At 41.0% G+C, this 125652-nt stretch overlaps 6 protein-coding genes across 12 annotated transcripts in view; 4 read left to right on the top strand and 2 right to left on the bottom strand.

The window, feature by feature from the left end:
* Positions 1-1090: 1090 nt before the first annotated feature.
* On the top strand, positions 1091-9799 carry atp1b2b (ATPase Na+/K+ transporting subunit beta 2b). Of its 2 annotated transcripts, XM_033640444.2 has the most exons (8): positions 1206-1607; positions 6400-6528; positions 6620-6727; positions 6935-7140; positions 7414-7473; positions 7723-7749; positions 7988-8083; positions 9448-9799. In XM_033640444.2, the coding sequence occupies exons 1-8, from the start codon at positions 1517-1519 to the stop codon at positions 9613-9615; spliced, it is 885 nt and encodes a 294-aa protein (XP_033496335.1). In that variant the 5' UTR covers positions 1206-1516; the 3' UTR covers positions 9616-9799. The 2 variants fall into 2 exon arrangements, with proteins under 2 accessions (XP_033496344.1, XP_033496335.1); XM_033640453.2 differs by lacking the exon at positions 7723-7749 and having other exon boundaries at positions 1091-1607.
* A 5031-nt stretch (positions 9800-14830) lies between these two features.
* Positions 14831-21801, bottom strand: gltpd2b (glycolipid transfer protein domain containing 2b). The gene is made up of 4 exons (XM_033640432.2): positions 21094-21801; positions 17354-17412; positions 17000-17178; positions 14831-16877 (listed from the first exon to the last, which is right to left on the bottom strand). Exons 1-4 carry the CDS (start codon positions 21161-21163, stop codon positions 16259-16261), a joined length of 927 nt encoding a protein of 308 aa, XP_033496323.1. The 5' UTR covers positions 21164-21801; the 3' UTR covers positions 14831-16258.
* A 3846-nt stretch (positions 21802-25647) lies between these two features.
* On the top strand, positions 25648-43383 carry chrne (cholinergic receptor, nicotinic, epsilon). Its single transcript, XM_033635699.2, has 12 exons — positions 25648-25793; positions 34309-34442; positions 34650-34694; positions 34798-34907; positions 34998-35153; positions 39982-40082; positions 40162-40362; positions 40830-40944; positions 41053-41167; positions 41253-41460; positions 42069-42202; positions 42371-43383. Exons 1-12 carry the CDS (start codon positions 25724-25726, stop codon positions 42536-42538), a joined length of 1557 nt encoding a protein of 518 aa, XP_033491590.1. The 5' UTR covers positions 25648-25723; the 3' UTR covers positions 42539-43383.
* A 2488-nt stretch (positions 43384-45871) lies between these two features.
* Positions 45872-77393, top strand: pld2 (phospholipase D2). The gene is made up of 24 exons (XM_033645092.2): positions 45872-46212; positions 54444-54601; positions 54703-54830; positions 55657-55799; positions 55945-56038; positions 56489-56554; positions 56646-56704; positions 56809-57054; positions 57169-57312; positions 57408-57491; positions 57609-57687; positions 57810-57920; positions 58000-58209; positions 58330-58486; positions 58588-58706; positions 61432-61545; positions 66218-66322; positions 66719-66807; positions 67069-67182; positions 70136-70182; positions 70476-70610; positions 71745-71898; positions 73209-73326; positions 73438-77393. The coding sequence occupies exons 1-24, from the start codon at positions 46139-46141 to the stop codon at positions 73660-73662; spliced, it is 2973 nt and encodes a 990-aa protein (XP_033500983.1). The 5' UTR covers positions 45872-46138; the 3' UTR covers positions 73663-77393.
* Positions 77394-77823: 430 nt separating this feature from the next.
* On the top strand, positions 77824-113672 carry mink1 (misshapen-like kinase 1). 6 transcript variants are annotated; one of them, XM_033610397.2, is made up of 32 exons: positions 77824-79134; positions 84398-84463; positions 84876-85058; positions 85146-85256; positions 85346-85436; positions 85544-85674; positions 85769-85823; positions 89243-89321; positions 90907-91082; positions 91197-91266; positions 91373-91583; positions 98573-98680; positions 99300-99386; positions 102692-102868; positions 102969-103139; positions 103566-103724; positions 104115-104194; positions 104309-104412; positions 104513-104604; positions 104935-104958; positions 105435-105586; positions 105769-105886; positions 107795-107911; positions 108163-108274; positions 108507-108656; positions 109334-109477; positions 110713-110847; positions 110982-111082; positions 111209-111358; positions 111640-111799; positions 111890-112029; positions 112679-113672. In XM_033610397.2, the coding sequence occupies exons 1-32, from the start codon at positions 79078-79080 to the stop codon at positions 112760-112762; spliced, it is 3795 nt and encodes a 1264-aa protein (XP_033466288.1). In that variant the 5' UTR covers positions 77824-79077; the 3' UTR covers positions 112763-113672. The 6 variants fall into 6 exon arrangements, with proteins under 6 accessions (XP_033466288.1, XP_033466283.1, XP_033466264.1 ...); XM_033610392.2 differs by having other exon boundaries at positions 103518-103724; XM_033610373.2 differs by having other exon boundaries at positions 103458-103724.
* Positions 113673-120719: 7047 nt separating this feature from the next.
* The window catches only part of gnb2 (guanine nucleotide binding protein (G protein), beta polypeptide 2), a 9001-nt gene continuing 4068 nt past the window's right edge, over positions 120720-125652 (bottom strand). The window contains exons 6-10 of the mRNA XM_033611406.2: positions 125369-125531; positions 124693-124759; positions 124400-124601; positions 122699-122915; positions 120720-121972 (exon numbers count right to left, since the gene is read on the bottom strand). Coding sequence (XP_033467297.1) covers positions 121866-121972; positions 122699-122915; positions 124400-124601; positions 124693-124759; positions 125369-125531 — 756 coding nt within the window. The 3' untranslated portion in view covers positions 120720-121865. The remainder of the gene's footprint in view (positions 121973-122698; positions 122916-124399; positions 124602-124692; positions 124760-125368; positions 125532-125652) is intronic.

The raw sequence follows: 125652 nt of genomic DNA, 5'->3' as shown, positions 1-125652 counted from the left end.
TCACCTAACTATGATTCCTTCTCACAGACTGATATGGAACCCTAGGTATCATTTCCAAAAATAGTTTACAGAAGCTGTTGGTTTTTGTGTGTCTTCTAAAACAGTGGCCATTATATGAGTGCCATACTATATTGATATGGTAAGATACGGTGTACCTTGGAAATCACTGTAGTGCTATATTTGCATTGATATTGTCATTAAAAATAAATTTTATATAATGAACTTTACACAACAAACAGGATTTGTGCATGTTTTCATGCCTCGTGTTGTTTTACAGTGGAGATGGCGGGGAGGTGGACATCGTGTTCCCACTGCACTTCTGCTGCAGATGTTGCAGCGCCTGCAGAGTCCATATGAGGGCGCTACCTCCACTGCTGCTGCTGATGCTGCTGTGGCTCCATGCATCACACCACAGACACTGTTTCAGTACAGCACAGACTAACAATTGCATACTGACTCAGAGTAATCCATCAGACCTTCACCAGCCTTAATAGTTTGAATTATAATAGTTGTTCCTCTGGGGAAAAAATCAGTTGAATAGTGCCAACAATTTATGTTACCTGTAGCTTAAAATGTGCAACCAATTCTAAAATATGCAGTCTCACAGTTAGATGGGTTTTAGAAAAATCACATTAACATGTTGAAGTTTATTTTCTATATAAGTGTCTACATTATGATCTGAGGTTCCTGTTTCTCTTTTAGTTTTGCTACAAAAAATAATAATTCCTATAGCAGGCTTCTGTGACATCTGATCCATGGCACACTAGATGGGAAATATGATGTACTGAATAACGTCCCTGTCTGATTAAGACATGAATATGATGCTGATTTCAATATTATACACAACAATCACTGACACTTTAGAGTCCTTTAGGAATATCAGAGGAATATCATGTTGGTTTTTCGTTGGGGGACGTGACGATAAGAGCCTGTGAGCCAATAAAAGGATGCCCTCAGCCACCGCGCCATTCGCTCCAAGGCTTGTCTCTCATGCGTCTGGCGCGCGAGGGAAGAGGGATGCGGTGCATATGATTGGCCAAGCGGGAGGAGGAGGCGGGCGCAGCTGTGCCGGGGATGGAGGCAGGAGAGAGGAGGGGAGGGAGGGGGGAGGATGGAGATAGTGGGGGTGCTTGTAGAGAGAGGCGGAGTGAGTGCTTTACCGCAGTATCACTAGATTTCTGCACCACTCATCAAAACTCTGCGGCATGCAGACAAGAGCTGGGGGGGAGGGCATATAGGCTACTAGGTCTGTGCTGGAGAGTAGGACCGCTACCTCTTACTATAACTATCCATCTTTCTGTTATCAGATAGGCTGGGGTTTTACTTTAGTGTCCATTCATTTGTGCGTCTGAGCGCTTAGACCTGAGTAATTGCCTCTCTTCTTGCAACAGCCGCGGTGGTACAGTAGCATATCTCTCCCTCTCCGTCTCTCTCTGCTGTCTGCCTATTTGTTCCTACCCGGCTCTTACTGCATTACTTTCATTAGAGCTTTGGTTGTCCAAACTTTTATGACAAAATGGCAAAGGATGGAGAAAAAAGCGGGTGGAAGGAATTTATATGGAACCCGAGGACGAGGGAGTTTCTGGGCAGGACGGCGAGCAGCTGGGGTAAGTACTGTCCAGCTACAGCAATGCAGCAAACACTGTCCCTCGGCTCTGTAACAGGTCTCTGTCATAGTCTCTTAAGCCTCTCCAAAAGCTTCAACATACTGCTGCAAGAAGGGGACTCCTTCAGAGATGAACAGTCTAACTATAATGTCTATTCACCCTGATACAAGTCTGTTATTTCCCTCAGTGCGCAGGTAATGAGATGGCTGTCGCTGTCCACTACAGTCTGGTGCTAGAACCTGAATGCGGCACCGCTCCTGTGGAAGCCGGTGGAAGAAAAAAAATCCTAGTTTCTTTATTTATTTATTAATTTATGGCACTGCTTTCACTGCGCAATGCGCTCGGCACAAGGGTGGAGGCATATGGTCTTATTTCACATTTGAATTAGCCAGATTACTGCAGCACTGCTGAAACAGGTTCCACTCTGTTGCAAAGTGCATATCATCAGCTCCTGTCTGTGAGAGAGCTTTAGCTAGCTTCATCATGAATTCTGCTGCAGGGTTGCTGAAGTTAAGTAGGAATAGGGTTGCATGCCTGCAGCTTTTATCTAATGAGTATTCAACGTGATGTCATTCATTTTCAGGCTTTTCCCCCCCAGAGATTTTGAAGATGCAATCCCGGCCTTGCCACATACTGTCCTCCCCTCTGCCATATACCCAGCCTGCCACTGTTTCAAAGATTCATGAAATGATAGGGCACATATGGCTCTGTTCTAATGACATTGGAGCATTTTAATCTGGGTAAAGCCGAGGGCCAAATGCTATTTGTATCACCTCCAGCCCAGCCCCTCCCAGTGAGTGTAAATCAGTGAGGGATTTAATCCTAATCTAATGACTTCATTGGCTGATGGGGAAGGTATCAATTCAGAGGGTAGGATCTAGCAAAGTAAACCACTTTCAGGAACTGAGATTATTTTTTGATCTTTACACTGGGGACATGATCTCACCAAAGTTTAGTATTTGTGGTTGGAATAATGCGGAAAATGATTTGACTTGCAGTGATAATGTCTCATGAATGGACATTGTTCTATTACTGCAGAGTTGGGATCATTGACTGTAGCTTCCTTTGCTGGAATCCTCCCGCAGTGTACGACTTAATCCAGCTCAGTGTGTCCCAGGTGCTTTAAGGTCTGGTGGCCTTTTTAAGCTGTGCTTTCTAAGGCTTGTTAATTAGGCTATTTCTGTCGTCAGCCACTACATGTAGGTCTGCTAAACTTGGCATTTCACCTCAGCACTTCTTCATTCTCCTAATGATGCACACACTGTACGTACTGTACCTCAACCCCCACTTGTTTGACTGCGTGGCAGTCCATCCATCCATTTTCTGTATCTCAGCATGCAGTGAGAATAAGGCAAGAAAACACACCAGTCAAGTCTCCAGTCTTTTTAAAAGGCAAATTTGTTGTTTCCACTTATAGTTTTGCAGCATAATGTACGTGCAGAGTGTTAGATCAAAGGCTCCTTTGAGGATGAAACGCAGAACACTTGCTTGTGTGTTCTGCTTTGTGTAAAGAGCTGTAATGATATGGAAATAGCCTTGATAAAAGAGAACAGTCCTGCAATTTTGATGTTACATTGCCACCAGATGACACCAGGCAAACATGGTCAAACAACTAACTCTATTAAAAATAGGACTAATTAAGTGTTCTGCTCCTCCCACTTCCAAAAACAACAAAAGGCTCTTAGTGTAACATGGGAAAACAGCCTCAAAGGGCCTGATAGGAAACAAAACCCTGATGCCGGTCTTAGTGCAAGATTGCAGACCATATACAAGATAATAAATGGTTTGACACTGAAAGAACCACAGCACATAGCTATTTATTCTTTTTCTGGAGCATTTAATTTTGAGTTCAGAGATCTGTTTGATCACCAATTTACAAAGCAATTGAGCAGCGTGTCCTCCTAATTAATTCTGAAAGAAAAGAGACACCTCCTGTCATTATTACTGAAGAAAGAACAGGATGCTGAACCATCCCACCCCGGCCTTTTGTTCCCTGCTTTCAACTGCCGTCTGCAAACAAAACCGGGGTGAAAGAGAGATGCTTCACTGTCTATCATCAGCATGGACTGAGAGGGCAGACTGTGAACCTAACACCCTCTTTGCCAGGGGGAAAGCCACCCTGCCTGCACGCTTGACCCCCATATGCACGTGTGCACATCCACTCTCCCTTGGGTGGTGTCATATTTGCAGTTAGCACAACATCCCCCTGGATGACAGAGAAAAACACTTAAACACTTTGTTTTGTCACATCTTATCTCTGATGCCTCTCGCTCTTTCTCGCTGTAGTGCCTCTGGCTTGGTCCGGGGTCTGGAGGACTGACTCTGTATATATTTAATGACTCAGCTTGGGTCTTTTCCATGCGACAGACGGGATGCTCACAGCTATCCTACTCACCCATTCATTCGCTTCACCTCCAGATTCCGATCATTCTGGAACAATTGGGTGAAAAAACGCACACACAAGCTCTAAATCATCAAGACGCCCCTCTGTAATAATTGCCCCCCGCAGAGCAGCTTCCCCTTGACATTTTGTTATGGATTCCTGTAAGCCCGGCTGTGTGGGGAGGCAGATGCAGCGCCTGCTGACAGAGTGAGTGAGCTCCACGCTGGGGGCCATCCAGCAGAGGCACAAGGGTCAGGGCACTCAGTTGCTACACAACGCAGGCCTCAGGTGTTGATGCTGAAAATGAGGGATGTGTCATAGAAAATGCTATTTATGTTTTCCTGCTCTCTGTGTAGACAGGAATGCCTGAGGTGGGAGCAAACAGCTGCTTCAAAAGTATTTGATCATTTCCAAGTAGGAAGCATCACTTAAAGGAGTCTTTTCAGAGACGGTTCATCTAACTTCCACGCACTGAAGGAAATACAGCAGTGACAGAGTGGTACAGTGTTACAGATGATTTTTTTAATTCTAATTTTTAAGAAAGTGCCAAAACAAGTCAGTTAATTGATTAGTTAATCGGTTCCTCAAATGTCACGTAAATTAAATATCCTTTGGTTTTCAATTGTTCACTGGACGGATTAAGCAACTGGACGATGTCACCTGGGAGACTGTGATGTCACAATTTTTTTAAGCATCAACCAGAAAGAAAAATGACAAATTCATTAGCTACAGCCCCACTTTCTATCGAATGTAACATTATCACTCTGGTCTTCTTACACTATTAATGAAGTAGGCCTAGTCTATGATGGCCTGTAATCTCCTGACCCTGTGGCCTGGTCTCTGGGGGGTCCTTGTTCTCCCTCCACCTGTGCCCCCCTCTGTCATCATCCCCTCTCCTCTGTGGACAGGGAAACACTGTAATGAAACCGATCAGAGACCTGCCTGTCAATCTTGGTTTAATGGACCCAAGAATGTGAGGAAAGCAACTGTAAACACACAGTTTATGTTGTGATCAATTAGATGATTAACTTCATTTTAGACCATGTTGTGCAATTAATGATATTTTAAGTATCTAAAGGACGGCTGCTCATGTGTGAGTGAGAAAGAGAGAGGCAGATGGAATAAAGCTCCTCTTGTTTAATGAGGATTAACCGGCCTCCTGTGAACATGTTTGGTCAGAAAGTGACCACACAGACACAACACGACAGCAGCATTTAATTGAAATGAACTGATTCCATTATCCACTCAGATGTACGATTATTCATACTTAGAAATGTGCATTACGGTAATTATCAAATGGACTGCACTTACCCAAAGTTTTCTTGGTGTATAAATTGCAAGCCTCATTGCACTGTAATGCACAGCCAGCAGCACAAGTGTATTGTGAAGTCTGGATACAGCAGTCACTGCAAAAGAATGTAAGAATGTCACTGCACAATAAAACAATGAAGGCTGGCTCTGGACGTAGGTCATGCCTCTTTTTTGTCGCAAAGACAGGAAATGTTACATCATGTGTAGACATGGTGTCATTTTCGACATATTCACATTATTTTATCAGATGTGATCATAAGCGGAGGGGTGCTGTCTGCAGGGCGTATCTGACATACCGCGTTGAAAGTACAAAAATTTGCTTTTACAATTTAATACCACAAAATGCCCAATAAGCCTGAACATCTTCACAGTTAGCCACTGTAATTTGCATAGCATTATGTGTGTAGTGTAGACGGTATATGTCATTTACAGGAACTTACTGTATTTTTTTTTAATTGCAGTAATTTACTTTTAGCACATTGTTTAATTCTTAGTTTAACTGTATTCTTATTTTATTATTGTGACAATATATTACCATGTTTTTAGACCATGTATTCTAGTTACTACAAAGGCCATAATGTTTTAAAGTGTATCATACTAAACTGAATTCGCTTTGAGTGCAGACTTTGTCTCTAGGCTAAAAATACAAATGTAGACTGTAAATCTTAAATGTTGAGACATAAGTGAGTGCATCACAATTTAAAATGATATTAGGAGTAAAGTTACATTCATGAATTCATACAATTAGCTAACACTTTGAGAAAGAACAACCTTTAATTTAGCAGGGACGGTTAGCCATTTAGCTAACTAGCTAAATAGGCTTGGATGATGATTTAGAATATGAACACATGATTTGTTTGACACATATATCTCTAATATGTTTTTCAGTAGCAGATCTGTACAGTGTTAAATGAAATAATAAACTTTGCTTGATTTATTCCATTCGTATGATTTTGATTTTCTAAGTAGGCCTACTTATTTCCCCCTGATTAAGATTTAAACTTTCAATGTATAGAGGTGAATAATTTGATCTATTTCTTCTATGACAGGCTGATATTGCACACAGTTGATGCAGCTCTCCTCTGTCTTTGTCTGCAGGTCTTATTCTTCTCTTCTATGTAATTTTCTACATCTTCCTGGCCGGCTTGTTTGCACTCACCATGTATGTCATGCTGCAGACCTTGGACGACCATAAACCCACCTGGCAAGACAGGCTCGCTACACCAGGTGCAGTTACTGATGGTACACACTGCCTGAACACAGGTCACAGTCCATAGCATGGTGTTGTGACCCCCTGCTGTCTATCTGTCACTCACAGGCATGGTGATTAGACCCAAACCAGATGAGACCTATGAGATTGTCTATAAGATCCAGAACACTGAGAGCTGGGACATGTACGCTCAGGCCCTGGACAGGTTCCTGGCACGTAAGTCTGGCTGCCGGCTTCTCGTACAGTGACTCAAAAAGCTTACTGCTGTGGATTATCTACCAATCTAGAATGAATTGTTTTTACCTAATAAGAGATAATTCCTTTACTGTCAGCGGGCAGGAGATTGCCTTGCACCAGGGTTTTAGTTGAGTCATAAGCCCTTTCAAACCAAATAAACCCCCCCCCCCCCCCCCCTCCCCGCAGCCTACAACGACAGCGTCCAGGCCCAGAAAAATGACGAGTGCGTCCCAGACCGGTACTTCCTGCAGGAGGACAGCGGTGATGTGAAGAACAACCCGAAGCGCTCCTGTCAGTTTAACCGCACCATTCTGGAGGACTGCTCTGGACTTACTGACCGTTACTATGGATACCAGGACGGCAGGCCATGCATCATCATCAAGCTGAATCGGGTATAAAAAAGAAAGAGGGAAGGGAAAGGGATGGTGTTGCTAGGAGACTATGGAGTGACTGAGATAATGAAACTGGTTGGGAATAAGGGAAAGATTATCCTTGTAAAAAAAAAAGGAAGTCATTATCAAGATTATAGTCACTGGTTATTGGATTTATCTTTTATTTCTGGTGTGTCTTATAGCAATTTGAAACATGATGTTTCATTCCTTTGTGTTTAAACGAGAGCGAAATGGGAATAGATCTGGAGACGTGCTGTCTTTTTGTCTCACCAGGTGATTGGGATGCTGCCAGGAAAGGACGGACAGGCTCCGTATGTCACCTGTGGTGCAAAGGTAATCCCTTTTTTGTCTTTCACAATGAAAGGCGTAACATAACAATTTGGATTTCAGCCCATTCATAGCTATTGTGCCTCACTCTCATGTGCAATATGCCACCTATCACTCGTCTCCATTCCCTTTCATGTCTGTGTTTGCATTGTTTCATCCATCATGTCTGTATTGCATGCGACTTACACATCTGTGTATGTTCCTCCTCTCTTTTTCTTTCTTCTCACTGTGTTGCATTAACTTGTTCACTCTCAGAAATACAAAGTTGGCAAAGATCAATGGGTAAGAACGGGGCAGGACCTGTGTTTTTAGACTTCAGATAATGTTTAAATGCAGTAGCAGTGTAGACTGTAGATGATGTGTTTTTCAATGAATAGACTGCTGAAGTAGATCGTAGGCACACTGAGAAATTGGATTTAGAGAAAAGAAGGAGATTAACGAGGCTCACCTTCTCTTCTCCTTCATGTATGAAGGGATCTTTTTCACCGTAACTGATGAAACTGTTGTTTCACCCCCTCAGAAAGAAGACTCTGACAAAATTGGAGAATTGATGTACTTCCCCCCGAATGGCACTTTCAACCTTATGTACTACCCTTACTATGGCAAGAAAGCTCAGGTAAGATGGAGTCTGAAATTAATTTGTAGTAACAGAATTAGTATTATTAATAACTGAAAGCTTGAGTTGGTACCTTTTAATTTGAATAAAAAAACATTTTTCATGTTTGCCGAAACTGTCTCTGTATTCTCTATAATGGCCTTACTGCAAGTGAACAAAGACAACTTACCAGAGCCAAGGAGTCTTTAATGTCCTGTTCATGGATCAGATTCCCTAAGGAGGCTTCAGGATAAGAGAGTAACTCAGGAATCTGAGCCAAGTCCTCAACGAGGGCGCGTCTCCAGCCCGTTGTAGACGGGAGGTTCCAGACGTAAAAGTGGATTAATTCATTTCTATGAGAGTTGCTCAGTGGTGCATGAAGCCAAAAGGTTTACCTGCAACTTATAAAATTACCCGGATGATCAGCACTACTTACGCACTGTGTGACCCATACAGCAAGCACACTAGAGACTTATGGTAGCCGAGTGGCTAACTTCCAGTTTAGCCCTCCGCTTATTTAAATGGGGATAAAATGATTTAAGCATGTGGCTCTTCTAGACTTTAGAAATGTTATTGGACCAAATGGATCAAATCCTGATAGTTTTAAGGAGTCATTTCACGAGGGTTGTAACGCTAATAAAATGTATCCACTAATTTACAGTCATCTCTTTCATCATGTAAGTCAATGGGAAAAAGTCTATTTGGGGCGCAGGGCATCACGTGACAGTGTAATTACATCGTTTCTCCATTTCGATAATTGGCTTCAAAGCTTGGCGCACTTTCCGAGGGGCTGGGTCAAACTGTCAAACAAGGCTTTGCTTTGCCTTGCCTTACTGAAAATGTTCCCAGAAACATATTTTAGTGTACTGTGTAGCTGTAAAATGAGAACGTTGGTCCAGCAGGTGGGCGTCGAGCGGTGCTTGGTGACTGTAGTGGTCATGTCACAGATTTTTTTATTTCAACTGTTGAACAGTACACTAAAATATGTTTCTGTAGACATTTGAGAAGAGAAATTGGCAATGGAGTAACACAGTTTTGATTCGTATTTGATCAGCGCTGTGATCGACATGAGTGCTGCGTTAGAGACTCCTTGGCTGTGATTGGTTGTTTTTGGTGCACGACGGTGGATTCATGCCATTACAATCAGTGAGAAGAAGAGGAGGGACAAGATTTTTTTCCGAGTATAGTGGCAGTTTCAGCAAATATGACACAAAGTTATTTTCATTAAAGTTACCAACTACAGCTTTAATAATGACTTAATTTGGTAAACATTGCTGCTTATAACCAAGCAGCCATCTTGTATCTCCAGACAGTTCATTAAAGATGTACCAGACAGAATATATTACTTCCTGCGTTTGAAGACGTCCTTGGGTGTGTTTTTGCAGGTGAACTACTCTCAGCCTTTGGTTGCCGTCAAGTTCCTTAACATTACTGCCAATCAAGATGTCAACATCGAGTGCAAGATCAACGCCAACAACATTCCCCAAGGAAGTGAAAGAGACAAGTTTGCCGGAAGAGTGTCTTTCAAGCTGAGGATCAACACTATTAACTAGGTTGACCTTTCTCCTCTCCTGAAAACTACTTTCTTCATTCTCTGCAACATTGCACATACACAGAAACAAATCTCAGTATTCACACCCTTCGTAGGATTTGTTTACAACCCCCACATTGTGGGGACATTGTTTGTCCAGTTGTGTGATGAGATGGGGTAAGAATAAAAGGGTGGCAATCCTGTCATTATTTCTGTCTGTGAGCTATGGGACAAATTCTTTTCTGTAAATTAGTTTGAGGTGACGTCTATTTATACTGCATGACAAATCTAGGGGATGTAAAGGACGTGAACATGTGTTTTCAGAGTTTGCAAGGATCAGCAACATTAACACTTTACTGCTGCTCCCCTCCTGCTGCCTCCTTATAGAGTATCCCTCTATATATGAATATACACAAATTACAATACAAAATGTGTATATCTACAGTATTTATACGGTATCATAACCTTATATCAATACGTCTATTTCGTTGCACCTAAAAGAATAATCCAACAGACTCGTGTATATCTCGACGGATGGATGCAGAGATGAAGCCATTTTGCATGTGTGTATCGTCTTTCGTGTGCTATGATGGCAGGAGGCCCCTGTGTCCCACCTCTCTGCTAAGTGTGAAATAAGGTTATGTTAAACCACTGACCACCAGGAGGGGCCACACTGTAAATCTCACACACACAGCAAATGTGTGTGTTTTGATAACAACACACATCTACGAAAAAATGGGAGTTACAGTAGAGGTTGAAACCTTTAAGAGTGTGTGTGTTTGTGCATGTGTGTGTGCGTTTTTGCGTGTGTGTTTCATTCACAGGTCCCATTTCATACTGTAGGTCGGGAAATTGCATGCAATGTGCAATATTCATTAAGTGGCATACATTATGAATGCCTGATACCATTCTCCGGATGAGAAAGCTTCCATTAAATGATAATTATTTTGCATCATTTGATATTCACACTGGTTGTTTGACCTGAGAGCAGCCTAGTAAACACATGTGCGTCATGTTTAGGTTGCTAAGGATGCTCATATCAACACCACTGATCTGAAATGAAGTACGAGTGCGTCTTACAGCATCACTTTAGTTTGACAGAAACCAAAACTCCCAATCAGCTCCCAACCAACCATCTGAATATCAAATGAGAACAGAAACACTGATCCTCCTGCTGCGCCATCGCGTTGCGCTCCCTGTCACTGTGTCTGTCATTTTATTCCTATAAACCAAGAGCCATTTTCTTGTGTCCCGATTTTTAACCATTTTATTTAGAGGGTTTTATTTTTTTTCTTTTTGCGTGTGTTGCATCTATTTCATTTGTATCAGAAATAGATGCCATTGTCATATTTTGTATTGATTTGCACTGGAAGTGTGCTTTGAATATATTTATGTACAGTTGTGGTGGAGTTTTGGAGGATGTTGAAAGTTTGTGTTTGTTCCCTTTCTTTCATTCATGTCCATTATCATCCTCTAAAATATTCATCCAGGATATCAAAATGTATAGTTTGCAAAATCGTAACTAGAGTCTTGAATATGTGAGTTGGTAGTTTTGTTTTATAGTTTGTAGGAACAGAACAAAACTGGAGATTTGCTTCTTTGACCAAATAGAAGAAAGGAAATTTTTTTTTCCATTGAATTTGTTGTTTTCCTGTAGTATTCTCCACTGCTGTATGAATCAGTCTGAAGGCAAAGCCATTACGATAACTAGACAACCAGTTTGAACAACCAACCTGTTACAAAATTATAGATTAGGCCTGAGTCTGGTGCTGTTTACTTAACGTGCATTCACTGTGCAGTAAAGGCACACAGAGTTGTGAGAAACACCTGTAAGTATTGGCTGGAGAAATCTGTGGAGTCACACTTTTTAAACTCAGGCATTCTTCTTTGGCATGGCGACAAAACTGTACCAATGCGACTGTGATTCTGCCATGTCATTGCAGCAAATGTGGAACACAAGCATCTGTTTGCTCACATTAAGGTCTGGCTCGACTCCACCACTTAATATCTCTCAGAGCCATGTGCTTCTCTCACAAATATCGACCTCATTATCTGATCCAGACTTGACAAAGGAAGACAATTAGATGTAACGTGATTATCTGATCTATATCTGGAGGGTTATTCATAATGAAAGATGTACTCCACCAGTTATCTGAGGCTCCTTTTTTCTTCTTTTTATGACCAACCACTGAGAAGTTCACATGCATTTCTCCTCTGGCATTTCTGCAACACTTACTTAATTTCTCTGTAATCTCTTAATCTGGTCAGATAATCCAGAGCAGGCATGCTCAACTTCTTTACCCTACTTTGTCACTCCTCCTCCTCCTCCTCCTCCTCCTCCTTGAATCACTGTCTTCAAAACTGCTAGAACAAAGCTCATTTTTTCCACTGCATTCAATCCTATTTTACCCCAGTCATCCTTAAATTGATCAAACTCTTTTTAAATCACACTCGGCAAATAAAATGTTTTGCTTCATCACCTAATTGGACATTATTTTTTTTCTCATGTGCATGTGAAGATAAGTTCTTCAACCAAAGATCTTCATGACAGTTTCAATTTGATTTACTTGTGCTGCACTGACACATCCTCAGCAGAGACAATGTAGGATCCAGGTGGAGGGTTAAGCACCCCGTCTTATTAAAAGGCCTACTCTTATATAATAATAATAATAATAATAATAATAATAATAATGCGCACAAAAGGAACGTGTTTCACTACAACATAACAGTGCCTCCTGGTGGACAGACAGTGTTGTTCCCCAGTGTCACAGAATGTCATTTCCTGTTATCTCCATTTATCTGTTTTTTTGCTCATGTGATAATTTGGAGATGTCCTCAAAAAGCAATATATTTATTTCTTATGTGGCTGATAATGTAATGATTAAAAAGGCGGTTAAAAAATCAGCCTGTCATCAAGAGTAAGGAGGAAATAGGAAAGAACGTATAGATTTTGCAGTCAGGCAGTTTTGCCAGCGTGCATTATCGTGATGGAATAATATAAAAAGTGTTGTTTTATTCAGAAAAGAGTATTTTTATTGCTATTTTGTTGTAAAGAGGAGAGAATGTATAAGCTTGGATTGCATCGTGCTGTGGGAGCTATCAGGTAGGTTTTCAGCATTTCATTCAACAGATGGCAAAATGTTAACAGCTTGGTTGGAGAAGTTTCTTGGTTTTTTTTAATGTAGAAACATGTTTTGTCATGAATCCTTTCTACTTTCTTAACTCAATGAAAGTTCTCTGAACACTGGGGTCCCTTGTATCAGAATGAAGACATTAGAAGTCATTAGCAGTATGTTGGTAGTGAATACATCAGAGAGAGCTTTCAGAGAACTTTCAAGTGCAAAACCTTCAGAAACCTTTTAGAACAAAACTGCAACATGGTCCAACGCAAGCATCAGAGAGCGTCAACTGTTCATGTCTCAAATACAGAATAATGTTAACAAACCTTGTCACTCCCACCCTAACCCCCTCGTCTTAAATTGTACTATTGCCTAAGACTGTGGTGCAAGGATAGGTCAAGAGAGAAATCCATGAAATTCGTTGAGATACTCTCGCCCCAAAAGGATGATAATTCTATTCTGGATCTTTATTTTTTGCTCTTACTGTATGTATATTTTTGCTCATGTTTACTGCAAACCAAGATAGAGAAATAAATAAATGTCATTTAAGGGAACTTGGACTCATTTTTGTCTCTGACACTAAGATTAAGGGCTGCACGATATGCAAAATCCATAATTCAAAAATCATATTTTGACAGATACTGCAATTGTGATATGAGTCACTATTTTAGTAGATTTGGTCATTTTTGCATTTAATTTTTACTTACAAAAATATAGAAAATAATGCTGATGATGTGTTATTTGCTGGGACCTGTACCAAATCAGCTGTTCCCTTATGTCTGGAATATGATTCGCAGGCCAGGGCATCTCTGTGTCACCACAATGCTTAATTTATAATAACAGTTATTTTATTATAGCAATTTGGATATTGCACTCTGCAATATTGCAATTTCGATAATATTTTGATTAACTGTGCAGCCCTACTAAGATTCCAGCGGAAAGGACATAATGCCAAAGTGGACCCTTTTACTGTGGTTTATTTTCAATCAAAATGAAGTAAAATGTAGTTCCGCCTTTGCACGAGACGGAAAAAGAAGCCAGCCAGTGTCAAAAGTAGCGTCAGGTGGGTGTAATCTAATGTAATCTAATGTAATCTCATTCACCGTAATCCTTACAGCCTTCAGCACCAGTGAACAACCTGTGCTTACACACTGATACATGGGAACAAGTGAAAAGCAAAAACAGGAGAAACAAAAAAGCTTAGGTTATGTTCTTATGTGTGAACTATTGAGAGTCTCCGCACTCTATTTTTAAAAGAGTCTCAGGAGGAAGTGAATACGTAGTGGAAATATCAACGGCAACATGTCATCCTCCTACACACACCACGGGTCAAAGGTCACAGATTCAAGTCTTGGCTGGATTCTAGCACAACATTTAGTTGTTCAAAAAAAAAAAAATCCTATGTATTAATTGACCTACGCTCAGAAATATGTGAATTCTGTTTTAGTTCAGCTTTTTCCCCTTAAGGAGCTGCTTTAATAAAGTCTGCCGCCAACTGCTTGACAAGATTACAGCTGAAGTGTACTTCCACCCACTGACCTTCAACCAGCTCCTGTCTACTGTTCACTCAGTGGCTTCAGGATCAGTCCTTATCTCTCCCTTCTTCACTGTCTCCTCCTCAGAAAGAGAGAGCACAGTCCAGGAAAAGGGAGAGAGCCAGGATTATGTGGCATTAGAGGTATTTGTGGTTTTAAAATAGTCTGATCAAGAGTAACGCCAGTGATACCTACAGTACAGTACGCATGCTATTCTCTCTGTTACACACACATTCTGTATATTATAATCCTGAATAATTTGCAGCCCTTTGATATTCTTCAGATTGTTTCTAATGTATAAAGCATAACATTTTATATTGTCTTACAAACACAGAGATATTATGAGGGAAAAGGCCTTTGTGTCTGGGTTCAAAAACCTGTCCATTCCCACAAAATGTATCCAGGTGAGAGTGTCGCACAGAGCAGATTAAATCCACCATGATGTTGGCAGAATGAAGATTAGTCTGGAGCAGAGCGCAGGAACCTCTGCTGGATGGTGGATAACATTACACAACGGTTCAGTGGCATTTAAATGTCAAAGTTATCACATTACTGAACCAGACTCTGTCAGAAAAGAGGCAACTGGATTCTCTCTTCTTCTTTTTTAAAGGGATATTTAATCATTCTGAACATGATACAAAAAAATGGAAAACTGAGAAATTAATTTTCCTCACGCACACCACAGTTGCTGTGAAGCACCACGTTGTCTTTTGTTCAGCACATGTTGATTTGTTTTGTGTAATAGCTCTTTAATCAGGATAGATTGGTCCCAGATTTTAGGGCTACGAGGCATCTAGACCTAGCCAGGTTTGAGGTAGCATACTAAATCACCAAGCATCAACTACATTCAAAACAGCAGTCATTTTCAATAGAATTTGAATGTAAAAAAAAAAAACAAATCACATATGTGCAGAGGTAGGCACAAAAACATGAAGTCTACAATCCGATACAATCCATTAGAAAATCACCTCGCCTGTGACGCAGTCTCAAAAACATAATAGGCCTAACAAATGCTGTACTGATTGCATTGGGTTGCTGCATGTTCATGTTATTGCGTCCACATTTTTATATCATTCACAGTTTGTGTTCAGCCAGCCTGAATACATTACAGGCTACCTTAAAAATGCCACTCTAAGGCAGTGGTGCCCCCAGAAATCTTTCAAAGGGGTGGCCAGATGGGGCCACTGAAAACCTTAGGGTGGCACCATAGACTGTATAAAATACTGCACGTAGCTTCCATGACATTACCCATCGGTTTGTTGACTCCCGCTGTTGCCATCGTGGTTTTTAAGAACCAGAAATGACTAGGGTAGAGCTGTGGAGGAGCAAGGAATGAATCTGACTGTATCTACGACTAGGAGACAGCCTATCATTCAAGCAGCCCCGCCCTTAAATATGCATAACTTTAAGTCTTAATAAAATGTAAATAGGTAAATTATATAAATATTCTTGGGCACCCATAGAATGCATTTTCTTTTAGATATTTTGAGGTGAGAGTTCAAGGGACCTCTTTGAAAAATGGCCTTGGCAGTCATTCCCAAAATTCATTCATTCAATCATTCAATTCATTTGCCAGAATTTAGCTTAAGTTGGGTGTTACATAGCATTCTTTCCATTATGCCAAAATGGTTGGTACTAATGGATGCCGTAGGTTGTCTAGTTTCACAAGATATCACTATCCTGAGCATACCACAGCCTCTTAAAGACAGAAATATCAGCCGGGGGGTCAAGGCCCCCCTGCCCCCCCTGGTGGGCACCACTGCTTTAAAGAGAGGAGAAGTCATAATGTCAGAAAATTGGATAAGGAATGTCTACAGACTGAACTTTCAGTATCAATTGATTGTTGATGCAGCACTTTGGTTGGGAGGGAAATATGGCACGTGTGAATTTTAGCTGAAAAAGTCCATTCATGTTTCCTTAGGAACTTTACACCATGTTTGTAGCTAAACACGTGATGTCCAGGATACCATGAAGACAGTGCAAATATAGTCAAGTCTGATAGTCTCCTTTTCTATGGCAAGTTCAGCATGCCATTTTCCTCCAGGGCTTTCTGCGTCCTGTCATAAACCTCTCCAATGGCCTGAGCGACTCTGGTCAGCGTAGAGCTCAGCTCCTCCTGGCTCTGCACGCACACCAGCTTGAAGAAGAAACCCCGCTCTGGCATGGCCGTAAAGGCCAGCTCGGCGGCTGTGCGAACGAACCAGGTGTGGTGGTGGGCAAGGGTGCTCTGGTAGGCCTCGCGACACAGCTCTGAGGGGCTCCTCAGCCGCCCAGCCACTGGTGTCTCAGCCAGCTTCTCCAGGAAGAGCTTCAGCCACAGCAGAGCGCGATGCAGACGCAGAAGAGTTCGGCATCCAGAGTCCGTCTGGTGGTGGAAGTCCACCACTCCTCGGTTCAGCTCTATCCAGATCATGGAGCGCACAGAGTGGTAGGCACCAGTGGGCTGTGAGGCCTCCTGATTGTTCTTTGCACCAGCCTCTGTGCTCACACTGTTCACTGAGTGTATATCTGGGCCCAGCTCTGCTTCAGGGTTCCCGTCTGCCAACAGGGCCAGTTGGCGGATTATTGACGTCTTGGTTTTTATCTCTTTAGATATTATTCCCACCACCGGGCCCAGAGCTTCCATAAACCTGGAGGAGTAACACATAACAGGATGAATCATCTTACAGAGTCCAGATTACGCCTTAAACCATAAATGACTTCATTCTTAATGGTGGCTGTAAATGAATCTATCTCTCCTGCTTTATCGTACCTCACAAGCTCATCCCAGCTGGACAGATACGGCTGCAGCAGCACGTCAGAGGTAGAGGTTGGTGCAGCCAGCAGGTGGGAGAGCAGCAGTGACACCTGGAAGGTCTGGCCAGGGCACCCCTCTCTGACCTGTGGGCCCTCAGCCCCATCGGCCACACTGCTGTTGTACAGCTGGTGGAGCTAACAGTGGGGGATGGGAGGTGTGCAAGTGTGGGGGCGATTGACAGGGGACAAAGAAAGAGAGAAAGCGGAGGTGATTCACCGCATTCAAATTAGCCATCTGCTTCACAGAATCCACCCTATGGAGGAAATGTAATAAGTGAGGAAATGCTGTGTAATTTGTGTGTACTCTTACCGTATTCCCCTGATTATAACCTTTTAAACAAGAATCCCAGTGGTAATCCAAACTTCCCTCTGCAGTGAGACATTGTACAGAGAAACAAGAGAAAATCCCACAGTTAGTGTTTGTTTGTAGACTTTCCCACTGAAACAGAGTCTTTTTTCTGTTAATACCACAACTCTGTTTCAAACACAAAGACACCAGTACGGGTGCATTTAACACATCAAAATAATTTTGGGTTTTCAAATTAATCATGAAGAAGCATGGGTAATTCTCATACATTAACACTGGACAAAATAGCTTGGGGTCGGGGGGTTCCAGCCATTTTAGGACAGCAGAAGTAAGTCGTGAACACAATGATGCCGCATCATTGCCTTTCAAGGTAATATAGCTATGCTGTTAGCACGCAATTACCTACATATCCAACAGTTATGGAGCAATATTATCAATTATTTGGATTCATATAACTAGCCATCTGGTGAATGTATGTCTAGTATTTACTCTCTTTTAACTGAGTTTTTGGTCACTACCTCATCCTGAGGGAAACGTTTTGCACTTCAGCTACTAAATGCTCCAATATGTTCGCGGGCTAATCGCTAACTTTGTCTATCTGCCAGTCTGTGTGGGTTTTTTGCCTTCAATAGCTGAAAACATGTTGTAAGAGTAGTGAGAGTGAACCAAAACAGTAAAGTTGCTTAACAACAAGCCAAAACTCCCTATAAAGCTCTGTAAACTTGAGGAGAGCTGCAGAATCAGGTGATTATTCTCTGTGTTAACGTTATAAGAATACTGATTACAGCTGCTTTACATTAGATGATAATGTGCTTTCTTTAAAAATGGCATATTAAAGGAATACGTCACAGCCCATATGATCCTTTACATGTCAGTTACTCACCCCCTGTTGAGCTGAATCCAGGAAAAAAAATAAAAAATTCTTGCATGCCTTCACCGTGAACAAAGAATCCACAAAAAGGTGAACATCCTTAATGAATTGAATTCATAGGGGTCCACATTTAACAACAGCAAAACTGTATCAAAACATCTGTTTATGAACTCTCACACAACTCATGCAGTAGGGCATTAACAGAAAAGTCGATTTGTTGATTTGTCGACGTCAATGGCACAAGTTGACACCCCCCGGGAGGAGTCGACAAGTCGTGTGTTTTTACCCTCTCTCTCTCTCTCTGTGTGCTTGTGCACGGAATGCAATCGCTGCCTCTGATTGGCTTACGCTGATACTTTATCCTTGACTTAACCAATAGTCATAGTCACTTCATAAAAAGGGTGGTAACGTTACTTGGCGCGTAGAGGGGAAATTAACACAAGACCACAACAAGACAAGAGCCTGAGAAAACGCCTGAGGCCTGAACATACTCGGGTGGAACGTACGTGGAACGGACTCCGCGGAGGTCCGCGCGGACTCAAAGCGGACGCCCACAAGCCCTGTGCGCGCAAAGCTCAGACGACTGCACGGACTCCGCTCCGCGCACCAGTGACTGCTCGGCATGTATTTTTCACATCGTGGGGATTTTTCACGGACATTTTTACAGGAAACTACAACGCGCAAGTGCGCTCGACTATGAAAGCCCGAATGACTGCGGACTAATAGTACGCCCGAGTATGTTTGGGCCTGAGAGTGACAGACACACATCACATGAGTGGAGATACTTCGCTTTCCTCCACGTGTCAATGTGATGACGTCATCAAATGACTTGTCGACTCGACTTAGACTTTATTGACAGATAAGTCGACCTGAAAAGAATCAAAGTCGTTAAGGCCCTATCATGCAGTATCATCCAAGCATATTGTCTAAATGAAAAGTCTCATTCACCAACGAGTAGTGTTTTAAATATTGTGGTCTTAACAAAATGTGTTTGGGAGGCACTGAGCCAATAACTTGATAAACCAGACTTGGATGACCGCGCATGAGTTGTGTGAGAGTTTGTAAGGGGATGTTTTGATATAGTTTTGCAGTTGTCAAATGGGATCCCCTGTGACCTAGCTCATCAAGAATGTTTACTTTTTTTGGTTCACAGTGGGGACACGCGAGATAAACAATGTTTTCTTCCCACGCAATGTAACACAGGGTGACTAACTGACATACAAATGATGACCCGTGGGCTAAAGTTTTGCTTAAACAAGCATCATGTGACAGATTATACCGTTAACATGAGAAACTGATTATAAAAGGGCTGAATGTATTTTTTTTACAGTCTTGATTAGTTCCAGTTGTGTTTTAAATCATCCTGTACATTATATAGCACAAAAACAAGCATTCATGAGGCAGCAAATAGCATTCTTCTGGCAGCAGACTGTGATGCTGAGTTCAAATCCTTTTTGAGCTCATTCCAGCTTGTGACAAAGCAAACTCTGTGATTCTAATCGACCATCTTAAACACTGACTTCCTCAGCAAACATCATGTGCACAAGTTGCTGGCTTCAATTTTGGACCCTATGGCATTATCTAACATGCCTCCATTGAGCCACGAGATCAATACACACACACTTATAGTATTCTATATAGAAAGATAAGTTGCAATTATGAAAATAACTAAAGCACCTTTACACCTATGTCTTCATATTTGAATCAGGGCCTTAGATATGTGACAAATTTGTCATTTCCCAGCATGCCCTGTTTAATTCAACTGTAGTATATTCCTGAATCCTGAGTGAGGTCAGTGTACTGAAGTCACACTACTCCTCAGCTGTATTTGGAACCTCGTGTCGTGCCCTCAGAGGCCCCCGCAGGTCTCCAGGCCACACACATATGGGACTCATGTATCCAACAACTTATAACCAAAAGCCTCGAGTACGCTAGAGTGCTCTTTTACATGAGTTAGTCATAGAAACACCCCAAAAGATCAGCCTCCAAACTGACCCTGAAACACCCTGAGTTTCCTGTCAGATAGCTTGGCTATAGTTTGCCAAACGCTATCAGTCCAAATTAAACACAGCACGTCCACCTAACAGAAATGTATTTCTACCTGACAGTGACCGACTGCTGCCAAAAAATGTCTGTAGAGATGTTCGCCACTACAAACTAAGTTAAGTTCCCTAACTGAGTTACCATGAGGAAGCAGAGCCAGCTGTTCATGCCTGTAACTGAACTTTCCTTTCACGTTTCTCAAGTCTTTGAATTTAATAATTTAATCCAAGCTAGAAAAAAAGATCACATGGTCCCAGTTTGACCATTGTTACACTGCTTATCCGATTTCCCCCCATATTAATAAATATTCATAGACTGTTTTGTGGACTTTTGGATCAAGATGGATAGAAACTGTTAAAGTAATTTATTTATACTAATGGATACTTCCTATTTTAGATACAGTTAACTATTCAAAGATTCCAATCAGATACAAAGAATTTGGCGATGTTTGGCGTTATAACCTTCAGTTGTCATTATGTCCTGAAAATCTTTGCGTACAAAACAACATCAAAGTCCTTATTTAGGCAAAATTTTGTCGGATGTGACTGAAAATGGCCTAAAACAATGTTATCTGTGTCATCTCACATTCCAGTAACATGTAAAATCACACATAGAAATATCTCTGTGATGTTGTTCAAATGATCTTTGAGCATAAACAGGGAGCAAAGAGCAAAAAGTGGTTGGACCACCATGCTTGATTCTGTGGCTACGGCACCATGTGACACATTCCTGATCTGGAGCATATGCATTCCAAACAAGGGAGGGATTGTATAGATTATCAGTGCAACACAGAAAACACACACACACTCACACACACAGAAATACTCACGGAGCCACAGGGAGCCAAGGAGCAGCAGCAGGACTAAGATAGCGACAGCAGCCTTGCTCTTAACACCCATACTGAACTCCAGCTTTGGGTCTGCCAGTCCCTCTCTATTCCTTCTCTTTTGTCCCTATATTTTAATTCCTCAGTGTCTCACATGAGTCCTTGTCCCCTTGCACTGGCTGTCACCACAATTACTCCCTGCTGGACCGCTGCCCCTGACCCCCCCCGTCCTCTCAAATCTTTCATACTCCTCCTCAAAACCTTAAATAAAAAGTTCTGTCAACCATTATACCTCACAGAGCCTCTATCAATGTTTAACTCTGTTTTACAGCTGCTGTTTTCCCTCGTCACCCTGTCACAACTCAGCCTGTTGTTGCCTCTGCCTGTCTCTTTCTTTTTTGCTTTCTTTGAATCACGTCTTTCCTCTATCCTGTCTTTGTTTCAGACTGATTTTGAAGCTGCCTGTCTCCTGTTGTGTTGCTAAATCTGAGGGTCCAGAGATCAGCCGAGTGTGCAGCCACTGGCTGATAATGCAGAGCCAACGCAGCTTGTCCGCCAGTAACCCTCTTCCTTCAGATTCATCTTCTATATATGTGCTATATTCCTGGTCAGTTCGAGTAAACACTTGCTCCCTCTCCTCTCCTCCCACTACCACCTTCCCTCCTCCCTCTCCCTTGCTCCCTGTTTCCCTCTCTCTCTTTCTCCAACTCATTCACAGACACCATTAGGAGCACCACCACAACCACAACCAATTACAGCAGTGCTGTCACACATTTCTCAACACATGTTGGTTTAAATGAGAGTATAACACGAAACATATGAGCATCTCAGGACATTCTGTCAGTGTCAACAGCTGTGTTTTTCCCCCCCTCTTAATATTTGCCTTTATTGCAACCCAAAGTAAATCTCTGTATTGATTAATTCAAAAGGAGAGCGTGTTTCCCACTGTCTGCTTTTGGTGGCTGAACAGAGAGAAATGTGATACCAAATCCATGTTTGTCAATGAATAACAAAGTCTAACCAAGTGTTTTCCAACTGAGAGGGCAAAATAAACAAAGATACCTTTCAGTCTTATCAAATACTTGATATGACACAGACATCTGCAGTTCTACAAAACACGGTTGGAGCAAACAAAGTGACTCTATTTAGGACCAAAAAATATATTCAAAAAAAACAAATTTCCTTTGCTTTTACATGAAACTGATTATTGAAGTCTAAAGTCTGAGACTTATCAGTAAAAATGGAGGAATGATGTAGCGTATGAAGGCTGTTCTCATGATTATGGTCTCTGATAGTGATTATCATGGGCGACCCACTGATTGGTCGCTATCACTGGGTTTGCTGTCCCTGCGGAGGGGGGAGGTGAACAGACATTGAACTCCACACTCAAGCCAAACCACATGTGTGCTCATGAAGAGGGACTTAACAATGGTATTTTGCAGCGGAGGAGCGGGAAAAAAAAGTGAAAGCAGGGGCATTAATTACTTGGCAGGGAGGGGCCGGTCATGGGGCTTTTACTCTGTGCAACCAATGAATGATCCCATCTGAAATAGGCAGCAACTGACAAGGGAAGACTGTGAATCCCCTGTGAAAGCATGTGACCCTTTCAGAAGACTTGAACAGTTTGACTCCACATGGCTGGTAATCTCAGATTAAATGCTCTGGTGAAATAATATTCATTGTAAAACAGATACAGCTCCTCAAAATGTATGTTTGGCTGTGATAAAAAGCAGTCAGCTGTCTATTCTTGACAGGATGCACAAGTGTGCAGTACGAGTAGAGCAGAGCACATGGTATGACTTCACACTGTGCGAGTATGTTTATGTATGGGGGCTCGCCAGAGCAGGAAAGAGGTATTTGTCACTGTCAGACTGGATTTTCCACCAGCTTGTGCACTTTAGTTAGAGTAACACATCTGGAGAGTCAAACACTTAGCCTCATTTGAACCAGTTTGTTAAAATTGTCCTTTGGCTTCAGCAAAAGTTTAAACTATTTGTTTTTTTTTTAAAGGTCATGTGTAGGATTTAGGGAGATGTATTAGCAGGAATGGAATATAATATGTTTTGTGTGTGTGTGTGTGTGTGTGTGTGTGTGTGTGTGTGTAATCACCTGAAAAAAGAATTGTTCTAACCTCAAAATGAACCATTTATATCCACATATGAAGTGTGTCCTTGTCTATGGAAATCTCCATGTTGCACAGCCGTGCTTCTACAGTAGCCCAGAATGGACAAACCAAACACTAATTCTAAATAGGGCCACTTGCGTTTTTGTATTTTCACATCAGCCACTGTAGTCAGCAGCCCCTCTGAGATGAGTGTTAAAAAAAACAAAATTTTAAATGTGAAACTGCCTCATTCAGTGTTTTTTACCAGTTTAAATGAGCTGTTCCAGACCTCTGCTGATAACTGGGCTCCCAGTAAAAATCTACTAAATGTCCGGATCTCGGAAAAACGTTGGAAAAACACTGATTTGTAACATGAAACTGCTTTTATTCAGTGTTTCTACCTGTTTTAATCGCCATTTGTTTTGTAAAGGAGGAGACCTCTGCCAGTAATTTGGCGAAGAGTAAAAACCTCATGAACTAAGAACACTGAACACTACATAGGCTGGAGCCTATCCCAGCTGACACTGGGCGAGAGGCGAGGTTCACCCTGGACAGGTCGTCAGACTATCACAGGGCTGACACATAGAGACAGACAACCATTCACACTCACATTCACACCTACGGACAATTTAGAGTCACCAGTTAACCTGCATGTCTTTGGACTGTGGGAGGAAGCTGGAGCACCTGGAGGAAACCCACGCTGACACAGGGAGAACATGCAAACTCTGCACAGAAGAGTTTCCCAACCCAGGGTTTGAATCCCGCACCCCAGATTTGAACCAGGAACCAATGCTACCCACTGCACCATCATGCCACCCAACCCTGAAGTTTCAAACTCCTATTTGCAGCAGTATCCCATGACAGAGGCTGACATTGTGACAGTGAATGATACATTTACTAATAAGAGTCTAACTGTTATTGTAACTCTATCTGTGGATGCACAGCAGGCACTGCTAATTTGAAAAATGTTGTCATTGCATATTCAAATACAGCTCTTGGTCCAGCCGCATTAACTCTACAATGGTTTTAACCCCCTGCCTCACAGGATGTGGCTATATTTATAGCACTTATTATGAAAACAGTTACACACACCTGCCTGACATTTTGCACCAAAGGGCCTCCATGTCAGTTATGTTAAAGAAGTGCCAAATATAGGCGGTTGGAGTTGATTCTTGGCTTCAGCTGTACAAAAGAAGCTGGGAGAGCAAACGATGGACTGCTCGTTGTGGAGAAACACCAACAGAAAACATAATGCTGAAGGTCCCTTTATTTTAGAATGTCCTTAAAATACCTTTGCCTGTCTGATCTTTTAATTTACCCATGCTTGGATGAATCTGAAATGTATTTTGCTACAGCACTGCAGCTCTGCTCTGTGAACAGACTGTCTTTGAGGTCGGACAGATCCAACCCCTCCTCTGTCTCTGAGCTCTGAACTGAGTGCGAGACACATAATCTGCCTTCTGGAGGCTCTAGTTACCTTAAAGTAGCTCATCTCTGTTTCCCTAACTGTATATTTAGAAGTACATCACATACTGTGAAACTCACATGGCACATTCCACAAATCAGTCTGTTGCCCTTGTTGCTGCAGAATGACACTACTTATATTACTGTACTAATAATAAGAACAAATTTAGCTCCTGGATTTGAGTGAAATGTCCTGATTGGAAGGCGTGTAATTTTTTTTGGAGTTACCTTTGTAGCACCATCCACTTCTGTTGGAAATCCAAAAAGTTATCCAACTGATCTCGATCAAAGTTTCTGTCTCCATGGAGTTTTATGAGTTTCATGAGCACTGTCTGCCTCCAGCCCTCTAACCCCACCACAATGTGGGCTGCAGACACAGTTGCTACTGAAGTCCTGCTGTTGAAGTGGCAAGGCTCTGCTGTATGTATTAATACCCCGGACACATAGCAGGGGGAGAGCCGGCCTGCACACCTTGCTGCACCCACATGTGTATGTATTTGTGTTGTTTTCTCATGCTCTGTCCGACACACACACACACACACACACACACAGCCACATATTCTATTTTTTCTAATTAACAAATGCAGGACAAATATGCCAAGGAAGTGAAAATGCGCCATTGGTGATTTTCCCATCAAAAGTAACATTCATAATGTGACCATACATTGCAAACAGCAAAGCAAAAATGATTCACAATTTACAGGAATATTACAGAGATATTGAAAATGTATCATAATGGAGATTAACTGCATGAGGTCTCACGCTTGCCTACATTCTGTCAAAGACAAACCTAAGTGTACAACTGCCATCACCACTGATTGTTGTTGTCTAATGATCGTGATGATTATTATTGTGGGTGACCGCAGTGTGACTTGAAGTCCTGGTTTACTGATTCCCAGCTGCTGTGTAATCTGAGCCATGGATAGCAACAGCCGGGGTGGGCGACAGTCAGGGGGTTTGGTGAGGGGATTTAGGGCTCTTCCTCTCTGTCTTTACTCTCACTCTCTCTCTCAAACTTAATATTTAAATATAGTGCAGCGCAGTGCAGTGGAGAGGTCCTGGGACATGATGGCAGCTTGCAGGTTTTGGATATTTTTTGGAGTTGTAACTATTCTCGGGACTTTAATGGTTCAGGGTAAGTGGCACAGTGGCAAACTTTTGGCACATCCTCATCGACTGGCTGGCTGCCCTTTTATCTATCAAAATTAATTCTCCGCCTGTCATGTGCAGGCAGAGGAGCGACAACCAGCTCTATAACTCTCACTACATTGATTGGCAATGACAGAGAAGACTTTTCATACTTTTGACCTCCTTAAAATGTGTTTACGCATCCTGCTGTAAATATCAAATTTTAAAGATGATAATTTTGGAAGCATACAAAATATTTTACTCCTGCTGATAGTTTATCTGCAAGCACACATAAAGTATACTACTGTAAAGCTGACATAAGCTGACCACGCACTTTATAGGCTTGCATGCCTTGTATAAAATTTGGAAAACAAGGCAAACCATATACAAAGCATGCTGGGGTTTTTGAAGTCTCTCTGCTCGTTTAGTGCACTTGTCGTTCGTATGTTCTACTTATTATTGATACTGATGTCCACATGGATCCTCTGTTCCATAACCCATCCCATGATTAAATATGACTTTGAGTAAATGCAGTTTATCAGATAGCACCAAAAAAAGTTAGCATCAAGTGTGAAGCTGCTCTGGTTGGTGCAGAGGGAGTTCTGAAACAGGAGGGTAACAGCAGGCCAGATAGGCTACAGCTGCAGTGGAGGCAGAAGTGAAAGTGACATACTGTATTAATTTACTACTGTTTACAACTTTGCAGCACAATCTGTTCATGGGGACCACGCTCGAGACCCGTTAACACAGACACTATTTTTCATTGCTGTTGCAGGCCTGTACTGTACCTACTGCACCTCCTGTTATCATCATTAATGCTAATTATCTAGCCAGCAGCAGTAGAAGCCAGCCTGTTAGCGATCCTGAGGTGGGTGTTGGGGACAGGTTTTGTCATCATTTAAAGCTACAGTTTGTAACCAAAAAAAACCCTGACCTTTCTTTTCATATTTGTTAAGACTGTTAATATATTGACACAGCACAATCTTAATTAATATTTCATCAGCGCTGTCTAGTTTGACAGTTTGACCGCAGTGATTGACATGATTGGCAGCTGCGTTAAGCCCCTTTCCCACTGCACAAAAAAACCCTAACAACACCTAACATCTGGCTTTTAATGGGGAATTTTACAATCAGCATACACACCTGAATGAACACACTAGTTTTAACCCCTTTACTGGTGAGATGCAATGCCTCAAAATACAGCCCGTCTCCATCCAAGCAGCTCTCAAACATAAATCCACATCAGCCTGCACCGAGTAGAAAGACAGACTGAATAAGCGGAGATATATAAACGAAAGTAACCACCATAAGGTTTTCACTGGACTCCATGCTGCTTTCTGCGGTTTACTAGCCTGTTTTCCAGCCTGTCCATGACGTCAAACATGACAAAAAAAAAAAAAGACACACACAGATGAGAAAGGAGTCTATTGTTTAGTTTTAGTGGGTTTTCCTGTTTTTAAAATAACCTAACCTCTAATACCACTTTTTAGTAGAAAAGTGACTGACGTTACAGCATCATAAACTTTTTTAGCTGTTCCAAAAAATTAGGGATGTTTCGTTGCCTTTTCATCTTTACTAGCTAACAGTCAGCTGTAGACTGCAGGAAAATAATTTATCTCACAGTGCCGTTCAAAGGCTATCGGCAGCTACTGGCAACTGTTCAGGTTGTTCAGTTCAATGTTGTCAAAGTTACTCAGTGAATGAGTTGATGTCAGCTAGGGTGAGCTCGGCTTGCTTTTACCCCAGACAAACAGTGATGTTGTAATGCTTACCTGTGTGGTCATGTTGCTCTGACACATTATGCTGCCTGCCTTTTGGTCACCTTAAACGGTCAGCTCAAGCATATCACAAAAAAGCATGGTCCCACTGTTAGCTGTTCTGACTTTGGTAATTTTGAGATATCCAACTCATACGATCATTTCGATCAGGTCCACTTCCCCTCAGTGGTCACCTGCAGGCTCTGCTTCTCATTTCCCATCATTCCCCTCCTGTCTCTCTCTGAGCAGCTGTGGGAAGTGACCAGGTCAAAGCATACAGTAGATACCAAACATGAACCGGACTTAAGTATTCACATGATAATATAACTGATCCACGTGAGTTGGCTGACTGACACGGCACCTTTTAAAAGTCAGTGTGTTTCTCTCACTGTCAGTCTACAGTGACACTTGACAGTTTACTGTACTTAAGAGTATTTAAAAATATGCAACCTCCGTAATGCTTCAGAAATCTGTCTTTGCAACTGCCCATCATTAAACAAAGTGGCAGAGTTTCCTTTAAGTGACATTTATTTATTATTTTTTGACATTCATAAAAAAATCAAACATAAGGGAGGGTATGATGATTGTGTGGAGTAAGAAAAAATGAAAAAGGCAAAAGCCATCCACACTGCAGTACAAAAGCAAAGGAAAGAGAAAGACATTTGCAAACTTGCACATGCTGTATTCTTTTATTGTTTGTTGTTTTATTATTGTTTGTTAGTTAAAGGGATAGTGCACCCAAAAATGAAAATTCAGCCATTATCTACTCACCCATATGCCGAGGGAGGCTCAGGTGAAGTTTTAGAGCCCTCACATCACTTCAAGGGGAGAGGGGGTAGCAACATGTCAACACACGTCCAAAAACACATAATTGAAACCACAAAATATCTCCATACTGCTCGTCCATAGTGATCCAAGTGTCCTGAAGCCCCGACATAAAAAGTTGTTTGGAAAAACGTCATTTGAACTCTGTTTTTAGCCTCATTGTAGCCTGTAGCTCTAACTGCCTCTCTGTGCACCGCGTTCACGTGTGTCCAGTATGGAGATATTTGTGGTTTCAATTATGTGTTTTTGGACGTTTGAATCTGGGGCGCCGTCAGCCTCCATTAGGTGGAGTTGTGCTGCTACCTCCTCTCCCCTTGGATCTCTGCAAGTGATGTGAGGACTCTAAAACGTCACCTGAGCCTCCCTCGGCATATGGGTGAGTAGATAATGGCTGAATTATCATTTTTGGGTGCACTATCCCTTTAAGTTGTTTATGTGTGTCATGGCTTTTGTTCTTATTTGTAAGAAAAACATTCATTCATTCATTTATTCATTCATTTATCGCCTATCCCAGCTGACATAAATAATAAATAAAATAATAAATAAATAAATCTCCTATGCAGTGCCGTTGTTAGGACTGGAAGCCCGTGGAAGGTTTTATGAATAGCCCCAGATCTCATTCTTCTTATTATTATTATTATTATTCTAAGAATATTTGTTATAATAATAACAACAATAATAATAATAATAATAATAATAATAATAATAATAGTAATAATAATTTCGTTCATGTATTCAAACCCTCTAAAATAAGATATTGTTAAACAAAAATGCAAGTTTTGGGTCCTCTGAGTCATGTCTTGTCACATCTCGCCACTTGGTCAGTCGACTTTCACATCTACAGATCACACACTAGGTATCCTAAGTGTGTCTGGTGTTGATATTCTGCAACGCCGTGTCAATTTATGCCTGTTAAAATACACTTCCTTTGTTACATGAAATGTCCAATTTCTGCTCGTTACAATGTCAGTAAAACACCTCGTATTTACGTGGTTAGGTTTAGAAAAAAGACATCATGGTTTGGCCGAACATTCGTACAGGAAGCGAACACTGGCCTCGTAGGTGAAAGTCCGGTGTGAATGATTATACATTTTTAGTCGATTACGCTCTGTATCATCATCTACGTTTTCAAGGTAACTAAAACAAACAAATAAATATAGAGGAGTAAAAAGTGTTTTTCCTTCTGAGAGGCAGCAAATATAAAGTAGCATAAAATGGATATACTCAAGTACCTCAAAATTCTCAAAATTTTAATGTTAGCGGTTACAAATTATTCTGTCTCTATTTAATACTAATTACTAACAACTACTAATATTTTTAACATCACAATTCATAATTAACAAACAAACAGGTTTAAGGATAAATACGATGCTAGAGTGCATAAAAAAAGAATCAAAATGGAGCTTATTCATAGAAATAAATAAATCCCAGGAAAGAATCCTCCCAAGACCCCTACGGAAATGCCCCTGGTGCTCGGTACTGATCAAACAGTGTATTATTTTAAAATATGTTATTTTTGTAAATGGATAAAAAAAAAAATTGAAATATCGCAATTCCACGAAGCTGATACAGTAAGCAGGTTGTAATTAGGTCATTATATTAACTTTAACATACCTCAGATAAATAGGGATATTAAAACATTACACTGATTTTCCAGTTAAATGCTTTTTAGGACAGGTTGTCAACTTGCTGTCATCTTTACTCTCTAAGTGTTATTTACACATCCTAATAAGGAGCACTGCCTTTGTTTTCCTCTATGATGTAACTGGAGGAAGACTATGAATCTGGTCACAAACTCAAAGCTATATTGGCCTAAAGGGATGCTCCAGTCTTTGTAGCACAGATTTTGATGAAACACATGGGATGGCACATTTCTCATCAATGTGTCAAGTGTAGTATTTAAGAATATTTAATAATTAACAACTGACAAACCCTTGGGAGGTGAGACATCTCACCACTGTCATTACACTACCTACTACACAGATTGTCCCATGAGATAAATAGGATGACATCTCAAAACTATGTGACGTATTTCTGCCTGGTTGGATCAGGCAGACCTGGGAATGAATCGATCACGGGGGACAAGATCATTACCACTTTGTAGCATGTGTTACTGTCACCATTTCTGGTTAATGATGGTATTGATGATTATTGTAGATGACCTGAGTGTGACTTAAAGTCCTAGTTTAGATTTTCCCAGCTGCTGTGTAATCTGAGCTGCAGATAGTGACAGCTGGGAGGGAAGAGGCAATGTGTCGGAAATAACCTCTGCCTTACTCTCGTAGTCTCTCTTCAAGTTTATATTGAAATAAATTGTAGCGGAGGAGTATTGTTTGAATTACCATTGCCAAATAAGTGCAGCTTTAAGCCTGGTTGCTAGTTTCTAGATTCTTCATGCACCTGCTCATCTCTCTGGCCTGAGGTTGGTGTTTGTCTCAACACCTGTGCGCCCACACAGCAAAACACTACATTTTAACAATAAAATGTTCAGAAATGCATTTCAATTCCACATTTGGTCAAACATGTATGCACATGTAGATGACATCAACACAAAATATATCTCAATACTGAAAACACATTATTGTCTTGAGAAATATGAACGTCATGTAAATTAAAAAAAAGTTCAAATTTGTTCTGGATAATATGGATAATGGATGGAAGTTATGGTTTGCAGCTGGTAAGTCGCTCTTACAACTTGTTGGTCACATGATACAGCAGGGGAGACCAGGGGTGGTTGTAATAATGGGTTGGTGGTAAAAGCACCATTTCCACTAAGAAGGGGCAGCCTGAGAGCCATGAGAAAAATTTCATGCATGACCACTTCCTTCCTGACCATATATGTGAAATTTCATACTGTAGAAAAAGGTGTGCAGATTTTACTGCTAAAACACTGACACTATCTCAGGTGTGAAAGTAATTTGCTGAAACAAGTCTATGATTTGGTTAGTAGGCTATTTTGGTAAACGATGGCAGACAGGTGTGAGGATGTTTGTAACACCTTTTGAATAAGTGTTACAAGTAACCCCTAATGGTGCAACCATATATAGATACAGGCTACAGTAGATATACATGGTGCACATGTTTTAAAAGAAAGTTCTTGTAGGGGTTAAAAAATATCAGTACCGCTGTAAAGGCCAAATTAAACCCAGTGGCCTTCAACATTTTTCAGGCTAAGGATCCCTGAGCTGAAATAGAGACAGAGCACAGACCCCACATCACATATATTATAAACTAAGCACAAAATGTAAGGAAATTTGTGTTTGGTAGATTATTTCTTTGTTGTAACAATGCTTCTTGGCAGTGAATCTTATAGGGTTGGAAAGCCTGTTTATTTCCCTTTTAAATGGTGCCAGATTTGTAAGGAACATGCATTTGTGGGGTGAGCAGCAGAGCTGAGTATGATGGTTGCGCCCATGAAAGATTTACCAAATCTTCTCTGCCAATGCCAAACAGCTTTTTTTGCTGTTGACTCTTGTTTGGTGTTGTTTGGTGGATTGGATCATTGAAGTCTGAAGAAACAAGATATATTGGCAATTGTGTGGAAGAACCATACACAGCCATAACAGCCTGGCACCTCCTCCTCATGCTGGTCACCAGCCTGGTCACACATTGCTGTGGGATGGCATCCCATTCTTCATCCAGCGTTTGTGGCAAGTCAGCCAACATGGTTGTGTTGGTCACTCTGGCATGAAATGCACGCCCAAGCTGATCCCACAAGTGTACGATGGAGTTGAGGTCAGGACTGCTGACAGGCCATTCCATCCTCTCCACTCCCAAATTCTGGAGGTGGTCTCTGATTAGTCTCGCTCACCAGACATTTCTCAAGAAAAGAAAGGTCTGGCTGCGCCGACTCTCACTTTACGATTGGAGAAAAAAACACCCCGGCTTTTTTTATTTCTTTCAACCAATCACAATCGTTCTTGGCGGTGCCACAGCAACGGTGCGCTTGAAAACTGCTACAAACCGGAGGTGGTAGGGCGGGACTTCAGCGGGTGGCTCGTTGCACCCAACGAGAGGCTGATCTATGCAGCGAACTTCCGCCCACTCAGACTAGTCTCTGATAAACCCCGCTCTGATCTGGACTCATTGCTGAACATAACGTTCCTGCACATGTTCAGGTTCCAGTTCACGTGTTGCCGACACTAGTGCAAACGGGCCTGACGGTGAAGGGCAGTCATGGCAGACCTATGTTGGCTGCGTGCAGTCTGTTCCAGATTGAGCCGTCGGCCATATCATCCTGCAAACCTTGACTGCAAATCTGTAGAAGACTGCCTATGGTTCCTAAGTACTGACAGGATGAGGAAACGGTCTTTTTGGGGTGCCGTCTTCTTGGGACACCCACTTTGAGCCCTGTCTCTGACATCTCCTGTTATATGGAACTTGGCCTTCAATTTGCAGATGGTACTAGAGCTCACTCCAAATAATGCTGCAACTTGGTTTTGCAGAACACCAGCTTGAAGTTGTCCTATCGCACAAGCCCTGTCCACATCAGTCAAACGTGGCATGCCGATTCTTGGAGCAGACACAGGTGCTGGCACCTGATTGTCAGCACCTGGGGGTACCAAAAGCTTGAAACAAGAGTCAGTAGCAACAGCCAAAAAAAGCTGTTTGGCATTGGCAGAGAAGATTTGGCAAATCTTTCATGGGCGCAACCATCATACTCAGCTCTGCTGCTCATCCCACAAATGCATGTTCCTTACAAATGTGGCACCATTTAAAAGGGAAATAAATAAGCTTTCCAACAGTATAATATGTACTGCCAAGAAGCATTGTTACAACAAAGAAATAATCTACCAAACACGCATTTCAGTACTTTTTGTGCTTAGTGTTATAAAACTGAGTTGCATATTAAACTGGGCCTTCAGTAACATGTAGGATGGCCTGTTGTGCCATGTATTAACATACCCCTATATGGTGCATACAATATTAAGCTATTAAAATAATAACTATTGGCAGATTTATGTGTTCATACGTCATGTTTGTAATAATAATACAACTAATTTGCCAATATGTTTCAGTAATATCTAACTGTTAGCTCGCTAACAATCCTCCCTGGTCTCCCCTTGACATGCTTTAAAGTACAGACAAAAAGAGCTTATTTTGCATCTGCAGCATGTTTTTATACTTATTGTCCATAGCATTTCAAACTATAGAAGTAGTAGTTCCAGCTACACTAACCTCAACAATGAAATTAACTAAACTACTAAACAAAAGTGGTAACACTATGATAAACTGTAACAAACTAACGAGGATGGCATGTTTCAATACGTAGGGTTCTTTAAAGTGAGACTTTTGCTGAACACAATGGCCTTGGTAACAATTACAACATAATGGCAAACACTAAAACATTGTGTAACAGCAGTACAAGACAAGACAAGTTTTAAATAAGTCAGTAAACTGGCTGATTAATTTGCACAGCAATATCTATCTAAAGTTAGCACACATTAGCCACTTAAAGCTACTGGTCATACCAAGTAAGGCAGCAAAAGCTGAGTGTGATGAATTGTGCAACAGCACATTTTATTGCTTACGAGATGATAATGGTAAATGATAAAACAGTGTAACAGTAGCACAAGCAAGGGAAAAAGTCAAGAAACTGTCTGAATAATGTTGGCAACACAGCAATATCCAACCAAAGTTTGCCAGCAATAGCAAACATTAGCTGCTGCTGGTCACTGGACCGAGGGAAACTTTTAAAAAGCAAAAGAACAAAATGGAAGTATTTGTTTTTTGTTCTTTCAGTGGTTACATAGTACTTTTTTGGCTTTTAAAAGTTAATTTAACTTTTGGTCACTTGTCGTTTCAGGCCTCATTGTGATACCCTCCTGGGGGACATATTTATCCATTTTCCCATTTTTCAACTGATGGACATAGAAATATTATTATAACATAAGCTCATAAACCTTATCTAACCTTATCTCTATCTATTTTTTCATGCAGTTCAATGTAATGAAGAGTCCCAGCTGATCAGTGACTTGTTCAAAAGTTACAACAAGAATATTCGCCCGGTGGTTAAACCTGAAGACAAGTTGGACATTCAGATCAAGCTGACCCTCACTAACCTTATCTCCCTGGTGAGAGCTTACTCTTCCTACTTGTTACAACAAAGCTTGGCTGTGACACCTCCAAACAGCAAATATTCACGATTCTAAGAAATAAGCACGGCCACTAGTTCATCATAGTGAGCTCAATAATGGCTGTTAGGTGTTGTAACTCAGCCATGCATGATCAACACAGCAGACAGCTCAAATATTCATACTGCTTCTTCACTTATACCACAGAATGAAAAGGAGGAGACTCTGACAACCAATGTGTGGATCGAGATTGTGAGTTTTCCCTCTCCATACTTTTTGTTTTGTTTGTGCAAGCCCTCATTTGTGTCTAGATTTTAATGTTACTGGTGACCTTTCACTCAAATGTCATTTATAGCAATGGACTGATTATCGCCTTGCCTGGGACGAATCTAAATATCATGGCATTGGTATTATTCGTGTCCCGTGCAGCACTGTTTGGCTTCCTGACATTGTCCTTGAGAACAAGTAAGGCAGTAAAAAAAAAAAGTTTGCTTGCAGCGTTTTGTATAAAGTCTGGTGCCAACTGTTTCTGTTCTTTATTCTCAATTTCTGCAGCATTGATGGCAAGTTTGATGTGGCCTACTACGCCAATGTGTTAATCTATAGCAGTGGTGGGATGTACTGGCTGCCTCCTGCTATCTATCGCAGCACGTGTGCCATTGAGATCACCTACTTCCCATTTGATTATCAAAACTGCACATTAGCATTCAGGTATAGTTAAACTATATCATTTCAAAAATATACTATATATAATTGCTGATTTATGACTTTGTTCTGTCTTTGTGTGTGCTGCATCTTCTGACAAGCTCCACAGATCTTTAATAATAATAATAATAATGATAATACATTTTATTGCTGGGCGCCTTTCATGACACTCAAGGTCGCCTTACAGAGTAAAATACAGAGTAAAATACAAAAAAATACAAAGTACAAGATAATTAAACATTTAACAACAAACAAACAAATATCAGTTTAAAAAGCAAACAAAACAAACATAAACAAAACATCTGTTCAGGCTTACCCACTCAACGAGAGTAGGAAAGCCAGAACAGGTGAGTTTTCAGCCTGGAGTGAAAGTGTGGTGAATCAATATTTTGGAGGTCTGGGGGGAGTGAATTCCAGAGTTGGGGAGCAGAGCGGCTGAATGGTCTGCCCCCCATGGTAGTGAGGCGAACGGAGGGGACAGTGAGGTGAATAGATGAAGAGGATCTGAGGGTGCGAGCAGGTATGGTGATAGGAAGGAGGTCAGAGAGGTACAGAGGGGCGAGGCTGTGGATGGCCTTGTAGCTCAGAAGTAGAATCTTAAAGTGGATGCAGTAGGTGATGGGGAGCCAAGATGGGTGTGATATGACAGGTGGATGGGTTCCTAGGGATAATATGGTCGGCGGAATTCTGAACCATCTGCAGTTTATGGAGGATTTTCAGGGGGAGACCAAACAGGATGGAGTTGCAGTAGTCACCCCGGGAAGTGACAAGACTGTGAACCAGTATGGTAGCGGTGTGAGGTGTGAGGGAGGGCCGTAGGCGGTTGATGTTGCGGAGATGAAAGTAGGCTGACCGCGTTATGTTGTTAATGTGGGATGAGAAGGAAAGCGTGCTGTCGAGGATGACACCCAGACTCTTTACCTGAGGGGAGGGGAGGATGGAAGAATTGTTGATTGATATGGTGAAACTGTGGGCTTTGGCTAGATTTAGTGCTGATTAGTAACATTTCTGTTTTATCACTGTTTAATTTGAGGAAATTGCATGTGAACCAGGACTTTATTTCATGAAGGCAGCCAATAAGGAATGAGGGTGGGAGGGTGGGAGGGTGGAATCAGGTTTGTAGGATATGTAGAGCTGGGTGTCATCCGCATAGCAATGGAAATTAATGTGGTTTTTACGGAAAATGTGACCAAGGGGGATTAAGTAGATGATAAATAGCAGGGGCCCCAGGACAGAGCCCTGGGGCACACCTGTGGAGACTGGGAGAGGGTGCGAGGTAAATGATTTCAGCTGAATGAACTGAGCGCGGCCAGAGAGGTAAGATTTAAACCAGTCAAGGGGTGTATGTGTGATGCCAATAGCATGAAGTCTGTCCAGGAGGATGGTGTGTGAGATGGTGTCGAAGGCCGCACTCAGATCAAGCAGAATGAGGATGGATAATAGACCAGAATCAGCTGCCAGGAGGAGATCATTGGTGATTTTAAGCAATGCAGTTTCAGTAGAGTGGAAAGGGCGGAAACCAGACTGGAATTGTTCATAAAGATTATTGCAAGAGAGATGGGCATGGAGCTGAGAGGCAACAGTTTTTTCAAGAATTTTTGTGAGAAATGGAAGGTTGGAAATAGGGCGGAGATTATTGAGGTTATTGGGATCTGCACCAGGCTTCTTCAGTATAGGAGTAACAGCAGCTGATTTGAGAGGCGAGGGAACAATTCCTGTGCTGAGAGTGGAGTGGATTATGTGTGTGATGACAGGGGCCAAAGAGGAAACAGTGGCTTTGACTAGAACAGTTGGAAGAGGGTCTAACTGGCAGGTTGATGTTTTGGATTTCTTAATTAGACCAGAAACTTCAGCAACAGGTGGTAGAGTGAATGCCGAAAGTGACTGAGAAGGAAGCAAAGAGGGAACAGAGAAAGACGAATAGCAGTTGGGAACAAGCTGTTGATGGATATTTGTGATTTTAGTAGAAAAAAAGGAAATGAGGGTGTTACAGAAGGCAGTGGAATACATATGGGGAGGAAGTGAATCAGGAGGTTGTGTGATATTTCTGAGCACAGAAAAAAAAGAGCTTTAGAATCAGCTTCATTAGAATTATTTAAACCAGAGTAGTAGGTGGATTTGGCTTGCTTGATACAGTCTTTATAATGAGAGATATGACTTTAATACAACACTCTCCACCCAGTAAGGATGAGCAATAATAAACTTTTTAAATTGATATAATATTGATACAGAAACTTTATGTTATAATTTTAACAATACAGATACCAATCATTTCTTAAATGGGTATTTGATTTTTTAAAATAATGATCTGCCTCTTTAGGCAGAAGAAAATCATTACACTTAAAGGAATACTTCACCCACAAAATGTCCATTTGCATGCCTCCATGGAAAACACCAAAATTATTGATTTATTGATTGACTGGGGACCACGTTTAACAACAGCAAAGCTATATCAAAACATCCACTTACAAACTACACAACTTGCGCAGAGTAATCCAAGTCTCATTTATCTAGTCTTATGCTCAGTACTTCCTAAACGTGCATTTTCGCTAAAACTGTACTATTTAAAACTGAACTGAGAGTGAAACTTATCGATGCTCTCTTCAAAGCAACACTTCAATACATTTTTTTTTTTTTTTTTTTTACAAAAATGCATGTTCTTTGGAAGTAGGCTACTGAGCATGTGACTGCATGAGTTGTGTGAGTCTTCTGTTTTGCTGTTGTTTAACATGGTCCACAAACAATCAGTTATCAATATGTTAGCCATTTTCCCTGGAGGTATGCAAGATAAACAAAGTTTTCCTCACAAATTCAAGATAACACTGCATGACTAACTGATTTACAAATGGTCATTTTGTAGGTGGCGTGATGGCAAATCAAATCCCATGACACATATTGGCCATTAATAACACATTTATTATGGGTAACTGTCAGGGTTTGCTGATTTAAAATGTTTGAAGAGGTTAGTCATGTTGCTGCTGTGTGGTACTTTCTTCTCACAAATAGTGCATCTTGCTGGATTTTAATTTGCAGGTGAAAGGTAACACCCTATTACATTTCCTTTTAAACATTCTCTCCTGTTCGATACATATGTGCGACTGTGCGCAGCTGCAGAGACGTGTATAGTGCCAGACACATTCCGTTTGTAGCGTTTACGACATGTTCCTACAAACCGCACACACCAGTAGTACAAGACAAACCCACCAATGCAACGGCTATCTAAACCCTGATACACTGTAGTGAATAAATGAGACCAAAAGTAACAGTAATCCACTTTATAATTCATAATACATGCAGACGTAATTAACTTTATAAGTAATGAGATGTAACCCTTCTGATTACCCTTATCCTAAACTTAACCACCCCTCTTTTAACGTAGACTTATTAGCTAGTGTTAGCTAATTGCTAAGTTAGCATTAATATAAGTAATGAGACGTAACCCTTCCCATTACCCTTCTCCTGACCTTAATTGCCTCTCTTTTAACATAATGCTTTATAGCTAACATTAGCTATTCGCTAAGTTAGCATTAGTATAGGTAACATGACATAACCCTTCCGATTACCCTTATCCTAAACTTAACCGCCTTTCTTTTAACATAATATTAGCTAGCATTAGCTAAGTGCTAAGTTAGCATTAGTATAGGTAATGAGACGGAACCTTTCCCGTTAGCCTTATCCTGACCTTAACCGCCTCTCTTTTAATGTAATACTTTATAGGCAACGTTAGCTAATTGCTAAGTTAGCATTAGTATAATTAACAAGATGCAACCCTCCCGATTACCCTTATTCTAAACTTAACCGCCTTTCTTTTAACGTAATACTCATTAGCTAGCGTTAGCTAAGCGCTAAGTTAGCATTAGTTTAGGTAATGAGATGGAACCCTTCCTGTTACCCTTATCCTGACCTTAACTGCCTCCCTTTTAACGTAATACTTAATAGCTAACATTATCTAGTCACTAAGTTAGCATTAGTATAAGTAACAAGATGTAGCCTTCCCATATCCTGACCCTAACTTTAACCACCTTTCTTTTAACATAATACTTCATAGCTAGTTAAATGCTAACTTAGCATAAAACTGATCATGAAACTGATGTGTAGGTTAAGGTGGGCTAGTCATTTAGCTAGAGGACGGGTCACGTAGCTGCTCCAGCTGCAGTTATCCCAGCCAACACGTCCAAGTGGGGCCCACATGGGATTTACTTAGGTTACATGGGCTTTAACTGGGCATGGGCTCAGAGTGGGCTTTTAAGTGGGTTGGTGTTGGGCCCCATGTGGGCATCCCAGAAGAATATACATGGGCGAGAGTTGGGCATCCAAGTTGGCCAGCACATATGGGAACTAGATGGGTCCCAACTGGGCCATAGCCTATTGTGAAATGAGCTGTAAATTTAATTGTTTTAGGTAAAATAATATTGTTATATACTGCTGTATTATTGACACTTATGGTGTCATCAAAATGTTTTGGTATTTAAGCCACTACAATGTGAGGTAAAAAAAAAAGAAAAAAGAAAAACCTGAATAAATTCAACCACAGCCGTAGATAGCCTATCTGCTCTTTAAAATAGCCAGTGCATTTTTTTTATAAACAGTGTGTGCGCCTGTGTGTGGCCGGGGTTGTCATGGAAATGAGAGAAAGTAATCTCGTGATAACCGGATAAGTCGCGGCTGCTCCTCTAAATTCTGATGTAATACAACCAACGCAAAGATCTGTCTCAGGGTGCCGAGATGGAGCCTAGCCTGGGTTAAATTAGAGGGCTACACACATGCTCATAGAACTGGAGTTACATCCAACTATTTTCTGTTCTCTTCTGTCCTCACTGCTGTAACCCCCAAGATCCCAGACGTACAGTGCCAATGAAGTAGATCTCATTTTAGCTATCGGAGACAACGGCGAAACTATTGAGTGGGTAGACATCGACCCCGAGGCTTTCACAGGTGCAGTAAATCCACATTCAATACTCCAACATTCAAAACATACAATTCCACTCCAGCTTATTTTGTTTTCACCCCTTAGAGAATGGTGAGTGGGCCATTGTCCATCGCCCAGCCAGGAAGATGGTCAACACACGCTATTCCCCAGATGACCTAGAGTATCAGGAGATCATGTTCAACCTGATCATCAAAAGGAAGCCCCTCTTCTATATCATCAACGTCATCCTGCCCTGCTCCCTCATCTCCTCACTGGTTGTGCTGGCCTACTTCCTACCTGCACAAGGTTAGTAATGCTGTTGTCCAGTTCCCTACAGGTATTATTACACAGACTATTATTGTTTCAAATGGGGCAGTGTTGCAAGGATGTTATAAAATACCAAGACACATAATGTTTCTAGCTGAAATATCAGACACAGTAATACTGAACATAATAAAAAGGACCCAAATTCAGAAGTAGGCATTTCATTGGGTTTGTTATACAGTATAAGGATTAAAATGGAGATTCTACGACATAATTTAGAACAAAAATTAAGTATTTTCTGTCAAAAAAAAGAAAAAACTCAAACTGCAAATTTGTTTTGACTGTATGTTTCATTGTAACTACTGTAAATAAAAACAAAACATAGTGAATATTCTATGTAGTATTGCTGCATGTGAAGTGCCTGAGCACAGAGAATGTACTGGATTGCCAAAGCTGGTAAGGTTTTTTAATTTTGTGTGTCTCCTAAGTCTCTGTCATCTTCTTTACAGCCGGCGGACAAAAGTTGACTGTTGCCATCTCTGTCTTGCTGGCTCAGACTGTTTTCCTCTTTCTTATTGCCCAGAAGGTCCCTGAGACATCTCTCTCTGTCCCTCTTATCGGCAAGTGAGTCAGTGTGTGTTCTCTGCTGACCTCTGCTGGGTGTTTTTCTTTTCTTTCTTTACTCCATACAGTTTCAGTCTCCCTCACAGATCTTCTCTTTGTCCTCCTCAGGTACCTGATCTTTGTGATGTCTGTCACTACTCTCATTGCCACAAATCAAATTGTGGTGCTGAACTTCTCCCTGCGCAGCCCCAGCACTCATACCATGTCCAATACCATCAAACATGTAAGCACATCCTCTGCGGCTGGGTTTCATTTGTCTGTTCAAGAGTTATTTTATGTTAACTAACTACTGTTACCTTCTCTGCCAGGTGTTCCTAGAAATGGTTCCTCGCTTCCTGGGCATGTCCCCACTGGTGGATGATAGTGAGGTGACAACAGAGGTAAATGGAGTGAGGGAACGGCGGCGCAGCTCCTTTGGCCTCATGCAGAGAGCAGAGGAATATGTGCTGAAACAACCTCGCAGTGAAATGATGTTTGACAAACAAAGAGAGAGGCATGGGCTCACAGGATCAATTGGTAAGACATCTTTTTTTAAAACTATGACCCAGCTCCAAAATTCAGTGGTGAAAAGTAACTACGTAGCCTACATTTACACAAGTACTGTACTTAGGTGCAGTTTTTAGGTACTTGTACTTTACTTGAGTATTTCCATGATTTTGCTATTTTATATGGGGTTCACCCTGGACAGGCTACCAGACAATCACAGGGCTAGAGACAGACAACCATTCACACTCACATTCACACCTTTAGAGTCACCAGTTTACCTAGCCTGCATGTCTTTGGACTGTGGGAGGAAGCCAGAGAACCTAGAGAGATCCCATGCTGACACCAGGAGAACATGCAAACTCCGCACAGAAGGGCCTCAGCTTGCTGGCGGGTTCAGACCCAGAACCCTCTTGCTGTGAGGCAGCAGTGCTTATCACTGCACCACTGTCCCGCCCTATTTTCTATCCCACGTCTTCATATCCCTCATTGTAGCCATTTATTTGTGTATTAAAGGCGCAATGTATGTCATTTATTTCCTGTCCTTTATTTTTGCCTCATCACCATCAAAGATGCCTGTGTCTGCCTCAGGCAATGCTGTTGCATACTAATGTCTGAGTTAACTGTCTCCTCCCCCCTAGTGGATAATATGGATGTCAGCAGCACAGCCAACCTGTATAAGAGTCTGGCCCAAGCTGCACCTGACATCAAGAGATGTGTGGATGCCTGCAACTTCATTGCTGAGAGTACAAGACAGCAAAATAACATTGGATCTGTGAGTGTTACTTCATACTTTATCTGCCAAGCCAACAGTTTGTATTGTATGTTTTAAATGTGTCTATTGACGAAGTGTTTTTGGCCTATATTTTTTTAAACAATTTTGAGCAACTGTTTTAACTCTTACCTCAGTTGTTTAATCCCTCTTTACTATTTCCAAATACAGGAAATTGAAAGCTGGGTACTGATTGGGAAGATGATTGACAAGGTGTGTTTCTGGGCTGCCATCCTCCTCTTCACCATTGGCACAGTGGGGATCTTTTTACAAGGACACTTCAACCAAGTGCCTGAATTTCCATTTCCGGGGGAGAACAAAAAATATGTCCCAAGTTAAAATAAAATAAAAAACAGCCCCTTTTGTTGTGATGAAACCTTTCCAAGGGTCACTGTACCTCATGCTGTCTATAAGGCTGAGTTATCTTGCTCATTGAGTCCCAGGCCCAGATTCAGGGCTGAGTTAGCAGGGCTTTAATTACAGGGATTTAACAATAAATCTTTCTGTGTTCATGTTCACAGCTCAGACTTCACTCTTTGTGAACACTTGTTAGGCAACTGAGGGTTTTCCATTCTAACTTACAACTTAGTTATGAGTTCTTCATCTTAGTGTAAGTTCTTTGGATGTATACGTTAAAACATCACCATCATCATTAAGTGCAATTATTTATTATTTGTTTTGTGGAATAAAAGACAATATCCACAGTTTGTGTTTAAGCAAGTTCAGACTTCAGGTCAGGGGGTGTATTTGAAGGAAAATGCGGATTCACCACTTTGCTGAGAAAGTTATTTCTATTGCAGCACATTGTGTCTGTATTGCATGGGGCCACAAGCACTGTGTCAAACTGAATTCATATATACCATTAAAGAAGGTTAATTAAATGGATTAAACAGATTTTATGTACACACAGTGTGATGAAGTTACAAGAATCATCCATGTGGCACACTGCAAAAAGTCTGCATAAGTTTCCCTGCATGTACTATGTCTTATGTGGATCCTGTGCATGTAACTTGAGCCAGCCAACTCTGAACCAAAGCCTTATTCTTACTATGACTTATTCATTAGCACGTCTTGTTAGGAGCTAGATAGCTCAGAGGGACATTGTCTTGATTCATTGTGCCATGTTTTTTAAAATAAATACTTTTTGTGCATTGTGACTTGTTTAATAAATTTATTACAAAGTGTGAGTTGTGTGAAAACCTCCATGACACATACAATTAGGAAAATGGGTTTTAATTTGCACTGAATGTCAAAGTAGTTTTGTATGTTGTCTTTTATACATCTTATTAAGCCTTTCTAAGAGAAAATGATCAGATAGTAGGCAGTCACACACTGTGTGTGTGTGTGTGGTTCCTCTGGGGTGATGAAAGCTAAGTATGCTCAGCTGTAAGTATAAATACAATGTAAAATGCCACTAAAATTCAACCACTACCTTACAGAAACAATTCACAAAATAAAACTGATCATTTGTAAAGCCATGATGTAATGTACATTCTATCCAGTGATAATCACTTAAACCTCTAATTTTTCATGTTCATCATGTCTGTTCTCTGTACGCACAGCTGTTTTAAAAGTTGCATCAGTGGATATTTAAGAGGAGTATTCTGAGATGTGCTATGTACAGTATGTTCATGTGAACTACAAAGGCAACCTCCCATTGAATAAGGTTAGATTTGTAATCAGGTTATGTTAATCAGGTGATGCACTGCTGTAAATTATTTTTAAATCCTTGGTCAGACTTTTGGTGTAAATGTGGTTTAACACCTCCATGTGGTGTAAAAATGTATTACACCAAAGTAGAGGACACAAGCACCACTGCAGACCATAGCTGCTCTACTTGTATATTATCTGGGCCTCAAACTGTCACCACACTGAACGGTTTTTACTTAAAGTATGATTTAAGTATTATTATTTACCAGTATCAGTACTCCTCAGTCAAAATTTCCCCTAAGGGGGAAACACAACAAAAACATTTACCACATAGAGGAAAAATCTGAGAAACCTCCAAAGGTAAATTTAAAAAAACAAAAAACAACACCATTAGCTGTAGCCTACTAATGAAATCAAAGAGCATCATGCCACTGTCACATTATTGCCTTAACTTCTGTGAACATGTGAAACAACCATTGCACTGAGCTGAAGTTAACCAATGCACATTAAGGGATGATTGTCTGAAGTCTCTTGTTGGGCCTTATTTGGTCAGCCTGGCTGGGCAGTCCGCTAAAAAGCCATTTTGTGACAGGTTCCTAAATATCTTGTAGTAATTTTAATCGCATCAACCTTATTTATAAAGATGGGGTTGTCTGTTTTGTATTGTCCATGACAACAAGGCTAGTGGCATGCAAATCACTATCCAGATATACGTCAGTTTGCATATCAGCACCACGGATGCAGCTGTAAAGTGAATCACATCCTTGACAGAGCAGCTGTCACTCTGCTTCTCCTGGCTGTATGTGGTGGTGTTTAAAAGATTAGCCTAGTATAGTCAGGAATAAGCCTACATGTGTGCCGATGAATCTTACTTGTAAATATTCTGAATAAACTATGAGGTGCTGTAGCTCTAAGGGACTGTTTGTTACTTATGAGTGGGGATGAGGTGGTGCATAAAGGGGGAGGCGTGTCAAATAATTGTTAAGCACTGGGGAGAGGCTTATGGTTTTTTTAGGGTGCTTAGTGGAGGGGCATATAGATTTAAATGTTTGTATTTTGTATTTATTTTACCACTGATTTTAAACAACACTTAAAAATCACCATAATTACACTGTTTGTCATGGTCAGAAACTGTAAGAACAGAAATTATTGTTGGATTTTCACATTTCTGGCAGTCCTTGGACACATCATGCACGACACATACTCTTGTCAGAAAAGAAACTATAACCACATTTGAGCTCAAAATAGTGACATTTCAACAAAATCACTTTTTTCAACTCCAAGATTTCGTCTTCAACTTTCAACTTTTAACTTTCAAACGTCAAAGGGTAAGTTTTAAAAAATCACTAATGTATGGTGGGGGGAGGGTCAGGTATTTTCTACCAGCCACGCAGGGAAAATATTTGTAGCTTTAGAAGAGGTTAAAAAACACAACTAAATCACACTCCAGGCGCCTCCCTCCTCTGATGAGTGAAGAGCAGTCCCAAAGTGCATTTTTCGTTAAAATGCTGTGAGTGTTAAAGTTACCTGAAGCTTGTGCGACAGGCACTTCCGGTAATCACACTTTTCTGTCATATTAAAAGCTCGCGAAGGTTGTGTCCTTTTGTTATTTGAGTGTCGTCAGTTAGTTAACGAGAAGTATATGTATATATAATACTCTGCTTCTAAAAACAAATATCAGATGTGATTTTGGTGTTCAGAAAAAAATTCAGTGCTAGATTTTTGTTAGCAAGAATTTTATTTTGAAAATGCTAACCGGTACTCTCGTCATATCTTACGTAACTCATGGTCAATAGTGGAATACAAGTGAATACGTTAGCTTCAATGCAGCCCCCCTTCAGCCCCGTCTATCTGCATTCCTGTGTGTGTGTTCCCCCCCCCGATAGCACCCAGTCTGGGCTTGTCCTGTCCTCAAGGTCCGTGTTTTGTCACGTAGCAGCTCAGACCTGTCAGAAAGAACAGCTCAGTCCACTTATTCATGCATGTTTGTCTGCTTTCGGCAAAGTCGCACATGTGTGGAAAACAAGCACAATGTCAGAGTTCCTGACAAACGTGATTTGGTCACAATTTCAGATGAAAAACAGGAGAGCAAATGTGCTAAATAATCCTGGCCTGCTTCTTGTGACAAAACTGCCTCATTTCAAGAGATCTCTCTTTTCCTTTTTCCTCCATACCCTGTCCCACTGGACACCCTATGGGAGGGACTAACTGCATCACCTACGGGGAATACAAATGAACTCTCCTCTGTGAAAACACCAGCGAGGCGGTGAAATGTTAGTTTCATCCTGAATGTATACGTTATGTTTGTGTCCCGCATGTGGAGTAGCTGTGTGTGCTGAGCCGCGGCGGTGTTTGAACTCAAAGTAAGTATCTTTTAAGGCCTAAGTTGGACGCATATTTCACTCCTCTGTCAGGGCTGTCGCTGCATTGCCGATGTAAGGTTATCCAGATGCGGTTTTCACGTCACAGAGGCACACATAGCCTACTTAGACACTGTCGGTGTGGTGTGTAGCCAGCTGTTGTCTCTTTCTCCAGGTGACATTTGTGGCGTAGTTTCAAAAACTGAGGTGTAACGTTAGTTTCTTGGTGGAATGCGGCGTTGTAGGAAACCAGGGTATGGGTGGAGACGACAAAACTTAGCCCTCAGCATGTTCACCCTCCACAGTCAAAGAACAATGTCCGGGCACTTAAATGACTGCTTTGGTGGTGAACATTAAGAAAGTGGCTCATATAGATTTTGGTGTAAACTGAGGAGGACGTGTTCAGTTGAGCAGAAGCACGCCGTAGGCTACAACCACATCTAAACTCCCTTCAACTCCACAAAGAGGAGGAAAAAATGTGTCTTTATCTCCTAAAATGTATCTTATAACACCCTACAAAGCGTGTGACTGCTCGTGTAAGTTAACTGCAATGGGTTAAAAAATGTGGAGAACCGTTCAGTCAGGAAGAATCTCTATTTTTGGCCCCACTTTTCGGGAAATCCGATGTGCATCAGCGCAGGCAAGAGTTGATTCAGCACTGTTGTTTTAGTCATGTAGGAATTTGTGACACATAATCCAGATCCTGTCACTAGGTTGTACGTTTCACAGTCTTGTGCCATAGATTTTGCTCAGTAGCATATGTCTTTAAAGGCCTCACTGTTTCTTAAAGATCAGACGAATTATGCAAAAATATGCAAAACACAACTTTCCCAGCAGAGCAGGGAACATAAACATTTGTCTAGGTCAGGCTACTTTATCCAGAATGACACCTTTATAAATCAGTACTGCACAGCCACCTTGCTACCCCGATAAGAAGGTGCAGATAGAGAAATTAGCTATGCTTGAGTTGCAGTTTCTTGGGTTTGGTCATAATTAAAGATTGTAATGTACAGTACAGGCCAAAAGTTTGGACACACCTTCTCATTCAATGCGTTTTCTTTATTTTCATGACTATTTACATTGTAGATTCTCACTGAAGGCATCAAAACTATGAATGAACACATGTGGAGTTATGTACTTAACAAAAAAAGGTGAAATAACTGAAAACATGTTTTATATTCTAGTTTCTTCAAAATAGCCACCCTTTGCTCTGATTACTGCTTTGCACACTCTTGGCATTCTCTCCATGAGCTTCAAGAGGTAGTCACCTGAAATGGTTTCCACTTCACAGGTGTGCCTTATCAGGATTAATTAGTGGAATTTCTTGCTTTATCAATGGGGTTGGGACCATCAGTTGTGTTGTGCAGAAGTCAGGTTAATACACAGCCGACAGCCCTATTGGACAACTGTTAAAATTCATATTATGGCAAGAACCAATCAGCTAACTAAAGAAAAACGAGTGGCCATCATTACTTTAAGAAATGAAGGTCAGTCAGTCCGGAAAACTGCAAAAACTTTAAATGTGTCCCCAAGTGGAGTCGCAAAAACCATCAAGCGCTACAACGAAACTGGCACACATGAGGACCGACCCAGGAAAGGAAGACCAAGAGTCACCTCTGCTTCTGAGGATAAGTTCATCCGAGTCACCAGCCTCAGAAATGGCAAGTTAACAGCAGCTCAGATCAGAGACCAGATGAATGCCACACAGAGTTCTAGCAGCAGACCCATCTCTAGAACAACTGTTAAGAGGAGACTGCGCCAATCAGGCCTTCATGGTCAAATAGCTGCTAGGAAACCACTGCTAAGGAGAGGCAACAAGCAGAAGAGATTTGTTTGGGCCAAGAAACACAAGGAATGGACATTAGACCAGTGGAAATCTGTGCTTTGGTCTGTTGAGTCCAAATTTGAGATCTTTGGTTCCAACCGCCGTGTCTTTGTGAGACGCAGAAAAGGTGAACGGATGGATTCCACATGCCTGGTTCCCACTGTGAAGCATGGAGGAGGAGGTGTGATGGTGTGGGGGTGTTTTGCTGGTGACACTGTTGGGGATTTATTCAAAATTGAAGGCACACTGAACCAGCATGGCTACCACAGCATCCTGCAGCGACATGCCATCCCATCCGGTTTGCGTTTAGTTGGACGATCATTTATTTTTCAACAGGACAATGACCCCAAACACACCTCCAGGCTGTGTAAGGGCTATTTGACCAAGAAGGAGAGTGATGGAGTGCTGCGGCAGATGACCTGGCCTCCACAGTCACCGGACCTGAACCCAATCCAGATGGTTTGGGGTGAGCTGGACCGCAGAGTGAAGGCAAAGGGGCCAACAAGTGCTAAACACCTCTGGGAACTCCTTCAAGACTGTTGGAAAACCATTTCAGGTGACTACCTCTTGAAGCTCATGGAGAGAATGCCAAGAGTGTGCAAAGCAGTAATCAGAGCAAAGGGTGGCTATTTTGAAGAAACTAGAATATAAAACATGTTTTCAGTTATTTCACCTTTTTTTGTTAAGTACATAACTCCACATGTGTTCATTCATAGTTTTGATGCCTTCAGTGAGAATCTACAATGTAAATAGTCATGAAAATAAAGAAAACGCATTGAATGAGAAGGTGTGTCCAAACTTTTGGCCTGTACTGTACGTCAAGCAGAATAATGAATGAATCAGATCATATTAAGAAATGTGCCAGGTCTAATCATAGTAAAATTAAATATTGCTAAATAAATAGTCACCTAAGATTGAACCAGTTTTGTAGCTTAGTCTGTTTCACCTATAAACACCCTCAGCAGTGATGCCAGGGCGTACTGACCACGCCCTCTGTGCACCTCTACAGCATCACGCCAAGATGAGAACTTAAGCTATTAAAGGTTGAAAGTCAAAGGAAGATTTTTCTTTTCCGTCCCTGTGTGTAGAATTTTCCATAGACTTTATAAAATAATGGACGTAGCTACATGGATGGGATGGGAATGGGGATGGGAATTGATAGGATTTTATTGATATCAATGCCAGAAATGTCTAATTTCACAGCAATGAAACTCAGTCCAACGGTCAGAAATCTCGGGGTTACGTTCGACAGTAACTTCAAGTTCGATAAACAAATTGACACTGTGGTTAAAGTAAGCTTTTTTCAATTGCGCTTTCTGGCCAAGGTGAAGCCATTCCTAAATCGTGCTGACCTTGAAAAAGCTATTCATGCCTTCATTAGCTCAATGCTAGATTATTATAATGCACTTTATGTTGGTACTTCCCAGTCATCCATCAGTCGTTTGCAATTCGTGCAAAATGCAGCAGCCCGTCTTTTAACGAACACTCCTAGACGCGTGCACATCACTCCTGTCCTTTACTCTCTTCATTGGCTTCCTGTCCATTTTAGAATCGATTTTAAGATTTTAACATTCGTTTTTAAAGCTCTTAACGGACTTGCTCCACCCTATTTATCCGACCTTCTCACGCCACAAGTCAGAAACAGAACCCTAAGGTCGTCAAACCAGGGTCTGTTGGAGGTCCCAAGGTCCAATTACAAACATTGGGGTGACAGGGCTTTCTCGGTGGCCGCACCCAGACTGTGGAACAAGCTCCCCCCCGACATGCGCACCATCGCTGACCTAGGTCTTTTTAAATCAAAACTTAAAACCTTTCTTTTTAAGATGGCTGTTAACACTTAAGATTGTTATGACATTGTTATTGTTTTTATTGCTGTCCTTTACTGGTGTTCTTTTGCTGTTTTATTTTATTGTAAAGCACTTTGGTCACCCTCTGGGTTGTTTTAAAGGGCTATACAAATAAACTTTATTATTATTATTATTATCGATTCTGCTTATCGATCCGATTCTTTATCAATTCCCTTATTGATTTCTCCTGTGAATTAATGATATCACCTCCTGTTGTGTGTAACCCAAGACATCTGCTTTCATAACGTTTTATTATGAACCTTAAAGCCATGGTCTAGTTTAGAAAGACGATGAGAAAGATTTGAAAAAAAGCAACTCAACTGGCCTCATCTTACCATCCTTGGTGTTCCCATGAAATCCGACAACAGGAGTGGGGACGTGCCGAGGCTCCACAGCGGGCTAGCAGCTCCAGTGAGGCTAACAACAACAGTGTCCTGCCGCCATGTACCTGGAGCGGGGATGTGCGAGGCTCCACGGTGTGCTAGCACCTTCAGGGAGGCTATTAACAGCATGAAGTGAAGCTACGGCTTTGACCGCTTCTGTCTCTCCGCCATTACGTCTTCTTCGTTGTTGAACGTGCTGCTAACTGACAAGCATAGATTCGGCATAATGAAAAGAATCGATAAGGGAATCGTTAAGCATAAAGGCTAATGATGTCGATGAATTGAACCAGTTGGAACTGGTTCTTAACAGGAACCGGTTCTCGATTCCCATCCCTAGTAGCTACCATGACATCACTTAAGGGTTTGTGGATTCCCGTTCTGAAGCCTTGAATTTGGCACTTCGGCCATCACTATCTTGTTTTTGTGGAGCAAAAAGTGATCTTAGTTGAATGAGAGATCGGAGCTTTGGAGGAGTGAGGGGTGGATCTGACTGGTCAAAGCGGCCCGCCCTTAACTGTGCATCGCTTTAAGCCTTAACAAAATGTGAATGGGTGAGTTACAATTCAACTCCTGCACGGTTTTCCTGAAGGGGGAAGCTTTAGAGACCAAAACCGTTTTTGTACCAGGCTGTAAACATGTTGATTTATGCTGTAAAGCTAGTTTCAATGAGGATTGACTCACTTTTGGAGCCAGCCCCAAGTGGCCATTAGAGGAACTGCAGTTTTTGGCACTTATGCATTGGCTTTACTTTTCAGCTATGGAGGTTGCCGCTTAGTATTTTAATGTGAATATGGCAATATTATAAGTACTCTGATGGTGAACATTTTTGTTTGTAGAAAATGTTTCAAGTACTGTTATCATACTGGAACCTCTAAATGTGATACAACACCTTGAAGAGTGTTGATATTTGATTCCATTTTAGATACCTGTGTGAAAAATTGACTTTAAGAGCATGCAATTAAATTTTTTTCATTAAAAGATATTGGTTGGTTAGTAGCAGAGAGCAGTAGCATGACTGAAGTAAATATTAACATTGAGAGAGTGAGAAAGTGCAGCTGATATTGCTGTGTCAATACTGCCAATAAATGAGTATTGAAACTTTTTCAAATATTCAGTGTCGATATGTTTATGAATCAGTATCTTTGACAACACTAATTCAAAGTCCAATTCTACACATAGGGGCCTCAAATCTCTTGTGGCCTCAGTCCTGCTGGCAGCATTAAGTGCTAACGGATCCAGTGTTGTGCCTTTTTTGAGAGTTTAAAACCTGTTCAAAATTCAAAAGGTGTGTAGAACAAAAACACTGATGCACACACACACACACACAGATTTATGCTCATATGACCATTTGGTGTGTAAGATGTGGCTTGGCTCTCAGTAAAAGTGTTCCCTTCTGGCCAATTTGGCTCATGTACTAGAGGACCCCGGGTGGGCGTAGTGTTGTCTTTCACAGGTAGGAAGCCTGTGTAAATAGTGTGGACAAAGTTTCACTCCAACAAACAAAAAAACAAGAAAATCTCGTCAAGGCGATACTAGACTTCTCTGCTGAAAAGGGTAAACATAATATATTTTCATCTTTTTTTTTTTCAGTTTACCGCACATTAGTGAGCTTAATGGCAAAGATGAGCTAGCTTTTCTGAGCGGAGACAACAAGGCCACTTCCTGTCTTCATAGCACCCAACAAACCAAAGACACTGATTGGCAAAGTATTGACAGATCAGTCTCAACAAAGAGCTGGAAGTGAATTAAAATGAATGACCTGAAAAGATCTAGGATTATAACAACAAGCATGAGAAAAGTGCAGAAATAGCTCTTCAAAAATGACAAAGAAGGAATGGCCTTAATTTGGGCAACATCGTATGCAGCTCGATCTTAATGGGAAATAAGTTATTCAGCAGACAATGGGAACTCAAAGGATTGTTGTTAAGCAGTTGTAATGGCCTATAATTACTAATATGTAGGATAAACTGAATACAACAAAAGCATTTAACTAAGACATAATATGTGTCTTGAAAGAAATAACTGAGATATCAGTAACTGAGGTAACAATACGAAATTCTTATTAAGCATCAGTATTTGTTTTATACAGCAGTAACTCAAAACAAACCTGTGGGTGTACAGGTAAATCATTCAAACCTGAAATATGAGCAGTGTGTTTATTAATCAACCATGTCATATAACCTGATTTACAAAACATAAGTGAGATTTCCTGTTAATGACTTGCTGGGCATATTCCCAGCTTCTGTCTCTCCAGAAGGCGCCCCTTTTAAAGTAGAAATAATGAAAAGAATACGAGACAATAATCTGAATGACTGTTATTGCGTCACATGTCCTTTCGTTCTATTGCCACTCCTTGAGTCTAAGATGCTGCCAATAGCCTTTGGCTAGTACAGTCCAGATGACGTTCCCATCTAGTGCTCAGTATTGCCCCTGCCTTTACCTGCTAATTACTACTTACGCTCTTGTGTCATTTCTCCTGCATCCAGAGGGCAGACACGAAACACTCTGGAAAGGCTTTTATCCCATAACATATGTTCTTGAATGCACCATAATTTACCATGTGCAAATGTACAGAGAATGACAATAGGTTTAAGCCACTGTGTACATTGGTTGGATGACTTGTTTGTTACAAGATCTACTGTATCGTCTGTGTGACACACCTGGCAAGTACTGTAGAGAAAATGTTTCTATAATAGCGGGCTATTATTTCATGAAGTGCTGTGAAGTGTCACGTATCTTGACCCCAAACTGGACCACTAATATTAGGAAGTTTAAATGATAGGAGTTAGTAGAAGCATAACGAAGCAACTTCAAAGATAATGCTGGAGTAAATCAAAAAGACAGTGCTGTAATGTGTCTTATTCAGCAATAGTTGCAACCTTTTTTATGGAATCAAAACTACTGAAACATAACATTGAAATACGCTCTGTGTTCAGTCAATTTTGGAGTCCGATAACAGGTTTTATCCACATCATCATTCCCAAACCCTTTCTCTTCTTCAGACACAGACACAACCACACACACACACACACACACACACACACACCCTCCCTCCTCTTCTCCTCGTTACCCAGGAAACATTAAGCCATTCAGAGACATCTACCCACACACCATACAAAAGAGTTCAGACGCACCCTTTCCTTCCACAGCTGTGTCCTCGACTTCTCGAATGTCGGTGACCTGACCAACAGGTAAACACCACGAGATGCCTGCCGTGTATGAAAGCTGTTTTTGGCATTTTAACAGCAGTGCTTCCAACATTACCTGGTGTGTTGTTGAGTGGTGTGATACTTAGTTGTCCTTAAATGGCTCTTCTTGTGCGATCACATCACTGTCCTCAAGGATTAGTTTCACCTAAGCAACCTGCTATCGGGTTATTTTACTAACTCGTCAACTTCTTTATATACTTTATGTTGTTAGTTTTGACTGCTGGTTTAATCAGAGTACTGCTACTACCACCTTTAGTAGTGTTGTTGTTGCTACTGCTGCTCAGTACAGCTAATGCAACTGATACCGCAGCTACTACTAGTGCTACCACAACTAATGCAACTACTGCTGAGGATACGTCATCTATTGATCTGATAATTAGTTCATACACCACTGCTACAGACTGCATCTACTATTAGTGGCAGCAGCAGCAGTAGTAGAGGAAGTGATACCACAAAAAGCACCAATACTTTTCCTCAATCAAATGACTACTACGGGCATTTGGTTCACAAATACGTACATGAAAGTTGCCGGCCGAGATAGAGCTACACTAGCATACATGAAAGTACTGTCGACATACATAGGCAGTGTTAAGTTATTGTAAATAGGGTCTTTATTTAGACATTTTGAACCATTTAAAGAGACAATGTAGGCTGAGTCCTTTAAATGAATGATACAAAAATAAACTTTATTCAGTTAATACACCTAAAACCATAAACGTTTGTGGAGCAATTTTTGGAGTTACAGTGTGTTACAGGTGATGAAATACTGTGAACTTCAAGCTTGTGACTGAAATATCAATGTGCACTGGCCTGTATAATGAGATTGGTCTCAGTTTCACATTTGTTTGATCAGTAGTTAGTTTTCTCATGCGTGCCAATGTAGTGTAAGCTATGTATGCTCAGTGGTGAGAAGGTGTACAGACTCTTGACTGTAAATATTAAACTCCCTCTTCTTTTGTCTTTGCACCAGGGCAGTTGGCACTTGCGACAACAGTGCAATGGCCGGTCGAAGTGTGTTCGAGCCAGCGGCTCAAAGAGCAACAGCCCATAGCCTCGCCAGAAGGCGCTTTTCGCACGACCTTCAAGGCCTGAGTCCAGACGAGATAGATGGCCTCATGTCCAGCAGTGGTAAGGAAAACCGTCCCTTTTATCAATATATGTAAGCACTGAAACTGTAATGGCTGTATCGGAAGACTTTTATTAAAATGTTCTAATCTTCCAAATCGTAGACGGACGTCCTTTCCTCGTGGTGCATCATCTGCCTGAAGTCAAGGAGGAGGGTATACCTTATTTAATGCCTGGTGTCCCTATTACATGTAGAGTGGACAACACAGAGAAATACACTACTCGCTCAAAGGTACGCCTGTTGAGATTTTTTTTTCTATGTGGAAAATAATCATGTTTTCTTGTGACTGTCGTGGCAGGGACGCTGGTATTTATAGAACGCTTTAGATAAGCTTGAAGTGAAAGCAGACACATTTAACATTATTAGTCACTCTTTTTAACCATGTCAGAACACTTTGTACTATTTGATATCTTTGAGACCAACTTATGACGCCTCATGATCACTTTGAATATCTGATTTCGTTGTTCAAGCCTGGCTGAAAACACCCTGCAGTTAAACTTGACTCACCATAATGACATTATGTCATTTTAATCTGCGAACGTAGTAAAACTGCCGATTCAACTTTATTGCTTATCTCATGAGCTGGCTGTTTATCTTAACAGTCAGATGTGCCTTTATTGTGAGGTTACTGAACTTCTGTCCGTGTGTTTGAACCTTGAGTGGGATATTTTGAACCAGGAGGCTGCTGAAATGACATGCTTGTTGAGTGTAATTTTAAGTGTAGATACAATGTAAGGGTAGAACAGGTGTGTCGTGTTGAGCGTGTTCAAGGAAGTGGGTGTTTCTGGGATGCCTGGTTTTATCGCTGGGGCCCCTGATGGTAGGGGGAAAGTATGAGTTTTAAGGAGCTGACTTTATAACTATGACACATCTTTCTTTCTTGAACTTTCATGCTACATTTATGCATAGGTGTTTACATTACAATGCACAAGAACATGTGTAATGGTATATTATTCAGTATGGGCCCAGAGAAGAACCACACTTTGCATTTTTCACAAAGAAACTGTAAGAATGAACCGTCATGCTTGTGTACATTGTTTCAATAATGTCCCTCCAGGTCCGTGTAGGCACCCTGTACACAGTGCAGCTAACCCACGGCCCCTTCCACTGGTCAGTGAAGAGGAAGTACAAGCACTTCCAGGAGCTGCACCGAGACCTTTACAAGCACAAGATGATGCTTCACTTGCTGCCTATTGGAAGGTCGGTGCACCAATCTATTTGTTGTTATCACGCAAATCGACCTCTCACTCTGAGGGACTTGCAGTTGAAATCCACGTGATGTGTTGTTTTTATCATCAGATTTCCGGAGCACTGACTATTTTGAATATTCAAATTTCTCTCAAAGATTTGCAAAGGACAGGCAGCAACTGAGAGCAATGTCGGAGGAAATGCCCAGCCTACATGGGACTGAACGTACCAGGAGGACCTCCAGCAAAATGGTATCAAACAAGCCAATCAGATACATGTATAGTGTATGCAGTGCATACAGTCCCATTAGATACACACACATGTGCAGTAGTTGTTGGGACAAGATTTTACAATGTATTTTAGTCAAAGAAGAAGACTGATGTTCTCTATTGACCTCATACTGCTACTGCTGTGTTGGTCTCTGCTGAGCCCATAAGATATTCTTTTAAAAGAAAAGATTTAATGTATTATGTATGTCTTGAACTGCCACCTTTTTGTTTAAAGAGAATCCTTTTTTATTATATTATTAATATATTGTAACAAATCAGCTCATTTATACAGTTTCAGGCAGTTTTATTGACAGTTGTGTGTTGAGATAAATTGTGTATAGATAGATAGATAGATAGATAGATAGATAGATAACTGTAGATAACTGTAGTTGTATATTACTTTTATTTACCTGCTTTGCCTTTCTATTGCAGAAATACCTCGAGGAGTACTTGAATGGTCTGCTGGAGAACTCATTCTGTAGGAATGATCACAGCATGGTAATAGCTTTTTCAATGACAAGCGCACACACACACATACAAAGCGAATGTCATGCAGCATGATGCCATTTTCTCCTCTACTTTTTTTCAGCTGGATTTCCTCTCTGTCGGCGCTCTCTCCTTCGTCACTGATCTCGGACCCAAAGGCTTGTAAGTTAACTTCTTCTTGAGAGTGAATGAGACAAAAGAAGAAGTAGGGAACTGACTGATTGTATGAGAGAGAATAATTGTGCAACATGTATTGACTTGTCTAGGGAGGGACCCATCTTCAAGAGGTCAGGGGGTCACCGGATCCAAGGCCTGAACTGCATCGGTCATCATCAGTTCTGCTTTCGCTGGTCGCGGCGCTGGCTGGTGGTGAAAGACTCCTTCCTCATGTACATGAATCGAGACAACGGCAGCATCAATTTTGTGCTGCTCTTTGACCCAGAGTTCAAAGTGAAAGTGGGCCGCGCGCACACAGACACCAGATATGGAGTCTGCATTGAGAACTTCACTCGGTAGGTCAGCTGTGTGTTCGCCTCCACACTGTGAACTCCAGCATATTGCATATATTTATGCCTGGGGTTATGTCGTGTTTGTGACGCATACATGGCCTGTTTGCTTTTGTCCAGGAGTCTGATCATCAAATGCAGCAGCTATAGACAGGCTCATTGGTGGAGTCATGAAATTAACCGGCTGGCAGACACCTGTGACTATCTCACAGTGCAACGCTTCGATGGGTTTGCTCCGCCACGGGAGAACACACTCACTAAATGGTCAGATTCATATTCTAATTGAGATTTACAACCATCTGTCTTTACATTTAATCCTCAATTGCTAAATGTTTCTGGTTGATGGATACTGTCTGCAGGTATGTGAATGGAAGAGACTACTTCGCAGACCTGGCTGATGCTCTCGAACAAGCAAAAGAGGAAATCTTCATCACAGATTGGTGGTAAGTGTCTGCAAGATCAGGATTTGCTGATGAAGAGAGAGGAGAACTTGCACCATTGAAACGTTTTATCAACATTTGTAAAAATACATGGAGAACATCATGTGTCTTTTCTGTCAGGCTCAGCCCTGAAGTGTTCCTAAAGAGACCAGCCACTGATAACTACTGGCGCCTGGATGAGATCCTCAAACGCAAAGCAGTAGGGATTCTCATCATCCTGTTTCTCTCTTTTATGCAATTTAGATTATTTTAAAATTTCACTTTACCTGAGCAGATCATTATTCCTCATGGTGTTGCCTCTCTTTGAACTTTTTCCTGCAGGAACAAGGAGTCAAAGTGTGTGTCCTGCTGTACAAAGAGGTGGAGCTCGCACTTGGTATCAATAGTGAGCACAGCAAGAAGACTCTCATGAATATGCACCCAAACATCAAGGTTTGTCACGTCTACACGTTATTTGTTATATGCAATTCCCTCACCTCCTGTTTTATTTAAACCCCCTTCTGTCCTTCAGGTAATGCGACATCCTGATCATGTGTCATCCGTGGTGTTCCTGTGGGCTCACCATGAAAAGATGGTAGCCATTGACCAAACGGTAGCCTTTGTTGGGGGGCTTGACCTGGCATTTGGGAGGTGGGATGACAGCCAGTACCGGCTAACTGATCTGGGTTTGACAGAGACGGACAGCAGTGTAACTGCAGAGGAGCCCAACGGAGATACAGGAGTAAGAAACTGTCTTTTTAGCTTGTTGCCACTGATAAAGCATGAAGATGTTTCCAGTATTTCATCTTCTTTCAGTATGTCACCTTCCCTGCAGACTTAAACAAATATCTCTTTTAACCAGGATAATGGTGTGGCTGATGGTCAAAAACCATCTGAACCAAACAAACAGGCCGAGCAGAACCCTGATGATCTGACTTGCAACAGTAAACTGTGGCTTGGCAAAGACTACAGCAACTTTATCCAGAAAGACTGGAACCAACTGGACAAACCCTTTGAAGGTACACTATCTAAATCTCCTTAAGTATCACACACACATGCAAACACGCTGAGAGGCTCTGACAACAGGGAGCTGAAAGGATTGCCTTTTATATATTTTCAGATAACATCGACCGCACTCGAGTTCCCCGCATGCCGTGGCGTGATCTGTCTGCAGCTGTTCATGGCAAAGCTGCCAGAGATGTAGCCCGCCACTTCATCCAGCGTTGGAACTTCACCAAGGTCAGTCTCAAAGGAACACTCTGTCATTTTAAAAATATACTATGCAGGCAATGTGGGTAACTATTTGTCGACAGTATCGCTAGCGAAAGTGAAAGCCAACCCCAGATGCACTCTTGTTTTGGAATAAACTTTGTCTGCTTGGCGTTCTCATAGTTTCCTCTTGGATGCATGCTGCTTACCATCTGGCGAGTAGGTGCTACCTTTTTATAAAGTCTGGGCCTCACTTGTGCAAAATAAGATGGGTGGGGTCCGGGCATTTTTAGGCAATTCTGAGCAACAAGCAGAAGAATTGGAAGACATTTAGGAATTTAGCAACACAATCTGCCTTTTGCATCAGCTGAGGCTTGAACTCACAACCTCTGAGACTAAGAATCAATTTCTATCTCACTGAGCTAATTAGTCAGTGACAGTTCATGTGTAGCTTCACAAACTGACTAAGCCAGACATGCAGGTTTAGCAGCCGTCCATGCATGGAAAAGCAGATTTCAAACCACTGTAAAAAATTCAGTTATTAAGACAAAAATCTGAAAATACACATATTGCATCTAGACAGCATGGAGATGTTGGTAATTTGTTTTAACAATGAGTGATTTGCTCCATAAGTGGAAAAACTGGTGTTTAACTAGTTGAGCTATGTGCCTCAGATGGTTTCACACTGAAGTATTGACACTGGATTTTTGTGCAAAGTTTGGTTTATTTTCAAGCATCAGAAGGCAGATTTTCTAGCAGGAAGAAGACTTGTAGATGCTGAACATCGATGAGTCACGCTCAGGCAATTTTAAGCAATAAATAAGCTGGAGCACAAGAAGATGTTTACATTACAATGTGGATTCTGCACCAGTTGAGGCTCGAACTCGCAACCTCTAAAACCTAAGATGGTCATCTACCACTCTGAGCTAATTGGCAAGTAGCAACTCAACAGTGGCTTCAATAATTGAGTAAGCCATTCACTGCTGTGTAGGAAAGTAGCCGTCCATGCATGGAAAGGCAGATTTGAAACCACTGTAAAAAAAATTGAGTTATCGAAACAAAAATCTGAAAATACACATATTGCATCTAGACAGCATGGAGATGTTGGTAATTTGTTTGTAACAATGATTGATTTGCTCCATAAGTGAAAAACTGATGTTTAAAATTGCCATTTTTACATTGACTCCAATTGTTCACATTAGAGCAAAATTCAAAATGCTGTCAAAAATCCAGTTTTTGAGATAGAATTCTGAAATTTGCCACACATCATCTACCATGACTCTAGAATTTTGTCATTTTTTTCATGAACATTGAAGATTTATTTAGCAAGAATTTGCATGTATATGTTTACAGTACCGTTTACAGTCAAACATTTTGATGCACTGTAGGCTCAATTTTTGATAAATCAAAAATCTGAGAAACGTAGTTTTTGTAGGACAGTCTGAAGATGCTCTGTAGCAAGTTTGGTGTCAACTGAGCAAATATTGTGGGAGGAGATAGGTTTAAGATGTTTTACAGTTTTTGAAGAAAACAGAATGATGAACTTCATAATTTTTAATAGGTTTAAATGTACAAAAGTTTCTTCAGTATTGAGGCTACAGTTTGATGAAAGTTGTGAAGTTGTAGCACGTATGGTTGATTTGTTATGAATTTTCAAAGTTTTGAACTTTAGACGCTTGCTGTAGCGCCACCATCAGGACTATTGGCTTGAGTTTACAGCTGAGGATATCTGGCATGAGACTGGACCTTTGTGCAAAGTTTGGTGAGTTTACACCCATGGGAAGTATTATTTCCTCGGAAGAAGAAAGAAGAAGAATACCTAAGATAACAATAGTGTCCTGGCAGCTTAGCTGCCCGGACCCTAAATACAGGCAGAGGGCAGAGTCTGTGCCACACCTTTGTAGTGGGTCATAAGTGATAAATGAGAGGGATTACTTTTGTATGATTACCTCCACCAAGGACGTTATGTTTTCGTCGGCGTTGGTCTGTTTGTCTGCAAAATAACTCGAAAAGTTCTGAACAGAGTTTGATGAACTTTTCAGGAAATGCTGATAATGGGACAAGGAACAGATGATAAAATTTTTGTGGTGATCGGTTGAAGCGAAGTGGATAAAATAATAAAATGGCAGGAAATCCGAGCTGCTTGGTGGAGGTCTGCGCTCTCCGATTGCTCTAGTTCTATATATTGTTTTTCTAAAGATATACCATGCAGGATTTTGCTAAAAAACAATGACTCTGCCATTATCGTCCTCTTATTTTCTTCCTTGGAGACGTTTATGGGCGTGTACCCCCACAGCGCTCAGGTGAGGTCTGGACTTCATAAAAAAAAAAGCAGGTGAGGTGCCAAACCGTAAGCAGCTGGCATCCAAGAGGCACAGCAAAGTATAGGCTACCTTTAAAGCTGCCTGGGCTTAATTGTCATAGTTTTGAGACTGCAGCATGATCTCTCTGTTTGAACCAGCTTTACAAATGAGTCTACACAAACCTTTTTAAAGGAGTTATTACGAAAGCAGTTATTTGGACGTGTAAACAAAGTAAAAATAAAAAGTCAATATTTATTTAAAGCCTCAGCATAGAGCTAAAGACTTGTGCTGCTATTTCCCTATTCAAATTTCTGAACTATATGCTCTGCTACAACTACAACAATATGACTCCAGTCATAAGTAGTCAAATAAACTTGATCTAACTTTTAAACTTGGCTTCTGTCGGAAACATAACCAACAGGAATTTCATTCATTTGTTCTGTCTTCTCTAGATCTTCAAAAACAAGTACAAGGACGAATTCTACCCTTACCTTCTTCCCAAGTCTCAATGCACAGCTGACTCACTACCATTCACCATGCCTGGGTCGAAGAAGGCCAAAGTGCAGGTATTTATACACACACATTCACCAAAGACCAAGGCACTATCTCTGTAACACCTGTGCACAGATTTTTTTCACCAGGAAAACAGAAAATTGTATGTGTATGTCACAGTTAATGATGGACAGTTTACACACTATGATGCAATTTAAAATCTTGATAAATTATGAAATATGTGCAGTGTGTCTTTGGATTGTTATGTTAGCAACAAGCAGAAAAAAACGTCTTAACAGACTATAAAAAAGGTCACGAAACCTGTGAGACGCATCATTTAGCACAAAAGGGAGTTGGTGACAGTGACCTGAGGAAAATCTATAGTGCTTGTCTTGTCACAGCGTTTTTTTATTCCTCCTCGTTCATGAAATTCACAACACTGGCAGGTGCAGTTATAACCTCCGCCAAGGAGGTTATGTTTTTGGTTGGTTGGTTTGTTTGTCAGCAGGATTATGGAAAAATGACCGGCCCAAATTTCACGAAACCCGGTGGAAGGGTGTAACATGGGCCAAGGAAGAACCCATTCAGTTTTGGAGCTAATCTGAAACACGGGATGGATACACGAATTAACATTCCAAGATAGAGCATCTAGCCTTGGCAGAGGTCTGCGCTCTCCCTTTGAGTTAGGGTAATTTAGCGCTTTTCAGCCTTTACACATACATTGAGTCTCTAGTATAAAGACTGTCCCCATGTGATGTAAGTGTTCCGATAAATCAGACTTTCCTTTTATTCACTGTGGATGGTGGTTCTGTCTGAGAACAGAGGACAGTTGTAAAACAAGCTCACTGAGGAGAACAGCTTTGCACTAGAGCCAGCCAGGAACCTGCACAGTGTTGTGTCCTGAGAGTCCTGTACAGAAAATCAACCCTGCGTTCTTTACACACAAGAGGACAACACAGAAAACTCCCCTAGTGTTTAAGGTATGACTTTATGTACATAGGAAAAAGAGATTTCTGCGTCACACAAGCTTTAAAGATGCCCTCAGCACGACATCAGGGTTGGAAGCCTTGAACTCTCATTTGAAGAACAGGACAGATGTTAAAAACAAGAGAGCACAGTAAACTCGCATATGTTGCATTTATAAAAGAAACCATGCTGCTGGTCATCTCCATATTATTTTGGGAAATTAGTAAAATATAATTCTAGTAAACAAATAAGATCATTGCTGAGATGATTGAAGGCCCTTACTGGCTTTTACTCTGCATTTTACATTGTGCAACACAAAGTCAGAGTTAGCAGGAAATCAAATGGATTTCTGTACAGTACAACAAAGAGACAGTGTTCTGGCTTTTGAAAAGCAGCTCAAGTATTCAGAGTGGTTTTTTTTACGCGATGGCAGATGGTGGAACAAGAGTAAAGCCTGTGGAGGAAAATCACTTCCAACATGTTTATCCTGTTCAGCAAAGCCAGAGAAAACAAATGCACTGCCAAAGATGGGGACGGGGGACAAGTTGAAGTGGAAGCATCTTATTTGCAATAGGCTTCATGGGAAATGTGGTCCGGATTATGAGACCAGCCAGCATGAGCAACACAACAGAGCGTGACAGACACGGAGGCCATTATCCTCTTTCTTGAAGACTACAAATAAACACCATGAAGAAACTTTGTAAAGATGCATATTCTCAATCCACAAATGCTCAGACAGCGAGGTTTGGGTAACAATAGCTTATGCTGTGGGTATTTTCTTTTTCTATTGTGGGCGGTGGCCTGTAACCCTAACCCTTGCTCCCTATTATGCTGTGGCTTTCCTGTCAGGTTTTGCTGATCCTGTGTTCAGGTTTCAGGGACAGTTACTCAATTGTCACATTCAGTGTTAGAGCGGTAGAGCAGAGAGCATCCCCATAAGTTAAAGAAAAGTTTATGCAAGGAACAAGCTGAGAGCATCACAAACTTAAATGACTACAAACCTGATGGCAGCAGTTAAATGTGTCCGTATGTAATACAGCTGAAGCTTTAAAAAGTAGTTTTAAACAAAACAAAGTGTATTTTTATTTATTTTTAAAAAGTAATACGTAAAGGGTTAGTTCAGGGGATGTATTCGCAAACATTCTGAGAATACGCTCAGACTTAGTCTAAAAATTTTTATTAAGGAGTCCAAGCTTAGGAGTGAATTAGGAAAGTTTTCAGAGCAACTCTGAGCAAGGAAGAGACAAAACTTTTACCTTAGTGAGGAGGTGTGGTTGACTCTGTTGCTAGTCTTTTAACAGATGTGACTGGTTGTCAGATGCTGTGTTCATTTTGTACTCAGAGGTCGGAAGTCGGAAGTGGGAATGACGCCAGCAAGAAAGCCTTTGTTGCCGTTGCACTTTTGGAGTATAGACAGCTTCAAAACCATCATGCACTCCAACACTCCGCAGATGAGGCTGACCTAATGTAAAACAAATAAGATAAAACTGCTATAAACAGTACTTTAGCAGAGTGTTTACTCACTATGTATGTGACCAGCAGCCATCTTGAATTCATAAGTCAGGGTTGATGTGGTTGCTCCGAGTTTCCGAGTTGGAAATCCGATCTCAGGGTGTGTTGGAGTTTAAACTTCCAACTGGGAGCTGGGAATTTCCGACCTCCGAGTACAAAACGAACGCAGCAAGAGACACGTCCTTTTGTGTGCCTGCAAGGTGTGGACACCCAGTGGAAATGAAATGAACTGCTGACTTTGAAAGTGATGTCATTATTTGTATGATCAGTTTGCCGATGGACGGACCCAAGTCATCACAGCTGCACTGTTGCATTTTTCCAGTTTTCTAAATATCTTAGTATTGTGATAATTTTATTTCTGAGCATCTTTGAGAATCCTGAAAAGCACTATTAAATCCAGTGTATTATTATTATTATTATTATTATTATTATCATTATTGATAATGAGATCGACCACAAATATTATCCCTGCATGATCTAATAGGTGGCATTTCATTTATTCACTGTCATCCAATGTTCACCCAAAAATGAAAATTCAGCCATTATCTACTCACCCATATGCCGAGGGAGGCTCAGGTGAAGTTTTAGAGTCCTCACATCACTTGCAGAGATCCAAGGGGAGAGGAGGTAGCAACACAACTCCACCTAATGGAGGCTGACGGCGCCCCAGATTCAAACGTCCAAAAACACATAATTGAAACTACAAAATATCTCCATACTGCTCGTCCGTAGTTCACGTATGCACTTGCGCGAGACCAGCAAAAGCACGTGTAACACACATGAAGGCGGTGCCCATGTCTCACGGTCTTGCGCAAGCACACACACGTGAGCGCGGTGCACAGAGAGGCAGTCAGAGCTACAGGCTGCAATGAGGCTAAAAACAGAGTTCAAATGACGTTTTTCCAAACAACTTTTTATGTCGGGGCTTCAGGACACTTGGATCACTACGGACGAGCAGTATGGAGATATTTTGTGGTTTCAGTTATGTGTTTTTGGACGTTTGAATCTGGGGCGCCGTCAGCCTCCATTAGGTGGAGTTGTGTTGCTACCTCCTCTCCCCTTGGATCTCTGCAAGTGATGTGAGGACTCTAAAACTTCACCTGAGCCTCCCTCGGCATATGGGTGAGTAGATAATGGCTGAATTTTCATTTTTGGGTGCACTATCCCTTTAAAAGTCCTCCTACCTGCACCTAACAGTTTTTCACCATAGGAGCTCTTTTAAGGTCTAAGATGCTTTGTGAATAACTTTTATCTACACAAGGACCTAGTCTTAACTTTAAGGGGAAATTCTAAGAAAACGTAACAACTCTAAGAATTTTCTTAAAGTTTTGTTACTAGGAGCAACTCTTAGCACTAGGAAGCTTTGTGAATATGGCCCCAGATTTTTTGAAGTGGGGATCTAAAGGGTACTTATCCATAGACAGTGTATTACACACAAACAGCAGCAGTGTTGACACAAAAGCTCGGCAATGTGTTGCTGTGGACAGGGGCTGCAACAAAACATATTTTAGCTACCCTTAAAAGGTCAACATAAGTGTACGCTATACTGAGAGCATTTTAACCGCTTTACCTTTCCATCAGACAGCCCGTTCCTGTGGTTTCAGTTCTCCATCTATGCTCACATCAAAGCCACCAAACTCCATTGACAAAAAACAGTAATTTAATCTTACTGAACCTGGGAGCTGCTGGTCTACTGCTGCCTCATCACTTAGTTTGTTGTGTCACTGTGTAACTTTGGTGAATCTGAACTAACCAGTTTAAATGCCAAAGTCACACTATAGCACAAACAAACTACTGATCAAGGCAGCGTTAGAGCAGCAGCTGCAATGCTAAATCACAGTTTTTCTCAATGGAGTCTGGCTTCACAGAGCGGCTTGAGTTTCCAGTGAACTCACTGTCTGAAAATATTCCAAATCTATCATACATTGAAACTCGTATTGATTTTTTTTAGGTGGCTAAAATACATTTTGCTGCCGCCCCCATCCACAGCAGTATGTCACTGAGCTTTCATGGCGGCACTCCCTCCTGCTTCTTCAAACTGGGGGTGTGCTTACTGACATCCACACTGACTATAGACAAGTACCTCATGTAACCCTGCTTCAAAGGATCCAAACTATCCCTTTAGGTTCCTTGTTCTTCTCTGTAATTTCTGTGCTACACTTGGACGTTTAAGCTAATTTGGTGACACCAACTTCTTATGATGTGTAAGGCAAAGAATACACAGCTAGTGTAGGACATGTCTCATGGATTGATGTGTCTTTCTTTCAGGTGTTGCGCTCTGCCGACCGCTGGTCCACTGGAACCTGTGAGAATTCGATTCTCAACGCCTACGTCCACACCATCGAGAACAGCGAGCACTACATCTACATCGAGGTAATGCAGGAATTCTTCAGTCAGTTAAGGACAAATATATACCTGATAGCATGGACAGACAGATCCTGCCAAAATCATAGCAGACATGGCAAAAAGATCATCCCTATAGAGGAAACACTTAAAATGTGTTCTAGTATCCTGTCTAAAAATACATCTGTTTATAAATATAGATTGGCCTCCCTTTACTGATGCTGTTTTTAGCACGTGATTCTTACTTACACCATTTGACTCCTTAATTTCACATGTCACTGAGAGATACTGTAGCCAATGTGTGTCTAATCATGAGGTCTCATGAGTCTGAATATAATCACATAGCAGTCCCTTCTTTGCCAGCTACCTACCTGTTTTAGCCCTCACCTCATACCGAGCCACCATCTGCCTTCTTTCTGCCCTCAGAACCAGTTCTTCATCAGCTGTACCGACGGAAAGATCATCCATAACAAGATCGGTGATGCACTTGTGAATCGAATCCTGCGTGCACACAGGTCTGGTTTGAGTATAGTAACCAGATTTATGAGGCACTTCATTCATCTTTGAACCTTGAAGTTACAAAGCAGTTTTTCATGGAGCTCAAATCGGATTTAAACATGTAAAACAAAGCACATAGAAGAGAACATTTCGGCATTTACTTTGCAAATCATAACACAACAGAAATATGACTGAAAGGAATAGTCTACTTGTATTGATGTTTAAACAGTGCACTTGTAGACAATGCACATGTTGACATTTTTTTTGTCTCACTGCAGAGAGCAGAAGAAGTACAGAGTTTTTGTGGTGGTCCCTTTGCTCCCTGGATTTGAGGGAGACATCAGTTCAGGAGGTGGAAGTGCCATCCAAGCTATTTTGCACTTTACTTACAGGTGAGAGACTCTTCCTCCTGTTATTACTCTGCATTCAGCCCACGAACCAGAACAATCACTGTAGCTCACAAGAACCAGAAGAAAAGACAACCTCTGGACCTTCATCTAGCACAGAGACATGTTTCCAATCATGTAGAGCTGTAGTCGATGTAGATTTTCCTCGGCTCTCTCACTGACTCCTGTTTGTGCTAAAATGATGCAGATGACAGGTTTCATGTCCTCAGGACCTTTTCACAGACTGTTTGTACATTTGTATTCTTTTGTTCAATAGCTGTAGCCTATAAAGTCCCAGTAGACCTAAACTATATTTATGTACTAAATGCAGAAGTTGAGTGTTTGCTCAAATTGAATTGTGAGACTACTTTATTCCTTTGGCTGTTGTGTTTTACAGAGGTCAGAAGTAGCTGTTTCTCCAGTTAGAGATTTTTTTTGATAAAAGTAAATAGCATCATAACAAATATGATGTAATTTATTTTTTAATGCAACGTTTTTCAGTAACTTGAGGCAGGGGTTTCAAAATCACCTCTATATATCAGTCGCTACCAAGGCCAAAATTCTTGATGAATTGAAATAAAGGGCAGCTGCATTCAGCAAAACTATACAAAACATAAGTTAACAAACTCTACTATACTTTTGCAGTATAATCCAAGTCTCATTCATCAAGTCATATGCTCAGTACTTTCCGAACAGACAGATCTTTCTGACGGAAAACTGAACCAAAAGTGAAAGTTATCTATACTCTCTTCAAAGCCAGACTCAATCGTTATTATTACCTTAATTTAAACTTGAGAAAATCATTGAGGGCTGGCCCTCATTTACAATGATCACAAATAAAAAGATAAAAAGCAATCAACAGTTAATAAAACACTAGTCCATACCCATTGAGTGCACAGTTGCCCACACACAGTTTCACATGGTGTGTGTTTGGGATACAGGTCATAGGAAATTGCAGATTAAATAGTCAACTGAACCCATTAAGAAGAGCAATGTATTCAGACAGAGCTTTGGTGAATTTGATAGTACGATTGCTTTATTGAAAGTACAGTAGTACCATTGCCAATAGTGGGATAGTTAGTGGGCTAAAACTGTACATTAGTAGTTGAGGTAGAAACATTGGTCCACAGGGGCAGCCACAGTGATCGGTCGCATTTTAGCCATTTTGAAGCATTTTTCTGTTGTTATAGTGCCACCCAGTTGCCAATTAGTGTTAAATTTCTCCAGTCACCTTGAGGCGTCCTGTTCTACATATCTACCAAGTTTAGTAAAAATCCATATGGCGGTTAGGCCTAGATAAGAAATGAGCTCTCTAGCGCCCCCATTTTGTTTGATGGGGTCAATAATGGAGGGGTCCCCTCAGATTATGTGTGCTCATATGCCTACAAAGTTGCGTGGTGATGGGTGAAACCCTTGAGATGTTATACACCTTTATGTGATGAGCCACGCCCTCCGCAATATTCATTGCCTTATAGAAGCTCAGTTTTAGTAAGTTTTCCAACTTTTGCCAAGAGGGAACTTTAGATATTGGTCCCTAGATTATGTTCACCCAGTTTCATGCAGATCGCTCAAACTTCCTAGGAAGAGATCCATTTGAAGTGTTTTTCAAAAAATTCAAAATGGCGGAAAATCTATATAAGCGGAAGTTATGGGTTCTTGAGGCAAATTTGTTACTCCTGAGGAGAGGCATCTCTGTGCAAAGTTTCATGTCTCTACGACATACGGGGCATGAGATATGCCCATTCAAAGTTTGACATTTCAGTGGGTTGCTATAACGCCCCCCTTTGGCCAATTGATGTAATATTGCTTCATTGGCATCCTCCCATGACCCTCTACCACTGTGCCAAATTTCACATGGATTGACCAAGTCAGTGAGGAGAAAAACGTGGAACAGACACACACAGAGTTTTCGTCATTATATAGTAAGATACAAGATGCAAGGAACAATCAACCATTAAATATAGTATGAATAGAAATAAGAAAATACAAGATACCAATTAAAAAAGCAAATCAACTATAGCTGGTAAAATATCCATGCATCAGTAATAAAATCTGTAAATTAAAACAGGTGACAAAGGGTTACCTAATAATTTGTTTTTAAGGCTCTCTGCACAGAGTCCCAGGCTGACGGAGCATGACAACAGAAGGCAGATCTTCCAAGCTCGGTTCAAACTCTAGGGACTTGCAATAAAAGCCAATCATTTGATCTAGTATGATACAGTCCAAGAGACCACTGAAACATAGACAGGACACAAGATGGCTGCTCCCCAATAAGGGCCTTATAGATACATATACTCATCACGTCTGTCAGACAGAGAGGACCACCTGATGTTTTCATACAGGACGCAGTGATAAGTGCTATTGACATGACCAGTAATGAACCTAAGAGCAGAATGATAAACTGCATCCAAGGGCTTATAAGTAGAGGCAGAGACATGTATATAAATGATGTCACCATAATCCATGACAGAGAGAAAATTGTGTTTTTTGTCAATGGAGTCTGGCTCTGAAAAGAGCACGGAGAAGTTTCACTATTGGTTCAGTTCCCTGTCAGAAAGGGCTGTCGTTTTGGGAAGTACCGAGCATACGACTTGATAAATGAGACTTGGATAACACAAGTTTTTTGCTGTTGTTCCCTTTTACTTCAGTTCACTGAGAATTTTCTCCATTTTTGGATTCTTGCAAGAGGAATCCATGCTGAAAAACAAAAATTTCTTCCCAAAAAGTCAGTGTAACAATGAGTAATTGATATGTAAATGGTGATTTGGGCGGTGAAGTATTCCTTTAAGATCTCATACTTTGTATTCATCCATCAGAAAATTCCAAGCTTGTTGTCAATGTTATGCCCAGAGGTTAACTCACTGAAGCGTGCTGTTTGCCAAGATTATTAATATTTTTATGATGTGTAGTGTATCGTTCTATGTTTTGTTGTAATTATAATGGATAATTAATGTCATAGAACCATGTGTCGAGGGGAGCACGCCATCCTGACAAGACTTGGTGAAGGTAAGTTTTCTGTCACTTATCTGCTCTCATTTCGACACAAAAACATCCATCTGACGTCACAAAATACCTCCTGTTTCCTCTCTAACTTGTTTCTTTCTTTCTCTTCATGTTGCCCCTTTAATCTGAAGCGACTGGTACTAGGTATCTGCCCACCAGTCTCCATTTTCATCCTTGACTACTTCTTCTTTTCTTTAATTTTAAAGGTCTATGTGAATTTCCTCTTAAGTCTTTACTGTATTTTTGTATTTACTCTTGTGAATAATGTGATTCTGGTTCTCTCACCCCCCCCCCAGTTAAGGACCTGTGGACAGAGTACATCACACTCTGCGGCCTGCGAACACATTCCCAACTCTCCCAGTCGCTTGTCACAGAGCTCATCTATGTTCACAGCAAGACCCTCATTGCTGATGACCGCTGCTATATCATTGGTGAGTCACCCCAGCTGATCACAAACTGATCATCATTATGATCTTGAGTCATCATTGAGCTGTGGAACTACAGTGTGCTCTCATCAGTGTATTTCAGCTGTAGTTCATTTGCACCTGTCAGCGCTGACAAATATAAAAATTAAAAATATGCAAGTGAATAAATATATTGACATTTATTTATAAAAATAAATAATAAAGATGATGACATTTATTATTTACAAATCAGAGCTCCTTAAGAAGGATGAACTAAAACACAGTGATAGCAAGATCAAGTGCACGGTGTCTATGTTATATGCAAATAATAAGGTTCTTGCTTTGAGATCAGGACAGTCATTTAAGTATTCCAGTAGCCTTTAAGTAAAAATCTTAAAGATTTTAATGAATTCAAACTTAATTTTTGATACTAATTATTGTCGTCATTACCTCAGAAAGTCACGTAATGTATTTACCTTCTGTAATTACCTCACTATACAGTAGTTTTCATTCTTAGTGGCGGGGTCCGCCACTCCTGTGCTGGGTTCAAATCACCCTCACACACACCAGAAATTCAAAGGAAACGATGTAGCATGTAACCCTGCATTGCTATTTGTAATTTTATTAATATCCACCTGGTGTTTACTGCTCACTCTCCTAATGCTGAATTTGTAGCTGTATTGTTGGTGCTAATACTAATATAGCGTTTCGTACTCATTCACATTAAAAGCCGCAACACATGGGATGGCCTTTATTGTGAGGCATGAATAGGATATGTATTAGCTATGGCCAGGACTTCAATCTAAGGGATTATATTTTATATGTTATACTAGTTTGAAATGGTTAAACATAAATCAAAATGATTGAATTAGTGTTTTATTTGCTCGATTTTAATTTATTTTACGGACTATGATTTGTCAGATTTGAGCTCCGCATCCTCAGAGAATAAACCTGTAACATTTAAAATCATATCCATTTCTGAACAATAGATATACAGATTACACTGTACCGAACAGGAGAAACTCAAATCTGAAGAAAATTTACGCTGTCAGAGGTTACTTCATTCTGATATAGTTGCTTCATGCGTCCAACACTGGTTTGATGAGTGATGCCTCTGAAAGAAGAGATTGATAATGCTGGTATTTTCCGCTTGTCTTCCAGGATCAGCCAACATCAATGACCGCAGCATGCTGGGCAGTAGAGACAGTGAGATGGCCGTGTTGGTGGAAGATGAAGAGCGGGTCCCATCCATCATGGGAGGGGAGGAGTACCAGGCAGGACCCATCACACTTGCTCTGCGCAAAGAGTGTTTCAGGTCAGAATGAAGTATGAACTCCTGAAATGATCTTCTTCCATAGACGTAACACAGTTTTAAAGGGAGTGTATCACCAACCTGTCTGTCTCTGGAAAATAAATCAAGACGTGTAAAATGTGTCAAGAAGTGTCGGCCACTGAATTTGAGCTAGCAACAATTGAAAAACCACAGACCACCTGAGATGACAGTTCTTCGCTAGATAAGTAATAATTCTCCCCATTAAATGCCATTCTAGAGGGATTTAGTGCCATCTAGTGTAAGGATTGCAAATTGCAACCAGCTGAAACTTCTTCCGACCAGAATTCCTTCCTTGTTCTTTAAATTTTCTGCAGGGGTCTCTGTCTCTCCAAAACAAACAGTTCACCAGTGATTAACTTTGGTAAAAAACACTGAATAAAGCAGTTTTACATTAAAAAAAATCAGTGTATTTCCGACACTAGTTGGCAATCACTCTGATAAGTTAAGATCCAGACGTTCAGGAGGTTTTTACCATAAGCCAAATTATCCACAAAAGTCTCTTCCTCTCAAAATCAAATGGACCCGCTGATTTAAAGGTAGGGTCTGGAGGATTTTCCAGTTGCTGTTTATAAACACACATTCAAATTTGGCCCCTCCTATCAGGCTCAACTCTCCCGGGTGTATGGAGCCCGGAGGTACGGAAGAAAGCTTCACAGAAGAGGTTCAGGCAAGGCTCCCGCTGGTGCACGCTCGGACACGCTCGGGCACGGCACCAGCGTCCGAGCTCACAAAAACATCAAAATACAGTTAAAGGGCAGGACCTCTGCAAACAGAGTCACCACCACACATGAGTAGAAGCCCATAGGTGATGATTAAGCAGGATTTCATTTGTATATGTCTATATTTTGTTTTGTTTGAAAATCCTCCAGATCCTACCTTTAAAGCGGTAAAAACACTGAATAAAGCAGTTTCACATTACGCTGCTCGTTGCAGATGAGCTAATAACTACGGTGGCCAGTACAAAGGCACGCATGGCCCTGTCTGGGGCCGGTGTTTGATTTGTCCGTTATGGGCTACTTTGAAACGTGGTGGTGAACATGGCAATCTCAATAAATGAGGGCCTGCTCCCTATGTAGATATAAAAGGCTGATTCTTACATAATGAAACCACGATAATTCTTATTTGTATGTTTATTCTATTGTATTCTATTTCTGCCAGTATATCCCCTAAATCCGTCACATAGGACCTTTAAGAGCTTTAAAGCATGTTGTACCATTAACAGAACATTTGTGTTGCTTGAATGCTCTGTGCTTGCTGAATGTTTGGCCTTTATTATATATTTCCCTCACCAGTGTTCTTGTTGGAGCTTCTTCAGACCCCAGTATCAATGTTGATGATCCAATCAGTGATGAATTCTTCTTCTTGAGCTGGAATGCAGCTGCTAAACTGAACGCCACAATTTACGACAAGGTATAGATTAAACCAAAGACTGGTTATCATAAATCATGAACTTGTACAGTAGCAATGTGTAGTATCCGTTTTCTCACTTCTACTTTGGTTTCATTGGCTGGTGTGCAACAGGTCTTCAAATGCCTGCCCCATGACAGTGTCCATAACATGCGGGAGCTGAAGGAGTACACCAGCCAGGAGCGCCTCTGCGACACAGACCCTGAGAAGGCCATAGAGGAGCTGAAGGCCATCCGGGGGCTGCTGGTCTACTTCCCCCTGAAGTTCCTGTGTGAGGAGTACCTGATGCCTTCAATAAGCACTAAAGAAGGCATGGCTCCTATATGGCTGTGGACATAACCGCACCTCAGTGTGGATCAAACCACTACATAACATCTAAAGGGCTGCCGTAGTTTCTGATGTTCAGCACAGTACACTAAAGTAGTTACAGCACTGGCACAGCAATGGTGAGGAGAATACATCACCCCGGCACAATTTCTTTATGAATCATTGATGTTTTTTGTATTGTCTTTTTGACTGACAAGGAGCTAGTCTGAATATTACCAGTGAAATGCAGATTTTATTATCGATTAACCTTAACTGACCAGCTGTTCATGATGGCAGTCTCTGAATCTGAAGTGCAGGGCTGGCAGTGGTGTTAAACACACATAAACGGATGTATGAGTCAGGAGAGGATTGCAAGGTTGTATTGGAAATCAAGCATCTCACATGATCTGGGAACATAGTGTACATTTATTGGTGCAAGGTTTTTGGGTGGGTGGGTGGGTGGCTCTGTCTCTTTCTCTCTCGCGCGCTCGCTCTCATTCTCTCCCTCTGAGGCTTCACCTCTCACTGCAGTGCCAGCAAATCTGTCAGAACATTTGTGGTTGTTATGGTGACGGATAAAAAGAGATGACTGGATTGTAGCTGAAATAAAGACTAGATAGGGCAGGGAAAGGAGAGTACTGATAAGAGGGAGAACTTACTAAATCAGGACAATGTACCGGAAAATACTCGGTAACATGTTGAAAGAGGACTGACAGTTTATGTGGAAGCAAAGTCGTTTTAATATTTTTGGATGAGTGATCAGGTGGGAAAACTGTGAGAGGGAACGAAAAGGAGGACAAGATAATTAAAGGGTGTTAGGTAGATTTACCACTAATTGTTGCGTTTTTTTTAAAGTCACCATGACAACCAAAGTGGATTATTATTTCACCATTTTGTCAGCAGAACAGAACAAAACATTCCACTATCCACTTCAGCGATTTCCATGGTTTTGTGTCCAGGTGCCATTAAATTCCTCACATATCTAACCTGCATTAATTGACATTCACCAGTCATATATTTATGCGCATTACTTTTAGCTGTAACACTGTAACCGAGGAGTGACATAATGTGGCATTCATTCACAGTGCAGCTCCTGTGAAGCAATGGCAAGTACTATTTTTAATCTTAAACCACAAAGAGCTTTAGATTTTATTTCATATAAAATCACGTCAGTTATTCTCTCGAAACCAGCTGATTCCCTTTACCGCACCGTGAGAAACTGAGTGACTACTATTGAGCAAGTCTTGCACTGAACAAATATGTAGCATCCCTCTTGAATTATTGCATTGACTGACTTGGAAAAAGCATGCAATAATTCAGCAGAACATACAGTAGATGGTGCCTTTCTTAAGTAGAAAAACAGGACTTGAGTTTCTTTTATGCAACAAAATGTGATGCATGTTTCCGTAGCTGTAAGACATGTTTGACAGAAAAGGAGTTTGACCAAGGTGGGTGTAAAATAAGGAAGCACTGTAACCTGAGATCAAACACTTGGGGAAAAACAATGTTTACGTGTTGTAAGGTTTCTCACATGACACATGGTCTTGCCAAGTTTTATCAGTGCCTCGACAAAGCACCTGTATCGTGTCCAAGGCTTTTAGAGTTGTTAGAAAAGAGAGGCAGACAATAGGCAGTGGAGACTGAATCATCAGGACGTCGCGCCAGCAACAATCACTTATGTGTAGACAACTGGCAGTTGATTTTAGCTTTGGATGAAATCTAAAATTGGCAAACTTGTTTATTTCTGTTGTGATTTTCAGACATAACTGTAATGCTTAAATATATATAATTAAACCTATCATTAATTCCCACTGCGCTTATTTTATGTACTGGTTTGCTTTGCTATCATCTTAAGTAAACCAAATCTACTGGCACAAGAGCTAAGCAATGAGCTGATGCGCACAAGGCCGCAGCAAAATGTATTTTAGCCACCTAAAAGGCTGGTTGATCAGCTTAACCTCACATACCAATACCAGCTGATGAAAGCAGCAGTAGCCCAGCAATGCCAGTGTTCTGTGAAGAACAAATGCTGTTTTTGTCAGTAGAGTCTGGAGGCTTTGATATAACGACATCAGTTTCCCGTTGGAGAATGTTCTAAGTAATTATTCTAAATAAAATGTACACTAAAACTTATACTGATTTTTTTTTAGGCTGGCCTTTTTTAGGGGGCTGAAAACTAACTGACAAACTGCTCAGCGCCGTTTGATTTTATGTATGTGGTGCGGGGGTTTTCTACCTGGAAGTTATTGTTGGCAAACATTGTGATTTGGTCTATATGAAGCTTTTTTAATGGGACTTTATGTTTCATATTTGTTGTCTTTCCATGGTGTTCTCATTGGACTTTGTGTGATTAATGGGTTGATGTGCATGATGTTACCATAATCCAGTTAATCATCCTAAAAAGTGAAAATATGCTGAATCTATGACGGAGCCAGTGAAATTGTACAAGCTTCTTCATAAGCTTTTCAAGACAAGCCCACAAGTCAACAGCACTACCAAGGTGGTTTCAGTGCAAACATGTCTGTGAATCTAACAGGTGATAAGTGTCCCACGTGAACGCCACCTTGCCTCTACATGAAGCAGCTTTTGCAGAGAGGCTAGGAAACCATCTGTGTTTAGACATGGTGCATTGCTGGCTTCAGAACTGTTCACACTTTACTTTGGAAGACATTAAAAAGCCACTATGAGCCCTGGCACACTAGAAGCTGGGTATTTGCTTGCCTCTGTTGTACAGCACAAAATGGTTGCCTTGAGGGGTACTCTTCTTTTAAAGATTCAGTAGAAATGTCTGATATATACTGAGAAGTGACCTTATCCTTTTTCTATCATGAATTTTATTTTTATTGGAATAATAGCCAGCATTAGCAATACATTTTAGAAATATACTACTAATATAAACTTGTCCTTTTAACTCATCCCTATTACCCTTAACAGTCACCATGTGAAAACCTCTGTGTATGCAAATCTGTAGGTCTAGATTATTACCTTAGAGTTGCTGATGTTTAAGTTACTAACACTCAGGGGGAGGGAGAGAAGAAACGATTTAACTCAATCACTCCAGCACAGTTATGAATGACTTTTACCATAAAGTATGTTACTCTTCTTGTTTCCTCAATGAACTTGTTTTTTAATGGAATTTCAAAGTCAGTATCTACTTTTACTGTAAGTTGATTTCAAAAATTGTTTATCAGTCAAAATAATTATACAAATTAAATGGCAGACGTATGTACTGAGTATACAATATACAAGTACTTAAAATAAATCTAGGCAAAAATAAACATTGAAAAATAATTAAATACCTGGGCTAAATATGAAAAAAAAAAAAACATTTTTAATGGAATTTCATGCCATGTCATTAAGAATCATAATGTTATTCATGATGTTCCCTAAAATTTAAACAATAGACTACTGTCTAGATGTGGGTATATCAAAAATTGCCTTCCACAGCCCGAGTTACTGATATTATTTATAGGCAGATCGTGATGTTATGCAAGAAAAAAAATAACTTTAGTGATAATGTACTTAATGGTGAGATTTATATCTTCTGTGACCCACTGCTATTTCGATTACTGTAAATTTCAGTAACATCCTTTGCTATCTGTATATTCTTGGACTAAATAATGTATTTTAATAGATTAATTTGGAGACACTGTAGACATAAAACATGCTTTTATAGAAAATGGGCAGTATTTGACACAGAAATTGAATAAAGTGCATATTCTATGTAAATGCTGAAACATTCAATAAAGCACCAATTATTGCCATATTGTAGCCTCAGTTTTTTATGACATGACACAGGAAGTGAATCACTCATTACTGACAAGCATGATGACCTGATGAAGATAAGATAGGCCTGTCTAAATGGAAAAAATGATTATAGCAGTCATAAAGCTGTTAAGATGGCAGCATACCAGAGGAAAACAACAGGTGAGATCATATATGATATACTGCAGTGTGTGTTTTAGTTATCCAGAATATTTTTATTCAGTTTTAACTTATCTATGAGGTTATAAAGCAGGTCAGTGCAGGACAGGTATGTCAGAGGATGACCTCGGCTGTGCTGCTCACAGTAGACAGAGGCAGTTGCGTAGGTTGAGGTCCACTGTAATTTCCTAGGTAATTTGTCCCTGATGGAGCACCGTAGCTATCCAAGAGGCGAAAACACTTGAGGAGTGTTATGTGCAGCCAATCGTCAGTGCAGCCCCGCAAGACTACAACAAGGCTGGGAGTGGGAGGGAGGACTCGGGAAGCAAAACATGGCGAAATAACAAGTTTGGCTGTTAGCCGCTTTTTGAAACTGCACCGTCTCTGTAGTGTTGGACTACAACTACAAGTTCATAAAATTTGGACTCTGGGGAACGACGGCTACGCTACTTTAAAGAGTCGAGGGCCCCGGTTTACAAGTATTACGGTGGCTGGCGAGAAAATAGTGCCTGTCTGTCTGCCTGTGCTTTTCCCCGGAAGGTTGGCAGTGCTAGGCGCGACTGTCAACACAGAAAATGGATGAAGAAGGAAAGTTTATTCTGGAAAAGACCATTTTAGCCGACTAGCTTAGCTACGTTAGCTAGCCAGTTACCGTTTGATTGATTGCACGCACCTGACTCGGTGTTCGAATGAACGTGCGCTCTGCTCGAGGAATATTTAAGTCGTGTTAACAAGTTTGACAACTGCAGTCGTGAAGAATCGTATTTCAAACGAAGCCGTTATTTTTTGTTTTCCACACCTGTGTTGATATTCTGGGAGGACGTGTATTTCAGGCTAATATTGACAGCCTGACAGTCGGTTCTGGTGCGGTGCGGACGGACCCGGACGCCATCACATCAGACATTGCGTTCTCCTTAAAAACAACCACTGCGCTGCTAAGCCGTTAATGTCATTTCCCACTTTAACAGCGTAACAAGGAATGTTTCTGTGGCACAGCGGACATATGTGGTAGTTTTTCTCCGCGACACGCATCATTTTGTTAGCTGAATGTTGTACAGCAGTGAAGACGCGGCGTCTTGTCAAAATGAACGCAGCAAGGTGTTCAACAACAGTGGAGGTGCATCGCATTGAAAACCTGCCAGTTGTTAGATCGGTACCGATGGCCGGCTAACGGTGACGTTAACAGTTTGTTGAAATCTTTTATTTCAAGTTGTGTTCTCACCAGATATTGCAACCGGCATTTCTGTAAAACAACTGCGGATAACATTATAGCTCTCGGCCAGAGTTGACGTGAGCTAGCCAGCTGGGTGCGTCTGTGGCAGCTCTATCTGCGATGTGTTTGCTAATCTAAGTGCTACCGTGTTGTTCCGCAACAGTTTCAACACACCGGGCAGCTCGTTTGCTGTATTTAATCTACCGATAAGGCCTTTTAAGGTCGGCTCAGCAGCCACTTCAAATTCCCCCAAGTACTTCTTGTCAAATAACTGGCTAACTTGGTAGCTAAGGTTCTAAGTTTCGCCAGCTATGTCTGAAAACGCCCCCACACGAAGCCTGGATGACATAGACCTCGCAGCTCTGAGGGTAAGTATTGTTATTGCAAGATCAGTGTGCTGCACTTTATTCATGTGGATTTATGGTAGACGGGCTCATTAGATGTTACGTCATATGAGCTGAAGTGTCAGTTTGCCTCTGACACAAGCACGACCATTCAGCACCCACGCAACAAAGTTAATGTGGAATAAACATCCATTGGCCTTGTATTGCTTTAGGCAACTGTGCTGTTTGAGGAGCACAGATTACCCATCAGGGATGTTTTCTGATTTCTCCACCCAATGAAGAAGCGGATTTCCAGGCTTTACCACTTTTCGTTATTAGTGTGTTAATTAAATAAACAACAGAGGAGTCATGCAGCAGCTGAAACGCTTTATCCTGTAGTTAAGGGCTGGTATTTCTCTGTACCAGTTATAGACGATGCGATGTGCAATGCACAAACACGATCTCCTTTGTTTCAGTTATTGTTGTTTTGGAGGTATTTTTTTTCATATGTGGATGATAGTGATCCCAAGTTGAATGGTACATCCTCTGATCATATCCTTGTCAATTTTGGATCTGATCTTTGTGGTTTAGTTTTGTCAGGGATGCAACCATAAAGTCCTGGACTTGCTTCCCTTGTATTTTTCAGTGGTCCACCTTGAAGGCCTTAGGCTTAAAAATCTAACCGGCTTGTTTTGACCACCCTCCTCTAACATGACAGACACTTGGAAAGACAAGAAATTAAGTCAAATGGGAAAAAAATAAACCTGATGAATGATCTATTTAACAAGGGGTTGCTGATATCCTCTTTGATGCATCTCTCTATTTAAATAGAAAGTGTTAGAATTGTATAAATGTGTTGCGGCAGTAAATCCCAGTTAGACAGACCATTATTAGCACTACAAATAAGTATTTTACACATTCAGTCACTGCTTTTTTTGAAAATACAGATTTCAGCTCCATCTCCCCCACTTACATACACATTTAAAGATAACTTCAGTTTTAACTTTTATTTTAGATTGCATTTTTAGTCTCAAAAATGACCAAAGGGTTGCTCACAATGTGCATCTGTGGTCATCAAGACCCTGATGTAACAATTGAGAGTATCAGGTCCTGACACCAGTGTAACTGGTTACTCCATGGGAAAAAGAAATTGCATCACCTTTCAAAACAGAAACTGCTGAGGAATTCACACACATACACATACACACAAAAAAATGCTGTCGATTAGAAATTCAAACATATCAGAACATATGAGCTGTTCTAAAAGATTTCTAAGGGAAAAAGTCAATGTAAAGGGTTTCCTTTGCAACTCTGTGGCACTTTGGCGAAGCTTTCACAGATTTATGGGGCTTAACAGGAGATCAGGGGTAGTTTATCCAAATCCTGGTTTGTTTGGTCCTGTCTTACTGCTTTTTCCAGACTTAAAATGTTTGAATGCTAAATGTTTAAATCTAACTTTTAAAAACCCCTACACATTGGTAGAACAGACCCAACTCTTTATAATAACCCTGTATAAAATGGCAATATGAAAACATTGCCCATATTATCTGAGATTATTGTGACATTTCGAATGGACATACAACCACTTGATTGAATTTGGGAATTGTAATATCCGTCTCAATAGAATCTCTAAGTATTTTGTTGCGTGCATTTTGGCCCAAATTGACTTTGTGAAAAATTGCACTGCAATTTGTGGCCTGGTATGGTACAGCAAATTGCAGTAATGTGTGAATATTGCGACTGCTTATTGGTAGGGCCCTGGCCACTCAGTAGTTGTTATTGTCGGAAAATGAAGTTACTATTGAGTTTGAACAGTGTAAAGGAAATCCATTCACTTCCACTGTATTAGGCAATCTGCATGGCCAGCTACCCCCGGAGATAAGTTTTGTGATTTGGGTTAAGTGACCATTAGAGGTGTCCTGTGGAGTTTACTTGTAAACATACAAAAGTAAGCTTTACATTAAGTATCACTCATCAAAAGGTATTGTGTGTATCCCTGAGCTCCAACAAAATATATAAAAAAACATAGCAGTCATGCACATCCAAAAACTGTTTAGGGCAGGTGCTGGACAAAAAGACTGGTAGTGAACAACATGAGAAAGTCTGCACATGGTAGCTTGAAACGTCACTTGTGCATGCAATTCCTTCCACATAAAACATTTGCAAAAGTGATTTTTTTGTTGACTAGCTCTTCTCTTCTTCCCTGCCTTTGTCAGCGCTTTGCAGCAGATCTTGGGTGTTACTGCCACCTGTTGATTAGCAGACTAGTGTGAAACTATTGGTAGGACTATGTAACACATCACCTTCGTAGACGTGCATGCATTTGCGTCCTTGTGCATGCGGATGAGATAAACAAAACTGCGACCCACTCACAAAAAGAGCTCCATAGCGCTACAAGAGGACAAAACTCTACAGGGAACCTTTAAGTGGCTCAATTAAGCATTTCTCTAGAAATTTGCTACAGAGTACAGAAAGACATTACATAACAGTAGTCCACTTTTCACAGGCAATAACAGATCATTTGTGCAGTAACGCTTTGTTCTGATGTCAATACCACTGGATTAAATCAAACCACCTGCACAGTTGTTTTGATCACAGGTGGGACAATACGTTAGACTTTTAGAACTATGAAAATACAAAGTGACAAGGCCATACTCCAAAAGTGTCTGCTGAATTTCACCTGTTAAGTTGTTTTTTTAAACTATTAGAAAGTCTGTGCTTATGTTCAGTGTCAAACAGAAACTTTGATCGTGTGATAAGGGTTTCTGGATGCTGATTAACAAGGAATACCAGCCCTCTGGGAATGAAACCCATGAGAAATTTTGTCTTGTGATTTTATTTTTTTGGAGTCAAACAGTGCTTGCTATGCTTGGCATAAAAAACCTTACATAAGTGTGAAAAAGAATAATCCTGTAATATGACTATAAAGGATCTGACCAGGATTGGTTTTGCACTTTACAAAGCTTCATTGTAAACCCCAGTTAACATGTCGGATATTAAATAGTTCAGAAATGTCAACTGCCTTTCCCTCCATTTCCATGCCTTCTTTCATATTGTGATTATGAATTCACAATGTCAGGTAAAACAGTTAAAAATAACTGTGAAAATCCTGATATGTGTGGATATTCTCTAACTGTAGATGGATGTAATTTAGCCCACAAAGGGTTAACTGGCAATGGGCCTATAATGGTAGCAAAGTGCAACAGTAGCATCCTTAACTGTGATGAGCAAATTATGTGAGGTTGCTAAGAAGTTGACAGGCTATTTAATATGTTAAATTTAAGAAAATAAATTTAAGTATTTAGGAAGCCATTTAAAAACACTTAAAGTTAACTAGGAAATTGTTCATTAATGATATTACTCAGGAAATGCAAATGTTTGAGTTGTGTTTTGTGACTATTGTTGCAGCTGTGTAACCACAGATGAGGCAGGTTTTTTTTTAAAAAAAAAAAAAAAGACTTCCTCTGTCAGCTAAGTTAACACCACTGCAGGAAATGTGTGGTCAACTTCCTCATGGACCATTACTGGTGTCTTTTAGAGTTTATATCCCGTTGAACCGAGGTTGATATTTTGGAAAATTCATTGCATTGTTCCTTGAGGTGTTCCAGTACATTGAGTTTACACATTAATAAGACAGCATGGGATCCAGCTACCATTTTTATGATTTAAGTAGGTTGACTGCAGATTTCTCCTCCAGTTACCCTGTTGTTTTACTGCTTCCTTGCCTTTTTTTTTTTTTCCCAATTACCACTGACAATTTGACTGTGTGTGCCAGTGGTGCTACTCCTCGAACAAAACTGTACCCTTCCCCGTCTATCACTTCGTTCCTCTCATCCCACTCTCTGCGCTGGACGTGGGTGAAGCTACCGCCTCTGCCTTGCCACCCACTCTGTCGTTACATTATTCTCTTCCATATACCATCATTCTCTTGCCTCCTACTTTACGTCACCCCCACCAACCCCCCCCCCCCCTCCTCTTTTGTGTCATAACATGCTTCAAAATATGGCCGGTGTGTTTATGTCAGCTTATGAGCTATGTGCATTAGCATCAAATGTGTGGTCATTTCCCAGTTTTACTGCCAAGTCTTTCATAAGTATAGATGCTATTTTTTCCCCATAAATGTTTCCTGTCTCAAAGGAATTCTTTCCCTCCTTGTTGAAGGCAGAAAACCCATCATTGGAAACAGATGAAAGCAGGATAGGTCATGCTGTACATTCTAAACCCAAAGCAGCAGTCTAACCACCCACACATCTTCTTAAAGCCATATTGAAATTGCATGAAAGTGGAACTGCTTGTCATTTCCCTTGTCTCTTGGGGGTTGGGGTTGCATAATTAAGTCAAAGCAACCTACTCATTATTAGTGTCAGTGAAATATGTGTTCAGTGCCTTGAAATTTGAAATGAACAAATCGGGGAAAGGCTAGAAGTCATGTCCCATGTTCAATATATCTTTGTATCTAATCTAGTATCAATATTTAGTGCTTGTCTGTTTCCTCCATGGTAAGTCTTGTGGGTGGGTGGTGAATGTGTGAGTGGGCGGCAAGGAAGATTGAGTTCAGATGATTTGTATGGAAATACGGAATTGTAATATTGGATTTGGTTCACAGTAGAAACCATTGGGGTTGTTTTTATCTATGGTTTCTATTCTACAGAGGCCATTTTGCTTTTGTTTGTGTGTTTATGTGACAGCGTTTTTTGTTGAGTCTATAGATCTGTAGCTGAACTCACTTTAACTGAGGGACACAGCTTCTGTTGCAGCAGAAAATAATGCTAAATGCAACTGTTTGTCATCTTTCCGATATATAAGGATTGTAATTAAAGTTTCTGAGGTCTCTGTTAAGGCGTGAAATTAAAATGACAGAAAATTTGTGTGTAAAATTATGAACACATGGTTTTATTTTTTGCGCTCAACTGTGTTTTGTTTTTAATTCAGCTTTTGTGCCAACATAACTGAAGCCAGATTTCAGCAGTTACTCGAACAGGTGCATTTCAGTAGGATTTTTAGTATTTAAGGGTGACTCTTAACTGAGGAAACATGAGTGTAACAACATGAAATACGACCTCCACGTAGGGTCGGCATTGAAGTGCAGATGTGTAGGATTCAAAGAACAAAGCAAGCATCACCCACCTAGAACAAAAATAAATATGGTGTGCTTTGAGTGTGATGTTTTTAATTTTGCTCTCAAATGAGGAGCTTTTTGTATTTGGAAAATGTTAAGCTGATATGGCACCCCAAGGCAGAAAACATGAATGTTCTGGTGTATCTGCTCATGTTGGATGATTTAAGAATCTGCCCGTGTCTCCCACAGGATCCAGCAGGAATCTTTGAGCTGGTTGAGGTAGTCGGCAATGGGACATATGGACAGGTGTACAAGGTGAGACATGATGATGATGATATATCTGAATTATGTAGGACTCTTTTTGGAGGTTGAAGCATTCAGCACAGCAAGTTTTCACTTTGTGTGATGAGTTGCGGGCTGGAGTGCAGCTACAAAGACCACTCTAGTGCCGGCTCTTTGTTAAATGTTCTGTGCATTAATTTCTCAGATTACAGCAGATAAAGTTTACTGCTACGTCAGTAAATTTTTCAGCTGTCAGTCTGAAAAGTTTAAAGTGGCTGTGACAGAAAGATTAGACTCTGGAGAAGAAAATCTAAAATAAGAACAGCTAAATGGTGTGATGAAGCAATTAGCTACACTTAATGGGCAAAATTCAAAAAGTTTCAGAAACATCCCAGTCCCAGGTTCATTTTTAACTGACCGCTGTTATGATGATCCAACTTGTCAGGGCCGTCACGTGAAGACGGGCCAGCTGGCTGCCATCAAGGTGATGGATGTCACAGAGGAGGAGGAGGAGGAGATCAAAGCAGAAATCAACATGCTGAAGAAATACAGCCACCACCGCAACATAGCCACGTACTACGGTGCCTTCGTCAAGAAGAGTCCACCAGGACATGATGACCAACTTTGGGTCTGCCTACACTTGTACCTGGCCTGATCATTTTATAGCAGTATGCCTCATTAATTGTGCTCACTAAGTATGTGTGTCTGAATGCAGCTGGTGATGGAGTTTTGTGGGGCGGGATCGGTGACCGACCTGGTGAAAAACACAAAGGGCAGCTCTCTAAAGGAGGACTGGATTGCCTACATCTGCAGAGAGATTCTAAGGGTAAGGGATCACCGTCTCACCAGTCAAAACAAGTCTGCAGCAGAGGTCACTCCCCACTGAACAATTTTGACTGCTTTATCTGTGTGCAGGGCCTTTCTCACCTCCACGCCCACAAAGTTATCCACAGAGACATCAAGGGTCAGAATGTGCTGCTAACAGAGAATGCAGAGGTCAAACTTGGTACGTTGAACGCTTAAAAATTGTGGGCCAAAAGTGCAAAAGCAGGTCTATGCTGTCCTCCATTGTCTCACACCCTTTCCTCCTCTGATTCCTTTGTCCATATTCAGTTGATTTTGGGGTGAGTGCTCAGTTGGACCGGACTGTTGGGCGTAGGAACACCTTCATAGGCACACCTTATTGGATGGCACCTGAGGTTATTGCCTGTGATGAGAACCCTGACTCCACCTATGACTACAGGGTAAACGCAGCACTGTCTTTGTGTGTGTGAGAGTACTGTACTGTGAGAGCATATGGAAGATAGAGACCAACCTGGTCCCTTGTGTATTTTGCAGAGTGATATTTGGTCCCTGGGGATCACCGCCATTGAGATGGCAGAGGGAGCACCTCGTAAGTGAATCCATTTTTTTTTTTTTTTTTTTTTTCATGTTCTTGGTTAAATCATGTCCTCCCATGTTCTCAATAACACATGATATATGTCATTGTCTCAAAGCCCATTCTGAAAGACCTCATGAATGAGTCTGTCTTGCATATCCGGCCGTGTTGTCTGTGTCTTCAGATGGACAGCTGACTCACTGTAATCAAGGTAGTGTAGTCGTGAGCTGGCAGTTGGCCTGTGGAGGCTGATTGCACAGATCGCTCTGGTCTGCTTTGCGGTGAGATCTGTCTGCCTAGAGAATTGGTGTCAAACCTGACTAAGAAGCAAAGAAAATCTCACTTAAGAGTAGCAGCTAAAATGCTTGTACAATTAATTGCAGTTATGGTAAAGAAATTCCATAATAATCAGCGTGAGTAACTAGTATACTGCTACATTTGACCAGGTGGTGGTTGTTATAATGCAACCATTATAACCCTACCTGCAGCAGGAATTAAATTACACTCGTTACTTATTGGTATACTGATTATTACATTTGGCTGTGAAGTAGTAGTAGTAGGAAACACTTGCAATATGAGTCTGCGGTTTTATGAGCTCTGTATTGTTACAAAATGTTTCTTCACTCTGTTGAATAAAATAATATATTAAGTCTCCCCAAGTGGAAACTTGAAGTCTCTCGTGCACATCTCAGGGAAGTAGGACAACAGCAATTAAATTTTTTTATGTGGGGAAAAAAAAAGAAGCTGGATACAAATCATTATTCCAAGCACAGTATTTATATACATAAATATATCTATCAACACATGTCTGGTGGGGATCTTAAAATATAACGTTTTAGTTGAGTCCAGTTTCTTAGTCGAAATAAATTTGTACCACAGACACTTGATAACTTTTTTCATGTTCTGAAAGCATTTTTCACACCACTGATGAGGACTGCAGTGCTCCTGCAGACCATGTTGCTGCTTCTGGGAATGACATAAGGCGTACAGGCAACAGTCAAGCTGGTGTTGATGTACCATTGTAAATTATACAGTGTGTACTTACTCACCCCATCAGTCTTATAACCAGGGCTGAAAATTAACTTTGTGGCTCACCGGCCAAGAGGACTGGTAGATGAAAAAATCCACAGACCAAGCATATTTTTTACCAGCCAAAATAATGAATTGCCTTTTTTCTGTCACATATACATTTGTTTCAGTACTTTTCATTGAGATAATATAGTATTAGATTGAATACAAGCTTAAAGGAGAGGCCTTGAGTGCCGTCATGGCGGGTGTCAAGAGGAGAGGCTCGGACTGAGTGTGGGACACAGTCATGCAGGCTATGTGACACTTGCTGCGTTCATGGTCACGGATATTCTCCAGCTTCATCGTTTTGTTACCGATGACAAACGAGTTGTTACGTTTTTTTTTTTGTTGTTTTTTTTAGCATATTGCCAACATACATTACAGCTCATTACTGCACCCTCAGTATCGTAGTGTAGCCAGCCTCTTGAAATGCTGTTATCGCCGAACCTCCATTTCTCACAAAACTTTTTTTCTGTAACGTTACAGCTTCAGCTTCGTCCTCGTCTGTGTTTTTTCGTTTTGTCGCTGGTTTACCTACACCTGGTAAATGTCGCCACATGACGCCCGCTGTGATAGCTTGCTACTAACAGCAGATCATGGATCTAGGCGCGCGTCCTCCGAGTAGGCCTACAGGTTCCTTGATGCAGCGGAGAGCAATTTATGTGCGACACACAACAAACAGAGCGCCCGTATAGTTATTATATATATAATTTATTACATGACTATTTTGGTACAAACATTTACCCGCCAATGTGGTGGATAGCCTTCCGAGATTTAGTCACCAAATGGAAAATCTACCCACATTTGGCTCTTGGCGGGTGTTAATTTTCAGCCCTGCTCATGACTGAAGTATATTTTCCATTAATAATAAAATGATAAATATATCTTGTTTTTAGATTAGCTTTTTTTAGATGGTACTGCTGAAACCATAATTTAATCAACAGAAATAAATGGAAGACAGTTTATTAGTAAGTTCATTTTTCATTACTTTATGCTTGGTGTACTGTTTGCCAAAAAAAAATAAGCAATGCTGAGACACCACATTGATCTTGGATAACTCAAAATGCATATTTGTCATTAAGTGCATTTTTTGATTAGTTGATTAATCAGTGATTAAAATAATCATTAGTTGCAGCCTTAGTTGTTTCCTCTCTCTTGCTTCTTATATTTTATTGCCATAATGACCGTGTTGATGACCAAATTTCTAAATACATATGTATATTTTTTTTCTGTTGAGATATGTAGTTATAAATTATTCACACAATGTCCTACATTTCCTTGAAGTTCCTTTCTGTCTTGCATATGAAATTGGGAAAGGTGTGACAGGTGGACTGTGGCCATTTTATCTACACAATATATAAGATGGGACAGACAACAGTTTTATGTGTCACTGTTTTGTTGAGGTGCATCATTGTGCCAGTTACAGGCATGTATTCATTTGCTTTACAAGCTTATTGTCTTGCTTTTACATTGTTTTTGAACGTATGAATTATTAAGCATCTTTTTCACACACTTTTGAGCATTCTGTACACTCGCTGTGTGAGCAGACACCATCCATACCTCTTCTGTCTGTTCACACTTTAAAGAAAACACAGAGCTGTCAGGACAACAAATAAAAGGGAATCATTTAAATGCAGAGCTTTAGGGCTGTCTGTACAATTGATCAGCTAAAAGCCTAAACAAACAGAACAGCTCACTCCAAGTATTTAATAAAACACTAAATGGCACAGCAGTATTTAACTCGATCATTTCCTCTGACAGGAAGTTGACAAAATTGCCAGCATCCTGTCAGTGGGTGATCCATTCCTTTTTAAAAAATGAAAACAAACAGTGCATGCCCACTGAATAAACACTGATTGTGCTTTAACATTATAACTGTGTATAAGCCTGCATGTTATATGAAGCACACATTATCAGTATACTTGTGATCCTCCTGTTCAAACCCTTAAAGTGCTGAAATCAAAGTTTCTTCTTGCCTTTGGCTGTCTCAGTCACGTTGCATATGTCCAAAAGACAGCCATATAAAAGCCTATTTACTGTGAAACTGTAAAGCTAACCAGTCAGGTTTAGCTACCTACCTACGCTGGGAACACAATGACTCACAGTCCTTGCTCTTACATTCAGTGTAACAATAAGCCTGAGGCACTGGGAAAGATTGGATAACAGCAGCTGTAACCATGTTTGAGGACACAAAGAATATGTGTAATGGTGGCTTGTATTATTTACAAACTACCAGGTGTGGGAGGGTATGATATTCTGTCTAACATAAAATTTATTCTGATGTTCCTTTTTCCTTCGTTTCACCGTAGCATGGGTAGGAGGATTTAATAACACCTAACTCTCTACATCTTCTTTTATTTTTGTAGCTTTGTGTGACATGCACCCAATGAGAGCCCTCTTCCTGATTCCCAGGAATCCCCCTCCGAAACTTAAATCCAAAAAATGGTGAGTTATTACCTATCCTGCTGTGTTTTACATCAATCAGATTCTGGACACTGAGCAGGCTCCCTTCATATGATGTCAAATGTGCATAGAAGCCTTAAAACTTTAACATCTTCCCAATGCCAAACTGAAAAGTAAAGATGATATGCCAGAGTGGGGAAAAATGAGGTCATGCCAGGAAAGCACATTTACATGCACTGCAGTAACGCGGTTGCTCGGTTTACTTGGTGTTTAAGAAAACAGGTTACTGCAGAGCACCAGTAACCAGGTTAAGTGCATATAAACACACTTAACGAGAGCAGCACTGAATGGAAGGAATGTTGCTCCTACAAGAAGTGATGCAAAATTAGAGAAAAATCTGATTTCTCAAAGCAGATGTTATGCTTGAGGTTACTTTGGGTGCATCTGTTCCTTGATCGTTAAAGACTTTTAGGGCAGCAGTTATTCACTTGGTTTCAAAGTGTGAGAGGGATTACTTTGTCAATACCCAATATTGAGACAGATATGAGCAAGACAAGAAGTTGAAGTCATTTAAACTAATTTGCCATATTCTCTCTCCTACCCTATTTTTTTGCTCCCATTACTCTTCCTGCTGCTTGTTAATGGACCCACTTAGTAGAGTTTATGGTCCCACTGCATTCAGAATGTTTCTTTCACAATGTTTTTATAACTTCAATCATAAAGTAGATGTCTGTCAGTATTGTGCAACTCAAAATGAACAGTTATGAGGATACAAAAACATAATGTAAATAAGATATGCAAACAGTTGCATGAACTCAACAGCTGTTGTTTACACTGTTTGTGCTTTATTGACCTCACACAGGTAGTGTTCACTGCATTGTCATTGTAGTGCATTGAATTGTATTTAATGATCATATTATTGTGCTCATATTTCAATTGCAGCTGCAGAGAAATTGTGTTAGAAGAAAGTAACAACTGGTAGTAAAGTAGTTTTACAGAATTGTGTATGTACTGTTACATGGTTCACTGCAGCTGCCAGCTCCTCTGACAATCAAATTAGTTTTGTAAAGACATTGCAGAATGAAATGGATCACTGCACAATACAGGTCAGCTGATTATATCGATAGTTTGCAACAGGAACATACATTTGAGTGTTTTGTATATGCTAAAAAAATTACTCGGAGTGATTTTGTATCTTCAGAACATTCAAAATACTCTGTCTATGATTCATAAAACAAGACTAGGTCAAAACCTGGTTTATGGCTTAACCGTGTATGAAATGCTAGAGGGCTTTTAATTTGAAACAGAAAGTGGCGGCATTCACAGTCACAGACTCAGGGACTTTTGTTCTAGTGCCATAGTGCAGGAGCAGCTGTTGCAGTCAAGCCAAAAAAAATCATGTAAATACATGTTAAAATGAAAAACAACATTCTTAGACACAGTCACACAGCATAAGGGACCGGTTTCTCTGGAGCCGTACCCACTGATCATTTAACGCAACGCATCAGGGTCCCGCCTGAATTTCTCTTCTGGGCGATAACAGCCCAGCTGCCAACCGTCCATGCCTCCTCACCCTTCCACTTTCCCTCACTCGTTCATTGTCCTCTAACCTTCCCCTTCCTCCCAGGTCCAAGAAATTCATTGACTTTATAGAAGGCTGTCTTGTGAAGACATATACCAGCCGACCATCCACAGAGCAGCTTCTCAAGCACTCCTTCATCAGGGACCAGCCCACTGAGCGTCAGGTCCGAATTCAGCTCAAAGACCATATTGACCGTACACGCAAGAAAAGGGGAGAGAAGGGTAAGCGCACGAGATACCCAGGGTACATTGTCTTTACATGGTCAGTGATCAACTGAAGTGTACTGTAGGTTACCCCAACTATTTCACTTCTCTTTATGCTCATTTTTCTTACAGAAGAAACAGAGTATGAGTACAGTGGTAGTGATGAAGAGGATGAAAATCGTGGAGATGACCGAGAGTCAAGGTACCCGCAGTTCATATTCTCTGTGCAAATAGTACCAATCTTTGACTTGTGTTCTCTGTGCGTTCCCCAAAATCCTCTCCCAAATGTCTTTAATTTTCATCATCAGTTCAATCCTCAATGTACCCGGTGAGTCCACCCTGAGGCGGGACTTCCAGCGTCTGCAGCAGGAGAACAAAGAGCGCTCGGAGGCTCACAAGAGGCAGCAGGCCCAGCTAGCTGCTCAGCGCAGAGACCCTGAGGAACACAAGAGGCAACTGTTGCATGACCGGCAGAAACGCATTGAAGAGCAGAAGGAACAGCGTCGCCGACTTGAAGAGGTAATGATCAACCAGAGAATTTCTGCTTTGTAAAGGAATAGTTTGACGTTATTAGAAATATGCTTATAAGCTTCTATTCAAGAGTTTGGTGAGCAAAATGATACGAGTCTCGTATTTGCATGCTAAATATGATTCAGGAGACAACTGACCTTCATCAAGGCAGACATTTTAACATGCCATAGTAGGGAAAGCACAGGTGTATTTAAAAACATTAATGATAACTGTATTCCACTTAGGGGAGGCCCCAGTATTGTGCATGCAGGCTTAGTGGAATAGCTTACGTTGCCACCTAATGAAACTGAGCCTTCATTTATGTTTCCAGTTTCACCTGTGTGCTTTTCCTACTGTGACAAGTCAAAATGTCTGCCGTGAAAATGGTCTGTTATCTTAGCTTAGCGTAAAGACTGGAAGCAGCGGGAAATGGCGAGCCTCACTCTCCCCAAAGTTAAGAAAAACTTGTGACAGCACCTCTAAAACTCTAACCATTCATTCATTCATTTTTATCTATTTTAGTGTCACAACTTTGGCCCATCACTCATGGGATTATAAGACGCCATCTTTTTTAATCATTGCATATACAGATCAAAACATATGGAAAAGTAAAGTTAAGGCACAAACCCCTGTGCCAAGAGAGAAAGGTTACAGCACTCTTCATAACACTTCAACTTGACATTTTTACACTTCTTGTTTGTATGGATTAGTCAAAGAACATACAGTGTGTTAGTTAGTGAGCTTCAGAGGTGCTGGTCGGTGTTTATATTTTTGAACTTTGCACCGATGCATCCACCGATATATGCCTTGTTGACTGCCATTAGCCTATCAATAAATATGATGACATTCACAGGGGTTAAAGTTCTCCGGCGCAGCACCGGATTTTCGGCGTGGCGAAGTTTCTGTCCGGCACGGGCAGAAGTGATCCATTTCAATGATGACATGCTTGCCCAGAGGCGAAATTTCGACGTAGCTGCCTGTTTAATTCACATCAAGTGCGATACACTTTTGCAAACAGCCTAAATGATTTAGCTTCTAAAAATAAATAGCACCAAGGCAAAGAAGAGATGTAGGAGCTATAAGTCAAAAAGTCTGGTAACCACTGAAAGTTTAATCATTATTTATAAACTCATTATGCTATAAAAGTTTAATCTGAAAAGTAACTACTAAAGATATAATCTTTTTGTTCGTCTTGATAATAAACACGTTCCTTTGCAACACATACATTTCTATTTCTTCATTTTGTGACTGTAACACCGAGCCCCCCGCTTGGGAAAAGATTTCAGATTTCAGGCACACAAATCTTCCGTGCTCCATGTTTCAGGCACAAACTTTTTTCTTGCTTTAACCCCTGCATTCACCAATGGCAGTGCCCGATGTTTTCCTTTGTGTCACATCGGTTATGCACAGGCTAAAAAGCAAGGCTCAAATCTAATGTTGTCCCGTCGTCGAGGACAATAGAAAACGTGTTGAGACCAACATAGATCTTCCCCAAGATTATTGCGCAACACTGCACCCAGTGCTGAGATTTAAGGTCTGATACCTGCTAAATAAAATGCTGCATAAACTCAGAGCTGGTGATGAAAAGCAGGAAGGAATAAAAAGTTCTCAAACTGTGAACAGAGCAATGTTCATACCCAATTTAAAAAAAGTAGCTATGTTTTAGGGACATGGTTCTAATGTAGGTTGAGTATCAGCAATTTTGCTTTTGAAGTTAAGTACCACCTATGCATAAATCATCTCTCTTCTTCAGAGAATGATGAAATGTCTGTAGTTAAGATGCACCCACATTCATAGTGTCAGATACTAACCCCACATTTTCATAACAGACTTCAAGCTGACATCCTCGTGGTCCAACTTTTTCTTGTCTGATGTTGGTTTTAATTCATTCAATACATTTTAGTACAAACATATTAGATGTTGTTAAGGACAGAAAAATTGTGTCTTTCACGTTATTTCCATCGTTGACCTTGATTTTGTAATTAATTGTAATCCTGCTCGTTTTGCTAGAGGCTCATGATTCTAATACATTATGCAACAGGCAGAACATTGTTAATTCAAAGCAAAACTGTACCAAGCAACGAAAATATCAGGTTCCTTGTCTGTAATGGTTCTGCTCTTGTCTTTGTCCTATATCCACCAACGACTTGCCTTTTTATTTGCACTTTATTGTGCATATGGATTACCATTTCTTGCTTTGGTCAAGAGTGCACAGCAGTTATGATTTGCCTTCTATTATTGGCCTCTGATTATATGAATTATGAACATAAATAACAGAATGAAACAACATATAAGAGTAACAATGTCTGAATAGCTTAAATTTAATTTGGAAATGAGGCCTTCGCGCAACATGTAAAACACACCAGTACACTTGACCTGTCGTTTTTGTCACCAGCTCAAAGCCTCCATGACTACATTATGTGTTGGAAGGGCTCGACAAAGGCTCAGGTTATTTTCACAGAACCTTTTCGACATTTTGTTCACAAACATTCATGGTACTATAAATCTGTGAACACTGGGGAACAGAGTGAGATCATATAAAGTGAAGAAGAGTCCAGCTCCTTGCAATGCAAGTATGAATTATTAATTCTGCAAACATTTGCCCCCAGTGAGATGATTTTGTAGCCTAGAGTAAGATGTTGAGTATGAAGTTTGTAAAATGCATGGAAACTGTGAAAATGTAGTTTCACCTTTATGGAGTATGGAAATTAGTACATTGCGTAAGTGGCTCAAGAGTCAGACTTTCTCTACACTAAGATCACTAATCTGCCTCTTTAACACATTACAGCCCTGGAGGCTGCATGTGTTAAAGGGATACCTTGCCGATTTTCAACCAGCTTTGTATCACAACAGTGTGGGTAGAATGTGTAAATGAACTGTGGTAAATAGTCCCTCCATTTTACAAGCGCCCAGATCTCCTTGCTCATCTCTCAGCTCAAATCACATCATCTGGTGGATATTTGTTGACTCTAGGCTTGGTGCTCGAACTACAGATTGTACTTCCTCATTTTCGTTTGCTTTTCGTTTGTTATACCACATGCCACAGGCACTCTCTGTCTCGCAAACTCAGATCAAACAGTAAAACTAGGCAGAGCTGATTAGATATAAACCAAGAGTCCGTTGCTGTGTTGCCTAATCTTGCCTCTCCCTAAATGTCTTAAGAAACTTATTTTAGTGCACTGTTTAGCTGTAATACAAGAGTTTTATGAATAGGAAATGGACGCCATGCTGTTTACTGTATTGTGAAAACAGAGACTGAAAAACTGAGATCAAATGGTAAAACTAAGCAGATATGAACCTGTCTGTTACTGCGTTGCCTATTTCTCACCTCAAAGGTTTTCAGAAACACATTTTAGTTTACTGTACAACTATAATTGGAGATCGTTACCAGCCAGTCACCATAATGTTCCCTGTGGAAAAACAGAAGAGCTGGATGTTTATTGGTTCAGTGCGGCACAGTGCACTGTGGTAGCTGTAGGTTTTCTACCTCATCAGCAAAAGCAAATGCCATAGCCCTTTTTCCTGTATTTTCTGGTCATACCGCACTAATGTTAAAAGTATTTGTGTCCTTCTACTGCATAGACAGCCCAGTTTTGTGACTTAAAGCATACAAACAATATGCATGCTATTTTTTTTTTTACAATCTGTGTATATCTTTATGGCTTTAAGGTCAAAGAATATAAACAGGCTAGCTAAGGTAGCTGTGTTGAAGCTAAAAGAAAACCTAGTGTAATGACAGAAAAGATTTGCACAACATTCACAGTTAAAACGTCCATGCAGAAACACATGATAATTATTCATGTTGGCAATCCCAGATCTAGATCACCAGTGAAGTATAATCAGCCTGTCCTGTATTTTATTAAATTACTATCACTCACAAACTTTCTACTCCAAAGTCTGATACTCTAAATGTTGGTTCAGGCGGGTTTGTAATGCTGTTAACAATGTTTTCAAACCACTGTATGTAAAAATACAAATTCCCACTGACTTTGGTGGTAAATGCTTGCACAGTACAACTACTGGTTTGATACTGTAGGAGTTGGCATAAAGTCTTGATTTACACTTGTAATGTTGCCAATATTTCACATCCAGTGGAACGTCCTTTAAAGTTTTATGTGATATAGAGCTGCCAAAGTGTCTGTACTATGCGTCTGGAAAGAAGCCTTGAGGAAAGCTCTGCTTTACAGTCTGCAGCCTTTTATAAGTAATTAGGTCACTGATCAGCTGGTTGAGTCAGATTATCATGGTAATTTTTTGCATCATGTTACAACATGTTTCAAACAAACATAGGAAACTTTGGAAACATGGCACTCATGGCATTGTGTTAGATATGATTTGTTATTGGCTGACATTGGAATTGGAATCAAATTACAGAGTTTGTGTTGATGCTTTGATTTAATTTTTAGGGTCGAGGTAACACTTTAAAGGTCCAGTGTGCAGGATTTAAGGGGATATATTTGAAGAAATGGAACATAATATGATAATGTTTTCTTTAGTGTATAACTATCTGAAAATAAGAATCGTGTTTTCGTTACCTTAGAATGAGCCATTTATATCTACATAGGCAGCAGGTCCTTGTCCACAGCAATCACCATGTTCACTGCCATGGTTCTACAGCAGCCTAGAACAGATTGTAGATTGGGCCATTCTGTTTTTGCGTTGACCACCGTGGTTAGCAGCCCCTCCACGACAAGCAGTGTCGGAAGAACCCTGACATGTGACATGAAACTTCTTTATCCTGTTTTTTTTTTTTTTTGTTTTTTTTTTTCTTGTGTAAATCACTGGGTCCGATTTTTTTTGAAGAGGAGGGGGCTCTGTGGATAATCTAGCTCACTTAAAAAAAAACTCCTGAATGTCTCAATTTGAAATAAGGTGAGGACACATTAAATTATCAGGGAAATGTAGGCACACAGCATTGAAGAAACACTGATTTGCTACATGAAACTGCTGTATTGTTTTAATCACCTGATCCATTTGTTGTGGAAAAGAAGAGACCTCTGCAGATAATTCGGCACCTGGTTAAAACATTCTGAACAATGAACATTGAAGGAATTCTAATTGGGCGAAGTTTCAGCTGGTTGAAATCTGCCCTGAGGCCAGTAATTCTCCCTAAATCTTACACACTGCTCCTTTAACACAGACATTACTTAAAGGGAAATTTCGGTTTATTTCAACTTGTCTCCTATCGTCCTAAATTTGTTTCAAGTGACTAGTGACATAAAAATAATAGTTAGCATGTTAGCCGTTAGCCTAGATACAGCCGGGGCGCATAGTAGCGTCAGACCTGTTAAAACGTAAGTGAACGGGCAACCTTCAAGTGCAAAGTTAGTCCACTAAACAAGCTTTTTTTCCACAAAGACCGCCTCATATCGTTAGGATAAATGTCAGAGAACATATAGAAAACGACATGTAAACGTGTTGTCTTACCTTACCGGTGTGCTGCCATGTTTGTTTACCATCTAGCTCTGCTTTCCAAAGCACGGCCGAAATATATCTCGCGAGCTCTAGATAAAGCCCAGCTGGATACTACTCCAGATGGAGGTGTCTCGTCCTCGGTCACATCCAGACCTTGAAAATAAGGCTGCAACAGGTCCCATTCCTTGCAACAGAGGCATTCCTCTTCTGTGGGCACTGGGGCACAGCATTCACAGGTACACCACCAATCTCCAGAGCTACGCAGCCTTGCAGCAGCCATTCCTCCTCTCTCGTCCTCTACCTGTTGCGCCTCTCTCTCTCTCCTCCTCCGTTCTTCAATTTCACAAAGCTCTTCGTCAGTGTATTCTGGCTCAAATAAATAAGGGCGGCCATCAAACTCTGCAAAATCAAATTCCTCCTCCACAAAGTCGAAGTCTGGCAAAAAGTCAGCCATTATTCTATAAATCTTTCATAAAATAAATGAATCAACTTTTCAGGCTACTGTCCGGTTCTGCCTTCCAGCTGTTGCTGCTTGTTCTCGCAAGATTTCAGGCACGGTATGAGATCGCTGCTTGTTCTCGCGATATTTCAGCAGCGCTTTGGAAAGCAGAGCTAGATGGTAAACAAACATGGCAGCACACCGGTAAGGTAAGACAACACGTTTACATGTTGTTTTCTATATGTTCTCTGACATTTATCCTAACGATATGAGGCGGTCTTTGTGGAAAAAAAGCTTGTTTAGTGGACTAACTTTGCACTTGAAGGTTGCCCGTTCACTTACGTTTTAACAGGTCTGACGCTACTAGGCTAACGGCTAACACGCTAACTATTATTTTTATGTCACTAGTCACTTGAAACAAATTTAGGACGATAGGAGACAGGTTGAAATAAACCGAAATTTCGCTTTAACATTATTTGATTAAAGGTTTTGTATGTTGCTGAGGATTTTGAAAGACATACCTACATAACTCAGCTCATTGGTGAGTTGACAAAGTGGCAGCAGCTTTGAAATGTTTAACGGGTGATGTGGGATTTGAATGAGGCACACTTTGTCACACTGATATTGCTATTGTTGTCAAAATTATTGTGGAGATTTGCTGAAGTATTTTACTGCAGTGAGATAGAACTCCCCTAATATACCACCACCTCCTCCTCTATCTTTTCTGGCTTCTCTGTTCAACTGTAAAGTGCCAACAACAATTGAGTGGACAAGAGCTTTGTGTGCTTTGTGTCATTTCACCACAAAGAACAAACCGTGTTGTTTTAACGTCTCTTTAAAAAATAGCAGATAAAGACTACTCCCTGCCAAAAGTGAATAACTGTGGTCAGTGTGAGTTTGAATCAAAGCAGCACACTTTGATAATGATTAGGATGCAATAGGTGTGTGTGTATGTGTTTGTGAGAATGACTCAAAGCCTCTGTTCTCTGCCCTGCATTCCTACTCCCTTTATTTCCTTTTTCCAGCTCTTTGCACTAAAAACAAGGGAGGGTTTTCTTATAAGCAGGCCCGCCATTATAAATTCCCCTGTGCAAACATAGCCTCTGTGCTCATTCCTCTTTTTCCTGTCACCCTTCTCTCCCAGCAACAGAGGAAAGAGCGAGAGATGGTGAGGCAGCAAGAAAAAGGTCCCCATCGAAGACTCGACGATATGAGACGGGAGGAAGATAGAAGGTTGGCTGAGAGGGAGCAGGTAACCAACCACGGGAGATGTGGGGATGCACTCAGCCAATCAGTGTGAAGTGTGGGCGTGTCCGCCAGCAACACTGTGCAAGTTGCTCTGGTGGTGAAATTCCACGAGTAGGTTGCCATAGCAGCAAGGGTCTAAATTAGTGTATTTATTCAGAGATGAGTTTTCTGTGGGTGAGCTCTCTGCGTCTCTTGTGCTCTGTTTCCAGTCTACCCTCAGTAACACAAGAGTCTGGCATCATAGCATCATCACCTTGTGGTGCCAAATACAGATTTTTATCTTAGTATGGTAGCTTACAACAATCACGATACACTGCTAAGTGTTTTAATAATCCTCAATCTAATGATTTATCACAATCTCTAAGTAGTGCTGAACAGTGGTGTTATGTTTTAATGCTAACTTTTATTTGTCTCTGACAACTTGGTGCATATTTCAGTGTTAGAATTAAATTCAGTGTTAGAATTGTTGATTTTTAGCAGTACAACACATGGTGTCTGTTGTTTATTGAGATGATATTACATATCTGTTTTGTGCCTCTATCTTCTACCCCTCCCCCTTATACCTTCATTTCTCTTTTTACCACCCTAATGCCTGTCATTTCTGCCCCCTCACCTTCCCTCAGGAGTTTATCAGGCATAAGTTAGAAGAAGAGCAGCGGCAATTAGAAATCCTTCAGCAGCAGTTGCTTCAGGAACAAGCACTGCTTATGGTAACTAGTCCTCAACACTCCTTTTTCATCTCTTGTCCTGACTGTAGAGGTTTCCATGTCCTCTCAATTATAGTACGTCATCAGTGAAGATTTATTGATCAGTGCTGAAAAATATCGAGTGCAATGTCTGTAAAACTGACTTTTGTCAAGTCTGTTTTATTTATATAACCTAATATCACAAATCACAAAATTGCCTCCGGGTTTATAATCTGTGCCGCACACAAAACCTCTCTGTCTTTAGTCCCTCGATTCTGATAAGGAAACACAGTGTTGTAGTGTTTTGTCAAATCAAACACTGCAGTGTCTGCTTGTGTTTGGGGTGGATGCTTTTAGGTGAAGGAAAAGGCAGCTGAATACTTCAACGATCAGTTTCCGAAAGCTCTACTTGTATTTGTAGCAAAATAAGCAGTTTCATGTTGTAGACGCAGCACCTTGATGCAAACATGCTTCATGTTACTGTGTATGGGTGTAGCTTCCACAGTACTGCATGTCTTGAAAAGGCATTCACTGACCTAGATTTGGGGGCAGTTTTGGGCAGATTTCAGTTTATTAGTGTGTGTGTGTGGATATCTTGCTCACAGTGAATTGTCACACTCCTGACATCTTTGTTTTAGCTAGCTTCTGTGTTGCATAGGAGATGCTGTCATTTGGTTTCAGCTATAGTTTTAGATCTTTGTTCCAGTTTTTTGTAGGGAGAAGGAACCCAGTCCTTACTGCTGCATGCATGAGGCAGCTGAGATGAGTTTTTCTACATATTCCTCCAAGGTTACACATAGCCATAATTTCTGTGGGGGAAATCAAATATCACTGTGTTTTTGAAAAATTACCTCAATATCAATGTTACAACGATATTTTTAGCTTTGCTTATTGGTGCTTTTACAACATTTTTAGACAATGAGATTTTTGATAAATAATCATCAGTAATGTGGATATAATGACGCACTCCGTCGCCGGCTCATTATGTGCAGTGATAGTTTTGGCGTCTGGTCTATTTTCTCTGCAAGCCACAAGTGAGTCTGGCAAGACAACACACTGATTATCTGTTGTGAACAATATAAGGAATATAAATGATCCAATTCTTATAAGTTATAGCAGTCCATGCTTGCTTGTGTCACATATTTGTCAGTTGTGTCTAAATGCAAACACACACACACACATACACACACAAGCAGACAAAGAAAAAGCAGAGCAGAATGACTTGTTGACCAGTACGGAGAAATGCGCCTCTGGTGTGAAGGGCCAGGCAACTGCTAGCACGACAACTGGCGAATCGGGGCACTTACACGTTCAGTATGAATATGGAGTACTCAACACTTAAAATATGATGATTTACAAAATCTAAGACAATATCTAAATACCAGGATATCGATATAATTAAAAAAACATTGCTCAGCCCTTATTCCTGTGTATATGCATATCTTCATCGAGACCAGAGCACAGGGCCACGGGACAGTGTCCCTGAAGTAGTTTTGAGGGTTCAGTGTCGTGCTCAAGGGCAGCACACCTCCAGGAACAGTGTTGGGAGTCAATTTTGGCATAGTGGCCACGGTTGGTATTGCAGGATCACGTGATATACAACCCCTCCCATGCAGTCATTACAAAAGTGCCTGTAATTAGTCTGGGGCCGTTTAGTGGCCGTTTTGGTAAGGGACCACAACCAGGGCCAGAGAGACCGGATGTGGAATTCGATGGTGCGCCACAATTTAAAGTTTTACTTTGGTGAACACTTTTACTTTGGTGAATTTGGTGAATTCCGGATCCGCTCTCTAGACCGGAACCAGAATCCAGACAAAATTCAGAGTGAATGGAAACCAGGCTCTTCGCCGTACGTGAAGAGCCTGGTGACGCGAGGCTACCTGTAATGAACTCCTCTCCGGTGATTTTAATCAACTGTAATAATCCAATATTTTCTTTCCATGCAGCTGGTTCACAGTAATGGCCTTCCCGTAGCGCCTTTCATTTGATGTAATAAGGACAGTAACAAATGTAGCAGAATGTGAATAAAATTAAACTAAATCAACTCTAAAAAATCTAATAAAATCAGACAAAAGGCACAAATACAGAGGAACTGCTGGACGGCTTTGATGGGCAGCTGCAGGAAATGTGAAGTCTTGATTAAAAGAAATGACCTTTTCTGGTGCTATTTTTCGTTAGCCGGCATCAGGAGGTTTCATTTTAGTTTCGTTTGTTGTAATTGATATTAAGAAGAGGGTGTTTTTTTTCCCATTCACCTATATTACCTTTGTTGATTGCTGTGCATAAAAGGACAATTATTTGTTGATGTTTTTGATTGAAACCCAGATATTGGTGTCATTATTTGCGAGGCTCTAAGGAAAACTGAAAGTGATCCAGCTGATCTGCAACAGTGGTGCCAACAATAATAATAACAATAAGTTGTCTGTTTGCATTTGAAAAATAATAATAATATATCCACGTCACACAGGAGCTACATATCTGTGTCAGGGTGGAAAAAGCAGCCTAGATGTCCTTTTCCACAGCAGCTCAAACAAGGTCCCTCTGAGACATTTACTGTAATCCCTGCATGGCGTCCTCGGTCTAGTCAAAAGTCTCCTCCCACACAGAGAAGCACCTGGGTGAGGCATTCTCTCCAGGTGCCAGGCTGGGTTTCACTCTGTGGAGGAACACCACAATCATTTGTCAGAAGGATTTTGGTTTGGCTTTCATTCACTGCCCTGAACATGTGGGCCGTATATGAGCATCATATGAGGATTGAATTGTAAATCTGCTGCTCTGCTTTGTGGCCCATAGTGATTTGCAGAATAGGAACAAAGGAAAACAAGCATTTAACGTTATTGGAAAGTTAATTTTGGTTCTGTGTACTTAAGATTGTTTCAGGTGTAACTTTGTGTGAGACATTTCCTAATTTGCGACTTTGACAGACTTATGTTTGAAACACTTTTCATTTTTCTGTGATTTTTTTTGTCTTTTCTTATGAGCATGAAGGCCATCAAAAGGCTATGAGACACAATGAAAAACCAATAAGTCAACTGACTCACTTTTATCACTGTCTGTTTAATATACAGCACAAAATGTTTAGCTAAAGACACGATCAATATCCTTCTGACGTGGGTGGGTAATTGACTGCTGTACTAAAAATAGGAGTACACACTTTGAGATGATAAAGTCTGCCCAAAATATTTGTTAACTCAGTAGGTGAAACCAGTGGTGATCAGTTTAATACACAAACCTGTTTACAAATGGTTCGGTCACGACCGGCTTAACCTGTCTGTTGTGTCCAGTCTGAGTCCAGCAACGGCTTGACTGCAGTGTGTTTCTTTGCCCAGGAGTATAAGCGCAAGCAGCTGGAGGAACAGCGTCAGTCAGAGCGACTGCAGAGGCAGCTGCAGCAGGAGCATGCCTACCTGGTGTCTCTGCAACAACAGCAGCAAGAAAAGAAGCCCCAGCTCTACCACTACAACAAAAACCTGGAGCCCAACAACAAACCGACTTGGGCCCGTGAGGTAGCAGTGTAACCTACATTTGAAGCAATACACACCACAGTCAAACTACTGTACACTTCCTGCAAAGTACACCCTTCTTTCTCTGTCATCCCTCTTACAGGTGGAGGAGCGGAGTAAGCTCAACAGACAGGGCTCACCCAAAATCTGCACCACTGTCTCTGACACTGCCATCCAGTCGCGCTCTGACTCAATCAGCCAGTCAGGAGTGGTCCAGTCTGCTCAGACCCCACCAATGCAGAGGCCTGTTGAACCCCAAGGGGGGCAAGGAAAGGTGGGTGTTTAAAACTCAGTGGATTAAAACCTCAAAACAACGCAAGATACAACTGCTTTTTCCTTTCTGCCCCTAATTCTTAAGCTGCTTTATCCTTCTTTGTCTGTGCTCCTTTATTTACTCCTTTTTTTCTCATTTTCCCTCCTTTCCCTCTCCACACATCATCTGGGGTTACTTTGTCCCTACACGTTAAAAAATCTCCAACCTTGCATTCCTCCCCACTTCGGCCTGCTTTTCCGACTGTCCTGTGCACTCTTTCTTCCGCTCGGCTGCTCTTTCCTCCTGGTGTGCTGCTGCTGCTGCTCCTGTCCTCTGCAGTTCCAGATGGCTCACTTGGTTCCACTGAAGCCTTATGCTGCCCCTGTCCCTCGTTCCCAGTCCCTCTGTGACCAGCCCACTAAGACCATGTCCGCATTCCCCACCCAGGATCCCTCCCTTACCCCCACACCCCGTCCCATCCACTCTAGAGAGCTGGTGCGTCAAAACTCAGACCCCACTTCTGAAACCCCGGCACCACAGGTACACCAAATCAGAGATGATCGTGGCCCCTGGATCCGCCTGCCAGATGTGGAACTCCCACCTAAGGTGAGATCTAGTGGCTGGTTTTTGCATGTCATTTTCATAAAGACTCCCATATCTACACACACATATTATGTTAGCTGGACTACAGTTAGCAGACTGACATTGAAAGGTCTCGGTGCTTACGTCTCGGGAAAACTCTTACCCAGTCGAGGATTACGTTTTTGTGAATACCTTTTTAAAGGTTGTTAATTGAACTAAAATCTTCACTGCATCTTCGGTGCATGGCGGTTCCTGACGATGGTTGGCCTACTTGATGACAGGCCATTCTTTTAGGAAATTACTGCTGTTTATTAAGGGTGGTATTCGGGTTTAAAAGAAACTCTTTGGTCATTTTCTATGCTACTGTTTTTTACAAAAATACTGGTAAATGTAAGATTTTGATGCTGTTCTCAGATTCCCCAGAGGACAGCGTCTATTGCCACAGCTCTCAACACTAACCTGACGTCTGGCATAAGACATCCAGTACGAGCCAGGTACAGAGGACAACCAAATGATTTATCAGATATTTCCTTAAATTAGTGCCTACTAAATGGTGGTAGATGGACTTCAGATAACTGATGTGTATCCTCAATGTATCCTCATGGCAGCAATCCAGATCTGAGCCGCAATGATCGCTGGGAGAGATCGGACAGTATGAGCATCATATCCAATCTGCCCCAGACTGGCTCTCTAGAGAGGCATCGCATCCTCAGTGAGTCCCTGCCTCCCCAGTGCTATTTCTCTGCAGACTGTCTGTGAAGGAAGTCTGATACCAGAATTATAACTCCACACTACTACGTTGTTATTTGCAGGTTCCTCCAAAATGGATTCACCCATTATCTCCCATGATAGTCGTCATAAGCCAGGGGAGTCTCGCACCTCCTCCCGCCCTGGACGCCCTGCTGTAAGTGGTTCTTTCACACAGACATTATGTTAGCTGTCTCTCCAGTATCCCCTACTTACAATACTAGTTGTAACATTACTGTAGGGGTGTGCAACACATAGTATTGTACTGTAAAAATAAAAACGCAGCACCAGCTTTCTGCACACATGCTCAGTTTAATCTCAAACACACCTGTTCTGTAGAGTGACATATTGTCTCCTAGCTATACTGTAGGTTTCCCCCTCACATTACCTTTCCTTTACTCTGTATGTGCTGCACACTATTGCTGTTTCCCTTCATATTTCTCCTCTTCTCAAATCGCTGTTTGTTGACTCTACCTCAATTGTGCAGAGCTACAAGAGAGCTATAGGGGAGGTTAGTATCATGGTGTCCTTGTGTGTTATGCAATGCTCAGTGTCCATGCATGCATCTGCGCACAGTGGTTGTAGTACATGTTTGTACAAAATGAATTGCATGGATGCTCTACACTGTTTTCATTTATTGGGTAAATTATGTTTTGTCTTTGAATGACATGCAGCTCTTTACATAAAGGCCTTTTTAATGTGTTTGTGTTTTTTCTGTTATCATGTGGACATCCTGCACTCAACACAGGCCTTGTAACCGTGCCTTAAAATCATCCCAAAATGTCACCAAGTGGCTGAATTCTGAGAGTATTAGGAGTTTTGTGTATGGACTTACATTTGGACTGTTTCTGTGCCCATCCCTCATACGAACCCTCGCATTCAGTTGTGTTTGGATTGTATATTATTTGCTACTGTCTCTGATAGCTGAGATTATGTTTAAAACATTTTCAATGCTTTCTTAAAGTAAATGGTGATGTATGTGTGCAGGATCATGGCCTCTTTGCCAAGGAGCGTGCAGAGGAGCAGCCAAGGCCCCCGGTCAAGGCCAACGATTACTCGTCCTCTTCAGAGAGCAGCGAGAGCAGTGAGGAGAGCGAGAGTGGCGAGGGAGCAGAGGAGGAAGAAAGCCCCACAGATCGGTAACACAAACATCTACGAATCCTAACAATTCAGGAGACACATATTAGTATTTTGTGTCAGGTTTACTTTTAAATAAAGTATTCGGTACTTGCTGTAAAACTGCTGTACTCTCTTTTCACTCTTCATTATCAAGCTCAGGGTCTTAGGTCATCCTTGACTCCTATTCCTCGATTGATTTCAGTCACAGGGACGCAGACACTGATTCAGTCAACACCATGGTGGTTCATGAAGACGAGGGCGAGGGGGGAGAGGGAGAGCAGGCTGGAGGCTATGGGGATCAGACCATGCTGGTGCAGAGGGTGAGTCATCTGCGTATGTAATGATGCTCAAAATGCATTGTGAATTGATGGAAAGTCAGTGCAATACATTAGAGAATATTACAAAGTAGCAGGACCAGGACACTGGGTGTGTTTGGTTGTTTGGTGTTATGTTTTTTTTATTTACACACATAATTGACCAAATGAAGAAGATTACGTGGAGCCATTTTCACTGCACTCTTAATGAAGTTTGATAGCAGAAATAATTAACATGCATAGAACATCAGCGATGACTGTCAAGTTTCACTGAAGAGCACCTTTGTTGATTCAACATTTTGCACCATTGTTCAAAAAGCACTCAGGAATAAATTAGTCAGAGGAGGCAGACATACCGTACAGTACATGTTTGCTATGAATAGGCTATATTATTATGTAGCCACAGCTTCAGTATTCCACATCTGTTGTTGGTTCAGAATTTTAAGGCAACATAGTGCTGCTGGGAAGCTCACAGGATCAGCCAAATGTGGACCATGACAACTGCGTGTCATTAATGTTGCAGCTGAATATTGTTTTTTATTTTGTATATGCCTAAAGCCACCCAGTGTTAAGTTGGTATAAATCTTTGAGATTTTTGGAGAGACATCAATATGATTCAGTGACAGACAGCATACATCTCACCGGTGGCTGACGATGAGTTGAATGTGGGAAGTGTCAACTTCACTGAAGTGCAATAGTTTTTTTGTGTTGATGCATTTGAATAAGCAGCAAGCTTCAAATATTTGTGCCAAGCCTCAGTGACGGTACTGAATGCCAGGGTAAGCTATGGAGTTATTAATTTGTCTCGCATTATAAATAAAATGACAAATATACAGTACATATGAAGAGGAGGCATTTCCATTACTTTCACACATACAGTGAATTGGCTGTTTTTAAAGAAAGTTTTCAAAGCAGCTGTGTCACAGTAGAACAGTGGGTAGTCCTGCATGTGTGTCACCCAAGTGTGTAGGATTTAGGGAGATATATTGACAGACATAAGTATATTTTCTTTAGTTTATAATGTCTTGAAAATAAGAATCAACTTGTTTTCGTTACCTGAGAGAGAGCTGTTTATATCTACATAGGGAGCAGGTCCTCATCAACGGAGATCACCATGTTCACCACCATGTTTCTACAGTAGCCCGGAATGGACAAACCAAAAACTGGCTCAAGATAGGGCCATTTGCATTTTGGCATTGGCCACCATAGTTAGCAGGCCCTCCGCAACAAGAGCTGCTTTATTCAGTGTTTTTACCAGTTTCAGTCACGTGGTCTGTTTGCTCCGGAGACTATGAGACCTCTGCAGATAATTTGGCTCATGGTAAAACACCTCCTTAACATCTGGATCAGAAATAAGGATAGCACGCATGAAGTTATCAGAGAAAATAGGTGAGCACACATTTGCAGGTGGTAGGCAAGTGGGCCGTCTGTGGCATGCCACACAGCGTAGAGGAAACACTGATTTGTGACGTTTAGTGTTTGTACCAGTTTTAACCACCATTTGTTTTGGAGAGGGAGAGACCTCTGTGGATGATTTGGCTCCTGGTAAAAACCTCCTGAACAATGAACACTGAAGGAATTTTAACCAGGAGGAGGTTTAAGGTGGATGAAATCTGCAGTACCAGTAAACCTCCCTTTATCTTACACACTGGTCTTTTAAGCTGTATCTAAATAACAGTGGCACATCAGCGACTTGTAAGACACAACAACAGGCTGTCTCTCTCTGTGTTAAGAACATGACTTCTTAAAGCGTGTTTGGTCACAACTGTCATGTCTTGTGGTTACTGTGATGAGCAAACCATACAGATTGTATCCTGGTAATTGGTGCAGCAGAGTAGCCTAGATCCAATGCTGTCACTGACGTTATGTAATACATGGAGTTGTGTGGGTGTCTGCTTGTCTCTTACCTGAAAGACCCCAGAGAAGAGGAGCCATAATGGATACACTAACTTGCCAGATGTGGTGCAGCCTTCCCATTCCCCCACTGATTCAGCCACTCACTCCTCCCCTGGGAAGGACTCTGTTTATGATGTAAGTTTTACTGCTGCTAAATATATCAGTCCTAAATTCCTGGTTTATTTTTATGTGTTCCCTATCTGCCTTCATTGCGGCCATGATGTCCACCAAGACATTGAATTTGATCTGTTCAGCTTGTTAGTGGAAAATCATCAAAATTATAGGCTTTGAAAGTGTTGCTTTAATGACACATAGGCACAGAAAATGTCAGTTTTCCACAGACATGTTTACACTGTTCAACTTATACACACTCTGTACTCCACCAGTATCAGTCCAGAGGTTTGGTTAAAGCATCTGGCAAGTCTTCCTTCACCACCTTTGTGGATCTGGGCATGTACCAGTCACCAGGAGGCACTGGGGATAACATGTCTGTCAGTGGTGAGTCAGAAACTTGTCATGCTTTGCTTGCTTTTTTAAGATAAAGAGAACATTTGTACAATAACAAAATTACATCACATTATTCTCTAAAACTGTATCCACTAATTTCCCTCACAGGGAACTTAGGATGAATGGGACATTTGTGTCTAATTCCAAATTTTGTGCCATTTTGCCCTTCTTTGATATCGTCCTTCCTTAATTAAGCCATTTCCATAACGACCTCCCTCTTTAGGCTCCAGGTTTGAGCAGCTGAAGATGGAGGTGAGGAAAGGATCAATGGTGAACGTCAATCCCACCAACACACGCCCCCCCAATGACACACCGGAGATCCGCAAGTACAAGAAGAGGTTCAACTCTGAGATCCTGTGTGCTGCACTCTGGGGTGAGAACAGTTGCAGTGTAAATGCAGAAAATATTCAGCACCAAGCAACGTCAGATCCCTTAAACTAACTAATCACTCAAAATAGGATTATTTTTGGAGTTACCAGGCTCTGGATGGAAACTCAAAACATCAGAGCCAAGTTATTTTAACCCTTCTTATCTCTGGCTCAGTATCTGGGGAAAATGAATATGTCAGCTCCAGCAGGGCTCAGTTTGCAAATATGACAAACTGAAAATATTGTGACATTAATAACTCAACATAAGACAACATGGTGTCTCTGCTTTCACCATCAAAGTCATTTCTATCTCTTCCAGCCTCTTCTCACAAGCTGTTTTCCATAAGCATCATACTTTGCCTAGGTGATGACTTGTGGTGTTAAAACATTATCTGAGAGTTGTTTTTTAATGTGCCAAACTGCATGACTCAACTATATCACTTAATTAATTAAAGCTCTTTTTTTGATTCTTCTCTAAATAAAATTAGATCATGGTGTTAGGTTGGCAGGTTATCATGTGAAAATGATAATGGGAAATGAAAGCATACAAAATTTAAATACCAAGAGTTACAACACAGATGTACAGCCAAAATAGCTTGAGCTGCTATAGGAAAGGCAATGATTACCGTCATTTTACGCAAAATTAATAAAGCTTTTAATTTGTGCATGTGTGTGTCTCCAGGTGTGAACCTGTTGGTGGGCACAGAGAACGGTTTGAAGCTGCTGGACCGTAGTGGTCAGGGCAAGGTTTACCCTCTCATCAACTCCCGCAGGTTCCAACAGATGGACGTCCTGGAGGGTCTCAACCTGCTCATCACCATATCAGGTCATTATTGCTGCTCAGCTCCAGCCTGCTCTCAATACAGTTGGTTGGCGTCCCATTAAAGATAGTAGTCGCATGCCAAAAGTACAGACAGCTTCAAACACTAGATGCCTTCAGAGTGATTGTTTTGCTTTGCGTTTTTACTTCAAAGTCACAGGAAGGCTGTTTTTATTTGTGTGCACTGTGTAATGGCTTCCAGGTATTGACAAGAGCTATTGTCACAATGGTTTCAGACAAATAACTTTAAGGAAAAATGAAATAACAATATGTTACAACACACTGTTTGAATAATTTGATGTTTATTTACACAGCAGCATTTTGTGAATCAATCTTTAGTAATGTTGATAACAGTCAACATGTTTGAACAGCTAAAACTCAAGCTAAGAAATCTGTGCCAGTCAAAGTAAAGCAGTCTATGAAAGACCATTTAAGTTATGACCCTGACACACCAAGACTACCACCACCTGCTTGTATGAGGAGTTGTTTCATTTCACGCAGGCTCAGAACATATGCTTTAGTTGGCTGAGGGCTGTAGTCTTTATGGTAGGGGTGTAATGATACATCGATCCACATTGATACATCGATTCATTGATTAACAATCCGATTATATCGATGCAAAATGAAAACATCGATCCATATCGTCATCTTAAAGATACACATTTATTTTGAAATTCACATAGCACGTCTGTGTCACCATTTCTGGGCAAGCGCGCCTCCGCTCAAACAACAAACAGAGCTCAGAAATAAAATGGTCAAATCATATTCTAGTTGTTTTTGTGAGTTGAAAGTAAATGATTGTGTTAGATGGGCATATGATATCGCGTCGTATCGATCGCAGGCTCCTGAATTGAATTGAATCAAAATCGTATCGTGACAAACTTTGTGATATCGGCAAACATTGTATCGTCATCCAAACAAATCGATATAATATCGTATCGTGATTAAGCTGGTGATTTACACCCCTACTTTACGGTGTGTTCAGGTGCAACTATCCAGCCAAGACACAGGCGACATGAGGTGATGCAGCATTTGATCTTCATCGCCACTAGTTCTTTGATGTTGGTGTGGTTTGTCTATTACAACACCATGAGAAACAAAATCCCAGACAATATCTATTTTCATATTAAAATAATTATATCTATATTACTCCGAGCTTCTTCCCTCCAAATCTTACATGCATTTCAATAATTACTGATGTTAATCTCCTTTGTAATTGATTTCAAACTGTGTCTATTAAGGCAAGAAAAACAAGGTGCGTGTCTACTACCTGGCCTGGCTGAGGAACAAGATCCTCCACAATGACCCTGAGGTGGAGAAGAAGCAGGGCTGGACCACTGTGGGGGAGATGGAGGGTTGCGTGCACTACAAAGTGGGTGAGTGACAGATGATGGCTGTTTATCACTACTGTCTATTCCACTCTGAGTAAATTCTCATAGATGCATTTGGCACAGTGAATTATTGATTACAAGTATCTAATGTCAGATGGCCTTGTGGTTGTTCTATCTAGTGAAATATGAGAGGATAAAGTTCCTGGTGATTGCTCTGAAGAACGCGGTGGAAGTGTATGCTTGGGCGCCCAAACCTTATCACAAATTCATGGCCTTCAAGGTAAGTCTCCTCTTTCCTATGAGCTGGATTAGTTATGCGAGATCAGTCAACCAGAAGTACATTCGAGTTAATTATCTTCTCGCACTCACTTTCTGCTCTCAAACCCGCTCCACTCCTTTTAACCAGTCTTTTGCAGACCTGCCACACAGGCCTGTCCTGGTCGACCTGACAGTGGAGGAGGGTCAGAGGTTGAAGGTCATCTATGGGTCTTGCGCAGGCTTCCACGCAATCGACGTGGACTCCGGAAACAACTATGACATTTATATTCCTGTTCATGTAAGTTGTACAGCTGTCAGACAGTACTGTGTTCAGAGAAGCGAAATAAGAGTCCTGCATTAGGTTGGGCTAAGTACCTGGCGGGTGAGCCGCAAATAAGGTTAGCTGCAGGTGGAATTTTCCTTAATTTTATTTCCAGGTTTGGTTCTAGGTGAAAAAAGAGCTGGGGGGCAGATCACAGGTGCTGGATGACAAATCTATTAGAATAAAATGAGAATAATAATTTACTCTCTGATGTGAAACCTACAGGAGCTCAACTTTTCTGTTTTCATCTCAAACAGATCCAGAGCCATGTGACACCGCACGCAATTGTGTTCCTGCCCAGCTCAGACGGCATGGAGATGCTGCTGTGCTACGAAGACGAGGGCGTCTATGTCAACACCTATGGACGCATCATCAAGGACGTGGTTCTACAGTGGGGCGAGATGCCCACATCTGTTGGTGCGGGTCAAATCCAGTCAACAGACAAAAGTGGCGTTATCCTCTGTATAGACTGCTTGCTTAGTACTAATGTTACATTTTGCCTTGCAGCTCATATCTGCTCAAATCAGATCATGGGATGGGGAGAAAAGGCCATTGAGATTCGTTCTGTGGAGACCGGCCACCTGGACGGTGTCTTCATGCACAAAAGAGCTCAGAGGCTGAAGTTCCTTTGTGAGAGAAATGACAAGGTAAGACATACAGACACAGAAGTGTAGGCCCTGTTCAGACTGTCAGGACAAATCAGTTTTTTGGCATTTCCAGATTGAATTATGAAGTCTGGCAGCAATGAAACAAATAAAATGCGATTTTTGCAAATCTGGTCTTGGAGGTGGTTTGACATGCGATTCCAGTCAAATTTCCGCAGATGCGTCTCAGTCCAGGCACTCTGGCTACTCAAATCGGATTTTAAAGTGTCTTTGAACACACCGACCAATGACTATGTCAAATCCAGAGTGCTGAGCAGGTCCATGCTGCTACCAGCAGAATGCTAAAGAGAACAACATGAAGAACAAAAGTCTGTGGGCAGACACCAAAATAAATTGGAGGACAAAATGATGCATTTGTCATGCTTCTGCGTTGGAAAGACTCGTCACAGGCATTGCTATGTAGTTACTGATGACTAAGTTGTTACCACAGCAGCCCATGCAGATAGGTTGGTGATGTCAGGACACAAATCCAGTCTGATTACTTGCAAACAACAGTGCAGACAGTCTGTCTTTTAGATCTAATTTGAGAAACAAGTGTGATTTGCCTGCAGTCTGAACGTAGCCAAAGGTCACTAATAGCAACTGAATTCAAAGACATATACATGTCCTCTGTTTCCATCGTGTTCCTCAGGTGTTCTTTGCCTCTGTGCGGTCTGGAGGCAGCAGTCAGGTGTACTTCATGACGTTGAACAGAAACTGCATCATGAACTGGTGAAGGAACAGCTGCTCTGGTCAGTGTGAGGAACCCAGCAGGGTTCAGAGAAGGAAGTGCATCTGAAATTCTCGCAAACGCATGCACACAAATGTGAACACCTCTCTCCCTTTCTCTCCAACTTGCTCTCACTCACACACTCATGCTCCAGAGACACACACACGCACACACTCTCACATAAAAAGAACACACACACACACACACATACACAAACAATCTTTCAATCCATTCCAGCCTACATGTACACTCATTAAGATACAGTTTCTACAGAGGCCCCTGATAACATTCTCCCTGGAACCATCATGAAAAATCACTGATGAGCTTCAAATGTTTATACCATCTATTAATTTGTACTGTAAATATTCTTGTCTTGATTTACTTTACTTGGTGGACCCGTGTTCAGTCGTAACTATTTAGTTCCTAATTGTGAAGTATGTTGAAAACATTCCTCGATGGTTCTACAGTACGTTCTGAAGAAGGCATTATTTACCAATACTGTATGTTGAAATGAAGCTGTAAATAGGTAGCACCTTACACTTAGATCTGAATCATTTGCAGGGCTCTTATATAGCCTCCATTCAGTGTGTTGCCACCGGACACATGGACGTCAAATAATAAAATGCTGGAGCGCCCATCTGCAGTGGCTTGTGGACCCCCGATGCTTTGGGGTTCCCACAATTTCAGGGAGGCTTAAAGGAAGGATTTAGTACAAAAATATTACAAAGGGATGTCAAAGTCAGGATAAAGTAGCTTGTTGAAGTATTTTTAGTTCTCTATAGTAGACAGTAACCTGAAGTCCGGCTTCCACTAACTTTGTCTGGCCTGAATGGCAAATGATGTTGCAACTTGTAATCACAGCAAGTAAGCCTTGAATGCTTCAAAAGCAAAACCGATTTTAGTTTGAAAACGGAAATGATAAAACCAATCAGAAGTCTCATAAATGTGCAGTACTCCGAATCATTAATGTGAAATCTCCTGCTTTGCCTTTTTTCTATGGTTTGGGTGAAGCCATTCATTATTTGACTCATCAGGCTTGTATCTAAACTTTTTGTTTTCCTAGATTTACAAAATACAAAAATTTGTTATTTATATGTAGTGATTCTGTATTGGTATTAGCCTACTGGTATTCTTAATTTTACTGTAATTATATTGCCATTATATTGCAATATATGCTATTTTGTGGAGTCTTTGTTTGAAGAGGGGAGTTTGTGTATTCGGCTGGTAGTGTTTGAGAGTATGGTGAGACCTTTGGAGGAGAGAGGGGACGGGATATTTGTCAGGAAAGGAGGACTTTGGAGAAAGAGGGTGTCACAGAGATTATAGTGATTAAGGGAGATCATTTTCGTGGTCCTTTCACCCTCCTACCACAGTGATCTACTCTACTGTATTATATTTCAGTTCTTAGACTATTTTGTCAGTGTGAATCTTTTTGTGAGAAGTGTTTGTTCAGGGGATTGCAGTAGAACAGCTCTCAGTGTGGGTACAGTTCATTATTTGTCTTAGGTCAGTGGAAAGATTTAATGTAGGGTGACTGCAATACCACAGAGGACTCCATCTCATCAGGCACTTTGGAGAAGACGGCTGGAACACATGAGACTTAATATATTTTATATCTATACATTCTGCCAAAGTTCACAGCATATTCTGCAACGGGGGTATGAATCAAGGCCAAAGGGAAAAGAGCTTAAAGGCGACTATGGGAGTTTGAGAGGAAACTCTCTCTGCAGATCACTAACCAATGTTCCTTTCTATTTGTATTTCTAAAACGTCAGCTGATTTTTCACACAATATTATGGTGTCTTTATTAGCTGCTTGAGATTTCCTGTAGATTTTGATAGTTTCTCTCCTCTCCTTTTTTATTAGATTTGCTTTTGTTAGGCAGCTGCATAAGGGAGATAACCGTGTGCTCTCATACACCAGGCAGTACGGTAGTGTGAGGCTGCATTATCAGGAAGTAGCTTGGTGATTTTCTGTCAGCACTGGGTAGGTCAACATGTGAGTCAACCTTTTTGTTCAGTGATTCACGCAGTGTTGCAACACCGCTGTGTTTCCACAGTGCTTTGATATCAACAGGTGGACATTTTAAAGTCAAGATGTTTTTTTTTCTTCACTCCTCTCTTGAGTCTTATCAGCATGGAGTTTGGAAAATATCTACATTTTTTGTGAAGTTAGTTCATGTGCTTATAAATAGAAGCTGACATGTTAACTGTATTATTTTTTTTTTGTGAAGCTGCAAGTTCAAAAAGCTTTTGATTTCATGACAGGAATCTCGGCTAGTGATCAATGGGATAGTCTGCGGAAAAAAGTCGCTAAGAAGATATATGTCATGCAGGCAAAAAGAAAGCTGTAAGAATGCATACAGTATATAGTCAGGGCAGAGTGTTTAATCAAAGATTATATAAATAGATGGTTAATTTTATGGTGAGATTATAAAACAAACTGTAAATGGGCATGGAAAGCACTTTCACTTCAGTAAGCATACATTTACAAATACTGTATATCTCGAGCAGATACTTGGTGTGCATGTAAGCCATTGAAATAGAGTATATAGTACTGTATCAAAGTTGTTTTCCCCTTTTAGCGAATGTGTTTTTATTCTTGATATCTGTTATGTGCCATGACAAACATTTCAAATGTCACAATTACAATCCACCAGGAGCTCTGGCACTCATGCTTTTTATGGTCAAATCATCATTTTTTATCAATCTGCCATGTTTACAGTTAAAGCAGTGCCTTGGAGTTGGGAAGGTGAGAGGTTTAAGGATGGGTTATGAGCCCCCCCCACACACACACACCCACCCCTCTTGTCTCTTACTTGAAATCACATGAAGAAGAGGCACAGCTATATTTGCTCCCTCAATATGATTTATATCCTGTGCCACTTAAGTGCACTTAAGTCAAATCCTAAATATCCTGCAGAAAGATTTAAAATGCTTCTTTTGGCACTACGTAAATTACCTAAGATGATTAACAGACGATAATCCATTCAGAAAGTTGCAATAACAAACAAGATAACACATGTCCAGTTAATAGAGTGTAAGGGAGCCAGCATAGTGAAAAGCCATACGTATGAAACGTGTTTGTAGACAAAACTTAGTACTTGTGCACAGGTCAAATTCAACTCTGTGTGATGTCCGCTCAGAAAAATGTAGGTTCTTGCAGCAAAGACGAGATAAGCGCTTATTCTTCAATGATGTTGACTGTGTAATCTTGTAGTGGGGAAAGTAGCTCGATATATTCTGAGAAGCCTATTTTATAAAATATGTAAATTAGTCTATATTAAGAAATCAAAGTGAATGTACATCTATAAGACAGATTTGTATTTATATGAAAATGTGTACTGCTCTATTAATCAAAGCACAATGTATTTTAAGGCAGAGAGATCAACACTATAATGGAGTGTGATAGAGAGATGGAGTTTGTTTTGTTTTTCCTTATTCACTCAGCAGTCGTCAAACTCGTCAGTATGTCATCAGTCTGAGTGGTTGGTTATAGTAAAGCGAATAATCCGCAGACAGACTGTCGATTCCTGCAGCATTTCTGTTGAGCAATCGAGACATAAAACTACTGTCTGTCTTCTTGTTCTCAGAGGAGTCAACTGTGGCTGTGATTCAGACACTTGTGGTGACTCACAGATAGGTGTTGGATCTGGCCTCTGGTGTAAATTGTCTCTGTGAGGTTGACAGGCTGTTAATATGCTCAGGTGATGACAAGGAACATCACACAGGTGGTGCAGGGGCGTGATGGCCCTTGTCGTGGCTCTTGGCTTTGGTATTGTCACGAAAAAGGCAGCATTCAGCAACTGAATAGTGCATCGATCAATCAGTGACCAGTACACAGCACAGACAAAGACGATTAGTCAATTATCATTTCTTGACAACTTACGTTTGATGCATGTCTGTCACCAGGTGTGAACATCCTGAAAGGGAACTCTGATTTTACACATCAAAGTCTGTTTACAGGCGTTGGGGAGAACTGCTGCACATGTAAAAAGAAACTGTATAAATCTTTTTGGGGCTAATAAATGACCTCAAGTGATGTCATGTGAGGCAGCGTCAGTACGGGCTGAAGACTACAAGTGAAAATGAAAAAATTATGAGGTTAGAAAGAGATCAGTTTATCAGACCTCCTGAAACCATACCTGAAAATACGGCAAAACTGTGAGCGGCCGTGTTGCATTGTGGGTAATGTAGGCATCAGATTCTCACAGGGAGTAAGGCTGAGTTTCACATGGAATCAGACCGGCGTGAGACTGGAAACCAGATGTCTTTGTAGTGGCCGGGTACTGGACGAGTACTGAACATAACTAGAAAAATTGCAACAAAATCATTTTATATATTTTATTCCATTCTTTATCAACAATACAGCATCACCATGGCAACATATCACGCATGTTTTTTGACTATTTGTTTGTTTTAAACATGCCCTCCGGACGGTGTTGTCCGTCTGCCTGATTCCATGTGAACGAAGCATCAGAATGCAGGAGCAGGAAAGACATGCATCAAATAAAAATTTAATTATAGCGTTACAGAAGTTCATTGCTAAATTGGTAGACAGTATGTTTCTATTTCTTTCCTCTTGAAAGATTTTTTTTTCTTTTTAGATATATCTGCTTTATTGATAGTGATAGCAAGAGATAGCATAGGAACAGGCCACTGGGGAGAGGACTCAATAGCACATGCTCTGCCCAGTAAGCTACAGGGGCGTCCGGTACTCTGTGTTTCTAATGCTAAAGTGGAGCCCCAAACGCTAAATATAGAGTGACGGTCAGACATTTCCTCTACCATTTCATCTGCAACATCTCAGGTGTTGCCTGGTAACATCAGTCGGTGCGCTCACTACCAATGAAATTGAAACAGACTGTGATGTGTAAAATGGGAGTTCTCCTTTAACAAACATACTTATGTTGCATTATGTAAAATTTGCTTGAAATACTTCACTGTGTTTCTACCTCGGCTGCAGTGCACAGGCTTCACGAGGCGCATCAAACTACTTTGGTTTCATTTAAATAAAATAACATGTCAAACTAAAAATGAGGCAAAATGCCATAGCGTCATATTTAATCATCTTTATTGTCTGGTGTGTGTTGACAGTTGTTTTGTCTGGATAGCACTGCAAGTAAATCATTTGACTTGATCCAAACAGACACGTTTATTTTAAGAAGACCCAATAAAGAAATGATCTGAACTCTTGTATCTCAACATGCTGTAAAATTATGATGAATATCTTTGAAGTTTTTGGGTGAGGTAACACAGTCTATTATCACTTTTGATTGAGGCCGTCATGTTCAAATATTAATCTTGTTGTCTTATTTTATGCAGCAGAAATTCTTATAATGGGTTGTGGTTTGTAACAAAGATGACGAGTTCTGATTGCTGATTTCCCTAAAAGCACCTCACGGTGTATAAGTGCTATTTCATTTTGTGCCAAGAGCCATTAAAAGAACATCACAAGTCATTAGTTTGAGTGTCAGTTTGACCATAAGCATAAACAGATGTGATTGCTGAATTCATGTAACGCGGCTCTGAACAGCCAAAATGCACAAAGTTTGTGATCAGACAGAAAGAGGCGCCACTGAGATGTAGGCGGCCTCTGAGAGTGTAGAACATCGTCTTGGGAGACAGTTGTTCTCTCAGACGGTGACATTTCTTTTTTATTAAGCAATACAAGCATTTGAACAAATCCAAACCATGGCTGTCCATCTCAGCGTGACCTATAGGAAGTAGTTTTTCAGTGGCCTTTGGCAGACTGAATGTTAGCTGGTTTGTGTGTTGCTTGTTACAGAAGTCATTCTGTACTTTACTTTTGTTTGTAACTACAAGAAATAACTGCTTCTCTCTGTCAGTTTAACACAATCACCTGTTGGGATGCTTGTTCTTGTTTTGCTTTAATGAAATCCCAGAATCTGCCTTTATGAACTCTTAAGTATGGATAATCTTCTGACGAGGCACTCCTCTCTCATAGCTTTTATTTCTAATCAATAACGTATGAATGGATTAGCAGCTGTAGCTGGGAGCGAGGCAGATCAAACTTGGGGAGCTCTAAAACGACGTGGATCTTTGGACAGAACTACAATATCCTCTATTCTTTTTCAATAACTTTTATTTTTAAGGACGGTAAACATCTTTGCAATGTTTTAGTGTGTGTGCGCGCGTCTGTGTTACTTGTGAGAGGTTAACTCCAGATTGTATTTCATAGACTGATAAACTTTAAACTTTCAAAAAGATTGTGTTGAATGAATTCATGTCTTAATACAGAATTGTTTGAAAAATAAAATACCTTAATCTCATCAGTGTTTCACTTCTTTGCATTTTGAAAAATGTCCATTAAACAATACATCTTAGTTTCTATGAAGCACGTTTCTTTGAATAAGGCCCTGCACACCTCCATGAGATCTTCACTCAGGCTGAAGGTGGGCAGAGCTGCATTTGGATTGCATGATGTCACCAGACTTCTGTGTGCTAATAAAAACGATGCTGTCATTTCCCCGGCCGAACAGCAAAACCAAAGATAAGAGGAGTGAGAAAGATGCAGCTTGTACACAGAGGCCTTTCCAGGCAGAATAATTCACTTGTGTGGGTTTACTGTGGGTGTGACAGGCTTTTTACAATATAGTAGTAAACATATAAATCTAATCCTGCTTCACCACATGATGGTGCTAAAATCTGCTTGGACCTGATGTCCCTATCACTGGATTTGTGTGACATATATATCACCATTTTACCTTCTTTTAGAGAGGCATATTTTCCACTTTACAAGACATCCAGTTCAATATTCACAGGCATGCCATTCACTAAATTAAATAATCTGCCTATAAGATTATTTTTGGAATAAACTCCTTTCAGCCTTGTTTTGTGAACCTGAGTTGCAGAGTGAGCTGCTGCAGCACCCCCTGGTGGCTGAAGGTAAAAACACTTCCATACTGTAGAAGCATCCTACTGAATGAAATATTTCAGTTTAACTTTAATCAGCAGATAAGGAGAGCACTAAGTGCACTACCATACCTGACCTATTAGTCTGTTAAACAATGAGTAACAATTGGAAATGATATCATATAACACTGCTTTTTCTACTTGTAGAAACACAAAGCACCACTGATTCATAACATCCGTGATGGTGTTTTATTGATTATGAAGGTTTCTGATCAACTAAACTTTAAAGATTTGTTTTAAAATGTTGTTTCTATTATACTTTTCTTATTATACTGGGTTGAAATTGGTTTTAGATCCCTGGAGGATAAATTTGTTCTGTCTCCACACCAAACTTTTGCTTTTTTGTTTGTTACGTGGGGTCGTTATGTGGCACTATTTGCCAGGACATAGTTATTATTAATGGTAGTAAAACGATTAAGCCTGTAGCTTTTTAAAAAAAATAAAATAAAATCTATCACTGAGCAAAATTTAACTTGAGGTTTTCAACGGGATTCTAAGAGCAGCCATCCTTGAAATTCATTCTTAATTCCCTCATCTCATGCCAGTGAGATTAACAACTCGTTAGCATGAGAAAACAAAAGGTTTTACTTCATTACCTGTAGAAAACAAGCTTTGTTTTCTCAGTCACAAGATAATTATTTTGTTAGCTTGAGAAAACGAGTCGTTATCTCATAATATCGAGATAATCAAGCCGTTGTCATGAGAAAACAAAAGGTTGTTTTATTTCATTATCTTGAGAAAACAAGCTTTGTTCTCTTGATAATGAGATCATTACAAAAATGTTTCTTCCTCTCATTAGGCTACAAAATAATTCAATAATTATACATTAAATAAATAATTTTAACAACATAAAAATAATAATTGTTTAATAATAAACTAGAATTTGTGCTGAAATGTATTTAGGCTATTTAGAAACAGCATATGTCAATGTATGTGTTGCCAGAACAAACATTTTTATGTCATGCACCGGGGTCACTGTTCAAGTGTATACATTAGAAACACTGCTTTACAAAAGAAACCACAAAACCTGGCAGGAGAGGCTATTATTTATTAATATTATGTACAATTATACCATCATAATATCCAGATAATACATTGACAAAGTCAAAGTATGAATACTGGCTCCTGCTTTATTAAGATGTGTCTTATAATGCTTTTACTTTCCCACCCACCTCCTGAATCTTTTTTTTTTTTTTTTGTAACTTTGTCAATATTCTCTATTAATAATCCTTAAAGTGTATCTGAGGCACACAGGGAGAACATGAATAAAATAAGTGTAACAAAAAAAAAAAAAAAAGAATAAAACAAAAGCTTAAGAGCAGATGGGATGTATGTGGGGGAGGGGGGGGGGTATATCTATAAAAACAGTGATTACATGATGTTTGGAGCCGGATGAAAATAAGAGCTGATATTTTCCTTGGACTCTGTCAATCATCGGCCCATCCTGTCTGTCAGTGTTTTATTTTTTTTCAGTGTTAATGGACTCACATGATTCTCCTTCATGACTGTTCTTCCTTCACATTAGCATCGCTTGAGATACATGTGGTACGGAGACAAAAATAGTACAGAAAAAATTTGTCTGAAGTGCATTTTGGACTTCATTGTAAACAAAGACAGAATTGTCCAATAACATCTTCTCCTCTGTTTAACTGGAGGAGCAGTGTCTCAGGAAAAAGTGTGTGTGTGTGTGTGTGTGTGTGTGTGTGTTGTGTGACTGAGCGTGTTAGATGTGTTAAAAGGCTTCAGGTAATAGTGGTGTTTGTGTGTTTCATTTGAGCAGCTGAGGATTCAACTGTGTTTTGTCATATTTTAACATTTTACAGATTATGTGTGTGTGTGTGTGTGTGTGTGTGTGTGTGTGTGTGTGTGTGTGTGTTGTACTGTTACCTTGCTGCCGTGCACTTAAATTAGCTGTAGGTAGTGTGGGTGTGTGTTCAGGTCTTGTGATGTCTTGTCCTGCGTACAGTGTGTGTGTGTGTAAACTCATACCTAAGTCATATATATTATGTACAGTACAATGTTGCAGTTTGTCTGTTGAATCTTACATACAGTGAATACAGGGTGCAAACTGTGTCCCGAGATGGGAGCGGTGTCTGTGTGTTGGACGTGTGCGTGCGTGTGTGTGTGTCTGTGTGTGTGTGTGTGTGTGTGTGTTTGCTGTTTATGTGCATGGCTCAGTTCCAGATCTTAAGGAAGCTGTCCCAGGACCCGGTGCACACCGCCATGCCGTCATCGTTCACACCCAGACAGCTCACACGATTGTCATGGCCGGCCAGGACCCCTGCAGGGGGGACGAGGACAAACAAAGGAAGACTTGTTAGCGTGAAATGTTTTGCTCTCCAGACTGCACTGAAACTTAAAAAATAAATAAATAAATAAAACACACAGAACACAGCGACCTTGTGTTTATTCCTGCTTTAACTTGCAACACAGGGTGGGTCGCTTGACCAAACTTTTTATTTTTATGTTTTCTTTACAAAGTAAGACTTGTGACATGTGAACTCACTGGTGAGTCTGGCACATTCTGAAACTAAGAGATGTGCAAAGTATAACTGCACTTTATCTATACAGAAATCTAAACAGTTCAACTCTTAACAAAGAGGCGAACTAGCCTCTGAACTTCATATTGAAATTGAGCATCATGGTTTTAGTTTTTCAGTCACTCCTTTTTGCACCCAACACTTTCACTTAGTTTTTCAGTGAAATATTGCAGATGGAGGTCAGATAGAGTCAATTTGACTTTGCAGTGATACAAAATGGTGCCTTTCCTTGTTGAAGGGGGCTGTTGTTGACATTTTTTACATTAAAATGCAAAACAAAACCATCCTAAAGTAGTTTTAGTTGAAGGTCAAATGTATAAACACACCTACAATCGTCCCTCTGTGGCAGAAGGAATAGTAAAAGAAGTTTTTGTGTTGGAGGCGACGACAGCTACAAAAGACGACAACTGAATCTATTCCTCACTTCAGCTTCAGATTGAATCTTTTCTCTCGCCTCTTCCACCCACCTGCTCTGTCTCCCTTCATGGCGTCCCAGATGTTGCAGTTAAAGTCGTCGTAGCCAGCCAGCAGCAAACGGCCGGAGCGTGAGAAAGCCACGGAGGTGATGCCACAGATAATGTTGTCATGGCAGTAGAGGCTGAGCTCCTGGTCTGCACGCAGGTCAAACAGCCTGCAGGTGGCGTCGTCAGAGCCTGTGGCGAAGGCGCTGCCGTTGGGAAAGAACTGAGGAGGAGCACAGGAAGATGGATGAGAAGCAGGAAGTGTGGATACAGCTCTATCAAGACACTCTTAACAAGAGACGACAGGTTTGTGACTCTGCGTGGGAGAAGAGTTCCCTCTTCCCTGCGTGCTCTAATACGACCAACACTGCTCTCACTGGTGACTCTCTCAGACTAAATCTGATCAGTCTGAGAGATGATCACCATATTTCACTTCTGAATCTGCCCACCTGTCATCTATCAGATGTAACCTGCATCAGTCCAGACTCCAACTGGAGCCTGTCTCAGTTGGAGTCTGGACTGATGCAGGATGTTCAGATATGGTGTTAATTGATAATCTAGTTAATCCTCTAGCGTGCTCCGAGTTTAAATCCCCCCCCCCCCCCAAAGCTGGAGACAAGACAGTGTGTGACGTCACCGAGACAAATCCTGGAGCTGAACTGTTAATAGTGTATTAGACGGCGCACAGGAGGGATAGACTACCACTTCAGACGAATGTTGGCCTGATACTGTACCTGAGCTAGACAGTTTGGAATATCGAACAGACACATCAGTTAACAGACAGAACAGGGTCGATCTCTGGTACATACAGATTTGTTACTGGGATTACTAATTTTTAAAGGTGCAGTGTGTAGGATTTAGCGGCATCTACTGGCAGAAATGGTGAACAATATTCACAACCGTTTCTAATCACCTGAAATTACGAAACATTGCGTTTTCGTTACCTTCAAATGAGCCGTTTATATCTACATACAGGGCACGTCCTCTTCCATGGAGTCTGCCATGTTGTTTCTACAGTAGCCCAGAATGGACAAACCAAACACCAGCTCTAGGTTGAGCCATTCACATTTTTGCGCCAACCACTGTAGTTCTCCTCCACGCTTGGAGAAGTTTTAGTTCTGCAACCTCACTGCTAGATGCCACTAAATCCTACACACTGGACCTTTAAGACTTCACCAAGCTCCTCTAGAGATTACGGAGAACATATACAACTGTTTTTGCGGACTGAGTAGCACTTCCCACGATCTGAGAACCCATTGGCGACGATTTAGCTTCTAGGGACAACGGCCAATATTTTGAGGGTTCTGGTGACGTCTACAAAGCTATATAACTGTCAGACGATAGCTGATGGGCTCCATGACTACATTCAGGCCAATGCATTTCGCCTCATTTGCTCTCCATACGCACTGTTTACCTGCATGCAACCAAAGCCCGCTCAAAGGCAATACACCTAGGACTACACACACGAAGCCAGAATGCCTCCTACACCAAAATCTTGCCCTATTGCAGATTGTGCATTCATGTGCAGGTATCTGTTTATAGAGATTACACAGCCTGTGATGAGTGAACTGAACTTCATGAGTAAAACTTGACGTAGTGCCCCTGTAAACTACGATCCCAGATGAATGAGACAGTACCAATAAAGAGACAAATTTGACAGCTTGTACTTTGGTCACAAGGCCACCTCTGCCCTGACGGCACACTCACACAGATGGCGTTGATGTCCGACTCGTGGCCTATGAAGGTCTGCCGGCACATGCTGTCCCTGATGTCCCACAGTTTGACCGAGGCGTCGCAGGCTCCTGACACAAAGGTGCGGAGGTCGGGCGACAGGGACAGACTCATGACATCACCGGTGTGGCCCGAGAAAACTGTGGTCTGCTGACTTGTCTCGATGTCCCACAGTGCACTGGGGCGGAGAGCGCAGAGTTAGACACAGATCAGCTCTGGAGAACACGTTAGCACTGCACAGTGTCAGCGTTTTGAAGTCTGTGGCTCACCATGTGGTGTCTCCTGAACTTGTGATGATTTGATTGTCATCAATGAAGCGGCAACAGGACAGGTAACCTGAAAGGACAGAGTACAGGTGTTTGTAGTAGTAGTGGTGTTACTAGCGTCTGCTGTAATACAATAAGCACCAAATAGGATTACTGTAAGAGGACACTCAATGTTCAAAACATTAGGTTAAAGGTGGAGAGGTAATGCAACTGTCATTTCTTCTATTTATATACATTTATATCAATTTAGCAAGTAATTTACGATGGAACTGGATATTGTTCTTTCTGTTGTGTTGACTCTCACAGACACCTGATACTTTGTGAGAAAATAGTCGTCTACAAAGCACTTGCTGCAAATAAAGCTTATAGTTGTGAACGCATCATGCAGACATCTTGATATTTAGGTTGCAGCCCATTTTCCAAATTACACAGAGCAGCACAGTCGCTACAGTGTCACAAACCGGAGTCTCACAGACAGGAGTTGATGTCTCAGCTCATTACGACGGCGCTGCCCTGCGATTAATTAGCCATGTAAATGAAATCTTCATTGTTTAGGGGTTTGGGAACAGAGCTTTCCCACGAGGCACAGGACTGCTGCAACGCTCGTCTGAAACATCTCATTAGTTTGACTTGTAGGAAGAGTCAAAGAGAAGTGGTTGAGAGCGCGATGTTCTCTCACCTGTGTGGCCAGGTAGCTCCCTGCTGACCCTGACGTTGCCCTCGCGAGTCTTCAAGCAGTAGATGGAGCAGATGTTGTCCAGGCCTCCGCAGGCCACGTAGTTCCCAGAGGGGGCGTACGCGCAGGTCATCACCCAGGAGGAGCGCAGAGGGATGGCATGTATCTACAGTTGGAAGGTATTTGGAAGTAACAGACGTGTAACTTGTGGAGTAGAAGAAAAACCCAACGCAACCCCCTTAGTCAGAGTCTTAAAATGGGTTAGTATTAACACTGAAAATTGATGC

Source organism: Epinephelus lanceolatus, chromosome 11 (assembly GCF_041903045.1).
Source record: "Epinephelus lanceolatus isolate andai-2023 chromosome 11, ASM4190304v1, whole genome shotgun sequence".
Lineage (NCBI taxonomy): Eukaryota > Metazoa > Chordata > Actinopteri > Perciformes > Serranidae > Epinephelus > Epinephelus lanceolatus.
This window is presented reverse-complemented; position numbering and strand designations above follow the sequence as displayed.

Coding starts and splice junctions, on each gene's coding strand:
- atp1b2b (XM_033640444.2), top strand. CDS start 1,517: ATGGCAAAGGATGGAGAAAAAAGCGGGTGGAAGGAATTTATATGGAAC. Junction 1,608..6,399: donor CAGGACGGCGAGCAGCTGGG/GTAAGTACTGTC, acceptor CTTTGTCTGCAG/GTCTTATTCTTCTCTTCTAT. Junction 6,728..6,934: donor CCTGGACAGGTTCCTGGCAC/GTAAGTCTGGCT, acceptor CCCTCCCCGCAG/CCTACAACGACAGCGTCCAG.
- gltpd2b (XM_033640432.2), bottom strand. CDS start 21,163: ATGGGTGTTAAGAGCAAGGCTGCTGTCGCTATCTTAGTCCTGCTGCTG. Junction 17,413..21,093: donor CCTTGGCTCCCTGTGGCTCC/GTGAGTATTTCT, acceptor GTCTCACTGCAG/AGGGAAGTTTGGATTACCAC. Junction 17,179..17,353: donor GTTATAATCAGGGGAATACG/GTAAGAGTACAC, acceptor CCCCACTGTTAG/CTCCACCAGCTGTACAACAG.
- chrne (XM_033635699.2), top strand. CDS start 25,724: ATGATGGCAGCTTGCAGGTTTTGGATATTTTTTGGAGTTGTAACTATT. Junction 40,363..40,829: donor CTACTTCCTACCTGCACAAG/GTTAGTAATGCT, acceptor TCTTCTTTACAG/CCGGCGGACAAAAGTTGACT. Junction 41,168..41,252: donor TGTCCAATACCATCAAACAT/GTAAGCACATCC, acceptor CTTCTCTGCCAG/GTGTTCCTAGAAATGGTTCC.
- pld2 (XM_033645092.2), top strand. CDS start 46,139: ATGTATACGTTATGTTTGTGTCCCGCATGTGGAGTAGCTGTGTGTGCT. Junction 56,705..56,808: donor GATCTCGGACCCAAAGGCTT/GTAAGTTAACTT, acceptor TGACTTGTCTAG/GGAGGGACCCATCTTCAAGA. Junction 66,808..67,068: donor CGAATCCTGCGTGCACACAG/GTCTGGTTTGAG, acceptor GTCTCACTGCAG/AGAGCAGAAGAAGTACAGAG.
- mink1 (XM_033610373.2), top strand. CDS start 79,078: ATGTCTGAAAACGCCCCCACACGAAGCCTGGATGACATAGACCTCGCA. Junction 105,587..105,768: donor GAAGAAAGCCCCACAGATCG/GTAACACAAACA, acceptor GATTGATTTCAG/TCACAGGGACGCAGACACTG. Junction 109,478..110,712: donor CCTGCTCATCACCATATCAG/GTCATTATTGCT, acceptor GTGTCTATTAAG/GCAAGAAAAACAAGGTGCGT.